The sequence below is a fragment of the Mytilus edulis genome, chromosome 4 (assembly GCF_963676685.1).
Source record: "Mytilus edulis chromosome 4, xbMytEdul2.2, whole genome shotgun sequence".
NCBI lineage: Eukaryota > Metazoa > Mollusca > Bivalvia > Mytilida > Mytilidae > Mytilus > Mytilus edulis.
The window spans coordinates 78,923,416-79,047,461 of record NC_092347.1 but is presented as its reverse complement, the minus strand read 5'-3'; the positions used below and the strand labels follow the sequence as shown (position 1 = coordinate 79,047,461).

The following is a 124,046-nucleotide window of genomic DNA, read 5'->3' as shown; positions in this document are numbered from 1 at the left end:
ATAAAATTGTGTTCTAAAACTTCTCGAATGTACAACAAAGGTAGAATCTTTTTGTAAAATATTGATGGCCCTAAAAAGGAGGAAATGGGGAATGTGTCAAAGTGACAACCCGACCATAGAGCACACAACAGCTGAAGGCCACCAATGGGTCTTCAATGTAGCTAGAAACTCCTGCACCCGTAGGCGTCCTTCAGCTGGCCCCTTAAAAAATATGTTTACTAATACAGTGATAATGGACGTCATACTAAACTCTGAATTATACACAAGAAACTAAAATTAAAAATCATACAAGACTAACAAAGGCCAAAGGCTCCTGACTTGGGACAGGCGCAAAATTGCAGCAAGGTTAAACATGTTTATGAGATCTCAACCCTCCCCCTATACCTCTAGCTAATGTAGAAAAGAAAACGCATAACAATACGCACATTAAAATTCAGTTCAAGAGAAGTCCGAGTCCGATGTCAGAAGATGTAACAAAAGAAAATAAATAAAATGACAACAATACAGAAATAACAACAGACTACTAGCAGTTAACTGACATGCCAGCTCCAGACCTCAATTAAACTGATTGAAAGATTATGTCTTCATCATATGAATATCAGGCACAATCCCTCCCGTTAGGGGTTTAGTATCATACTTTCATAAAATATATGAGAAGAACATAACCTGTGTCATGCCAACTACTGTTTTTTAAATAAATGTGTTTAGACCATTTATAAGAGATATCCTCGGCTGCTGGCACAAGATTCCTGTCCAAAAATTTATTTTCTTGTCTCTGGATGGGCTTCCAGTGTAATGTGAATGCTGCCATTTTGTTTATTTACATCTGTGACATTATTTCCATCTGAGATAACTCTTGGGTTATACACCACAGGTGGAAATTTTAAGGATTATTTGTCATTCCTTGCAAATAAATTAAAAATAACTGAATTATTCTATGTCACTTGATAACGTGTGACCCAATAGAACTGTATGTAATAAATGTAAGGTATAATAATAAGGATTAACCACCCGTGTTAAGCCTGTGGCAATAAGAATTTAGCAAAATTATAGAACCCCCCCCAGGAATGAATAACCTTCAGCTTAGAGAATAAAAATTTGAGAAAAGTTTTGCTTAGAAAACACTTTAAACTTCTTCTCAATTATGATAAGTTCACCTTCAACAATAAGAATTAACTACTGGCAATGAGAATTAACCACTGGCAACAAGAATTTATCAAAATTAATGACTATCAACCTTAGAATAGCCATCAGCAATGAGAATGAAAATGTGAGAAAAATCTTAAAAATGTAGGATGAGAGTAACATTGTTGTTTTTGTCAAGCCTGCAACTTTTGTTGCAGAAAGCTCGACATAGGGATAGTGATCTGGCGGCGGCGGTGGCGTTAGCTAACTTCTTTAAAGCTTTATATTTTAGAAGGTGGAAGACCTGGATGCTTTATACTTTGTATATAGATGCCTCATGTTTCGAAGTTTCCGTCAGTCACATGTCCAATGTCCTTGACCTCATTTTCATGGTTCAGTGACCACTTGAAAAAAAAGTTCAGATTTTTTGTAATGTTAAATTCTCTCTTATAAGTAATAGGATAATTATATTTGGTATGTGCGTACCTTGCAAGGTCCTCATGCCCGTAAGACAGTTTTCACTTGACATTGACCTCATTTCATGGATCAGTGAACAAGGTTAAGTTTTGGTGGTCAAGTCCATACCTCAGATACTATAAGCAATAGGGTTAGTAAATTCCGTGTATGGAAAGACTAAGGTATACATGTCCAACTGGCAGGTGTCATCTAACCTTGACCTCATTTTCATGGTTCAGTGGTTATAGTGAAGTTTTTGTGTTTTGGTCTGTTTTTTCATACTTTATGCAATAGATCTACTATATTTGTTGTATGGAATGATTGTAAGGTGTACATGTCTAGTGGGCGGATGTCACCTGACCATGACCTTATTTTCATGGTTGAGTGGTCAAAGTTAAGTTTTTGAGTTTCGGTCTTTTTATCTAATACTATATGCCATAGGTCAACTATATTTGGTGTATGGAAATATTTTTTATGATCTATATGTCAGTCGCGCAGGTTTTATTTGACCTTGACCTTATTTTCATGGTTCATTGCTCAGTGTTAAGTTTTTGTGTTTTGGTCTATTTTTCTTAAACTATAAGTAATAGGTCAACTATATTTGTTGTATGGAAGCATTGTTAGCTGTACATGTCTGCCTGGCATGGTTCATCTGACCTTGACCTCATTTTCATGGTTCATTGGTCTTTGTTTAGTTATCTTGGTTAATGTTAAGTTTATGTGACAGTTTTTAATAAAAGCTTTATACTTAGGACTATCAACATAATATCAATGATTAGTAAAGAAGGAGAGACATTTCAGCGTGTGCACTCTTGTTTTTTTTAGGTTAATCCAGTGCTTATTATTTAACTTTGAATGATCTGAATTAACAAAGCAAGAATTATCTAGAATTTATGTGTCCTTTGTGTCATAGCTTATAACATCTTTGGCCTAATGCAGGAGCAAGTCAAGTAACCCCATGACTTTTGTCTGCCCATCTGTTCATCCGTCCATAAAAAAAAGTTCCCCAAATTTTTCTTGGCTTCAAAGGAATGGGATGATGTAATATTTTGTCTGCAGCTTTATAATGTTCAGATGTAGTGAGTAAGTGAGTTTTACATCTGCAGTGAAGCCACTTCCTTTAGCTGATAGTTTGAAATTTGAAAAAAAATCATTACACAAGGGAAATTTTTGTGAAGGTTTTCCTAGCTTCTTTGAAAGGAAATAATTTCAAATTTCATCTGCAGCTTGATAAGGTTTATTTTTAGCATGTAAGAAATTATCACTCTGCTGAGTAGCTACTGCCTGTTGCTGATTGTTTGAAATTTAACAAGGAACTTTTCTTGGCTCCTATATATATGCTACTTCAATCAATTGCATGTAGCAATGGAGGTGCACACTTGGTATTGGTTTTGTTCGTTTTAAAAATTATTTACAAATTTCTTTATGGATCCATGGAAGTATTATAAACATGAATGTGTCCATAGAAGACAGATGCCCCTATCGCACTATCATTTTCTATGTTCAGTGACTGAGTAATTGAGCATTACATGCTTTTTTCAATGTAATTAATTAAATTACCATTAAATGTAATTAAAAAAATGCTCAATTACACATTACATTCAATTACATGGAAAATTGTAATGCATTACACTTAATTACCATTACTTTTTTAATTACCCCATCCCTGGTTCAGTGGATCGTGAAATTTAGCATTAGAATTAGAAAGATCATAAAATAAGGAACATAATGTACAAAGTTTCAAGTTGATAGGACTTCAACCTCATCAATAACTACCTTGACCAAAAACTTTAACCAGAAGTAGGACAGACAAACGAATGGACAGAAGAACAGACACCAAGACCAGAAAACAAAATGCCCATAAATGGGACATAAAAAAGCCCACTAAATCAGACAATTTTGAATAAATGTTCTCACACCAATGGGGGATGTGTTGTCAAAGTCGGTACCAAAAACAAAACCATCAAATTTACTTCAGACATCATTATATACCTTTGTTGATGTTAATCTGCATGTTCAATCAACTGAAAGGAAATTTATTGAAATGGCATTCATTGGCAATCATACCAAAATCTCATTACTTTTAAGTAGATGCATTAGGAGATGCTGACATAAAGCTGAAGCTTATTCAAATACCTTTCAACTTCATTTTGCTGTGTTAAGAGAACCTTTGTTTCTAATCACTTTGGATAACGGTCAGAATAAAATGCTTGTTTATAACAAAATAAATTTATTGTATATAATTAATAATAACATGTTCAATTGCATAACAATAACATATTGCACTTTCATGATAACAATTATAAAGTTTCAATTTAAAAAGATTCAACAAGTTAAAAAAGAACAGTGCAAATACAAGTATTTGTAAACTAATGATAAAAAAAATCAATAAGATCAATTCATTCATATATAAAATAATTAAATACAATTATTTCAACCACATAATTTGCCTCCAAAAATATGTTCAACAGATCAATTTAGAAAAATAAATATGTTCAACTGTTCAATTTGCAAAAATCAACTATATAACTAGGGAATGTTTAAAGACCTTTAACACCCACAAGGGTATTGCATGGTTGGTACTGTCATTTCATTTTATTTTGGTGACATTGATTTCAAGCACAGATGTTTTAGTCTAATTTGGAAAAATAAATTGACAGCTGACATACTAATCTAAATAAAATGAGGATTCCTTCATTTTCTCTGTTATAATTTTTGTGGTTGGATGATTTTTTTAATTCACAGAAAATTAGTTTCAATGGCTTATTTATTTGCTCCTTGATTTGCAAAAATAGGAAATTATTCAAGATTTTCAAAATCATGTTAATTTTCTATAATCTGGATTCTTCTTAATGCAGAAAGGTCATTTGTTTAAATAATAAAAATTGACAAAAAATTGACATTAAGCAGGCTTATGTCTGAATATCAATCATAAGATCTCAAAATAAGGCTATTTTGGTTATTTCTTGCTGTTTTTCCTTAAATGCTAAAAATTTGAAGTTCTAATGCAAATACATATACAATGTATCAGATAAAAATATAAAAAATATAATAAAATAGTTATATTTGACAGACTAAATTTCTTTTGAATCTTTGAAGTATGCTCTTTGGTATATATTCATAAAACTTTTTCTCCTTTTTTAGAGCCTTGGCAATATGTTGAATTTATTTTTATTATTTGCTGGAAACCTAGTGAGTGAATGTTAGTAGTTTTCATGAATAAAGGAAAATTACAAATTCAAATATAGATAGGTAGGAAGACTTTGTTTATCGAACCAAGATATTGAATACACAAAAATGCAAGTTTTCTAAAATCAAGAAAGTTGGTGCCCACAAAAATGAATAATATCATTATAATGCTAAAGTCATTGGTGATACTGATTCTCCAGAACTACTTCTTAATAATGCAGTCAGACGTGTCCTGTTCTCTGTTATGTATGATAAACTGACTAATCCTACATGCATCATCATAAGTTCAAAACAAGCAATAGATCCTGGTATCATATTAGGGAAACATCGTCTCAGTAGCATGCTGTAAAAGTTACTGGTTAATACACCAGGACTTGATAAGGGTATTGATACTTGTAAAGGATGCTGTGGTGTTATAATATTCCCCTGAAAATATATGTTTAGATTTTTAATAACAGACATATAACTTTCAATGATAATATATATAAAACAAGAAAACAGTTTACAAATTCTTACCAATCATATGATTAGATATGACAATGTCCCTCATGCTCTTTAGTTATGGGAAACCATAAACATAATTTTGATAAAAAATAAAAGGTGCACAATTGAATTACTTTGGATTTATTATTATGCCCCACCTAGGGGTACAATGTATTAAGTTTTTTGGTCTGTGCGTCTGTTTGTTGTACCCTCCATCTGTCTGTCCTACGTCAGGTTGAAGTTTTTGGTCAAGGAAGTTTTGTTGATGTTGAAGACCAATCAACTTGAAACTTAGTAACATGTTCCATATGATATCATTCTTATTTAAAAGTAAAATTAAAGTTTTTACCCCAATTTCACACAACCTGGGTCTAGAAAAAAAGTGTGAGTGGGGCATGCATGTTCAACAGACACGTTCTTGTTATTCCTGAGATACTATTATTTGTTATTTGGGTATAAGGTTAGACTTATTTACAAACTTCAAATGATTATGATGAAGACACAATCTTTCAAATAGTTTGATTGAGGTTTGGAGCTGGCTGGAATGTCAGTAACTACAATTTTTATTGCAGGCAAGACTATAACATAGGACTATATAGAGATCAATCCATCTATTGTTGGAGACTGTATGATGCCCTCTAGCTGACTTTTTGTTACTTTCTTTTTGTTGAGTTACTGTCGCATCTACACGTATCCCACATCTCTCTTTACTCATATTCAAAGAATCCTCGTATTGCATGAAAAAAGGTAAAATTATTCCTACCTCACAACTATTTAGCCAAACATATACTAAAGGCTCTCCGATAAATAATTAATGAAAGTATCCTACTCTCAAAGCTTTTGATACAAGAGAATAATCAAATCATAGGCACATGGAGAAGTTACATTCTTGTACAGAAAATATACACAATCATCTCCCTTCTTTTACTGCTACACTTACCCGAGAATCTTCAAATTATTACAGAACAGAGAAGTTATGTTGTCCTCTCACAGCTATATATAGATCATCAGGTTTTCTACACATTAAAATCGTAAAACATCAGCCGTAAGTCACAATGTGAACATTTTTGGTCATCTTCACAATGTGTCGAACGGCTGATATTGCCTGCTCTCATCTCAAAGCTGTGATACAGGTACTGTGGATTCATTATTATTTGTTGGACACTACTTTCGTGGATATCATGGGTATAGGTAAACTATGAAATTAAATGTTCAACTAATGATAAATTTCCCATAGACTTGTGTGCAGACTTTAGCAAAACCGTGAAATTAAATATCCATGAACAAGTAAGATTTCCTTAATCCTCGAAAATTGGAACCCACGAAAATAACTAAATCCACATTATTACAGAGCAACTCAGCAGGGTGATGATATAGACGGAGGGAAGGACGATAAATATTCCTATCAGAGAATCAACAAATTATTAAAGATCAAAGAAGTTAAGTTTCCTCTCACAGATATATACTTACCGAAGAGTCCCCAAACCACAGGAAATATGAGAAGTAATAATCTCCTTCTCTAGCTGCTACACAAGTGGTACCACTTTTCAATTTTAACTGCATGAACTCCATCATTTTCCAAACCTTCAAACAAATTAATTTATGATTATTCATATAATAACCAGTATTAGAAATTTTCTGCTACAATAACATACTGCATATCTACTATTTTTCTATTTCTCTAGCTTAAATGAAATCCTGTGTCATTATCTGTTTAAAATTTAAGATATTACTGATGTTCACTTTGGCAAAAAAAGTATTGTGGTACATAAAATCCTACATTTCATTGCATTAAAAAAAATATATGTCAATGACATATACCTGTCATTGACATATACCTTGGGTGTTTCAAAGCACTATTATTTTTTAATTTTGTGTTTCTATAGAATATTTTGAAAACTTGAGGTTACATGGTTACTAAAGCTTATAACCAGGAAGAAAAAGGGTGAACATTTGATTGGTTAACTCCCAGTGATGGTCATTTTTTATATGCAATGAAACATTACATGAATTGTTTTTTTCTATAGTACTGCACAGGATAAACCTTTACTCATGCCAAGTATTTCTTTATTTGAAACAAAGACAAATTCTGCACACATTTTTTAAAAGTGCAAATCAAACAAAGACTTACAGGGGAAAATTAATGGTGGTAATACTATTCTAACAAGAATGTGTCCACAGTACACGGATGCCCCACTCACACTATCATTTTCTATGTTTAAAGGACTGTGAAATTGGAATAAATTCTCTAATTTGGCATTAAAATTAGAATGATCTTATCAAAGGGAACATGTATACTAAGTTTCAAGTTGATTGGACTTCTACTTTATCAAAAACTACCTTGACCAAAAACTTTAACCTGAAATTTGCACTATCATTTTCTATGTTCAGTGAACCGTAAATTTGGGGTCAAAACTCTAATTTGGCATTTAAATTAGAAAGATCATATCATAGGGCACATGTATACTAAGTTTCAAGTTGATTGGACTTCAACTTCATCAAAAACTACCTTGACCAAAAACTTTAACCTGAAGCCAAAAACTTTAACCTGAAATTTGCACTATCATTTTCTATGTTCAGTGAACCGTAAAATTAAGGTCAAAACTCTAATTTGGCATTTAAATTAGAAAGATCATATCATAGGGCACATGTATACTAAGTTTCAAGTTGATTGGACTTCAACTTCATCAAAAACTACCTTGACCAAAAACTTTAACCTGAAGCCAAAAACTTTAACCTGAAATTTGCACTATCATTTTCTATGTTCAGTGGACCGTGAAAATGGGGTTAAATCTCTAATTTGGAATTAAAATTAGAAAGATCATATCATACAGAACATATATACTAAGTTTCAAGTTGATTAGACTCCAACTTCATCAAAAACTACCTCGACCAAAAACTTTAACCTGAAGCGGGACAGACGGACGAACGGACGAACGAACGGACGAACGAACAGACGGACGAACGGACGCACAGACCAGAAAACATAATGCCCATAAATGGGGCATAATTAAAAATATTTTATTGTTCAAATATTAAATGTACATTTAAACAAAGGGATTGAACAAAAGATTGAATACAATATATGTATACATATATAAACAAGAATGTGTCCAAAGTACACGGATGCCCCACTCCCACTATCATTTTCCATGTTCAATGGACCGTGAAATTGGATAAAAAATATAATTAGGCATTAAAATTAGAAAGATAATATCATAGGGAACATTTGTACTAAGTTTCAAGTTGATTGGACTTCAACTTCATCAAAAACTACCTTGACCAAAAACTTTAACCTGAAACATGCACTTTCATTTTCTATGTTCAGTGGACCGTGAAATTGGGGTCAAAAGTTTAATTTGGCTTTAAAATTAGAAAGATCATATCATAAGGAACATGTGTACTAAGTTTCAAGTTGATTGGACTTCAACTTCATCAAAAACTACCTTGACCAAAAACTTTAACCTGAAGCGGGACAGACGGACGAAAGAACGAACGAACAGATGAACGAACGAACAGACAGATGGACGAACGAACGAACGGACGCACAGACCAGAAAACATTATGCCCCTCTACTATCGTAGGTGGGGCATAAAAATAACTATGCAAACAGTCATTGCAAGATCTACTGAAAGTGCTGTAGAATTTTATACCACATTATTAAGTGTTGGTAAGGAATCAAAAAGATTGTTTAAGTGATATTTTTACTCAAATTCACAAACTCACTGGTAATACTTTATTTACCTTATCCTTTAATAGTCTTGTTGCATCCATTTCCTTCACAGTAGTCTCCCCTGTTTCCAGTGTTGTCTCTCCAGAAGTAATATTAAACGATGGAGCAGTTACTTGATTGGTCCTCCTATCTATGTATATAAAATGGACCAGGCCTGGAAACTGTTCTATATATGTTAATTTGTTAAGGAAAGCTTATGTAAATTTAGAATTCTTTAAAAGATATTTCAGATCTGTAATGTGATAATTTAAACTTCAACTTTAAAAAACAAGAATGTGTCCATAATGCATTGATACCCCACTCACATTATGTTCACTGGACTCTAAATTAGCATTCAAATTAGAAAGATCATATCATTGGGAACATGTGTACTAATTTTCAAGATGATTGGACTTCAACTTCGTCAAAAACTAGCTTGACCAAAAACTTTATCGTGAAGTGGGACAGACAGACAGATAGTCCAACGGGTGAACATAATACACACAGACCCGAAAACATAATCCCCCTAGGTGGAACATAAAAAAAACCTAACATTTTAGTATGAAAGAGGGAACAGTAACCTACTTTTTATCTGGATACTGATTTCTCATGTTTGTGGAAGTACATGCAAGTAAAGATATTTTAAAAGCTTACATTACTTGATATTTGAACTAAAGATATAAACAAAATTGTCACATCATCTTAAATATGCTTCTTTGGTTACTGTATACATTTCCATTACATAACACATGATAGATAATACAATCCTTAACAAATCCCAAACTGTTGAGGTTCATTTATAGATCATAACCAGATGTTTCCTCTACATAAAATGAATGAAAATTAATGTATATATATAATAAAATTGAGAATGGAAATGGGGACTGTGTCAAAGAGACAACAACCCGACCATAAAACAAGAGGCTCTCAAGAGCCGGAATCGCTCACCTTAATTCTTTTGGTTAAATCTCTCATCAATGATTATTTTGGCTTTTCAATTTATTTAAATGTTTTTTGGATCGTCCTATTTTCTTCAAAAGCCAAAAAAAATAATCATTTTCTCCTATGTTCTATTTTAGCCATAGGAGCTATGTTTCTTGACATACAAGGAAATAAAATATAAAATTTATACTAGATACTCTGAAACTCATTTAGCCTAAGTTTGGCTGAAATTGATACAGCAGTTTCAAAGGAGAAGATTTTTTAAAGTAAGTCAACATGATGAACAAATTGTGAAAAAAGTCTTTAAAGGGCAATAACTCCTTAAGGGGTCAATTGACAATTTTGGTCAAATTGACTTAATTGAAGATCTTACTTTGCTGAACATTATTGCTGTTTACAGTTTATTTCTATCTATAATTATATTCAAGATAATAAACAAAAACAGCAAAATTTCCTTAAAATTATCAATTCAGGGGCAGCAACCCAACAACAGGTTGTCTGATTCATCTGAAAATTTCAGGGCAGATAGATCTTGACCTGATAAACAATATTACCCACGTCAGATTTGCTCTAAATGCTTTGGTTTTTGAGTTATAAGCCAAAAACTGCATTTGACTCCTATGTTCTATTTTTAGCAATGGCGACCATGTTTGTTGATAGATTATAACTTCGGATACAATTTACAAACTAGATACCCTAAGGAACATTCAGTTAAAGTTTGGAAGTATTTGGCCCAGTAGTTTCAGAGGAGAAGATTTTTGTAAAAGATTACTAAGATTTACGAAAAATGGTTAAAAATTGACTATAAAGGGCAATAACTCCTAAAGGGGTCAACTGACCATTTCCGTCATGTTGACTTATTTGTAAATCTTACTTTGCTGAACATTATTGCTGTTTACAGTTTATCTCTATCTATAATAATATTCAAGATAATAACCAAAAACAGCAAAATTTCCTTAAAATTACCAATTCAGGGGCAGCAACCCAACAACAGGTTGTTTGATTCATCTGAAAGTTTCAGGGCAGATAGATCTTGACCTGATAAACAATATTACCCACGTCAGATTTGCTCTAAATGCTTTGGTTTTTGAGTTATAAGCCAAAAACTGCATTTGACCCCTATGTTCTATTTTTAGCAATGGCGACCATGTTTGTTGATAGATCATAACTTCGGATACAATTTACAAACTAGATACCCTAAGGAACATTCAGTTAAAGTTTGGAAGTATTTGGCCCAGTAGTTTCAGAGGAGAAGATTTTTGTAAAAGATTACTAAGATTTACGAAAAATGGTTAAAAAATGACTATAAAGGGCAATAACTCCTAAAGGGGTCAACTGACCATTTCCGTCATGTTGACTTATTTGTAAATCTTACTTTGCTGAACATTATTCCTGTTTACAGTTTATCTCTATCTATAATAATATTCAAGATAATAACCAAAAACAGCAAAATTTGCTTAAAATTACCAATTCAGGGGCAGCAACCCAACATCAGGTTGTCTGATTCATCTGAAAATTTCAGGGCAGATAGATCTTGACCTGATAAACAATAATACCCCATGTCAGATTTGCTCTAAATGCTTTGGTTTTTGAGTTATAAGCCAAAAACTGCATTTGACACCTATGTTCTATTTTTAGCAATGGCGACCATGTTTGTTGATAGATCAAAACTTCGGATACAATTTATAAATTAGATACCCTAAGGAACATTCAGTTAAAGTTTGAAAGTATTTGGCCCAGTAGTTTCAGGGGAGAAGATTCTTGAAATAGTTTACGACGACGACAGACGACGACAGACGACGACAGACGCCAAGTGATGGCATAAGCTCACTTAGGGACAGGTGAGCTAAAAAACAACAGCAGAAGGTCACTAACAGGTCTTCAATGTAACGAGACATTCCCGCACCCGGAGGCGTCCTTCAGCTGGCCCCCTAAACAAATATATACTAGTTCAGTGATAATGAACGCCATACTAATTTCCGAATTGTACACAAGAAACTAAAATTTAAAAAATACAAGACTAACAAAGGCCAGAGGCTCCTGACTTGGGACAGGTGCAAAAATGTGGCGGGGTTAAACATGTTTATGAGATCTTAACCCCCCCCCTATACCTCTAGCCAATGTAGAAAAGTAAATGCATAACAAAACGCACATTTAAAATTCAATTCAAGAGAAGTTCGAGTCTGATGTCAGAAGATGTAACCAAAGAAAATAAACAAAATGACAATAATACATAAATAACAACAGACTACTAGCAGTTAACTGACATGCCAGCTCCAGACTTCAATTAAACTGATTGAAAGATAATCATAATTTATTTTCAATTGAATTTTAATAAGTTTTAATCATAATATGTCCAATTCAGTAATAAGAAGAAAACACTCAGTGATAATTAATAATCATTGGCATAGAATTCATAATCACTTTCATCACACACAAGCCACACTTGATTAGAGTGATATGAATTCAGTCTGCTTTTGCAATCATTAGTGCAAAAAATATTATTAAACTTTTGTGTATCATTTTTAAAACTAAATGAAAAAAATAACTTAGAATAAAGTGTTTTACATTGGTCTAAATACAATTCACACAAAAATAAGAATTGACCAAAAATTACGAAAGACGAAAGAATAAAGTATAAACATTTTTATGTTGCTAAAACATCTCCATTACAATAGCACTTCTTTTCAAATAATCTGAATTTTTCATTTAATAGTTATGGCAATAATACAAACAACAAAGAATGTATAATGCATTATTTTTGGAAGTTCATAGTATATGTATTTAAAATTTCAAGTGTTTTTTTTTCTTCTAATAAATAAAAACAATCTAAATATTCCAATCATCATATATGGTAAAGTGATTATAGATGATTTTAATTTTAATTTAGCTTTAATAATGTAAATCACAAACCTGATTAATAAATAACAATTCTAATTATTAAGAATTTCAAAGTCATTATTAATGATTATTGATAATTTTCATTTGTATTAAGCTTTAATCACAAATGTGATTAATTAATGATAATTCTGATTATTGTCACTTCAAAGTGATTATCACTCATTATTAATCATTAATGATTTCTTTCACAGTAATGATCATCATAATCATTTACAAGCCCATCAATGGTTTAATGTCCAGCTCAGCCAATGGGAAGTAAGTGTTTACCACCCAAGCCAATTTTAAGAATTTTAAGATAGTATAAATAGAAATCCATTATGGTCCACAAATCAGTTCTCATTGAAAGACAAAAAAAGCAATTATTAGTTAAGAAAGAATAATCAGTACACAATGACAGAAGTATACCAGTCCTCACCAAGGTCACCAGCAGCCATGAACATCACATCTACCTCTACACTTCATGATGTTATCAATGCTACCATACTGGACAACCCACCTCTAGATGACATGGCCATGACATCACTTAGATCTAACCCAGATGCTTACTTAGATACTCTACTCAACAGCTTACTCAATGATCCACCTACTCAGCAAGCTGTGACCCCAGAACAGACACAAGAAGCAGCTCCAACTCAACCACCAACATGTAGCAGTCCATGTCCAGACAGCAGACTCAGTGAGTCACTTACAAATCTACTTGGATCACCAACACCAACTACTCACCATACTTCTGCCACAGAACTCCAGAAACTAATAAGATCTGATTTAAAGACACAATCTATGTCAACTACTCAACTTCAAACTCAACATCCTACAACAACCAACCTTCACAGTATCAACAACAGAGAATTCCAACTGCAAAAGAGATTTCATCTACTTCAGAACTCTTTCCCTGTACAGATTCAGCAGTTATCCAGCTTCTACAGGTACCAGTCAGCAATTATACAGACCAGTCATTTCCAGGCTCTTCAGCAGTACTCAAACTACCCATGTTACTTTGCCTCACTCAACAGTTACTATGACAACCAGCTCCATCACATCATTGATAAAGTCGAGGTACTATTCGTTTATTTTATTTTTTATCAATTATTTCAATAATTCAGCTGCTCATCAAATATTTCAAGTTTTTTTCATTCTTTTAAATTATCTCCTGCAAGATATAAATGTTTACCTGTTTTTCGAAATGATATGAATATACATGATATTACAATATTTTAATTTCACAAGCTTAAGCTTTTTTAACTCTCAAAAAATTTAACTGTTTTTAATCAATTTGAATTTGATGATATTTTAACAAATTTGATTTGGTTATATTTAAACTGATTTCTATTTACATGTTATTAATTGTGTTTTTATTATTGTAGTCTAGCTTAGCAACTTTAGAGTATTCCAATGGTGTTACTGTAAGTTATCAGGTTATCACTCCAGTACAACAACAACAACACGTTTGCCGTTCCAGACCAGTGCTGTCCAAGAAATCAGTCAACGTAATGGAGACCTGGTACTATGACAACCTTCACCACCCATACCCAAACAACACCATCATCCAGTATATGGCTCAACAGACAAACCTCAAAGAAGAACAGATTAAGAAGTGGTTTGGTAACAAACGTAATCGCTGCAAGAATGCTCGTCCTTACAAGAAGAAACAGAAGAAGCTAACACCTTCTCTGGTGCAGAACATGTTGTGATTATCTACATGAACAATAATTAACTTGATTTGTGCTTAAACTGTGATATAAACAAAATAGTGCTTATTTATTTTTTGTTATTTGTTATTTTGTGTTAAATTATTGCATATGAAATGATAGAACGTTATTATTAACTTAATATTATTTGAATAAAATCTTTAAAAAAATATTGTTTTAATACATTTTATAATTCTAAAGGGGTATATTATATTTTATAATTGCAACAGGTATGAAAAAGAGAGGAGAAAAAATTCAAGGGACCTTCAAGGTCATAAGTCAAAAAAACTGACAACTTTAGCTAAAAAATAAAAAGTCAAACACAGACAACCAACAGTACACAAAATAGAAAACTCAAGACTAAGCAACACAAACGCTACCAAAAAATGGTGGTTAGCTCAGGTGCTTAGGAAGGGTCATGAACATCACTCTACATGAATTAATTCAATTTCTTAGAATTATCTTCCATAAAACATTGAGGTCATTACACTGAAAATATGAAAGAGTTGTACACTATAATTGTCTTAAAAACTGGCTTTGAAAGTTAAGGAAGAGGATAAATCAAGATTATCAAGAACAACAAACAATTAAAAACAAAGGAAGACAATTTAATAGCTTCTTCTCCACTTAAAATACCTTTTCATATCATCACCATTCAATAACAAGAGGTTCTCAAGAGCCTGAATCACTCATCTGTAATTTTTAGCTTAAATCTTTTGTCAATGATTAATTTTGCTTTTCAATATACATGTATATATAATAATGAGAGGCTTAAAATTGCCATTCAAATCTTCTTTGTATCTGTCATATTTTCTCCAAAATAAAAAACAAGAGTGCACACACTGAAATGTCTCGCCTTCTTTACTTGTTGATAGTCCTAAAGCTTTATTACAACTGTCACATAAACTTAACATTAACCAAGAAAACTAAACACTGACCAATGAACCAAGAAAATGAGGTCAAGGTCAGTTGAACCATGCCAGTCATGTACAGCTCACAATTTTTCCATACAACAAATATAGTTGACCTATTGCTTATAGTTTAAGAAAAACAGACCAAAACACAAAAACTTAACACTGAGCAATGAACTGTGAAAATGAGGTCAAGGTCAAATAAAACCAGTGCAACTGACATATATATATCATAAAATATTTCCATACACCAAATATATTTGACCTATTGCATATAGTATTAGAGAATAAGAACAAAACTCAAAAACTTAACTTGGCCTATGAACCATGAAAATTAGGTCAAGGTCAGATGACACCTGCCCGCTAGACATGTACACCTTACAATCATTCCATACACCAAATATAGTAGACATATTGCATACAGTATAAGAAAAATAGACCAAAAAACAAAAACTATAACCACTGAACCATGAAAATGAGGTCAAGGTCAGAGGACACCTGCCAGTTGGACATGTACACCTTACAGTCCTTCCATACACTGAATGTACTAGACCTATTGCTTATAGTATCTGAGATATGGACTTGACCACCAAAACTTAACCTTGTTCACTGATCCATGAAATGAGTGCAAGGGCAAGTGAAAACTGTCTGATGGGCATGAGGACCTTGCAAGGTATGCACCTACCAAATATAGTTATCCTATTACAAATGTACTTATAATAAGAGAGAATTTAACATTACAAAAAATCTTAACTTTTTTTCTCAAGTAGTCACTGAACCATAAAAATGAGGTCACAGACATTGGACATGTGACTGACGGAAACTTTGTAACATGAGGCATCCATAAAGGAAGTATGAAGCATCAAGGTCTTCCACCTTCTAAAATATAAAGCTTTTAAGAAGTAAGCTAACGCCACCGCAGGATCACTATCCCTATGTTGAGCTTTCTGCGACTTTTGTCGCAAGCGCAACAAAAATGCATTTTACCCCTATGTTCCATTGTAATCATAGTGGCTATATTTCTTGACTTATAAGGAAATGTTTTTTTACTAGATACTGTGAAACTCATTTAGCCCAAGTTTGGCTGAGAATAATTCAGTAGTTGCTAACAAGAATATTTTTTAAAGTAAACAAACTACATGATCAAATTGTGGTGGTTTTTTTTAAGGCAATAACTCATTAAGGGGTTAATTAATAATTTTGATCATATGAACTTTTATTTCCTTTCCCTGAACATTTTTGCTGTTTACAGTTTATCTTTACCTTCAAAAATATTCAAGATAATAACCAAAAATGCAAAAGGAGTAGGTCCAGTAAGACCCCTTTTTGGCCCCAAAATATAGCAGTTTTACAAAATTGTTAAAATGTAAACTTTTAGTTATTTATTGGACAGTAGAATGCTTCTGCTACATAAATATGGGCTGTTTTTGACAATACAATGCACATATATCGGGTACTAGCACCATTAAGTCATGCTAAATTACTGAAATCTTCACAATTCTAGCATTTTAGTTAAATTTTAGACAGTTTTCGTGTGAAACGAAAGTGGCCGCATTCGTGTTCATCCTTTATATTGAAATGTAAGTTGTATTTTATGATAATACATAACATATATAAAGGTTGAGGATGAACACGGATGCGACCACTTTCATTTTTGATAAAAATCATCTGAAAAGTGACATTTTTCGGCATATTTGGTAGATTTTTCATATTTGAGCTTGAATCGGGTTGTTTTTAATGACTAAATCAGTTAAAATCTTTCACATAAATTAATTGATTCAAATGAAATAGACACTTAAGTGTTTAAAAAGTGGTCAAAATCTTTCGTAAGATGAACCTGAAATTTGAGGCTAAAATCGGTCCTTACCGGACCTACTCCTTTCCTTAAAATTACCAATTTAGTGGCAGCAATCCAACAATGGTTTGTTCTGTTCCTCTGACAATTTCAGGGCCCATAGACCCTGACCTTTTGAACATTTGTACACAGCATCAGATTTACTCTACCCCCTTCAGATGACACTATCGACAACGAGATACCAATATATGACCTAAAATTTGCGGTTATATAAAAACATTTACTAGTAATAAACTAGAATTAAAAATCGGACAAGACTAACAAAGGATAAACGCAAAAATGTGGCAGGGTTAAGCATATTTTGTAAGATCTCAACCATCTCCCTTTAATGACCTCTAGCCAATGAAGAAAAAAATAACATTAAAGGAAGTCTAAGTTCGATGTCAAAATAGGTAACAAAAGAAACTAAGCAAATGACAATGATACATAAATTATCAAGAATGTGTCCAAAGTACAAGGATGCCTCTTTCTCACTATCATTTTCTATGTTAAGTGGACCGTGAAAATGGGGTAAAATCTCTAATTTTGGCATTAAATTTAGAAAGATCATATCATAAGGAACATGTGTACTAAGTTTTCAGTTGATTGGACTTCAACTTCATCAAAAACTACCTCGACAAATTTTAACCAAAAACTTTAACCTGAAGTGGGACAAACAGACGAACGGACAGACGGACGAACGAATGGACAGACGCACAGACCAGAAAACATAATGCCCCTTTACTATTGTAGGTTGGCATAATTAATGAAAAATTTACTTTAAAAGGCCAATAACTTATGAAGTGGTCAACTGACAATTTTGATCATGTTGACTTATTTGTAGAGCTTACTTTGCTGAATTTTTTAATGTTTACAGTTTATCTTTATCTATTATAATATTCAAGATAAATAACTAAAAACTGCAAAATTTCCTTAAAATTAAAATTCAGAGGCAGCATCCCATTAAAGGGTACTCTGAAGCGTCTGAAAGTTTTCAGGGCAGAAAGATATTGACCTCATGAACATTTTACCACATGTCAGATCTGCTCTAAATGCTTGAGTTTCAGAAATATAAGCCAAACTTGTTTACTGTATAAAGTTTATCTTTATCTATTATAATATTCAAGATAATAGCCAAAAACTGCAAATTCTCCTTAAAATTTCCATTTCAGGGAACTCAACAGGTTGTCTAATGTGTCTGAAAATTCCTGGCAAAAAGATCTTGACCAGATGAACATTATACTCTATCAGATTTGCTCTAAATGTTCTATTTTAGCCATGGTGGCCACCTAGGTTGATGTGTAGGACATCAGATACATTTTTTTAAGCTAGATACCCTTAGGATGATTAAGGCCAAATTTGAAGTTTTCTTTTATTTGGTCCAGCAGTTTCAGAGAAGAAGATTTTTGTAGAGTTAACAGATGAGGACAGACACCAAGTGATGAGAAATGCTTGATTAGTCCTATTAAGCAGGGTAAGCTAAAAATGAAAGAAAATTAGTTTATAAATAAGTTCTTTTAGAGATGTTTCATCTATAACATTTACTATAACTACTTTAAGGGCCATTTTTTGTCTTTTTCAGTATCATTTAATGATATGCAATTAATTTAGAATTGTATAAATCTTAACAAGAGCCTGTATCGCTCACCTGACTTTTCTTGGGTTTTTGAAATTATATAAAAAAAGATAAAATTTGGCTGCAAAGTAACAACACTTGGCCAGCACCTGATTTCATTCAATTCAGTGGTTCTCTAAAAGAAGTCATTTGTATGCATTTCCAATAGGGTCCTATGTTAAACTAAGTCCCCTGCTGGCGGCCATCTGATGATGGATCGGCTACAAAGTAACAAAACTTGGTCAGCACCTCATAAGGTACATGCATGCCTTGTTTGGTTTCATTCCATTTAGTGGTTCTCTAGAAGAAGTTCAAAATGTAAAAAGTTAACGACGACGACAATGGATGACGACAACGGACGATGACAGAAGTCGGACGCCAAGTGATGAAAATAGCTCACTTGGCCCTTTGGGCCAGGTGAGCTAATAAAAATCTTCAATATATACTAGTAAAATATATAAACCCAAATTACAAAAAAATAATCGCTATGCTAGAAGACAATCAGTTTCTGCCGAAAAATACAATCCAGAAGAAGACGATGACGATGAAAAAGTAATACATCCAAAAACCGATGAACAACGATCACGTTTATCAGATGCTATATGTGGAATATTACTCTTCCGGTGCCTAGAGCCCCCCCCCATACCCCCCCCCCCTTTTTATGATTTGCTTTTCTACTCCTGTTATTAAAAGATGATTGCATCAAATTTAATTCTTCAAAGTTGAAGTTTTCATTTTTTTTAAATTTACAACATATGATAATATGGAATACTTAAAATTACTAATTAATTTGATATAAACTCACTTTAAACACAGTAATTATTAAGAAATAATTAACTTCTTCAAAGTGATCATTTATCATAATTGATTTCAATTGAATTTAATTATTTGTCTAATTCATAAATAAAAAGAAAACAATCAGTGATTATTAATCATCATTGGCACAGATATCATAATCATTTTAATCACACACAAGCCACACTTGATTAGAGTGATATGAATCAGATTGTTTTCACAATCAATAGTGTTACAAATTTGTTATTATTAAACTTAGTGTTTAACTTTCAAAACTAAATAAAATCTAAAATTAACATAAATTTTAAGAATAAATTTTTGCATTGATCTACATTTAATTCACAGAAATTAAGAGTTATTCTATAAGACAGCAAATTTATGTTGCTAAAATATCTACATAAAAATATCACTTCATTTAAAATAAAATGAAGATATTTTCATTTGATAGTTATGGTCATACCGTAATACAAACAACACTAAATGTAAAATGTGCTATTCTAATTTTATATTATTTCAAATTCTAGTTCAATAAGCATACTCATAACATACTTCAAAATGATAATTTATTATCATTAATATTTTTTTAAAGACTAAATAATCATGTTAATCACAAATCTGATTCAATATCAATGATTCTGATTATTGGTGATTATTGGGAATTTCAAAGTGATTATTAATGATCATTGATAATTTTCATCTGTATTGAGCTTTAATCACAAATGTGATTAATTAATGATAATTATAATTATTGCTAACTTCAAAGTGATTATCACTCATTATTAATCATTAATGATTTCTTTCACAGAAATGATCACCCCTAATCATGAACAAGCTCAATAATGGATTAATATCCAGATCAGCCAATGGGAAGACAGGATTTGACACCCAAGCCAATTTTCAAAAATAGTATAAAAAGAAATCCAATATGGTCGAAAATTCAGTTCTCATTGAAAGACAAAAAAGCAATTATTAGCTAAGACAGAATAATCAATATGACAGAAATCTACCAGTCCTCACCAAAGTTTCCTGCAGACATGAACATCACATCTACCTCTACACTTCATGATGTTATCAATGCTACCATACTGGATATTCAACCTCTAGATGACATGGCCATGACAGCACTCACAGCTAACCCGGATGCTTACTTGGATACTCTACTCAACAGCTTACTCAATGATCCACCTACTCAGCAAGCAGTGACCCGAGAACAGGCTCCAACTGAACCACCAACCTGTAGCAGTCCATGTCCAGACAGCAGACTCAGTGAGTCACTTACAAATCTACTGGGATCACCAACACCAACTACTCAACAGGTTTCTTCTACAGAACTCCAGAAACTAATCAGATCTGATGTAAAGACAAAATCTACGCCATATACTCAACTTCAAACTCAGTATTCTACCACGACCAACCTTCACAGTGTCAACAATCGAGAATCCCAACTGCAAAAGAGATTTCATTTACTTCAAAACTCTTTCCCTGTACAGATTCAGCAGTTATCCAGCTTCTACAGGTACCAGTCAGCAATTATACAGACCAGTCATTTCCAGGCTCTTCAGCAGTACTCAAACTACCCATGTTACTTTGCCTCACTCAACAGTTACTATGACAACCAGCTCCATCACATCATTGATAAAGTCGAGGTAACATTATTGTATACTCTTTAAACAATTATTAATTCATTGAGATCTACTACCAATATTCAATGTATTTTCTCTTATTTAAAATTATTTTCCATGACCTATACTCTAGTTATAAATGAATTTCTGTTTAATGAACATTTATATATTTATAATGAATAAGATTTAAATTCAAGGTATTTACTGGTTTAAATTCAATAATATTTGAATGTTTTTAATTCTGTGATTTATTACTACATGTAATTTTCATTTAACTTTATTTAATTAACTTTGTTTCCTTTACAGTGTAGTTTAGCAGCTCTAGAGTATTCCAACAGGGTTAGTACCAGTTATCAGGTTATCCCTCCAGTACAACAACAACAACCAGTTTGCCGTTCCAGACCAGTGCTGTCCAAGAAATCAGTCAACATAATGGAGACCTGGTACTATGACAACCTACACCACCCATACCCAAACAACACCATCATCCAGTATATGGCTCAACAGACCAACCTCAAAGAAGAACAGATTAAGAAGTGGTTTGGTAACAAACGTAATCGCTGCAAGAATGCTCGTCCTTACAAGAAGAAACAGAAGAAGCTAACACCTTCCCTGGTGCAGAACATGTTGTGATTATCTACATGAACAATGATCAACTTGATTTGTGCTTAAACTGTGATATAAACAAAATAGTGCTTTTTAATTTTTTGTTATTTGTTATTTTGTGTTAAATTATTGCATATGAAATGATAGAATGTTAATATTACTTGAATAAAATCTTGAAAAAAAAATATGGTCTAGTATAGTACATTTTTTATTCTATAGTAGATGTCTCATCTTTAAAATGAACTAAATAATCTCCACAAAATCAGGATGCTATCACAACTAAATATTGCTGGCTTTATATCATAAGTTGCAATTTTTTACATTGGTATATAAAATAAGGAGATGTTGTATGATTATCAATGAGACAACTATCCACCAGAGTTCAATTATGTGGAAACAAGCAATAATAGGTCACTATTCTACCTTCAACAACAAGAAAAACCCATACCACATATCTAGCTATAAAGACAAAAATATTTTTGTCATCTTTCAAGTCACACATTAGTATAAAAACTTGTGGACTCCATATCTAAAGTAACTCTGGCTTCCACTGCAAAACTTATGTATTATTACTGGTGTAAAATGCACTTTCTAGTCATTTCTAAAGTGTTGCTACTGATAGTCTCCCTTAATAAATCAGCTTTGAGTTAAATACCGGTAGCTTTCATAATATTTTGATATGTTAGAAACTTACATACAGATAATATTTAAAGGATATGACGTCATTGTTATATTACGCTGTGCTTTGACACACAAATAATCTTTGAAATCTCTTAGCTTTTGTCCCGCTCTTTCTCTGATCTGTGTGACCATTCTCTCCAGCTGTGGAGTCAGTGGACGTGGAAGTAAGTACAGGAATAGAAACAGATCCTTCATCTTCTTCAACAGATAGGTTAGAGATCTTTCTATACTAAAATCAAATACAATATTTCATATTTTGTTTTTGTTAAAGAGATAAAGAGTATTAAAAGATACATAAGGTAGTATGCATTTTTTAATCATTTGTTGGGTATTGTTTTGATTCTCTGGTTACAGATTAATATGAACATAAATTTAAACCAAAGAAATACAAATTTATCCTGTATGCTGAACTTGTCATAACCACAAAATCAATTACACATGAAATGATAATTTTTAGTTGATACTGCTGAGGGAGTGCTCTCATATTTCTGCAACATGATCAGTAATTAAAACTTCTAATCAAACAGGTTCACTGGTCTAGGAATTAAAATCTGTTTTTCAAATGTTATAACCAAGTATCTTGAAAATAAGAGTATAAGTTCTAATGTTAATACACATCTCAAAGGGAAGCTCTTCAATGTCTTTAGAAATTACATTTTCCTTCTCTTTTTTTTTGTAGTAATCTTCCAATTGGCATTGGTATAGCAATGCAATTTTAAGGTAAATAAGAACTACCTATGATCTCCAGTTTTTTATCTACATTATTTAGGACATATCACAAAAAATATCCACTTCTAGTATATTTTTTATTCAAACTAAATACCTTGGAGGGATTTCTTTATCCCTTGGTTGTTCTAAGTAATTCAAAAGAAGTGATTTGAAAACTGGATCATCCCACTTCTTTAAAATATCATTAAATATTGCTGGAACATTTCCCTGAAAACAATGCTAGAAATAATATCGTGCAGACAGATAAGGCATCTTGAAATCTCATGATTTATTTCTTTCAAAATGTATTACCCTATTTTTTTATTACCAAAAATAATAGGCTTTTATGACGAGAATAATGATGAAAGCAGTGCTTAATCTACAGGTGCTTAAGATATTGATCCCTATTTTCTTGGCTACAATTTTTTGGCAACAATGTCTGAATGCTAATTCAGTTTATTTTTCTTTATTTAACAACTTCATGCTTTGACCAACTTAGGAAGCAGTTAAAATGTGCCATTCCCACTGTTATTGTGTACATAGGCGGATCCAGGGGGGGGCCCGGGCCCCCCCTTTTGTGGGAAAAATTTGGTTGATTATATAGGGAATCATTGAAGCATGACTGGAGCGGGCCCCCCTTAGGAAAAGTTCTGGATCCGCCACTGATTGTATAGTAGTGGTTTGGCATATGTATCCATGTGCAATTCTAATGCAACTTAAGTTCTGAATTCTGAGTTAAGTTTTGTAGAACATATCAGCTGACAAAATAACATTTCCTACCTTTGCTCTTCTTAGAGGTGCAGACATTTTGCTTATCAAGGTGTTAACAGTGTCATACATATTCTGTCCCTGAGCCCAATAACCATGACTTGTTTTTCCTAACACAACTTGTTTCAGCAAAAATAAAACTTGGCAGAGGGTGTTTGCTAAACTGGCTCTTGGCATCTGAAAACAAAATACGTTATTAATGACTTTTCAATATTCCCATCTAAGTATGAGTAAAACTAATTACTGCCATAATTTTTTAAATAATTATTCATAGATCTATTACCATTTTTAAAGAGTGAATCAAAAAATGATTTAGCACTAATAAGGCACATAATAAATAGTAAGAACTATTGACTGTTCATTTTAATAACAAATCTCCTATATTTATTTTTTTTATACTTTCTAGTTAATTGATCAATTAGTGAAAACATTGAAGCTTACATTTTCTAGTTAAATACAGAAATCAACTGAATTTAGGTGATTGTTGATATATTCAGTCTGTCATAATTGTTTTTTGTTTATTTACATAATATAAGATGGTACCTAACACTACAGGGAGATAACTCTGTAAAATCAGCTAAACGTTTTCATTACATTGTTTTGTTAAGGGAATATTAATCTTCTCAATGTCAAAATTTGTGTTTGTCAAACTGCTATATAACCAGTGTAATTTTTCTGATAAATTGGTTCGTTCAATTTTTTTTTAATTTTTATATTTTTGTCAAAGGGTCAAAGTAAATACTTTGTCATAATTTTATGAAATTAAAAGATCCAAATTAATTTTAGTTAAGGTGTTGGGTACCACCATAAATCAATGAATGTCTAAGAACATCTGTATAAAATGAGCACTTTTATACATCATTGATATTAACTGATCTTAACTGTATGCCCACAAAATCTGTTTATTGAGGACATGATGGGAACTTTACCTGACTGAAAAAACAATTGTGTTACAAGGGAACACCTGTATACACAGGACATGATGGAAATTTACCTCATTGATAAGAACAAGTATGATACCAGGGAACACCTGTATACCCAGGACATGATGGGAACTTTACCTCACTGACAAAAACAAGTGTGATACCAGGGAACACCTGTATACCCAGGCCATGATGGGAACTTTACCTCACTGACAAGAACAAGTGTGATACCAGGGAACACCTGTATACCCAGGACATAATGGGAACTTTACCTTACTGACAAGAACAAGTGTGATACCAGGGAACACCTGTGTACCCAGGACATGATGGGAACTTTACCTCACTGACAAAAACAAATGTGATACCAGGGAACACCTGTATACACAGGACATAAACAGAATGTTTCCCCACAGAAAAGAACAAGTGTGATACCAGGGAACACCTTTATACCCAGGACATGAAGGGAACTTTACCTCACTGACAAGAACAAGTGTGATACCAGGAAACACTTGTATACACAGGACATAAACAGAATGTTTCCCCACTGAAAAGAACAAGTGTGATACCAGGGAACACCTTTATACCCAGGACATGATGGGAACTTTACCTCACTGACAAGAACAAGTGTGATACCAGGGAATACATACATACCCAAGACAAAAACTTTACCTGACTGAAAAGAACAATTGTGTTACAAGGGAACACCAGTATACCCATGACATGATGGAAATTTACATCACTGACAAAAACAAGTGTGATACCAGGGAACACCTGTATACACAGGACATAAACAGAATGTTTCCCCACTGAAAAGTACAAGTGTGATACCAGGGAACACTAGTATACCTAGGACATGATTGGAATTTTACCTCACTGACAAGAACAAGTGTGATACCAGGGAACACTAGTATACCTAGGACATGATTGGAATTTTACCTCACTGACAAGAACAAGTGTGATATCAGGGAACACAAATTTTACCTCACTGACAAGAACAAGTGTGATACCAGGGAACACATACATACCCAAGACAAGAACTTTACCTCACTGACAAGAACAAGTGTGATACCAGGGAACACATACATACCCAAGACAAGAACTTTACCTCACTGACAAGAACAAGTGTGATACCAGGGAACACATACATACCCAAGACAAGAACTTTACCTCACTGACAAGAACAAGTGTGATACCAGGGAACACATACATACCCAAGACAAGAACTTTACCTCACTGACAAGAACAAGTGTGATACCAGGGAACACATACATACCCAAGACAAGAATTTTACCTCACTGACAAGAACAAGTGTGATATCAGGGAACACAAATTTTACCTCACTGACAAGAACAAGTGTGATACCAGGGAACACCTGTATACAATGGAGCTGATGAGGACAGTGGTTACACAGCTCATTTTGTAGAAACACTATGTGAGACATATAGAATGGTATAGACTCTACTTCCTCTGGCACTGGTGGTGTTGCAGTTTTGGGTCCAACTTCAGGTGGTGTAGCTCTTGAGTCATCTAAAATACAGGATAGCATTATTATAAATAAAAAAATATTATTTTTTTTATAGATATTGAGTGCAATGTACATAAAAGGAACTTTATCTCATTGATAACAATAAATAGTTCCTATATTACATAACTTAAGTTGGAGTTAGTTCCCTTGTCTTTAATGATGGTGTGCAAACTTGTTCATCTTTTCATTGAGCTAACCAAATTAAAACATGTGGTAAAAGCGAGTCAAAAAAAGAGATCCTTACACTGTGATGAATAATACAAGGCTTACCAGTAAACGAATAAAGATTGTTCAGAAAACATTTATAAAGTCAAGCAGCCAGTATCTAACAAGTCAAATATGGTGCATAAATGGAGAAATTGGATTTGTGCATATTGACATCCAACATAGTGGTAAAGAAATAACTCACATAAACTAGAGGCTCTAAAGAGCCTGTGTCGCTCACCTTGGTCTATGTGAATATTAAACAAAGGACGCAGATGGATTCATGACAAAATTGTGTTTTGGTGATGGTGATGTGTTTGTAAATCTTACTTTACTGAACATTCTTGCTGCTTACAATTATCTCTATCTATAATGAACTTGGCCCAGTAGTTTCAGAGGAGAAGATTTTTGTAAAAGATAACTAAGATTTACGAAAAATGGTTCAAAATTGACTATAAAGGGCAATAACTCCTAAAGGGGTCAACTGACCATTTCAGTCATGCTGACTTATTTGTAAATCTTACTTTTCTGGACATTATTGCTGTTTACAGTTTATCTCTATCTATAATAATATTCAAGATAATAACCAAAAACAGCAAAATTTCCTTAAAAAAACCAATTCAGGGGCAGCAACCCAACAACAGGTCGTCCGATTCATCTGAAAATTTCAGGGCAGATAGATCTTGACCTGATAATCAATTTTACTACATGTCAGATTTGCTCTAAATGCTTTGGTTTTTGAGTTATAAGCCAAAAACTGAATTTTACCCTTATGTTCTATTTTTAGCCGTGGCGGCCATCTTGGTTGGTTGACCGGGTCATGCCACACATTTTTAAAACTAGATACCCCAATGATGATCGTGGCCAAGTTTGGTTTAAATTGTCCCAGTGGTTTCAGAGGAGAAGATTTTTGTAATAGATTACTAAGATTTACAAAAAATGGTTAAAAATTGACTATAAAGGGCAATAACTCCTAAAGGGGTCAACTGACCATTTCAGTCATGTTGACTTATTTGTAAATCCTACTTTGCTGAACATTATTGCTGTTTACAGTTTATCTCTATCTATAATAATATTCAAGATAAATAACCAAAAACAGCAAAATTTCCTTAAAATTACCAATTCAGGGGCAGCAACCCAAAAACAGGTTGTCCGATTCATCTGTAAATTTCAGGGCAGATAGATCTTGACCTGATAATCAATTTTACTAATGTCAGATTTGCTCTAAATGCTTTGGTTTTTGAGTTATAAGGCAAAAACTGAATTTTACCCCTATGTTCTATTTTTAGCTGTGGCGGCCATCTTGGTTGGTTGGCCGGGTCACGCCACACATTTTTTAAACTAGATACCCCAATTGTGATTGTGGCCAAGTTTGGTTTAATTTGGACCAGTAGTTTCAGAGAAGAAGATTTTTGTAAAAGATTACTAAGATTTACGAAAAATGGTTAAAAATTGACTATAAAGGGCAATAACTCCTAAAGGGGTCAACTGACCATTTTGGTCATGTTGACTTATTTGTAAATCTTACTTTGCTGAACATTATTGCTGTTTACAGTTTATCTCTATCTATAATAATATTCAAGATAATAACCAAAAACAGCAATATTTCCTTAAAATTACCAATTCAGGGGCAGCAACCCAACAACGGGTTGTCCGATTCATCTGAAAATTGCAGGGCAGATTGATCTTGACCTGATAAACAATTTTACCCCATGTCAGATTTGCTCTAAATGCTTTGATTTTTGAGTTATAAGCCAAAAACTGCATTTTACCCCTATGTTCTATTTTTAGCCATGGCGGCCATCTTGGTTGGTTGGCCGGGTCACGCCACACATTTTTTAAACTAGATACCCCAATGATGATTGTGGCTAAGTTTGGTTTAATTTGGCCCAGTAGTTTCAGAGGAGAAGATTTTTGTAAAAGTTAACGACGACGGACGACGACGACGGACGACGACGGACGACGGACGACGACGGACGACGGACGCCGGACGCAAAGTGATGGGAAAAGCTCACTTGGCCCTTCGGGCCAGGTGAGCTAAAAAAGCCAAAACAATTTATTAGTGCATATCCAAGAATAATTGGCTTTTTTACATCTTATTTTACTACTTCTGACTATATGGTGCATGCACAGGTTCAGACAGGGGCGAAAGTGTCAAACCCAGTAACTTTGAATTAAATTACAGCCATTGTTTGGCCAAATTATGAGCCTCTTAACTCATAGTTCCCAGGAGTACCCCTCCCATACATCATATCCTGAATAAGTGTCTTTGGTGATCTTTAACAAATTACATATATTTTATTTACAATTCAGGAAACTGCATGACAATTCTTGAATAAGTAGTGTGGATTCTAGGAAAACTTATAATCATTTTCTTTAAACTGATGGTTAGAAGTTTACAGTGCACGATTTTCTTGGTCCAAACTAGTGAAAGGATAAATTAAATTAGTTCAATTAATTTACAAAATTTAAAATGTACCATATCTTGGTTCTACCCAACTACGACTTCTAGCCCTACCACCTCCTACAATTTGTTTAGCAACATTCACACCAGGTACATTTTCACCTTCAAATGTCCTACTTCTTCTTCGACCGAACAAAGGCAGAGAGTTGGTTTTATGAAGAGCCTACAAAACAATCATTAATATATTTAAAATTCTCAATAGAATTAGTCCATTATCTGTCCGAAAGCTGGTACCACAAATATCCAATAACTATTTTTCCTTCTTGCTGCCAGACGCCAATTTTCTCAATACATCATATCATTTAAGGCTTTAATTAGGACAAAACAGGAATATTGCTTAGACTATTATTGTGATATTACTTGCTGCATGATACAATGATGAATCTTATAATTTGATAATGAATATTTCAGTTTTCATATTATGTCATGGATTAAAGAATCATTAGACTTTTATTTATCTCAGTAAAATCCAACAACTCTTGTCTCTTTACTAAAGTATTTTTTGGAATAAAATGATGTTTGATTTAATAAAATAAGCATAGAGATTTTTCTAAATTCATTGACATTTGTTACAAGTTATTCTTTCCCTCAATTTTCACGTGTTTGTGTATGTTTCTTTTATCTTGTTTTGTACATCAACATGACAGCACTCAGATGATATAATAAATGGATTTTATTCTATATGACTGTAAGTCCTTACATCAATAAGACTTACTCTTGACAATAGTTTATAATAATTACAAATTCATCATGAATTTACCTCTGGAGTAGGAGTTCTAGATGGTGTTTTTGATTCTATTGGTGTGGATCTTTTCTCATCTGTCAGTGATATTGACATTTCTGGAAAAGGATTATCTGAAATAGCAATAACATTGTAAATAGTTTAATGAGTGTGTATAAATAGACAACTAAATATAACTAGATTTCGATTGACATATTTACTTTTGAGTACCCGGTATTTGAATGTACATGTACTTGTCTGAATGACCCCAGATATAGCTCAGAATAACTTTCTTACCTCATGCCACAATAAATTTTTAAGTATAAACTTACCAGTAAATGTTATAATTTGAGGACAAAATTTTAAAGGAACTTCTGTGACTTTAAGTAACAGAAGACAAATGTGTGTACATGTATATAAAAATCATTCTTAACCAATGTAAGCATTCGGACAATCTTCAGTTCAGAGGTGTAAAAACAGTTGTGTCTAGTGTAAACAAATTTCGTGGAGTGAAAACAGAAAATAAACATTGGCATTCCAACATTTGTGTGAGAAACATTCCCAAAAACCTCAATTATTTGATTAAGAACTGGAAGATTGTTGTCCTATGCTTTGGGTGTAAAGACTTGTTGCACAATCTGCATGTGGCAATTGTTTATTTGCATTGTCTACATTTTCATGTGATCCTCTGAACTAAAATTCAGAATGAAAATCAGAAATAACAGATTTTTTGATTGGATGCAGCCAGGTACAACTGTGACCAATGGAAATCATTACATAGTGGATCTTAATTTGCCAAGGGTGTAGATGAGGGGACTGGATCCTGTTATAAAATTAAATTGAACTTACCTGAATCGGATCCTCTTTCTGGATTTGGTGATTCTAATGCACTAGCATACTGCAAATATTAGGGGCAACAAAATTGTTAAACTGTTTAAGTTATTTCATTATGTATAAAAATAAAGATGTCCAAACATAGCAATAAAAACTATACAAAAAATAATGAGGAACTCATTTTTCTTAATATATTTTTTCACTTCTTACATAAGTGATAGTAACTGTGCTTGTATAATCATATGCATGTACGAAAATATTAAAACTGAACTTTACTCAAAAGTCGATATGAGCTTAAAAATGGCAGGCTTTTTAAAATCTATTTGAACATTTTTGACAGCCAAAGGAATTGACAATTTGAACAACAGACATACAAAATACTTTTAAATATGAACTATAATACAACCAACTTACACTGGCACTAATCGGTGAAAAGTGAATCACTGTGCTTATTATAGATCAAAAAGACATTTATGTCAAATTAGCGGAACAAAACAATTGTAGATTCTAACCTTTTCATCATCATCCTCAATATCATCTTGTGCACTGTCATATCTGTCAGAACCTGGACTGCTGGGCTGGTATTCCATCTTTGTGGATCCCTGCTCAGACTTTCTATAGGAGAAGGAGAACAAATCCTCCAGCTTCTCATTGGTAGGAAATAAGTGTTTTATCAGCAATATTATAGCCAGAGTATCAGATGGTCTAAGTTCAGGTACATTTCTCCTACAATCAGAAAATTTTGTTATCAGTGATTGTCTCAAGAACTATTGAAATAGAAATGAATTCAATTTGGCTATTTCTGAATTAAATGCATTCTGGGCAATTATTTCAAAGCATACACCAAAACATTGTGATTGGTTAAAAAAGACTTATATATATAAGTCATCCTATTGTTAAAGTCAATCAATTGTTTTATTTATATACAAGTCACATTACCTGAAGATCTGCGGAAGCAGTGAAAGTACTAGTAAAAAAGTGATGCATTGAAACCGTTATTATCTTTTAATAATTTTCTTATATATATACAGGGTTTCCCCTGGGTCAATTATTTTTATCGCCACCTCTTTCGCCAAAACAATATATTTTTCGCCACTTTATTATTTTTTTCGCCAAGTAACCCAAATATATTTTTCTTTTAAAATTTTCCTTTTTTTCCAGCCCCCCCCCTAAAAAAGAAGTGGTGTATACAACAAAACGAAGCATCTTATCACTTGGAATTGATCCCTCGTGTAAGGTGTAGTCATTACATTGAAGGGTTACTCTCATGCCAACCTTTTGAATAGTTTTCTTTTCTAGACCATCGTAAATAAGTAAAACTATATGCTTGAAACACGTGTGTTATTGAAACGACTTTGAAGTACCCACTAAAATCAATGATCTATATGAAAGTTAAATGATAAAGTTTTAAATTAGAGACCTTTCTTGATTTTGAAAATTTTTCGTCATACCAACAATTTTCTTTTCTGGACTATCATTAATAGAAGGAGAGGAAGCGTAAAAATTTTATTTCAAACACGTGCGTTGCAAAGTGGTAAATAAATCCCTTTTGTGACATGTGACAGAAGCCATTTAACCATATCATTTTGTCATATTATACAATCAACACCTTTATAATTAGTCCTTTGATGTCGATAGCTATGAATGTAATCAGCTGATTATTGATTTTCTGTCAAAATCTTAACGAGTTCAAGGTGAATTCCGAGTGTTGTCTGATCGGTAAAGACAGAGAAGCCCGAATAAAGTAAATAAACAAGATGGCTGAAAATAAATCGTTATCCATATATATTTCTTTCACCAAATTCTTTCGCCAATGACGAATTTTAATCGCCACAATTATTATTTTTTCGCAACTCAAAGCATGACATAATTTTCATTTTAGGGTACAAACAATTAAATTCACCCACAGTCCTTTAGATTCTGAAACATCAATTACAACTACAAATATTTTTAGATGACATGTGATTTATTCAAAATTCAATTAATTGCACAATGATTGTAAACTATTTTTAACAAATTATTGAAAATCATTGCTTGAAAAAAAATAGATTTAGAACATGTTTACAATAAGTATTCAAGTGACTATTGACTTCATAAACCACTGTGTGAGAGCTGTATAGCCAGTCCAGGTTATTAAAACTCATCATCATAGATTTCATAAAAACAATAAATAAATAAGATCAAATAAATGTAGAGAGTAGAATCTTTGTGAACAATTGTTATTCCACATATGGTTAACAGCTTTTCAAAATGCAGTTTTTTAAACCCATTGTTTTATTGGGTGTTTTTTTTTCTTTTCTCATAAGTATCTAATCATATCTGGGTTTTTTTTTTTGTAAAAACAACTTATTTTGCAATCTTACCCTGAATACAAAGTAAGGAGTTTACTGTTAACAAAGAGTAAGCCATGGTACGTATTCTTCTCTCCTGCATTCTGTAATTTGTTGACAGCATGGTCTAATACATCCACACATCTTTCATTAACTATCATATTAATATGTACTCTTTCAATTGCCTGAAAAAATGCCTTCATATATTTAGATTTAAATGTATATGTTTGTATTAATTAGAATATACCAAACCATTTCACCATTCATAATATGGATTCATTATATTTGTTGGACACCAATTTTCTTGGATTTCGTGGGATCAGGTGAACCATGAAATAAAATGTTCAGAGTATAACAAAATTTCTATAGGCTTGTATGAAGACTTCGGCAACACCATGAAATTAAATATCTATGAATGTGTAAGTTTTTCTTAAACCAGGAAAATTGGTACCCACAAAAATAAACAAATCCACAGTATAGAGGACAGAAAATTTAGAAAATCCTTCAGGGGAATACTGTATCAAAGTTGTAATGCTTGTGTCTCATCCGTTTGTTTAGTTTCAAAGCAATCAAATATTTTTTGCTGTTTCTCTCTTAAGCATTAAGCAGTATTTACATCAATATGAAATTGGAAGGTCTGTGACATTGAAAGGACAGAAAAAATTAACTTTAAAAAAATTATATGAATAATCACTACAAAAACAAAATAAATATGTAATTCTTGCATTCATACATACCTCCACTAGAAAAGCATGTTCTTCCAAAGCAAGTTGATTCCATGTTTTCATAATTCCCTTTAGAAGATTCCACCTGTTTGCTTTCTTACTAAATTTACTGTATCCTATTCTGAAACAGAGAAGTACATGTATGCATACAAATTAATGTGGACATTTGTCTAGTTAATAAGTCAAATTTTGTGTAGACCGACTTTATTCAACTAACTTTGTTACTTTAGTCATTACTAATGAATAATTAGATAAAATGGAATTTAACCTGAATTAAATTATATTAAAATCATGCATGTACATATGGATGGAGATTTTCTAATTTGCACTCATATCATAATTTCTTATATCTATGTAAACCAATACAAGGTTTATTTTTGTTTGAATAGTTTTACAATTTGTAATTTTGTGTCTGTTTTTTTATTCCTTACAATACAGTATGGGTTTTGCTAATTGTTGAAGGCTGTACAGTTATCTCTAGCTGCTTTTATCTTTTTCCTTTGTTTTTTTTTTGTGTTAAGTTGTTTCATTGACAATGATACCACATCACCCTTTTATATATATATATATATATATATCAGATGCACAGTATATTTGAGAGTTCTGCAAGGTTATTGTATTCTATTTTAAAGAAAAAAAGTCTCTCAGATTTTGTTTAGATTGACGAGTACCTTTATCACTTAAGTCAATTCAATATAGTTATTTCCAAAGAAATAAAACAGCTGACCTATTAAGATTTTTTTTACAAAAGTAGACAATGATTTGTATGTATATATATACATAAAATAAATAGATAGAATATAGATATAAGAAAATATGGTATGAGTGCCAATGAGACAACTCTCCATCAACTGATCAAGTCACAATTTATAAAAGTAAACCATTATAGGTCAAAGCCTTGGCTCAACAGCAAGCTATAAAGGCCCCAAAATAGAAATCTGAAAATGACTAATATATATCTTTACACTTACACATCAGTAACAGGTCCAAATAGAAATTCTACCATTCGTACAAACATATTTGTTTATCTTTAGACTTACTCTTCAGTAACAGGTCCAAATAGAAATTCTACCATTCATACAAACATATTTGTTTATCTTTAGACTTACTCGTCAGTAACTGGTCCAAAGAGAAATTCTACCATTCGTACAAACATATTTGTTTATCTTTAGACTTACTCTTCAGTAACAGGTCCAAATAGAAATTCTACCATGCGTACAAACATATTTGTTTATCTTTAGACTTACTCTTCAGTAACTGGTCCAAAGAGAAATTCTACCATTCGTACAAACATATTTGTTTATCTTTAGACTTACTCTTCAGTAACAGGTCCAAAGAGGAATTCTACCATTCGTACAAACATATTTGTTTATCTTTAGACTTACTCGTCAGTAACAGGTCCAAAGAGAAATTCTACCATTCGTACAAACATATTTGTTTATCTTTAGACTTACTCTTCAGTAACAGGTCCAAATAGAAATTCTACCATGCGTACAAACATATTTGTTTATCTTTAGACTTACTCTTCAGTAACTGGTCCAAATAGAAATTCTACCATTCGTACAAACATATTTGTTTATCTTTAGACTTACTCTTCAGTAACAGGTCCAAATAGAAATTCTACCATGCGTACAAACATATTTGTTTATCTTTAGACTTACTCTTCAGTAACTGGTCCAAATAGAAATTCTACCATTCGTACAAACATATTTGTTTATCTTTAGACTTACTCTTCAGTAACAGGTCCAAAGAGAAATTCTACCATTCGTACAAACATATTTGTTTATCTTTAGACTTACTCTTCAGTAACTGGTCCAAAGAGAAATTCTACCATTCGTACAAACATATTTGTTTATCTTTAGACTTACTCTTCAGTAACAGGTCCAAATAGAAATTCTACCATTCGTACAAACATATTTGTTTATCTTTAGACTTACTCGTCAGTAACTGGTCCAAAGAGAAATTCTACCATTCGTACAAACATATTTGTTTATCTTTAGACTTACTCTTCAGTAACTGGTCCAAATAGAAATTCTACCATTCGTACAAACATATTTGTTTATCTTTAGACTTACTCTTCAGTAACAGGTCCAAAGAGAAATTCTACCATGCATACAAACATATTTGTTTATCTTTAGACTTACTCTTCAGTAACTGGTCCAAATAGAAATTCTACCATTCGTACAAACATATTTGTTTATCTTTAGACTTACTCGTCAGTAACTGGTCCAAAGAGAAATTCTACCATTCGTACAAACATATTTGTTTATCTTTAGACTTACTCTTCAGTAACAGGTCCAAAGAGGAATTCTACCATTCGTACAAACATATTTGTTTATCTTTAGACTTACTCTTCAGTAACAGGTCCAAATAGAAATTCTACCATGCGTACAAACATATTTGTTTATCTTTAGACTTACTCTTCAGTAACAGGTCCAAAGACAAAATCTACCATTCGTACAAACATATTTGTTTATCTTTAGACTTACTCTTCAGTAACAGGTCCAAAGAGAAAATCTACCATTCGTACAAACATATTTGTTTATCTTTAGACTTACTCTTCAGTAACTGGTCCTAATAGAAATTCTACCATTCGTACAAACATATTTGTTTATCTTTAGACTTACTCTTCAGTAACTGGTCCAAATAGAAATTCTACCATTCATACAAACATATTTGTTTATCTTTAGACTTACTCGTCAGTAACTGGTCCAAAGAGAAATTCTACCATTCGTACAAACATATTTGTTTATCTTTAGACTTACTCTTCAGTAACAGGTCCAAATAGAAATTCTACCATGCGTACAAACATATTTGTTTATCTTTAGACTTACTCTTCAGTAACTGGTCCAAAGAGAAATTCTACCATTCGTACAAACATATTTGTTTATCTTTAGACTTACTCTTCAGTAACAGGTCCAAAGAGGAATTCTACCATTCGTACAAACATATTTGTTTATCTTTAGACTTACTCGTCAGTAACTGGTCCAAAGAGAAATTCTACCATTCGTACAAACATATTTGTTTATCTTTAGACTTACTCTTCAGTAACTGGTCCAAAGAGAAATTCTACCATTCGTACAAACATATTTGTTTATCTTTAGACTTACTCATCAGTAACTGGTCCAAAGAGAAAATCTACCATTGGTACAAACATATTTGTTTATCTTTAGACTTACTCTTCAGTAACTGGTCCAAAGAGAAATTCTACCATTCGTACAAACATATTTGTTTATCTTTAGACTTACTCTTCAGTAACTGGTCCAAATAGAAATTCTACCATTCGTACAAACATATTTGTTTATCTTTAGACTTACTCTTCAGTAACAGGTCCAAAGAGAAATTCTACCATTCGTACAAACATATTTGTTTATCTTTAGACTTACTCGTCAGTAACAGGTCCAAATAGAAATTCTACCATTCGTACAAACATATTTGTTTATCTTTAGACTTACTCTTCAGTAACAGGTCCAAATAGAAATTCTACCATTCGTACAAACATATTTGTTTATCTTTAGACTTACTCTTCAGTAACAGGTCCAAAGAGAAATTCTACCATTCGTACAAACATATTTGTTTATCTTTAGACTTACTCGTCAGTAACTGGTCCAAAGAGAAAATCTACCATTCGTACAAACATATTTGTTTATCTTTAGACTTACTCGTCAGTAACTGGTCCAAAGAGAAATTCTACCATTCGTACAAACATATTTGTTTATCTTTAGACTTACTCTTCAGTAACTGGTCCAAATAGAAATTCTACCATTCGTACAAACATATTTGTTTATCTTTAGACTTACTCTTCAGTAACAGGTCCAAATAGAAATTCTACCATGCGTACAAACATATTTGTTTATCTTTAGACTTACTCTTCAGTAACTGGTCCAAATAGAAATTCTACCATTCGTACAAACATATTTGTTTATCTTTAGACTTACTCTTCAGTAACAGGTCCAAAGAGAAATTCTACCATTCGTACAAACATATTTGTTTATCTTTAGACTTACTCTTCAGTAACTGGTCCAAAGAGAAATTCTACCATTCGTACAAACATATTTGTTTATCTTTAGACTTACTCTTCAGTAACAGGTCCAAATAGAAATTCTACCATTCGTACAAACATATTTGTTTATCTTTAGACTTACTCGTCAGTAACTGGTCCAAAGAGAAATTCTACCATTCGTACAAACATATTTGTTTATCTTTAGACTTACTCTTCAGTAACTGGTCCAAATAGAAATTCTACCATTCGTACAAACATATTTGTTTATCTTTAGACTTACTCTTCAGTAACAGGTCCAAAGAGAAAATCGACCATTCGTACAAACATATTTGTTTATCTTTAGACTTACTCGTCAGTAACTGGTCCAAAGAGAAATTCTACCATGCATACAAACATATTTGTTTATCTTTAGACTTACTCTTCAGTAACTGGTCCAAATAGAAATTCTACCATTCGTACAAACATATTTGTTTATCTTTAGACTTACTCGTCAGTAACTGGTCCAAAGAGAAATTCTACCATTCGTACAAACATATTTGTTTATCTTTAGACTTACTCTTCAGTAACAGGTCCAAAGAGGAATTCTACCATTCGTACAAACATATTTGTTTATCTTTAGACTTACTCTTCAGTAACAGGTCCAAATAGAAATTCTACCATGCGTACAAACATATTTGTTTATCTTTAGACTTACTCTTCAGTAACAGGTCCAAAGACAAAATCTACCATTCGTACAAACATATTTGTTTATCTTTAGACTTACTCTTCAGTAACAGGTCCAAAGAGAAAATCTACCATTCGTACAAACATATTTGTTTATCTTTAGACTTACTCTTCAGTAACTGGTCCTAATAGAAATTCTACCATTCGTACAAACATATTTGTTTATCTTTAGACTTACTCTTCAGTAACTGGTCCAAATAGAAATTCTACCATTCATACAAACATATTTGTTTATCTTTAGACTTACTCGTCAGTAACTGGTCCAAAGAGAAATTCTACCATTCGTACAAACATATTTGTTTATCTTTAGACTTACTCTTCAGTAACAGGTCCAAATAGAAATTCTACCATGCGTACAAACATATTTGTTTATCTTTAGACTTACTCTTCAGTAACTGGTCCAAAGAGAAATTCTACCATTCGTACAAACATATTTGTTTATCTTTAGACTTACTCTTCAGTAACAGGTCCAAAGAGGAATTCTACCATTCGTACAAACATATTTGTTTATCTTTAGACTTACTCGTCAGTAACTGGTCCAAAGAGAAATTCTACCATTCGTACAAACATATTTGTTTATCTTTAGACTTACTCTTCAGTAACTGGTCCAAAGAGAAATTCTACCATTCGTACAAACATATTTGTTTATCTTTAGACTTACTCATCAGTAACTGGTCCAAAGAGAAAATCTACCATTGGTACAAACATATTTGTTTATCTTTAGACTTACTCTTCAGTAACTGGTCCAAAGAGAAATTCTACCATTCGTACAAACATATTTGTTTATCTTTAGACTTACTCTTCAGTAACTGGTCCAAATAGAAATTCTACCATTCGTACAAACATATTTGTTTATCTTTAGACTTACTCTTCAGTAACAGGTCCAAAGAGAAATTCTACCATTCGTACAAACATATTTGTTTATCTTTAGACTTACTCGTCAGTAACAGGTCCAAATAGAAATTCTACCATTCGTACAAACATATTTGTTTATCTTTAGACTTACTCTTCAGTAACAGGTCCAAATAGAAATTCTACCATGCATACAAACATATTTGTTTATCTTTACACTTATTCGTCAGTAACAGGTCCAAAGAGAAATTCTACCATTCGTACAAACATATTTGTTTATCTTTAGACTTACTCGTCAGTAACTGGTCCAAAGAGAAAATCTACCATTCGTACAAACATATTTATTTATCTTTAGACTTACTCGTCAGTAACAGGTCCAAAGAGAAAATCTACCATTCGTACAAACATATTTGTTTATCTTTAGACTTACTCGTCAGTAACTGGTCCAAAGAGAAAATCTACCATTCGTACAAACAAATTTGTTTATCTTTACACTTATTCGTCAGTAACAGGTCCAAAGAGAAATTCTACCATTCGTACAAACATATTTGTTTATCTTTAGACTTACTCGTCAGTAACTGGTCCAAAGAGAAAATCTACCATGCATACAAACATATTTGTTTATCTTTAGACTTACTCTTCAGTAACTGGTCCAAAGAGAAAATCTACCATGCATACAAACATATTTGTTTATCTTTGGACTTACTCGTCGTAACTGGTCCAAAGAGAAATTCTACCATTCGTACAAACATATTTGTTTATCTTTAGACTTACTCTTCAGTAACAGGTCCAAATAGAAATTCTACCATGCATACAAACATATTTGTTTATCTTTAGACTTACTCTTCAGTAACTGGTCCAAATAGAAATTCTACCATTCGTACAAACATATTTGTTTATCTTTAGACTTACTCGTCAGTAACTGGTCCAAAGAGAAATTCTACCATTCGTACAAACATATTTGTTTATCTTTAGACTTACTCTTCAGTAACAGGTCCAAAGAGGAATTCTACCATTCGTACAAACATATTTGTTTATCTTTAGACTTACTCTTCAGTAACAGGTCCAAATAGAAATTCTACCATGCGTACAAACATATTTGTTTATCTTTAGACTTACTCTTCAGTAACAGGTCCAAAGACAAAATCTACCATTCGTACAAACATATTTGTTTATCTTTAGACTTACTCTTCAGTAACAGGTCCAAAGAGAAAATCTACCATTCGTACAAACATATTTGTTTATCTTTAGACTTACTCTTCAGTAACTGGTCCAAATAGAAATTCTACCATTCGTACAAACATATTTGTTTATCTTTAGACTTACTCTTCAGTAACTGGTCCAAATAGAAATTCTACCATTCATACAAACATATTTGTTTATCTTTAGACTTACTCGTCAGTAACTGGTCCAAAGAGAAATTCTACCATTCGTACAAACATATTTGTTTATCTTTAGACTTACTCTTCAGTAACAGGTCCAAATAGAAATTCTACCATGCGTACAAACATATTTGTTTATCTTTAGACTTACTCTTCAGTAACTGGTCCAAAGAGAAATTCTACCATTCGTACAAACATATTTGTTTATCTTTAGACTTACTCTTCAGTAACAGGTCCAAAGAGGAATTCTACCATTCGTACAAACATATTTGTTTATCTTTAGACTTACTCGTCAGTAACTGGTCCAAAGAGAAATTCTACCATTCGTACAAACATATTTGTTTATCTTTAGACTTACTCTTCAGTAACAGGTCCAAATAGAAATTCTACCATGCGTACAAACATATTTGTTTATCTTTAGACTTACTCTTCAGTAACTGGTCCAAATAGAAATTCTACCATTCGTACAAACATATTTGTTTATCTTTAGACTTACTCTTCCGTAACTGGTCCAAAGAGAAATTCTACCATGCATACAAACATATTTGTTTATCTTTAGACTTACTCGTCAGTAACTGGTCCAAAGAGAAATTCTACCATTCGTACTATCATATTTGTTTATCTTTAGACTTACTCTTCAGTAACAGGTCCAAAGAGGAATTCTACCATTCGTACAAACATATTTGTTTATCTTTAGACTTACTCTTCAGTAACAGGTCCAAATAGAAATTCTACCATTCGTACAAACATATTTGTTTATCTTTAGACTTACTCTTCTGTAACAGGTCCAAAGAGAAATTCTACCATTCGTACAAACATATTTGTTTATCTTTAGACTTACTCTTCAGTAACAGGTCCAAATAGAAATTCTACCATTCGTACAAACATATTTGTTTATCTTTAGACTTACTCGTCAGTAACTGGTCCAAATAGAAAATCTACCATGCATACAAACATATTTGTTTATCTTTAGACTTACTCTTCAGTAACAGGTCCAAAGAGAAAATCTACCATTCGTACAAACATATTTGTTTATCTTTAGACTTACTCTTCAGTAACAGGTCCAAAGAGAAATTCTACCATTCGTACAAACATATTTGTTTATCTTTAGACTTACTCTTCAGTAACTGGTCCAAAGAGAAATTCTACCATTCGTACAAACATATTTGTTTATCTTTAGACTTACTCTTCAGTAACAGGTCCAAATAGAAATTCTACCATTCGTACAAACATATTTGTTTATCTTTAGACTTACTCGTCAGTAACTGGTCCAAAGAGAAATTCTACCATTCGTACAAACATATTTGTTTATCTTTAGACTTACTCTTCAGTAACTGGTCCAAATAGAAATTCTACCATTCGTACAAACATATTTGTTTATCTTTAGACTTACTCTTCAGTAACAGGTCCAAAGAGAAAATCGACCATTCGTACAAACATATTTGTTTATCTTTAGACTTACTCGTCAGTAACTGGTCCAAAGAGAAATTCTACCATGCATACAAACATATTTGTTTATCTTTAGACTTACTCTTCAGTAACTGGTCCAAATAGAAATTCTACCATTCGTACAAACATATTTGTTTATCTTTAGACTTACTCGTCAGTAACTGGTCCAAAGAGAAATTCTACCATTCGTACAAACATATTTGTTTATCTTTAGACTTACTCTTCAGTAACAGGTCCAAAGAGGAATTCTACCATTCGTACAAACATATTTGTTTATCTTTAGACTTACTCTTCAGTAACAGGTCCAAATAGAAATTCTACCATGCGTACAAACATATTTGTTTATCTTTAGACTTACTCTTCAGTAACAGGTCCAAAGAGAAAATCTACCATTCGTACAAACATATTTGTTTATCTTTAGACTTACTCTTCAGTAACAGGTCCAAAGAGAAAATCTACCATTCGTACAAACATATTTGTTTATCTTTAGACTTACTCTTCAGTAACTGGTCCAAATAGAAATTCTACCATTCGTACAAACATATTTGTTTATCTTTAGACTTACTCTTCAGTAACTGGTCCAAATAGAAATTCTACCATTCATACAAACATATTTGTTTATCTTTAGACTTACTCGTCAGTAACTGGTCCAAAGAGAAATTCTACCATTCGTACAAACATATTTGTTTATCTTTAGACTAACTCTTCAGTAACAGGTCCAAATAGAAATTCTACCATGCGTACAAACATATTTGTTTATCTTTAGACTTACTCTTCAGTAACTGGTCCAAAGAGAAATTCTACCATTCGTACAAACATATTTGTTTATCTTTAGACTTACTCTTCAGTAACAGGTCCAAAGAGGAATTCTACCATTCGTACAAACATATTTGTTTATCTTTAGACTTACTCGTCAGTAACTGGTCCAAAGAGAAATTCTACCATTCGTACAAACATATTTGTTTATCTTTAGACTTACTCTTCAGTAACAGGTCCAAATAGAAATTCTACCATGCGTACAAACATATTTGTTTATCTTTAGACTTACTCTTCAGTAACTGGTCCAAATAGAAATTCTACCATTCGTACAAACATATTTGTTTATCTTTAGACTTACTCTTCAGTAACTGGTCCAAAGAGAAATTCTACCATGCATACAAACATATTTGTTTATCTTTAGACTTACTCGTCAGTAACTGGTCCAAAGAGAAATTCTACCATTCTTACAAACATATTTGTTTATCTTTAGACTTACTCTTCAGTAACAGGTCCAAAGAGGAATTCTACCATTCGTACAAACATATTTGTTTATCTTTAGACTTACTCTTCAGTAACAGGTCCAAATAGAAATTCTACCATTCGTACAAACATATTTGTTTATCTTTAGACTTACTCTTCTGTAACAGGTCCAAAGAGAAATTCTACCATTCGTACAAACATATTTGTTTATCTTTAGACTTACTCTTCAGTAACAGGTCCAAATAGAAATTCTACCATTCGTACAAACATATTTGTTTATCTTTAGACTTACTCGTCAGTAACTGGTCCAAATAGAAAATCTACCATGCATACAAACATATTTGTTTATCTTTAGACTTACTCTTCAGTAACAGGTCCAAAGAGAAAATCTACCATTCGTACAAACATATTTGTTTATCTTTAGACTTACTCTTCAGTAACAGGTCCAAAGAGAAATTCTACCATTCGTACAAACATATTTGTTTATCTTTAGACTTACTCTTCAGTAACTGGTCCAAAGAGAAATTCTACCATTCGTACAAACATATTTGTTTATCTTTAGACTTACTCTTCAGTAACAGGTCCAAATAGAAATTCTACCATTCGTACAAACATATTTGTTTATCTTTAGACTTACTCGTCAGTAACTGGTCCAAAGAGAAATTCTACCATTCGTACAAACATATTTGTTTATCTTTAGACTTACTCTTCAGTAACTGGTCCAAATAGAAATTCTACCATTCGTACAAACATATTTGTTTATCTTTAGACTTACTCTTCAGTAACAGGTCCAAAGAGAAAATCGACCATTCGTACAAACATATTTGTTTATCTTTAGACTTACTCGTCAGTAACTGGTCCAAAGAGAAAATCTACCATTCGTACAAACATATTTGTTTATCTTTAGACTTACTCTTCAGTAACAGGTCCAAAGAGAAATTCTACCATTCGTACAAACATATTTGTTTATCTTTAGACTTACTCGTCAGTAACTGGTCCAAAGAGAAAATCTACCATTCGTACAAACATATTTGTTTATCTTTAGACTTACTCTTCAGTAACAGGTCCAAAGAGAAAATCTACCATTCGTACAAACATATTTGTTTATCTTTAGACTTACTCTTCAGTAACAGGTCCAAAGAGAAATTCTACCATTCGTACAAACATATTTGTTTATCTTTAGACTTACTCGTCAGTAACTGGTCCAAAGAGAAAATCTACCATTCGTACAAACATATTTGTTTATCTTTAGACTTACTCGTCAGTAACTGGTCCAAAGAGAAATTCTACCATTCGTACAAACATATTTGTTTATCTTTAGACTTACTCTTCAGTAACAGGTCCAAATAGAAATTCTACCATTCGTACACACATATTTGTTTATCTTTAGACTTACTCTTCAGTAACAGGTCCAAAGAGAAAATCTACCATTTGTACAAACATATTTGTTTATCTTTAGACTTACTCTTCAGTAACAGGTCCAAATAGAAATTCTACCATTCGTACAAACATATTTGTTTATCTTTACACTTATTCTTCAGAAACAGGTCCAAAGAGAAATTCTACCATTCGTACAAACATATTTGTTTATCTTTAGACTTACTCTTCAGTAACAGGTCCAAAGAGAAATTCTACCATTCGTACAAACATATTTGTTTATCTTTAGACTTACTCATCAGTAACTGGTCCAAAGAGAAAATCGACCATGCATACAAACATATTTGTTTATCTTTAGACTTACTCTTCAGTAACTGGTCCAAATAGAAAATCTACCATTCGTACAAACATATTTGTTTATCTTTAGACTTACTCTTCAGTAACAGGTCCAAATAGAAATTCTACCATTCGTACAAACATATTTGTTTATCTTTAGACTTACTCTTCAGTAACAGGTCCAAATAGAAATTCTACCATTCGTACAAACATATTTGTTTATCTTTAGACTTACTCTTCAGTAACAGGTCCAAAGAGGAATTCTACCATTCGTACAAACATATTTGTTTATCTTTAGACTTACTCTTCAGTAACTGGTCCAAATAGAAATTCTACCATTCATACAAACATATTTGTTTATCTTTAGACTTACTCGTCAGTAACTGGTCCAAAGAGAAATTCTACCATTCGTACAAACATATTTGTTTATCTTTAGACTAACTCTTCAGTAACAGGTCCAAATAGAAATTCTACCATGCGTACAAACATATTTGTTTATCTTTAGACTTACTCTTCAGTAACTGGTCCAAAGAGAAATTCTACCATTCGTACAAACATATTTGTTTATCTTTAGACTTACTCTTCAGTAACAGGTCCAAAGAGGAATTCTACCATTCGTACAAACATATTTGTTTATCTTTAGACTTACTCGTCAGTAACTGGTCCAAAGAGAAATTCTACCATTCGTACAAACATATTTGTTTATCTTTAGACTTACTCTTCAGTAACAGGTCCAAATAGAAATTCTACCATGCGTACAAACATATTTGTTTATCTTTAGACTTACTCTTCAGTAACTGGTCCAAATAGAAATTCTACCATTCGTACAAACATATTTGTTTATCTTTAGACTTACTCTTCAGTAACTGGTCCAAAGAGAAATTCTACCATGCATACAAACATATTTGTTTATCTTTAGACTTACTCGTCAGTAACTGGTCCAAAGAGAAATTCTACCATTCTTACAAACATATTTGTTTATCTTTAGACTTACTCTTCAGTAACAGGTCCAAAGAGGAATTCTACCATTCGTACAAACATATTTGTTTATCTTTAGACTTACTCTTCAGTAACAGGTCCAAATAGAAATTCTACCATTCGTACAAACATATTTGTTTATCTTTAGACTTACTCTTCTGTAACAGGTCCAAATAGAAATTCTACCATTCGTACAAACATATTTGTTTATCTTTACACTTATTCTTCAGAAACAGGTCCAAAGAGAAATTCTACCATTCGTACAAACATATTTGTTTATCTTTAGACTTACTCTTCAGTAACAGGTCCAAAGAGAAATTCTACCATTCGTACAAACATATTTGTTTATCTTTAGACTTACTCATCAGTAACTGGTCCAAAGAGAAAATCGACCATGCATACAAACATATTTGTTTATCTTTAGACTTACTCTTCAGTAACTGGTCCAAATAGAAAATCTACCATTCGTACAAACATATTTGTTTATCTTTAGACTTACTCTTCAGTAACAGGTCCAAATAGAAATTCTACCATTCGTACAAACATATTTGTTTATCTTTAGACTTACTCTTCAGTAACAGGTCCAAATAGAAATTCTACCATTCGTACAAACATATTTGTTTATCTTTAGACTTACTCTTCAGTAACAGGTCCAAAGAGGAATTCTACCATTCGTACAAACATATTTGTTTATCTTTAGACTTACTCTTCAGTAACTGGTCCAAATAGAAATTCTACCATTCATACAAACATATTTGTTTATCTTTAGACTTACTCGTCAGTAACTGGTCCAAAGAGAAATTCTACCATTCGTACAAACATATTTGTTTATCTTTAGACTAACTCTTCAGTAACAGGTCCAAATAGAAATTCTACCATGCGTACAAACATATTTGTTTATCTTTAGACTTACTCTTCAGTAACTGGTCCAAAGAGAAATTCTACCATTCGTACAAACATATTTGTTTATCTTTAGACTTACTCTTCAGTAACAGGTCCAAAGAGGAATTCTACCATTCGTACAAACATATTTGTTTATCTTTAGACTTACTCGTCAGTAACTGGTCCAAAGAGAAATTCTACCATTCGTACAAACATATTTGTTTATCTTTAGACTTACTCTTCAGTAACAGGTCCAAATAGAAATTCTACCATGCGTACAAACATATTTGTTTATCTTTAGACTTACTCTTCAGTAACTGGTCCAAATAGAAATTCTACCATTCGTACAAACATATTTGTTTATCTTTAGACTTACTCTTCAGTAACTGGTCCAAAGAGAAATTCTACCATGCATACAAACATATTTGTTTATCTTTAGACTTACTCGTCAGTAACTGGTCCAAAGAGAAATTCTACCATTCTTACAAACATATTTGTTTATCTTTAGACTTACTCTTCAGTAACAGGTCCAAAGAGGAATTCTACCATTCGTACAAACATATTTGTTTATCTTTAGACTTACTCTTCAGTAACAGGTCCAAATAGAAATTCTACCATTCGTACAAACATATTTGTTTATCTTTAGACTTACTCTTCTGTAACAGGTCCAAAGAGAAATTCTACCATTCGTACAAACATATTTGTTTATCTTTAGACTTACTCTTCAGTAACAGGTCCAAATAGAAATTCTACCATTCGTACAAACATATTTGTTTATCTTTAGACTTACTCGTCAGTAACTGGTCCAAATAGAAAATCTACCATGCATACAAACATATTTGTTTATCTTTAGACTTACTCTTCAGTAACAGGTCCAAAGAGAAAATCTACCATTCGTACAAACATATTTGTTTATCTTTAGACTTACTCTTCAGTAACAGGTCCAAAGAGAAATTCTACCATTCGTACAAACATATTTGTTTATCTTTAGACTTACTCTTCAGTAACTGGTCCAAAGAGAAATTCTACCATTCGTACAAACATATTTGTTTATCTTTAGACTTACTCTTCAGTAACAGGTCCAAATAGAAATTCTACCATTCGTACAAACATATTTGTTTATCTTTAGACTTACTCGTCAGTAACTGGTCCAAAGAGAAATTCTACCATTCGTACAAACATATTTGTTTATCTTTAGACTTACTCTTCAGTAACTGGTCCAAATAGAAATTCTACCATTCGTACAAACATATTTGTTTATCTTTAGACTTACTCTTCAGTAACAGGTCCAAAGAGAAAATCGACCATTCGTACAAACATATTTGTTTATCTTTAGACTTACTCGTCAGTAACTGGTCCAAAGAGAAAATCTACCATTCGTACAAACATATTTGTTTATCTTTAGACTTACTCTTCAGTAACAGGTCCAAAGAGAAATTCTACCATTCGTACAAACATATTTGTTTATCTTTAGACTTACTCGTCAGTAACTGGTCCAAAGAGAAAATCTACCATTCGTACAAACATATTTGTTTATCTTTAGACTTACTCTTCAGTAACAGGTCCAAAGAGAAAATCTACCATTCGTACAAACATATTTGTTTATCTTTAGACTTACTCTTCAGTAACAGGTCCAAAGAGAAATTCTACCATTCGTACAAACATATTTGTTTATCTTTAGACTTACTCGTCAGTAACTGGTCCAAAGAGAAAATCTACCATTCGTACAAACATATTTGTTTATCTTTAGACTTACTCGTCAGTAACTGGTCCAAAGAGAAATTCTACCATTCGTACAAACATATTTGTTTATCTTTAGACTTACTCTTCAGTAACAGGTCCAAATAGAAATTCTACCATTCGTACACACATATTTGTTTATCTTTAGACTTACTCTTCAGTAACAGGTCCAAAGAGAAAATCTACCATTTGTACAAACATATTTGTTTATCTTTAGACTTACTCTTCAGTAACAGGTCCAAATAGAAATTCTACCATTCGTACAAACATATTTGTTTATCTTTACACTTATTCTTCAGAAACAGGTCCAAAGAGAAATTCTACCATTCGTACAAACATATTTGTTTATCTTTAGACTTACTCTTCAGTAACAGGTCCAAAGAGAAATTCTACCATTCGTACAAACATATTTGTTTATCTTTAGACTTACTCATCAGTAACTGGTCCAAAGAGAAAATCGACCATGCATACAAACATATTTGTTTATCTTTAGACTTACTCTTCAGTAACTGGTCCAAATAGAAAATCTACCATTCGTACAAACATATTTGTTTATCTTTAGACTTACTCTTCAGTAACAGGTCCAAATAGAAATTCTACCATTCGTACAAACATATTTGTTTATCTTTAGACTTACTCTTCAGTAACAGGTCCAAATAGAAATTCTACCATTCGTACAAACATATTTGTTTATCTTTAGACTTACTCTTCAGTAACAGGTCCAAAGAGGAATTCTACCATTCGTACAAACATATTTGTTTATCTTTAGACTTACTCGTCAGTAACTGGTCCAAAGAGAAATTCTACCATTCGTACAAACATATTTGTTTATCTTTAGACTTACTCTTCAGTAACAGGTCCAAATAGAAATTCTACCATGCGTACAAACATATTTGTTTATCTTTAGACTTACTCTTCAGTAACTGGTCCAAATAGAAATTCTACCATTCGTACAAACATATTTGTTTATCTTTAGACTTACTCTTCAGTAACTGGTCCAAAGAGAAATTCTACCATGCATACAAACATATTTGTTTATCTTTAGACTTACTCGTCAGTAACTGGTCCAAAGAGAAATTCTACCATTCTTACAAACATATTTGTTTATCTTTAGACTTACTCTTCAGTAACAGGTCCAAAGAGGAATTCTACCATTCGTACAAACATATTTGTTTATCTTTAGACTTACTCTTCAGTAACAGGTCCAAATAGAAATTCTACCATTCGTACAAACATATTTGTTTATCTTTAGACTTACTCTTCTGTAACAGGTCCAAAGAGAAATTCTACCATTCGTACAAACATATTTGTTTATCTTTAGACTTACTCTTCAGTAACAGGTCCAAATAGAAATTCTACCATTCGTACAAACATATTTGTTTATCTTTAGACTTACTCGTCAGTAACTGGTCCAAATAGAAAATCTACCATGCATACAAACATATTTGTTTATCTTTAGACTTACTCTTCAGTAACAGGTCCAAAGAGAAAATCTACCATTCGTACAAACATATTTGTTTATCTTTAGACTTACTCTTCAGTAACAGGTCCAAAGAGAAATTCTACCATTCGTACAAACATATTTGTTTATCTTTAGACTTACTCTTCAGTAACTGGTCCAAAGAGAAATTCTACCATTCGTACAAACATATTTGTTTATCTTTAGACTTACTCTTCAGTAACAGGTCCAAATAGAAATTCTACCATTCGTACAAACATATTTGTTTATCTTTAGACTTACTCGTCAGTAACTGGTCCAAAGAGAAATTCTACCATTCGTACAAACATATTTGTTTATCTTTAGACTTACTCTTCAGTAACTGGTCCAAATAGAAATTCTACCATTCGTACAAACATATTTGTTTATCTTTAGACTTACTCTTCAGTAACAGGTCCAAAGAGAAAATCGACCATTCGTACAAACATATTTGTTTATCTTTAGACTTACTCGTCAGTAACTGGTCCAAAGAGAAAATCTACCATTCGTACAAACATATTTGTTTATCTTTAGACTTACTCTTCAGTAACAGGTCCAAAGAGAAATTCTACCATTCGTACAAACATATTTGTTTATCTTTAGACTTACTCGTCAGTAACTGGTCCAAAGAGAAAATCTACCATTCGTACAAACATATTTGTTTATCTTTAGACTTACTCTTCAGTAACAGGTCCAAAGAGAAAATCTACCATTCGTACAAACATATTTGTTTATCTTTAGACTTACTCTTCAGTAACAGGTCCAAAGAGAAATTCTACCATTCGTACAAACATATTTGTTTATCTTTAGACTTACTCGTCAGTAACTGGTCCAAAGAGAAAATCTACCATTCGTACAAACATATTTGTTTATCTTTAGACTTACTCGTCAGTAACTGGTCCAAAGAGAAATTCTACCATTCGTACAAACATATTTGTTTATCTTTAGACTTACTCTTCAGTAACAGGTCCAAATAGAAATTCTACCATTCGTACACACATATTTGTTTATCTTTAGACTTACTCTTCAGTAACAGGTCCAAAGAGAAAATCTACCATTTGTACAAACATATTTGTTTATCTTTAGACTTACTCTTCAGTAACAGGTCCAAATAGAAATTCTACCATTCGTACAAACATATTTGTTTATCTTTACACTTATTCTTCAGAAACAGGTCCAAAGAGAAATTCTACCATTCGTACAAACATATTTGTTTATCTTTAGACTTACTCTTCAGTAACAGGTCCAAAGAGAAATTCTACCATTCGTACAAACATATTTGTTTATCTTTAGACTTACTCATCAGTAACTGGTCCAAAGAGAAAATCGACCATGCATACAAACATATTTGTTTATCTTTAGACTTACTCTTCAGTAACTGGTCCAAATAGAAAATCTACCATTCGTACAAACATATTTGTTTATCTTTAGACTTACTCTTCAGTAACAGGTCCAAATAGAAATTCTACCATTCGTACAAACATATTTGTTTATCTTTAGACTTACTCTTCAGTAACAGGTCCAAATAGAAATTCTACCATTCGTACAAACATATTTGTTTATCTTTAGACTTACTCGTCAGTAACTGGTCCAAAGAGAAATTCTACCATTCGTACAAACATATTTGTTTATCTTTAGACTTACTCGTCAGTAACTGGTCCAAAGAGAAAATCTACCATGCATACAAACATATTTGTTTATCTTTAGACTTACTCTTCAGTAACTGGTCCAAAGAGAAAATCTACCATGCATACAAACATATTTGTTTATCTTAAAACTTACTCGTCAGTAACAGGTCCAAATAGAAATTCTACCATGCATACAAACATATTTGTTTATATTTAGACTTACTCTTCAGTAACTGGTCCAAAAAGAAATTCTACCATGCGTACAAACATATTTGTTTATCTTTAGACTTACTCTTCAGTAACTGGTCCAAAGAGAAATTCTACCATGCGTACAAACATATTTGTTTATCTTTAGACTTACTCTTCAGTAACTGGTCCAAAGAGAAATTCTACCATGCGTACAAACATATTTGTTTATCTTTAGACTTACTCTTCAGTAACAGGTCCAAAGAGAAATTCTACCATTCGTACAAACATATTTGTTTATCTTTAGACTTACTCTTCAGTAACTGGTCCAAATAGAAATTCTACCATTCGTACAAACATATTTGTTTATCTTTAGACTTACTCTTCAGTAACTGGTCCAAAGAGAAAATCTACCATTCGTACACACATATTTGTTTATCTTTAGACTTACTCGTCAGTAACTGGTCCAAATAGAAATTCTACCATTCGTACAACCATATTTGTTTATCTTTAGACTTACTCTTCAGTAACAGGTCCAAAGAGAAATTCTACCATGCGTACAAACATATTTGTTTATCTTTAGACTTACTAGTCAGTAACTGGTCCAAATAGAAATTCTACCATTCATACAAACATATTTGTTTATCTTTAGACTTACTCTTCAGTAACTGGTCCAAATAGAAATTCTACCATTCATACAAACATATTTGTTTATCTTTAGACTTACTCTTCAGTAACTGGTCAATAGAAATTCTACCATTCGTACAAACATATTTGTTTATCTTTAGACTTACTCGTCAGTAACAGGTCCAAAGAGAAATTCTACCATTCGTACAAACATATTTGTTTTTCTTATCAGGTACTCTTCAGTCTCACTTCCATCTCCATTTATAGCAACAATCAATAAATCTTCAACCTAAATAAAACTACATTCTTTTAAATCAAATCTCATTAGTACATGCAGTAATGAAAAATAGCTAAAAAGAAGTATAATTTAAAAAAAAAAATTAAAGTGACTTTGTCAATAGATTGGTCCATTTGCATTATCATGATTATCCATTGCTTTTAATGACAATTGAGGACATATTTAATTTCGTAGAAAAATGTGACAATAAAATGTTTTGTCATCATAACATGTTTGTTAAATAATCTCATTTGCAAATATGAAATTTCCATGGAAATTTAATGCATAATTTATGCAAAGATATTTGCATGATGATGCAGCATCAGAATTCTGATGAAATTATGGTTACAAAAAAAAACAATCAGACTTTATAAGTAGAAAAGTCACAAGGGCAACAAAGAGAACCACACTAAAAGGCCTGAGTGACCAGTTTGCCTAATCTATTTAATAAATAAACTTACATGTTGGAAGACAAAAACAAAGCCGTTTTCACAAGTTATAGATTTACATGGATTTTTTCTTTGATCTATCATAAACCACTGTGACATAAAAATTGGTGAAAACAACTGCATGACAATATTTGCTTCAAGGATGTGAGCTTCATCCTCACTTATCTGTAAATAAATTCTTTGAATACAGTTTTGTCAATATTTATATGATACAAGAAATGTATTTTGATGTACATGTCATATCATAACAATAAGAATTTGTAAAAGAAAATACAAACAATTCTATCTTGTAAAGTCAGTGTTGGTGAAGCTTTATGATGCATAAGGTTCAGATTCTGCTTACAGATCAACCTTAAGAAAATAATGTTCAGATGTGTGAACTGAAAATATATTCTTTTCTATCAATTTTGGTATACGAATATCCCAATATGCTCAGTCAATGTGCCAGTTTCTCAATATTATTTTTCCATAAATTATTTTCTTTGGTTTGTTTTTTCCAGCAGTTGTAGTTAGTACATGTGTAACAACTAACATGTGTAAGCAATGCAGAGATTTCCCTGTATATCAAGTATGTAAACATAAACTGACTTTTTGAACCTAAAAGCCATGTTCAGCATGCTTTGTAAAATTCAAATCATTATCTATGTTTTTAATAGTTTATCCTAACTTTTCACTTTTATCAGAGTTTGTCGTGAAAAGTTCAGAACTTTGGTCTTGGAAGTTACAAACAACAACCAGCAGTAAAAGGGGTAGTCTGCAAAATTATGACCACTAGATGCCCACCTACAAATGACCTGTTGTGTGCCCAAATTTTCTTCTTTAGAAAACATCCCATAATCTCTGAAAGTAAGCAGTTGATAAGCTCGACTGAGGGACTTTTTTCATTACTTCTAAAGAATCTATTTCAACGGGTTGTTCCCTACCAAATGTGGAAGTGTTATAAAACATGATATATGAACATCCGAACAAATATGAGCATTGACATAAAGATAAAATTGAGAATGGAAATGGGGAATGTGTCAAAGAGACAACAACCCGACCAAATAAAAAACAACAGCAGAAGGTCACCAACAGGTCTTCAATGTAGCGAGAAATTCCCGCATACATAAAAAGAGCATATTTCCTGATCTTCATTTCTTTTCTCCTTTTGTTTTTATATACTATAATGAATTTAGATAAATAGTCAGTAGAAAAAAAGCAAACATGATAGATGTACATATATATAGTTAAAACTTTAAAGCAAATTGTCACAGAATAGAAGTTTCTTCATAATATAAGTTCTAAAAGGAAAAAATATTCTGGAATATTATTTCCACGGGAATACATATTACAGTATATGTTCCTAAAGGTATAAATGGTATAGAATATTTGTTCCAACAGGAATAGATATTATGGGGACAAAGTCCCCAATAACAGTAGAAAAATCAATAAAAACAAAATCAATAAAAACAAAATCGTTCAATTTTTTGGATGTCATGTTTTGAATTCCCTCATCTGCGCAGAAATCTACAGTGTACTTCCTTTTTCCTGTCTCGTTTGTATGAAACTTTGAGTAAAATATATATCTAACAGTCTAGTATAAAATAGGAAGGAATGCAATACCAATTTCATTTTTAATAATTCCTTGATATGAAAAAACGTTACCTGATGATAGCGTTTCTTTGTTTACCTTGCATATGACGTCATAACTCAAAATAAGGTCACAACTAAAATCCCTAACAACTGAACCAACTTCGGAAACTTTACGGTATTTCTGTTTCTTTTTTTTAACAAATATTTGTTACAAAAAAATAATTCATACAGACTTTGTCCCCATTTACAGGTAATGCCTGCCTCATATTATGACAATGTTTATAACAAAGTTTCCATTGGAACTTCTGTCAGGTCAGTAAGGTGGAAGAAATATACGTTGACAAGTCCCTTCCCTAAATATAAGGTGACCTCTATTCATTTAATAATTTTTGTAATGAAAATTAAAAAAATGGATACAAGAATGGGGACGAGACTACATTTCCTATAAACGCTATAAAAGAGGGGGTCTGAGGGGTTCTGACCACGAAATCCTGGGGAAATTTTTTCAATACCGAAATCCCGAGCTTAAAAACACTTGATCCCGGAGTCCCGATAAAGATCTTATAAATAATTTTCCCTCTCATAACAAAAACTCACACTTTATTTGAACATGATGACATAATTTTTACCTCATTGATCAGTCCTTGTTCTTTTGCTTGTTTGTTTACGTGTTTCGCAAATTCATCATCAACATCCATAAAATAAATATCGTTTATTCTATTTGCAACAATAAACCCTTTCATTTTACCCTTCGTTTCAGAGGGTGTTTACTTTTCTTCGATGTTTTTTCGCAGCAAAATTTATTATATATTTTTTTCATTTGGATAAGCAGTCAGCTGATCTAGACAATATGTAGCCAGTTTCTTTATTTTCGTATATTTGTTAAAAAAAATATATATTACCCTTTTATCAGTGATCTTCATTTATGGTATGTCTCTGTAATTATAAATGAAATATAGCAAATATTAAAACAGTTAAATAAACATGCTAAATATATTAAACACCCTTTTCAAAATTTATGCGAAACTGCGTATAAAGGGAATTACCAGAAATGGATTTGGAAGAAGAGGTTCAGTTTCACTTTCATTTTACCCAAATTTTCTATGTCATGTCATTAATACAACATCATAAAATTACATAATGTATGCTAGCATGTGCAATTAGCAATAATGATTAATAATATACAATAAAATATTGAGAAATAAAAAAATTCTCAATGTTTACAAAATAGAGAAAATATTATTCAATAATTTGAAGTAACTCTGTGGCCAAGTTGACTTGAAACTCTCTAGTTAACTTTACTTACTCAGGTTTCAGCAAAACGATTTTACTTGAACCACTCGAATTAACCCCTCATACCCTGGTTCCAACCCTCACCGAGCCAGGGTTAAACTCTAGAAACTCTTGAATGACGTCAAACCAATGAGAATATTTTATTTTTAGGCAGTTAAGCTGCCTTATGCGAGCACCCTGGATTTGTGTTCTACCCAATAAATGCTGAATTACAAGCCATTGTTATCATCTAGCTGGCTACTATGTTATTTATAACTTATTGGACAGTTTTTTCATACTTTTCATTCTGGATTACAAAAAATATGACCAGAAAAACCTTAAATGATCGGCGATTTTCCCAAAAGTTTCGAAGTTGCACATAGGAAGTAGAGCACATTAGGAATCATTATGTAGTTTATTATCCCCTGAGCTTTTGGCTAAGATGTCAAAGAACAAATGTATGAAATATTTAATCGCCGTAAATCTCTAAAGACAAGTAGTTAAGATTTCCCAAATTGCAAAAGTCGTAGGAATATTGTTTGTCGTCAATACGTAGTCAACTACGTCAGTAGTCTATTAATATATAAGTTCAACTGATCACGCTGTTGGCGGCAATTTTGAGTTAGAAGACGAAATTTTCGTATCTTTTCAATTTGGACGCGGGGGTTCAAATTAGCGGTTGTCTGAGGTCTGCGACATTCCACTTTTGCAGTCGGACTTTCTACTTGGTTACTAGCTATGCCCGACGGACCTTGAAAGAAAATAAAAAATAACTTTGCAAACGTTTTTACCAAAGTTTCGATCTAATAAACGATCTCAAACTTATTTTCATCATTAATAGTATGAAATTCAAAACAGTGTAGCTGTGGCCATTGATTGACACATTAAAATCATTCATTGACTGGGACAAATTAGGTGAACGTTTGTATGTAACGACCAATGCTCACTATGTACTTTTTAAAGACACTTAAACTATGGGGTCACCAAAGGTTCTCAACACCTAAATAAAGTAATTCGAAAAATTAATCAGAAATAACACGATATTTTGATTTATATCAATTATATAAATCAAGACACAAAGGTTATTCCTGATTAATTTTTCGAATTATTTTATAATTAAAGGCGTTAAGAAACCTTTGGTGACCCCACAGTTTAAATGTCTATCGTAGGTACGTCATGAACAGTGGTTGTTACAGACAAACGTTCACGTAAATTGTCCCAGTCAATGGATGATTTTGATGGGTCAATCAATGGCCACAGCTACACTGTTTTGAATTTCATACTATTTATGACAGTGACAGCGATGTTCAATTTGTTCAACCGCTAGCTTTATACAGAAAATCGCCGACATATAATGTGTAAATACGAGTAAAATCGTATCTCACTATCTGTCAAAAACAACATTGAAAACAAAAATGGCTGCCGCGAGCGCGAGAAGACAATTACAATATCGGATCCGATTCCGGAAGCGGATAAGGGTAATCCCGGGTTTTGGCTATTAACTAAAAAAATCCAGACAGGTGACAAAATACATCTTTGCATGGTAAAGAAATATAAACACTAGAATTGAAAACCAAAACATATATGTAAAAGAAAGAAAAAGCAGAAAATATTTTGTACACCAATTTTAATGTCAAAATCCAATACAATGTGACAGCTGGGAACAGTTTATCTGACAATGTATATGTTCCTGGTAACAGTATAAATTTTCTTATCAGTGATAAATGTTGGTAATGCATGTTAGATGCTTTTAAAGTTAAACATATTACTGCAATTTCAAGGGGTATTTTTTCTTCTCAATTTTGATAGGTCATTGAAAATAGCTGGAAGTTTCTTATATAAAAAAAAAGATGTGGTATGATTGCCAATGAGACAACTATCCACAAGAGACCAAAACGACACAGACATTAACAACTATAGGTCATCGTACGGCCTTCAACAAGGAGCAAAGCCCATACACTATAGTCAGCTATAAAAGGCCCGGATAAGACAATGTAAAACAATTCAAACGAGAAAACTAACGGCCCTATTTATATAAAAAAAACAACAAAAAACAAATATGTAACACATAAACAAACGACAACCACTGAATTACAGGCTCCTGAATTGGGACAGGCACAAATAGTGCAACAATATTATATGATACCTGAATGTAAGCAAATCATATGATATATAGGTGGAGTCCATTGGGCCACTCTACCTCGTCCTGTATGATAACTTTGAAACGGATGAGATCCCCACCCCTCAACCATATACATTCATGTATGTTAGTGACTAAATAACTAATCAAATGAAATATAGGGGAAGTCCCTAGGATCACCCCACCCCTCCATGTTTTAGAACTTGGAAACAGTCGAGATCCCCACCCCTAAACCATATTTATTCATGTATGGGACAATATATATATAATCAAATGAAATATAGGTGGAGTCCCTGGGGGTCACCCCACCCCTCCTGTTTGAGAACTTGGTAACGGTCGAGATCCCCACCCCTAAACCATATATCTTCATGTAGGGGACAATTTAACTAATCAAATGAAATATAGGGGGATTCCCTGCGGGTCACCCCAACCCTCCTATTTGAGAACTTGGAAACGGTCGAGATCCCCACCCCTAAACCATATATATTCATGTATGGGACAATATAACAAATCATATGAAATATAGGTGGAGTTCATGGGGCCACTCTTCCCCGTCCAGCTTGAGAATTTGAAAACGGTTGAGATCCCCAATCTTAAACCATACATATACATGTATGGGACAATATAACAAATCAAAGGAATAATAAGGAGGTCCCTATGGTCACTGTAAACCCTTCTGTTTGAGAACTTGGAAACATTCGAGATCCTCAACCCTAAACCATATTTATTCATGTATGGGACAATATAACTAATCAATTGAAATATAGGGGGATTCCCTGGGGTTCATCCCACCCCTCCTATTTGAGAACTTGGTAACGGTCAAGATCCACACCCCTAAACCATATATATTCATGTATGGGATAATATAACAAATCATATGAAATATAGGTAAAGATCGTGGGGCCACTCTACCCCTTTCTGTTTGAGAATTTATAACGGTCGAGATCCACAATCTCAAACAATATATTTTTATGTATGGGACAATATTACAAATCAAATGAATTATAAGGGGGTCCCTATGGTCACTGTACATCCTCCTGTTTGAGAACTTGGAAAAATTCGAGATCCTCACCCCTTAACCATATATACTCATGTACATGTATGGGACTATATAACAAATCAAATGAAATATAGGGAAGTCCCTGTGGTCACCCTACCCCTCATGTTTAAGAACTTGGAAACATTTGGGATCCCCACCTCTAAATTAAATGAAATATAGGGGGAGTCCCTGCAGTCAGCCCACCCCTCCTGATTGAGAAATTGGAAACAGTCGAGATCCCCACCTTTAAATTAAACCATATATATTCATGTATGAGAACTAATCAAATGAAATATAGGGAGAGTCCTTAGGGTAACCCTACCCACTCCTGTTTGATAACTTAGAAACAGATGAGATCCCCACCCCTCAACCATATATATTCATGTATTGGACAATATAACAAATCAAATGAAATATAGGGGAAGTCACTAGGATCACCCCACCACCACCTGTTTGAAAACTTGATAACGGTTGAGATCCCCACCCCAAACCATATATATTCATGTATGGGACAAGATAACACATTAAATGAAATATAAGGGTAGTCCCTAGGGTCACCCCACTCCCTCTTGTGTGTGTTTTGAGAACTTGTATAAGATTGAAATACCAACTCCTAAACTAAACCATATTCATTCTTGTTTGTCATTTCAAAAAGATTGAATGACATACAATGTCAATCTCATGGGCGTCACATATGCATGTCACTTTGCTAGACCTAACCAATGTGTACTAGACCTTGTCCAATTTCAGGCGACCATGGGAATGAATAATTATGGGAGCTTTGTTTGGAAGACTTCGTATAAACAGCATTATGTTACAATCATTTTTTTGATAATTAAAAAATTTTATTGATGGAAAATAATTGGTAGGTTTAAAGAATTTACCTTAATTATAATTTGAATTATTTCTAGTCCTATAAAAATTTTCATTTTCATATGGCTGATTTTAAAGAAAACATATCTTTCAAACCCAAGAATGTTTGACCAACTGTTTTTATAATTACCTGTCATTTTATTCCAAACTCAGAAATCATAGACTTGGGGTGAAGGTGGCGGACATTTACATTTACTATGGACAGGTTAGACAGACCTCACCTTTGATCCCTGTAGTAGTAAACATTTGTCTGATTTGTGTCTCATAACTTTTGTACTGTAGAACACAAACTCAGTTTTCTTTCCAGGGAAGCAAGTCCATTCATACTTTTACAAGCTCGTACTAAAGTCAACTTGAACTACTAACAATCAACTAATACCAACGTTAACTATCAACTAGAAGAACTGCAATCATTGCAAACTTGTATCACTGCAGACTCATGACCATGAAAAAAATATACTTGATATATGCGTTGCTTTTAAAAACTTTGACAAAATATGAATTATTTGCCTTAATGATTAATTCATTAAATGAACATGAATGTACAATATATGAATGTTTAATGTTTGCTCTTTTTAAAAATCTTTAAAATATACTTTATAAATAAGCTTTTATAATTATGTTTGGCTTGGTTTTTGGTTAACTGCCTACAGCGCTTACAGTGCTTTGGTTTAAGCTTGGTCAGAACCTTACCCTAGAGTTGCTTTGAGTTTTTCCGAATATCAACTCTAGTGCGATCACGTGATAATCTATCAACTCTGAAGTCAATTGAAGAGTTTTAAGTGAACTTGGCCTGTAATATGAGCCAGGCATTACCTGTGAATTGGGGACGAAGTCTGTATGTTTTTTTTTTTTTAAATCAAACATGTTAAAAAGAGAAACAGGAACAACGGAACGTTTCTGATTTTGGTTCGGTTGTTAGGGATCTAGTCATGTTAATTGTGATGTTATGACGTCATATTCAATGCATTCAAAGAAACGCTGTCATTAGGTAACATGTTTTTTATAACAAACCATTTTTAAAAATTAATTTTTATTGAGTTCCTTTCTTAGAAAATATACATTTTATCATATTTATTCATAGTCTCATGCAAGCAAGACATTTTTTTGAACCATTTTGAGTTCATTAGTACAATAAAAAAATTCGGGAAATTTTCCAGATTTTTTTTTTTTTTTTTTTTTTTTTATTGAATTTCTACTGTCAATGACTGTATATAATAGTGAGTGTATATGTACTAATGTACACAGATGGATCAGATATTTTATTTACAAACATGCTTTTTTCCCAGAAGTTGGGTGTTGGCAGTTGCTGTATTATGTTGTTCTGTCTAATATCTTTTGAAATTTATGCTTTTCTTCTTTTGTGCTAAAACGGCAGGCTTTGAACATGTTAAATTTCATTTACTGTACAGTTTAAGTTAAAAAGTAAGATTTGGTATGTTTGCAAATTAGAAAACTCCAAAAGAGACTAAATGACACAGAGATAAACAACTATAGGTCACCGTAACTTTAAAGATTGTTTTTGTTTTGCTAGAGGAATCCTGGTTTGTTTGCCCATTACAATTCTAGTCAAATCGGCACTTGGTTAAATCAGCAACTGGGTATACATTTACAATTAATTCTCCATAGGCGGTAATGGTAACGTTTTCCTCCGTTGCTCAGTCCATATCGTTTACTTGAACATGTCTGGTTAAATTTTCGGGGTGGCAAGTGAGATTACTTTTTTCGCAAATTGATGGACCCTGGAAGATGGTGAAAAATGTCACTCTCCTCATGAAATAATCCCAAAATTCTGATCATAAAATTCAATAAAAAAATTGTCCTTTCTAATAATTTATTTCAGGTCAAATCTACATCTTTCTTTTCTCATCACATCAACTCTATTAAACAGTTCCTATTGTTCATTTATGTCCATTTTTAAAATCACAGCATCCACAATTGTATGGCGGACTAATATTTTTTTTAATTACGTCATCTGAGTTCCTCATCTCAAGGTCTATTAGGGATCCTGACCCATATTGAAATTCATACTTCTGATTTTTCCAAATATTTTTATGTGATCTTCATCGGTATAACATTCTGAATAAATCTGTGTATTTTTGTCCATTTCTGAAAAAAAATAAAGTTGTTTTAGCACTATAAGGCAATGACACTTTCGTCGCTATATTCATTTATTTTGAATACAATGTGTTTGTATAATTAATTTCTTCCAGAATACCTTCACTAGTCAAAACAAGGACAAAACTTCTGATTATAACCTTTAATTACAATACACAGACCCTGTTAAAGCATTCTATAAAATTTTCTTGTGCCTTAAAGTGCATTTTGACAGAGAAATTATGCAAAAATGAAGATTTTATAAAAAAACCAACACCAAAATAATTATTCTTACTAGTGGAAATCTGGTATTTAAAACTGTGGAAAGCACTCTTAACTACTGGGAAAGTCATCCTTATCATATAATTAGAGTGCAATATAGTGCAAATTTTCAAAACTTGTCCTTTCACATAATTCTATTTGAGAAAAAATGTTTTTAACATGTATTTCTGTGAAAACCTTTTATTAGTGAGAAATCCACATGAGGTTTTAAAGGAAACATTGTGACATCACATGTATTATGGCGTCATTAAATAACGACAGATCAAAATAGAGCTAAATATAGTTTGCAGTGTTACGTGAGAAACAGTTGCCGCAAGATTTAACTCGAAATATTGAGTCGAAACGATCTGTAACTAAGCCTTTTCATTTAATACCAAGACCATAGCAACAGTTTTCATATTTGCATATTTTTAACATACGGACTGTAATTTCAATTGCATAAATACCATAAATAAACAATTTAGAGCTTGCCTAATAAAGCAAAATGCTTACCAGTTATTCAGGTCTTTTTAAAACCTCTAGTTTGCCATCTCAGATTAAAAAGTAATGATATGTCTGGAACTGAAATAAGACAAAAAAATTACTCAGGCTGTGTTATCATTTGATTTAAATACATAAGTACTATTGAGAGAGAAAAATCTAATTCTTGAAAGTTTAATCACAAAGAAAGACAAATGCTTCTCCCTTGTGGCTTAGTCACCTTCATTTAAACCTTTTATTATACCCCATGCAACGAAGTTGCGGAGGGTATAATGTTTTTGACCCGTCCGTCCGTCCGTCAGTCCGTCCGTCCGTCCGTCCGTCAGTCCGTCAGTCCTGTTTCTTGTCATCGCAACTCCTCTCAAACCACACAACAGAATTTCACCAAACCTTTTCAGATAATAAGGACATACTATGTAGTTGTGCATATCGACGGGAAATTGCGATTCAATTTTTTTTCTAGGAGTTACGCCCCTTTGAACTTATTTACTTTAATGTACTACTGCAACAGTTTGTCATCGCAACTCCTCTCAAACCACACAACAGAATTTCACGAAACCTTTTCAGATAATAAGGACATACTATGTAGTTGTGCATATCGACGGGAAATTGCGATTCAATTTTTTTTCTAGGAGTTACGCCCCTTTGAACTTATTTACTTTAATGTACTACTGCAACAGTTTGTCATCGCAACTCCTCTCAAACCATACAACAGAATTTCACGAAACCTTTTCATATAATAAGGACATACTATGTAGTTGTGCATATCGACGGGAAATTGGGATTCAATTTTTTTTCTTATACAATTTTTTTTTCTTATACTTATTTAATTTCTCCTTTTTTGAACTTATTTACTTTACTGTACTACTGCAACAGTTTGTCATCGCAACTCCTCTCAAACCACACAACAGAATTTCACGAAACCTTTTCAGATAATAAGGACATACTATGTAGTTGTGCATATCGACGGGAAATTGCGATTCAATTTTTTATCTAGGAGTTACGCCCCTTTGAACTTATTTACTTTAATGTACTACTGCAACAGTTTGTCATCGCAACTCCTCTCAAACCACACAACAGAATTTCACGAAACCTTTTCAGATAATAAGGACATACTATGTAGTTGTGCATATCGACGGGAAATTGCGATTCAATTTTTTTCTAGGAGTTACGCCCCTTTGAACTTATTTACTTTAATGTACTACTGCAACAGTTTGTCATCGCAACTCCTCTCAAACCACACAACAGAATTTCATGAAACTTTGTAGATAATAAGGACATACTATGTAGATGTGCATATCAACAGGAAATTACGGTTCAATTTTTTTTCTAGGAGTTATGCCCCTTTGAACTTATTTGCTTCAATGTACTTCTGCAACAGTTTGTCATCTCAACTCCTCTGAAAACACACAACATAATTTCATGAAATTTTGTAGATAATAAGGACATACTATATATATTGACAGGAAATTATTATTCAATATTTTTTCTTATACAATTTTTTTTTCTTATACTTATTTAATTTCTCCAATGACAATGTGGGGACGTGGGGTATGTGAGCATGCTCACTAAGGTTCTTTAATTTTAGAAGCAATGGGTAGTAGCTAACTAGCTTAATAGTTGAATAGGTGCAGAAATATTGTTTTCAAAAAGGTTTGACCCTCCCCCTTTTTCACTGAGAAATGACAATATCTATTGTTTTGCTCAAGTGCATTAAAAATATTAGTTCATGATTTTCTTAAAACATGTACATGTTTTTTCTGTTTTTTTGCATATGATATCTACTGACCAGGGGTCAAATCATTGGATAAAAGCACATGCGATGATGTATCTCACTTTACTCGTATGAAGTGTGTTATCTCCCTTGATTATTCCTGTAGACCGAAGTGATAATTACATAACAAAGACTACATTGTGTCATGTTTACTTACAATTTAATAATATTTAAAAGTTGTTTCTTGCCTTTTTCAATATAGTAAACAAATTCCTTTCGGATCTCTCGGAAGTAAACAAAGTTATGATTGTGCCTAAAAAAAAGTGTTCAGCCCCGTGCCAGTAATGCATTTTAAAAGCAAAGTTTCATTGAGTATTTGCTGATCTTTATCAATAATATTTATCTTAAACCATTTATAATAACTAGGTATAAATAAAAAAAACTACTAACCATCATTTTCAGTGGTGTACAAGGTGAAATCATCCATAAATCAGCCTGAAAACTTCTGGAATTAAGCTTCTAATTTGAGTATACATTTACAATTAATTCTCCATAGGCGGTAATGGTAACGTTTTCCTCCGTTGCTCAGTCCATATCGTTTACTTGAACATGTATGATGGCTCATATTGAAGCTGATACATTTATACATGTCTGGTTAAATTTTCGGGGTGGCAAGTGAGATTACTTTTTTCGCAAATTGATGGACCCCGGAAGATGGTGAAAAATGTCACTCTCCTCATGAAATAATCCCAAAATTCTGATCATAAAATTCAATAAAAAAAATTGTCCTTTCTAATAATTTATTTCAGATCAAATCTACATCTTTCTTTTCTCATCACATCAGCTCTATTAAACAGTTCTTATTGTTCATTTATGTCCATTTTTAAAATCACAGCATCCACAATTGTATGGCGGACTAATATTTTTTTTAATTACGTCATCTGAGTTCCTCATCTCAAGGTCTATTAGGGATCCTGACTCAACTGGTCGAATTGACACCCTGTATAGTCAAATCGGCACCTAGTCAAATTGGCACCTGGTTAAATCGGCACTTGATATAGTCAATTCGGCACCCATGTTAAATTTGTTTAATATATATATGTTTATTTATACAATTACCATTATAATAGTTTACAACCATTTTAAAGTTAAAGACAATTCGAAAAATTATTGATTAACTCTAAATTTAGTAACTTCATTTGCATTGTACTATGTTTGATTCATTTTCTGTTCAACATTACATAATGATATAGAGTATCCCATAGCAACGTCAACAATGGACAATTATGACGTCACATACATGATACCTTTTGTTTGTACTTCAGGGGTTCTAATTTTGTATACTTTGTCCTGATGAAGCCGATCTAATCGGCGAAACATGTCGACAATAAAAGATGCAGTTTACTTAAGTGTTGTTGTCAATGTAGCGATATATATGTTGTGTACAAGATGTAAGTTTGTACAAATTATATATATAAGGGTTTTTGTACAAGTTATAAGTTTTTTGACACACATTTTCTTACACCAGGTGATACAAGTTTATCTTTAAACATGTTCTAGTTCAATGTTTTAAATTTAAATTTATATACTTCAACCTAACATTTCATGCTATTCTCTTTGTCCTCACAATGTAAATGAGGATACCTGAATGGTTTAAATTCTTACTTTAATTTTCTGCTGATACCATATGTATATCCATAAAAAGTCTTTTTGTGGTCTAATTATGTTTTTGTATTAATTCTCACTATTAGATTGTATCATATAGTTGTAAAAATATGACAGAAATATGCAAAAAAAGAAAAGCCAGTGTTACATTGTGTTCAGCAGTTCAAAAGACACTGATAACATGCACAATTTATAATTTGTACAACATTACAACTTAAACTCTGTATGGTGAACCAATGCCTGTGTGAATCATTTCGATAGAGTCCCCGAAGAATAAAACATCTATAACTCTACCTGTATACTGTTGAGTTAAAAAAAAATACTAACTATGTACTTGATAAAAGTTATTAATTATTAAAATTTATCAAAACATCAGTCACATAATGTTGAGAAATCTTTAAATGATTAACTTTTGTATTTTAACTGCTTGATGCTTTTTACATGTAATGCATGATAAAATCCAACCCCCAAAATAGATCATGATTGAATTTATACATTTTTAGAATTATTTATATATATCTGGAACTATTATGCTAGTATACTTAACTTACAAACTTAGCATAATCATGATAATAGTCCCAGTCCCATATATTATATCAACTATTATTGGATGCTGAATTGACTTTAAATAGGTGCCGATTTGACTTTTTCTATGGGTGCCAATTTGACTTGTACCCCCTTATTTTCTGTTCCTGATTATTAATATTTTGTTTTATTTGTTGTGTTCAATATACATGTAGTGTCAAACTGTAAACGTAGCATGGTATAACATATAGACATAATAAAAGTAAAATAATACATAGTTATAATATACATTTTGTAGATGTCATCTTGAAAGGCAAAGTAATTTTTTATTCAGTTTACAGTTAGATATTCATACCAGAATTCATATCTTAAAGATTCTGTCATTTGTTTAACAGCCTTAATCACATGAAATTTTATTAAAAAATATTTGTAAACTATCAAATTAAAAAAAAAGAGCCTAGCAGACCATGTCTTATGTTCTTTTTTACTTACTTTTAAAAATGAACTTTATTTTTAGTATTTTTTTTCCATGAATTCAAATTTAAAATGCCTTAAAACATGGTATTCATCTGTATTTCTATTAAAATTATTACAAAATTTACAAGGCTTTCCATTTCTTGGAAGTTTTCTGTATCTCCCTTTCACATTTTCAATAAAGGTTATGAACACTAAACCTCATGTAAGCAAAATAGATTATATGAAGTTTGATATTAATGGTTACAAATGCATTAAATTTTTTAGCCCACGTTTGATTTTCAACGAAATTTTTATAGATAATCATTTGAGTCTGAAGTTTTTTTTTATCTGGTAAAACAACATTTACATATATCATGTATATATTTAATGCTTTGAGATTTTATGTTAATTAATTTGTTATTTATTTTTCAGCTGCTAAAGATCAATATTTCACATTTGAATTCACATATCACCTGTTCCTTGTGTTATGGTTACTTCATTGATGCTACAACCACTACAGAATGTCTTCATACATGTAAGATGCTATCTTATAAATCTCAATAATGGAATAAAATACTCTCATCATATTGAAGGTTCTTGGTTTACCAAATGTGTTTACTAGAAATAAATAACCAGCATCCTTATAAATGCAAAATGAATAAGGAGATGTGTTATGATTGCCAATGAGACAACTATCCAACAGAGACCATAGGATAAGGATGAAACAATTGTACTGTGCAGTCTTAAAAAAATTTGAGAAAAACCCACACTATAAGTCAATGAGTATATTATAACACAAAGACCAAAGCAACCAGTGAGATAAGGGCGCCTAACATGAGACAGACAGGTTAAGAATGGGACACCATTTAACATGATTTTGAGTGTTCAGCTCTTCTAACCTTATCAAATGAATTGGATCTAACTAAAAAGGTCAGTCCATAGGCTATAACAAATCACACAAAAAAAAACAGCAACTAAAAGTACTCACAGTTTCTAAAAGCAAGTTTGAGATCAGCTTATAAATAATTTATGTATGAGTTAGCAAGCAATGATAAGTGGAATACGAAATTTCAAAGCAAAATTATATAGGGTATTCTTTTGGAAGCATTTTAAGTGAGATTTTTAGTGTCTTTTTGGCAAAAGTTTTTCTTTTATTCATATTTATTATATGTTAAAACAGTTTCACTATATCATTTGTTTTGTTTGGTTGTATATTTATAGATTATCATTGATCATCTCAACGAGATTACCAATGATAATCTGTTTATTGCTCTTTTACCTTTGATGACATTGTCAATTTCATTAACAACGCTATGTACCCCTTAGTTTCGAGCTATAATTTTTCATATCAGTCGACTCCACTGAGAAAGGAAATTATCGGTCAGCAAGATCAAAGCATGCAATGGAAAGTTTGATAAAATAGCGATAATATTGTATACATTACAATTTCTTCAATCTCATGACATTAATTTGACTTTCTGCTTGAAAATTATGATATTTTTTTATTAAATGTTCTTTATGAAATGATTTATTTTGCAGTTTGCAAAAGTTGTATAGTAAAATACTTACAAACCAGCAAGTCATGTCCCCAGTGTGGTGTGAAAATACACGAAACTCAGCCACAACTTCATCTAAGAGCCGATCGTACCATGCAAGATATTGTCTATAAAATTGTACCAGCATTGTTTGAAAGTAAGTAACTACCTTTCAACATGTTTATGGTCCTGGGTGTTCAAGTAGTCTAAGTAATTCTACTGTAATCCCTAGCTAGTCAACACTGAAGTCCGTCGGAAGGGACGATAAATGGCTGACCCGTGTTAAGAGAGAGAGCCATATCTCTTGCATGTTAAAGACACCCTTGTAGATTTCGAAAAAGAGTAGGCTAATGCCGCTACAAGGCAGCACTCGCACCCGCAAAGTGGAAAGGGATTAATATAAGTTGCAAAACTTGTTTCCCAATCCACTATAAATAAATATGTTTAAACTAAAACTGAAGTTGGGGAGTTTGAACCCCGCTTTTGCGGGTGCACTTGACTCCAATCTTAATTAACTAGGATTGTCAGTTTTATTTTTGAAGTTGGTTTTCTACAGGCACTCCAGCTTCATTTTTTTACTAATCAAAGCTTTGAATAAATAAAATTGAGAAAGGAAATGGTGAATATGTCAAAGCGACAACCACCCGACCATAGAGCAAACAACAGCCGAAGGCAACCAATGGGTCTTCAATGTAGCGAGAATTCCCGCACCTGTAGGTGTCCTTCAGCTGGTCAAAGCGACAACCACCCGACCATAGAGCAAACAACAGCCGAAGGCAACCAATGGGTCTTCAATGTAGCGAGAATTCCCGCACCCGTAGGTGTCCTTCATTTGAATAAATGTTCATTTATGAAATACTTTTTTTATACCATGAAACTGATAACATTGATGACTTAAAAAATTAGATTTAAAAAAAAAGAAAAATTTTTGCAGATGAAGAAAAAAGAAGAGAAGAGTTTTACAATTCCAGAGGATTTTCTAAATTAAAGAAAGGTAATTAGCATTTCTTATAACAGAGTGATATTATATATAATGTACAAAAACGAATATCAAGTTCCACAAACAAATGACACACAGTACAACAGCCCACAAAGTCACCATCACCAGACCCCTTAGGAAAACAGACAATGAATAACAAATGGAATAGATAGCAAGCACAATATGTAGTTGGGATAAACCAGTTTTACTCAAGGTTAAATAATTTATCATCATAACAATATCCATTACATTGAATTTTTTTAGCAGCATTTTTCAAATCTTATTAAAAAATGGGAGATAATCATCTGCACAATTTCTTTTAAACTAATTGTTTGGTAGAGTAAAACATTTTGAAATATACTAAATGTTATTTTCACATAAGGTTTTTCTTTCTGCAAAGTTAATTCTAGATTTTTTTTGTAAATTCCTTTAGAAATAGTAAAATAACAAAGGTACTGAACTCCAGTGAAAAGTAAAAATATATAGACATTTCTTTTAATATATGAATCAAGCTGCTAATAATATGAAATGAGAATAATAACAAATTATTTATTTTAATGTAAAGGTGTGGTGGAGAAAATACCTGAGCCAAAACTAACATGTATACAAGCCAGCGATGATAGACATATGTACAAGTATGATGAAAAGATCAGCATTTGTTTAGAAAGATATCAGTAAGATAGATTAAAATGATATAGATTGATAAAATTTTCCATTTAATGTAAATTCAGAAATTATTGCGAGGCTTTTATTGTTGCGAATTATGTGATTGGGTGAGTATTGCAAAAATAATAACTCAGTTTTTGATATCTGATATGGTATCTGTATGTAGATTTTCCTGAAAAAATTATAATTTATCTCGCGTATATGTCCATTTTCTAAAAATAGTTTCTGAATTTACAGTAAATCACTGTGTATATTAGTTAAATGATAGCTTTTTTTCTGACAGCAAACTAAGGCAATGCTCTGAATACATTTGAAAATATATCTTCCAGCATATTATTCACATGATTTATGCAAAGCAATTCAACACAACATTTAAACTTTGTTTTGAAAAAAAAAAAAATAATTGGACTTATCACAGAAGTTGATAAGTTTGATACACACTTACACTTAGAAAGTCATAGCTGCGGAACCGTAGCTCTTAGGTCCTTATGCTATTTTTTGACTATTTTCGGACCATAGACTATGGTCCGCAAATAGTAAAAAAACAGCATAAGGACCTAAGAGCTACAGTTACACAGCTAAGCAAGTCATGGCTTTTTTTCCTGTTAAACAAGGAAAAACTATTGTGGTTATCTTGAAATGCACACAAATACAGTGATAAATCCAATATCAGATATGATAGTGTAAAATATCAGCTGCTCTACACAATATGAAGCCTTTTGAACTAGTTTACTGCCCTCACTCTTCAAAAAGTGTGATTGAATGATAAATGATATGATAGTTGATGAAAAAATTATTTCAAGATATAAGATTAAGAAAGGGTTTGTCAGAAATGTATTTGATACCAGGAGTAATTAAGGTATATTAATACAATGTTGTAATTCTATAATTAGTACATACTTTGTACATTATGTAACAATGGATAATTATTATTTTCCAGTGTCCATTCAATGCCAGTCCGAGGAAGTCACAGCAAGGTACCATCTTTACAGGAAAAATTCATTAGGTGCTCAAACAGACTACAAGTTCATGATGTTATTGAACTACTGATGAAAAGATTAGATATACCTTCAGAAGCAGAGGTATTATTTCATGTATTTCCTGATATAAGATTTACATGGATGATTTATTATTTTATGACTCAGGACCAAGAGTTTTTGAGGGCTTCTTATACTTGTTATATTTTCCTCTGGTTAACATGGTTGATGTACTTGGCTTTTAAGTTTAAACATCTTTTATTGTTCAAAATGACAAATGTGTCAGACACTAGTTTTACAATCTCATCAAAAAAATAAATAAATATAAGATTTCAAAATTAAAGTCTTACTGTAAAACTATACTTCAAAAAAAAAGTCTTACAGTGAAACATTATTTCCAAAAGAAAGTGCAGGTAAGGAATTGCTGATTTGGTCATGGAATATACCTCCTTTTGTACAAGACAATACATATTTACTATAGAGACCCAATGGTCCACCTAAAGGTGAAATATTAAAGCAGACACTCATTATCTATCCCCTGAAATTGTTTATCTGTAATTTTAAATTAAAATGTCATTTGAAAAGAGGAAAAACATTGTGTATAACTTTGCTCATTGCATATCAAGTAAGATCTTTGGTGTTTTTTTTAGTGGATAAGAAGCCATAAGAAAGAACTTCTCATCAATAATATTAATTTAATGTATTTTGTAATTTTCAGTTAACACTAATATGCCATGGGCATGAATTGACAAAAGAATGGTCCCTTAAACAAGTATATCTGATGTACTGGAGCCCAAAGGTAAATATTTTTATTTGATTATAGAGTTTCTTCTCTTTTCCATTGTATATGGACATGATGGAGTTACACTTAGTAATAACATATTGAGGTAAACAGTCTTAAAATTTAAACATTAATCATTAGTGATTCTATATGGGGTTTGGTTTTTTTAGGTCTGCAATTAATGATTTACCTATGTTAAACATATCAATAATCACTCCTTTTATTTTGAGACATTTTCTTTTAGTAATTTTTTTTTTATCTTTACTAAAATGTGCAGTCCAAACAGTAAATTGTCATTAGCTTACAATGTACAGAATTTCTGTTGATTGTCTCTAATTATTTGATTTTTTAGTTCTGTTATCAGTACATTTCTATATTTTTTTTTATTTATTTCAGGGATCACCTATGTTTCTATTTTACTGCTTCAAACCTGGATAAATTCTGACACTGTACATTAAATGTATCCTAGAAGAGCTGCAGGACGGCTTGGTGCTAGATATGGTAGAATATTCTGTCACCTGTAGTGCTCAACGAGACTGGAAAAACTTACAAAACAAACTGTAAAATTTTATTTAAATGAAATTTTTACCTTTTGATCTTTCTAAGACCAATAATTTGTCAATATATTTAAAAATTGAACTGGTTCCTTCTTATGAATATGATTATGAGGTTTTCAAAGTTTCAAGAGAATGTTTACAGTGCATTTATTCAATTTCTTAACTGACAAACTTATGTAATATTTATACTTATTTCAACTATTTTGCATTTATAGTTTGAAAATTAAAGTATGCTATGTTTATAGGTAGCATATTAAATAGCTTATTGCATCATTACTGTGCTTAGGCAAGAGTTCATGCCCTTTAAGGATATCAATGATTCATGACAATTTTTCAAATTTTCAATTATAACTGGTCTCTTCAAACTGGCCAGCTGTTGAAAAGTTTAAGGTAAATTTTAGAGTCAAAATATTTTTGATATAATGTAAATAAAGTGCAATAAAAAAAAGTCTTTCTTTTAAATTTCTAATACATGAAAAAAGTTTTAAAAAAAAGATTTGACTGCTATAGTATATGAAAACTTCTATTGCAATGGCATTTTGTGTCAATAAATTTTAGTAATTAATCAGTTAGTCAAGTAGAAGGGTGATCCTGAAGATGCATGAAATATTTGCAACTGGATGTTTAGCAAACAACAGTCACCGTTATCATGTGGAAGGGAGATAATTTTCAGCATATTATGAGATATAATTTGTGGTAAAGCAAGTTATCTCCCCTTCTTGTCCTGTTTACAACATTTTAGCAATTTGAAGCAATGATAACAAACTGCAACTATAAATAGTCATTTGCCCTGTTTATAATTTTATAAAGATTAAAGACTCTTGAATAAGCACAGTGATAACTATTATTGTGACATGACTGGCCAGAGGCTGGTCCTCATTTTACTGTATTATGAATTTTAATGTAGTTTTATTTGTTGTTGTAGTTATTGCTTGGTTGTTGATTAAAAATTGTTATATTTTCCATTTTGTTATATGATGACCTATTCAGTCAGAAGCTGAAAAACTCTTAAAGAACATGCTTCTTCATGCAAAACAATTACCAGTATATATAATGAGATCAAAGACATCAGAGTTGATATTGAAAGAAATCAAATACTGTAAATTTAGATATTAATGTGAGGGTTTTGATGTGTGTGAAAGTATAACAACTCACATCATTTATTCCATACTTAGGGAGCTACCATTTGATTTTTATGGGGGGGGGGGGGGGGGGGGGGCTAGGATGAAATTTGAAAAAAATAGGCAGGACAGGAGTTTTGAGTAAAAAAAAAAAGGCAGGATGAGACACTTACAAAAAAAAAAAAGTCAGGACGACAATTTAGGTAAAAAAAAAAGTCAGGATAAACTAAAAAAAAAAAGGCAGGACCGAACAGAGTGAAAAATAAAAAGGCAGGACAGAGATTACAGCTAAAAATTACAGGACAAAATTTTTCATCCTAGACCCCCCATAAAAATCAAATGGTAGCTCCCTTACTGTGAAAGTACTTTCATTCGTAGAGAACCAATTTTCCTGGTTTACGTGGATGACTTTATCCACAAATTTAAGTGTCCAATGAAATAAACCAACCATTGTCCAAATCAAGACATGGAAAGATCCCAATGTAGGTTTGCCTACTGATATGATCTAGATAATATATTGAATATTGCAAAATCTGAGAATAATGTAATATTAGTCACAGGGCAAACACACTATGAACTACAACTGCAGGCAGATTTATACCCATTTAATCTTTAAAAACCTAAACTGTACAACTTTTGATCTTTTAATTCTCATAAAAAAATATTTTTGATCGATGCAAGTCATATTTCCAATATTGATTTGCTATAATAAAGGGTTCATTTTATATCCTAAAATTCTTGTATGTTTGGGAAATAATAATTTCATGCTGGACTTGCTTTTAAAAAAAAGAATTTACAAATCAAGATACATTTATAGCATTTGTTCATGCACCTGTTTTCTTAATGTGACTTGATTATTGCCTATTTAACACCTTTAATGGTCTTTAATATGTTGATCACTCTATCTCGGGTTAGTACGATTTATACAGGACAATGTTTACTTTGCATTTTATAACCTTCGTTTCTCATGTTTCTAATGTCTTCAGTTTTTCAATATTGTTTTTTAGAAAACTAATATCCACAAATTTAAAAACCCACAAACATGTAAATGTTGCTTAAACCACGAAAATTGATACCTACGATTTAAAATACTTTCACAGTATATTTGTTTGCAAATTTTTCCTGAAATCACAATAAATATCATAATTTGGCCTTTCTTCAAAAATCACAATAATAAATGCATTAATTTCTGAATTAACAATGTCAATGATCTATGAAATGAAGGTTAGTTTAATCTCATTTTGGTCACCTCAAAGAATATTACAGATACTTATATTATAGTTGAGGATCAAAGCTTTCTGTATCCAATAAATCTTGAAAGCTTTGTCATATAAACCCAATATGGTATTTGACTGCCAGGATTTACTCAAATACTTAATAGCACGATTGCAAGAAAAAAATATCTAAGAAAAATAATATCTTGTTCCAATTTTGTAATTCTCCTTTTACCCAGTAACGGTAGTTCACTGCATTCCATTTTGTTGGTAGGGTACTAAAAAGAATATAACATTTCCTTGCAGATGCTGATTTGTCTAGCCTTCTCTACTAACCATTGATTTTATGTTGATAGTCCTAAATGTAAAGCTTTACTACAAGTATCACATAACTTAACATGATCCATGAAAATGAGGCAAGGTCAGATAAACCAAACAAGAAATACATGTCATGGTGGATGCATGTACACCTTACAATCATTCAATACACTAATATAGTTGACCTATTGCTTATAGTTTCTTAGAAACAGAGTTAACCAAGAAACTAAACATCGACTTATGAACCATGAATTTGAGGTCAAGGTCAGATGAACCATACCAGGCAGACATTTACACCTTACAATCCTTCTACACAACAAATACAGTGGACCTATTGTATATAGTTTTAAAAAAACCCAGACCAAAACACATGAGTTCAAGGTCAAATAAAACCTGTCAGACTGACATGTACATCATAAAATATTTCCATATACCAAATATAGTTGACCTATTGCATATAGTATTAGAGAAAAGAGGACAAAAACTAAAAACTTTGACCACTGAACCCTGAAAATGAGGCCAAGGTCAGATGACATCTACCAGTTGGACATGTACACCTTACAATCATTCCATACACCAAATATCACTATCCCTATGTCAACCTTTCTGCGACTTTTGTCGTAGTCTGGACAAAAATCCACCAAAAAAAAAACATTTTTGTCTTCAATACATAATATTTGCATCTTCCCTAGCCAAGTATTACTATCCTACACCCTCCTCTTCAACATTGGCAGAGTAAGACAGAATTTGTGTATACAGAATGTGCCATCTAGAGACAGACAAAAGTCACACCTTATCCAACATAACACATCACTCTTAACAAATAACAGCACTTTAGGGCAGGTAACACTTATTACTGAAATTATCTGTATGGATAATTTTTCATGTATGGCAAATAAAACAAATAGCTTTAAGCTATTAAAAGGCGTGCTGAAGCCTGTATCCCAGTGTGGGATATCCTACCTGCATTGAAGACCCATTGGTGGTCTTTGGTTGGGTGTTGTCTCTTTGACACATTCTCCATTTCCATTCTGAATTTTATCCATGAAAGGATGTGATCAAAGTCCAAGTAGCACCTAAACATTTCTGATATACAAGTTATGAACCTATAATCTACACATCACAAAAGATTTAACAAAAACACTTTCTCTCAAATGGACAAAATTTACAATAAACAACAGCTGCTTCTACAAAATGTGAATGTGTTCCTCAAGGCATAGATGTAGCAAAGAGTTCTGTTCATATTGGTGCCAGTGGCTGTCTTAAACTTGCAGGTTTACAGTTTTTGTTTAATGTCAAAGGCTTAGCTATGAAGAACAGCAGTATAAGGGCTGCTCCTTCCTTCTGTTTTTTTTATGTGCAGATAGTGTTTTTATGTCATGAATCATTACAACATGTCCTTTCTTTTCAGAAACAATGCCAAATTTAAGCATTTCAGGATAAAGACTTCATTGCATTTGTTAATACATTTTTATTTTTTTTCATACACTGTTATTAACTGGTCTCTGGAATATTGTGAACAAACCTACTTTTGTGAGTGATTTACTGTCATTTCTTATGCAGGTAGAAAAGTAATGTGAATAAATTGTCGCAAATATGTCAAGCTTCTCTTGTATGAATAAGCCAACCAAGAAAATCTTGAAAACAAATGATGAAACAAGCCTAAAAATTATTAACAATTTTTAATAATATGAATATAAAATGTCAATGATTCTGTACATGAAACTTGCATGATCAGGTTTTACATAAAAAGCATACCACAGCCATGTATCATACAACTGCAGGTTCAACAAAGAAACAAAATGTAAGTTTCAATGAAACTGATGAAAAGGGTTTTTTGGCAATGAGATCTCAAATTAAATGAAACTTTAATATATAGAAATTAACTGGGACCAATATTTTTTAGCATAGTAATGTTAAAAATGGTTCTATTTCTTTTTCTAGCATAATTTTGCATAAATGAATACTTATTTTATCACCAGGATCATTTTGTAAACCATAGAACAGAAATTCATGAAACTTTTATAGATGGTCAAGTACATTTTGTATGTACTATGCAGATATGCATATCCACAAGAAAATAATATGATTACATTTTTTTTTCTCTAGGAGTTATGCCCTTTGGACTTAGTCCATTATGACCCAAATATATTACTGCAACAGTTTGTCATTGCAAGTTCATTGAATCCCAATAACATAATTTCATTATTTAAACTTTGTAGATAACAAGGACATACTATGTAGATATTCAAACCACAGGAAATTATGATTCAACTTTTTTATAAATCTATAAATATTTCACTTAACTTAAAGTCATATGAAACGAGTGAGTGGTGAAAAATAATGTTTTTCCAATTCTTGAACCAATGCATGTATATATCACAAACTAAGTCCTCTGTGCACGATTTTATCATTATTTACGCAAATATATCGTATAATCGTCAATTTTTTTTTCTCTCTGTCTGTTATGATTTAACAAGTATGGCTGCTCATTAAATGCCGTGTTTTGAAGCCGAAGTTTACCGATTGTCACCTTATAGTAAATAAATAACAAAAAGCATGGGTATTGAGCACGTGTTTAGCATGTACAATCAGATAATTGTTTATTTTAATGACAGATTCATGCATATTGCAATCACCGGATTTTTACGAGGAGGGTTACGCTCAGGTCACTATGCATACGGAAAATATGTCGGCGAATTGCTTCCTGGAAGCAAGCAATTAAAAATAAGTAAACTTCTTCTAAATGTGGACAAATTAAAGAATTTTCCTCAGAAAAAAGTATATGTACAAAAGTTTTATAATGAAAACTATCCATTTAGTTATAAAAAACAGATGCATATTTTTTTTTAATTTGAGGTTTCATATGACTTTAAGGGATGATTTACCTCATAGAAATAAGAAATGACTGAACAGTAAGCAAACCTCTCTGTATAAATAAGTTGTAGTAGATAAATGTATACTGACAACAGTCTACATCTGTTAAAACACAGATTAAAATCATCCCTGAACTAATCCAAATCAAAGAATAGAAAACTAATATATAAAGGATAATTATACACAAAATAACATGTTACCTCGTGGAACAAGCACCATTAATAAATATATGCTTTCTTTTAAAATGATTTACTCTAAACTACTTCATAAATAAAGGCCCAACAAATAAACATGCTTTTACACTCTTCTTTAGAAAAACAAAGTAAGGAGGAAGAAATTTCTTTTCTTTTCATTTAATTGTAAAATTGGGAAAATCTGTTATTTTGTCAATACTTTCTACAAAAGGCCTCAATTTTAAAAAACTTATGGGCAGGCTTTTTAGGCATCAAATAAATCAAGTAGGGAAACCCTGATCACAACTATTTTTATTTAGCATTAGAGTTAAATACTGAAATACTTTGATACGTTTTCCTTTAGCTGTCGTTAATTACAACATTGTTTAAGAATATATAATATGTAAAAGCATTTGTAATCAGGTGAAAGAAAAATCATAGTTAATTGAGGCATTTAGAACTGGACATGCAAAGTTTTTTCTCATAATTTTAACATTTGTTTGTATTTTGCATTGTTCAGAATGTGATTTCAGCCATGGTGGATCAGTTGAAATATATGCAGTAATAGCTGACTTTTAATGGTCATAAAATTATTTTTTAACTTTTTTTTTCTAGATAAAAATTCTGTAATTTGCTGAAGATTATTTTATATCAAATTAAATTTCAGTTGAAACTACACAATTTTTCTGTTAGTTTAAAAATAAATAAATTTTAATCCAAAGACTATTAACAACAGTTTTTTGCAAAAAAGAAAATATCATAAAAACATTAACTCAATAAATATAAATTGCATAAATACAAAACAATAAATTAAGAGGCAGTCTATTTAAACATGTGACAACTCCAGGAAAGCAAACTCATCATATCACTTATATTCTTGGCTGAACTTGTCAATCAATGTATTGTCTAAATGACTTTAGTTATCTGCAACCCTGTGGTAAAATATATTTGACTGGATTCCTCCTTATCCAAAATGATAGTGAAATGATAAATAACAAAAGTTTTATTTAACACAGCATTGAATGCTTTGGTATCTGCAGATGTCCTCCAAGTCCTTTATACATATGTATTTGTCTATGAAGAACAGGAAATTAAGCACTTAAAAGTCTTCTCATCAGTACTCGATAGTTTTTGGTCTGTAATGAAGAACAAGTGGTCCATCCTAGGAAAAAATAAATTAAAATTGAAACAATAATTTAGATAAATATAAGATTTGTATGTTTGCTTAAATTGCAGATGAATCTGAAGTGTATTTGTCAATAAATTTGAATTGCATTTTCCCAAATAGCTCTTTTAATGCAATACATGATGTTATAAACAAAAAATTAAAAGGAATTTTTCAGGATTAAAAAAATATATAAAAAATTTACACGACTTTTATTGCTCAACAAAATAGTTGAAATAAAAATAAGGTACTTTGGATGAAACTTTCCTATCAAATTGTAAAATGAGAATCAATATCTCTCTCTACCAGCATACTATTGCTATTATTACTATTGAGTAATTTGATAATCTCCCATTTATATTTTGGATATAACTAATAGTTCAAATTTCTATACACTATTCCATATTACACATTAAAGTTTGAACAAAAATTGTGTAAACCTTATATTTTGGCAATGAAATCAACTTGGTATACTGTTGCATTTTACATTTCTCTTGTGAACTAAGTAATGGTTTAACAAGAGGCTGTCACAACGACAGCAAACCGGATTTATTAATATTTATTTGTGTCCTGGCAATATCACAAGAACCATTACTGATGAATGGTGAAAGTGAAAATCGTCAATATCAAATTTGACCTCCATTTTGTCATCAGTATCAACATATTAAAATTTGAAAAGCTTAGATTAAATGGTTCATGAGTAAATGCAACAACGTGAATGGAAACGCCATTTTACAATCTTTCAGGAACCATAACGCCTGAACGGTAAAAGTCAAAATCGTCATTATTGAACTTGACCTCTATTTTGTCATCAGTAACAACATATCAAAATTTCAAAAGCTTTGGTTGAATGGTTCATGAGAAAATGCACGGACACGACTGGAAACACCATTTTTCAATCTTTCAAGACCCATAACTCCTGAACGGTAAAAGTCAAAATCGTCATTATTTAACTTGACCTCTATTTTGTCATCAGTAACAACATATCAAAATTTGGGAAGCTTTGGTAGAACAGTTCATGTGTAAATGCACGGACACAACTGGAAACTCCATTTTTCAATCTTTCAAGAACCATAACTCCTGAACGGTACAAGTCAAAATCGCCATTATTAAACTTGACCTTCATTTAGTTGTCAGTAACAACATATTAAAATTTTAAAAGCTTTGGTTGAAAGGTTCATGAGTTAATGCACGGACAACATTTGATTGCCGCCCGCCCGACTGCCGACCGCCCGGCCGCCCGCGTTACATCCCCAAATCAATAACCGACATTTTTGTCACAAAAATCCGGTTAATAAAATTAAGATCAAGAAAATCATAAATGAAAAAGAAGCATTTTTAACCCAGGAATTTCTTACCTTTTGTCTTTTTCTTGTAATTGCTACAAATTTAAGTGTATGATATTTCCCTAACAGTTCATCATTACACAAAATCTCGATCTGAAATTAAACAACATAATATTTAATGAAAAACAACTACTTTCACTTTCATACAAAATTAAAATTGAGAATGGAAATGGGGAATGTGTCAAAGAGACAACAGCCTGACCATAGAACAGACAACAGCAGAAGGTCACCAACAGGTCTTCAATGCAGTGAGAAATTCCTGCACCCGGAGGTGTCCTTCAGCTGGCCCCTAAACAAATATATATACTAGTTCAGTGATAATGAACGCCATACTAAACTCCAAATTGTACACAAGAAACTAAAAGTATATATAGTCGAACAAGATCACATTTTCTTGTTCATCAAAACCATGATCTGGGTCAAAATCTTAATTTGGCATGTATATTTTTAAGGTTCAAATAATAATGAACATATGTGCTTAATTTCAAATTTAAGTGTTTACAACTTCTTGGTATTTAAACTATATCAAATTCATATGAATAAAAAACTTTTCTAAAATCTGTAAATGAACTCTTTAAAACTTTAAATTCTTTATAGCAAAAATAACATGAGTAATTGCCATTTAATACTCATTCAACAGTATCAATTAATATGAATTGCTTCTACACTTCACTTTTATTAGGCACCTACAGTATACTCTAGCAACCCCAATTTCTTAATTCAAATCATATCCACAATATACAATTTCATCTTTGCTGGTTATTCTATACTTTTATATTTCATATGGAGGCTAAAAAAATCTTCTCCTCTGAAAGTTCTCATCCATCAATTTAAGAGTCAAAGATTGGTGACCAAACTGATAACAAATATTTGTGCAAGTAAATTAAACACACATAATTATCATCATGCTGTGATAACTAAAGTATCAGCTAAAATGTAAAGGCACTTGAATTTTTGTAACTATTTTGTAGACTACTTACATCTGTAAATCTCTTAATATCATCAAATAATTTGAGTGCAATGAATTTCTTCAGATGGCTAACTGTTGCCTGTGAAGATAATCGTAAGAATTTCCTGCGTAGACATTTCATGTCTAGATCCTGTCCTTCTAAACATACATTCACTTGTTCATCATTTCTATGATAGTCATTGTTTTCTTCTTTTTCTACTGGTTCTTTTTTTATTTCCGTTTCAGTAAGTAGAGGTTCTTCTACAATGATACAGGTATAAACATTTTATATATTGAATTTCTACAACTATACAAAACTTTTGACATCAAAGGCTGATAACTAACTCTACATCTTTAAGGAGATACATGTACAAACATAATTTGGGTTTTCTTACCTTTTAAATTGGCAACATATCTGACCAAATAATGTTAATTAAACATAAAGGATTTTAGAACTCATTGATGAGTCATATTATATTTCACTTTTTATACTGCACTCAATATGATAATTAAAGTAACATTACATGATACATGTATTTAAATGTCATATTTTAAAATTTTAAAATTTACACTTTATGAATAATTGACTCTGGTATTTTAAATTAAGTTTTTTACAATTAGCTCACCTGTTGGTTCTGGTTTTATTCCTCTTGCTTTGTAAAACTTTTCTTTACATTTTGCTTCTTCTGTGGAAGTAAAATAATACAAATGTATGAACACATGATTATATCTGTGAAATTCATATTTGTTCAACATTGAATACCCTTATAAAATTAGTTGTCTGATAAAAATATAATTTTTGTTTTTTTGTTCATTTCAACCATAACAATTTCATGTTTACAGTTTCATTGTTGTAGAAAACCACATTGTTGGTAATAACCAATAGAGTTTGGTACATTTTGTAAGTACATGTTTTGGGTAACAGACAACTTTTATCATATTCAATAACATGAAATCCATATATCTATTCATGCAAATACTTGGACATGCCACTTACAAAAAACAGTGTGGTGATAGGCTGAAGTGAAATGTACAAGTTGATATCAAACAGACCACAAACGACAACATCTTGAAGTGAAAATATAATGTATTGTTGGATCATTCTTATAAAATTTTGCACAGATTTACTGATTTTCTCTAAATGTAAAATTTTCTAAGATCAAATCACAAATTTTAGATGAAACATCTACATACTTTCTTGTAACTTGGGTACCAGCTTGTACACAATATCTTGCATGGTACGGTCATGACTAAAAATAAAAATGCAATATCTTTAAAATAAATCATTTCAGTTGAAATAAATCAAAGAAAAATTCTCGTTTGAATTGTTTTTCATTTGTCATTTGGGGGCCTTTTGTACACATATGCTAACTATGCAGTATGGGCTTTGCTCATTGTTGAAGGCCTATAATTGTTAATTTATGTGTCATTTGGTCTCTTGTGGAGAGTTGTCTCATTAGCAATCATACCACATCTTCTTTTTTATATTAACAAAATTGAATTCAAAAAGTTTTTCTATTGCATCATACTATGCAATAACTTATTTTGAAGATAGATCAGTCTGAAACACATGAAAATATATAAACTAGTCAATTTCTAGTCTGTATACAAAACACTGATTTCTGATAGATAAAATTGACAGTACATGTATGTACGTAACAATGTAAACATATGGTGAGGTAAATATTTTATGTCTATACTTTTACACACAGTCTAGAAAGAAAGCTGCCTCTAAGGTAGTCACAGACCATCTCTACATTTTCTTTTAAATATCTAAATAAATAATGTACTGATCACAGAAGTGCTAGCAGTACCAATACATTGTATACACAACTTATGAGATTCTGATTGAATTCACTATACAGACAGTACTATAATTAGAAATGGTAGCATGATATAGCTCCTACATAAATATTACTTAAAATGATCTTTAATTGCAATAGTCCATTTGTCAATTACTGATTTGATTCTGTTATTACCATGATTACACACTTTTTAAACAAACTACTTCCTTTTGTCAATCGTAGACTGGTTCCATACCGGACAAAATTAATAGCTTTTGGCAATGCAAAGCATGATGAATTCAAAGTGATGTATAGCCATTGTAAATATTAATTAATGTCCCTCATAAGGGAGACAACTAAAAAGGGATCTCTAATTACAGGGTCAATAACAGGAATTGGCAAATAGCCTATTGGCTGTTATACCAATATGATATACTTATATGTGTATATATGAGAATGTTATGTTACCTGATATAATTTAATGGATGACTTTGGTGTATCAAAATTCCACACTTTGGACATTTGTTGTGCTCATGTAAATACTTCACCAGACATGTCTTGCAGACTGAAATACACATATTATTACATTCATATACATTTCATAAATATTATTTTGCCATTCTTATTGGTCAATAGTTTTATGAATTTGATTTTTTTACCCAATAAAAATCTATCACTCAATGCACATGCCTGCAATTACCAAGAAAACATTCAAAAAATTCTATATACTGTATACCAAAACATGCATTTGTCCCTGCTTGTAAATATGCATGAGTCAACTTCCACATACAGATGCAGGATTACTGTAGATGAGACAGTTTTCTGATTATAAGCATTTATGTGGGGGGCATAAAAATGTCATGGCTGCCGCTTTTATAAGCTGCAACATTACTGTGAAAACTTTTAAAAAAAAACAGTATCCAGAATGTTAATTGCATTATTATAAGATCAATATATGAACAAAATTTCTCATACTTTTGGATTTTCTCAGTTGAGAATGTTATTATTTATGACAATGTGGTGTGTATAAGTTAAAACATAGAAAGTCTCATTTAAAGTTATAGCATACTTTTTAGAATTAAAAATTTTGTGCTTTCAGAATATTTTCTTCGTTTACATTCCCATATAATGTAACAATACTTCAAACTACTATACCATACTTACATGTATGTAAACATTCAGTTATAGTTGTTGCTTCAATAAGATATCCTCGACACAATGTACATGTTATATGAGTATTGACAGTTTTCAGTTTTACTCTTTTTTCCATCATTTTGGTATTTTGGTGAAGGTTCTCATTATAGCTGTAATTGTAAAATTGTAAACCTGAATGAAATCTGCATTACTTATATAAGTATTGCTGCTCACCTACATGTACAAATGCTATTGTTATAGTTAAAATATACAGCCCAGTATACATGTACATGTATATAAAATTTCAGCAAAAAATTAAACATTTGTTTTTTCATTACAAATTTTATTTGTTACACTATCAGTTATTACTTTATGATATAATACATAAATTAACCAAAATAATCGATTCGGTTTGACCCCAGATGACTTTTAAAATTTTGATATCATTGAAAAAGCTCCAAATTATCTCCCTTTGGTGCAAAAATGATATTTTTTGGCATTAAAATTGAAACATCTTTTTTAACTTATTGGTGACCTATATTTTTTATTATTGTTTTCAAATAAGCTTAACATTTACTAAATAATTGCAAAATTTAAGCGATTTCTGTAATTAAGATCTTTTTTTATTTCGATATTACCTCTTTTTCTCCTATTAGTTCAACAGAAAAAAAGTACTTTTACAAAAATGTATTCTTCTTTCGAAGGCAGATAGTGAGCGTAAATGATCGGTGACCCCTCTTTTTTATTTCATTTTTCTATTAGTTATAGGATAAAGTTTATTTATAGAAAAAGATAGCGAAATCTTACATTAAATAAAAAAATTGATTTAGATGTGAGCCCCTTAAACCAATATCTCTTCATTCTTGTAGTGGGAATCCTTTCAAAAAGATCTGGTTTGTTGTTAAATCAACAAATAAACAAACAAGAGTGCACACGTTGAAAAATCTTGCCTATTTTAAATTTACTTATCATTGGCCTTTAGTTGAAGGTTGTAACATAAAGGTTTTACTACAAGCATCACATAAACTTTACATTATCAATGTTCTATGAAAATGATACAGACTGAACTCAGTTGCCTATTGTTATTAGTACCAGTATTTGATAAACCAACCAAAACACAAAATCCTAACATTGACAAATGAACCATGAAAATAAAGTCAAGATCAGATGAAACCGACCAGACTGATATGTACCCCTTACATTCATTGCATACATCACATATAGTTGACCTACTGCTTATAGAATGTGACAAACTGATCTAATAATGTACCTTGTCCTAAGTCAGAAATCTGATGTACAGCATTGTACAGTAGTTGTCGTTTGTTTATGTAAGTTATATGTGTTTCTCGTTTCTTGGTTTTTTATATAGATCAGACTGTTGGTTTTCCCGTTTGAATGGTTTTACACTAGTAATTTTGGGGCCCTTTATAGCTTGTTGTTCGGTGTGAGCCAAAACTCCGTGTTGAAGGCTGTACATTGACCTATAATGGTTTACTTTTATAAATTGTTATTTGGATGGAGAGTTGTCTCATTGGCACTCATACCAATTTTCAATCTGGAATTTTCAGCTGTTTTAAGCAGCACATACATGTACAACCATTCCATTTGGGACATCTGTTTCAGGAAACTAGATTTATTTTTCACAGAATTAGAGTTGTAGCGCATACAATACTTCCATCATTTAAGAATCATATCAAATCCCATGATGAGCAGAATTGATCCATGCAATTTATTTAAAAGTGTTGTCTGCCTAAAGAGAGGAATAATAGTAGAATTGCATCATGTCCCTGAAAATAAGTGATATGGTATAAAGTGAGATACCTTCTCTCTATAAAAATATGTGCGACTGCTGTAAATAGTAAACTTTAATTTGATAGTAAAAACAACTTTATTTCTACAAAAACATAATAATTGTCATAATAACAGGAATATAAAACAGTAATTGAAACTAGAGGCTCCAAAGAGCCTGTGTAGCTCACCTTGGTATATGTGCATATTAAGCAAAGGACATGAATGGATTCATAACAAATTGTGTTTTGGTGACCATGTGTTTGTAGATTTTACTTTACTGGTAATTCTTGCTGCTTACAATTATCTCTATCTATAATAAACTTGGCCCCGTACTTACAGAGGAAAATATTTTGTAAAAATTTACAAAATTTATGAAAATTGTTAAAAATTGACTATAAAGGGCAATTACTCCATGGATCAATCATCAATTGACCATTTTGGTCATGTTCACTTATTTGTAGGTCTTACTTTGCTGTACATTATTGCTGTTTACAGTTTATCTCTTTCTATAATAATATTGAAGATAATAACCTAACCAAAAGCTGCAAAATTTTCTTAAAATTACCAATTCAGGGGTAGCAATCCAACAATGGGTTGTGTGATTGGACTGAAAATTTCAGGGCAGATAGATCTTCACCTAACAAACAATTGTATAATATTTCGCATTGGGTCGTGGTGAGAACGTGATGGTCGTAATAATGACTTAATAACGTCGCTGGGAGATTGTAGCGTAGTCTCTCCGAATAGAATCATGCACTCGCTACAATGGTACAGCGACCTTTGCGATCTTAATAGGATCTCACTACGCTTCTACTGCGACCTGATTAAGCCACAACTGCACCACGATTGTTTTGAACATGTTCTAAGTTGGCCACGCTCATCACAATCTTGAAGACCTCACCACGACCGTGATACGACCTTACTGCGATCTACACTATCGTACTACGATCATTAAAATTAGTAGTTTCAGAGGAGAAGATTTTTGTAAAAGTTTACGGATGCAGGACGCTGGACGACAGACACCAAGTGATGAGAAAAGCTCACTTGGCACTTTTGGCCACGTGAGCTAAAAATGATTGATTGGTTGTTAGTTGCTTAACGTCCAGTGGCAAATGTTTCATGCATGTTCAGGACGAAATTGAAAAAATATCACTGTCACTGATATTAGAAAAAAGGGAGAGGGCTATAACAAAATTGTCATACCACCATGTACATATGCTAGTTACTCTAGTAATCAATAAGATCTTGCAGGTCAGGGGGAAATAAATATGGGATAGGTTGTTCAGTTGTTACCGATAAATAAAATCGAGCAGATGGTTCAGTTTAAAGTAAGGTATATTAAAAATTACCATGATTCTTTTTTCGTTTGTTTAAGGATTTTTCTGTTGGTATGGAAATCAATGTGTTTGTAAGTGTGTTTCCCCAGAAATATAACAGAGTAGAAAAATCATCAGTGCTTTGTTGTGAACTGGTTCTGTTTCCGAAACCAGTTCCGATTACAGGTTTATAATACAGCTTTATTGATTGGCCAATTATATATCTTTAAACCAATCACAAATATTTTTACACTACCATAAGTACCACCCTTTACCGTCTTTCCCTTTACAAGTGCTCGCTATAAATCATATGTTGGATTACTTACTTATGAAATTTCCTATAAACAAAACTGGAAACTTTTTGGAATTTTTTACTATGGTACCAATGATAATCAATTGACGTACTGCCAGAGACATAATTTTATATAACACATCGTCACATGTATTATCATAATTTATTTAGCTTGATTCTGACGGTACGCACTGAAACCCGGACCGGACCGGACTCCGTGAAGTTTTATTTCTCTATCGATGTCTATAGTTTGCGAATACACCAAGTCCGGGGTTACTTTTGGTCACCATCCGGACTTGCCTATTACATTTAATTTTTTCGTTTAACGGATAAATATCTTATAACTTTCTGATGTATTACATGCTTGATCAAATGTCCCGTCAATATACTTTACGACAATAAACAGTTTACATACAGTTAGTCGTCGTAATGCAATACACGAAGGTATAGTAAACTTCAAGTTAGTCCGGGGTCATGTCAGGTCACAGTCCGGACTCACCTGTTCAAGATTGTGTATTACATTGTTGAACGCCGCTTAAGTGTCGTTTATTGATTTTTCCGATGACATTTGAATAACTTACGAAATAGAGAAATGAATAAAGGAAAAGTAAAAAGCAAAAAGGGGGAAAAAATCTTTCAATTAAACAAATAATTTAGTATATTTATATACCATCCGTATACTCCTGGTCCGGGGTTATATCAGGTCACAGTCCGGACTCGCCTAATATTAATTTGTTGATTATCGGGTAAACGTCTTTTATTAATGTTTCCGACGAAAAATCAAAGTGGTAAAAAATCCACAGTCCGGGTCCGGCATTAAGTCCGAGTCCGGCGGCCAGTCCGGGTCCGGGTCCGGGTTTCATACCAAAGTCCGGGTCCGGGTTTCATACCAAAGTCCGGGTCCGGAGTCCGGTCCGGTCCGGGTTTCAGTGCGTACCAATTCTGACCTGGGGAACAGTATATCTAACATATATGTTCCTGTTCTGACCAATGCTTATATTCCAAATATATATTTATATGCCTCTATTATTGTTGTTGTTCCCAATTATGTAAATCAATTGTATCTGATTTTATGCCCTTTATGGGCCCTGTAATTTGGGAAATAAACATATTCTATTCTATTCTATTCTATTCTTTCATATCTTGGATAAAAAGGGGTCACATGACATTCAATTTTCTTCAGTTATAAATTCCATCGGTCATTAACAGAACAAAACGGACCAGAAAACCGGTCGTTAACGAATTTTAACATGATAATGACCGATGGGGCGTGGTCTCCGTCTGATAATGACCGTTGGGGCGTGGTTTCTGTCTGACAATGACCGTTGGGGCGTGGTTTCTTTGTTTAGAAAGATGTTCCTTTTCACATGTTTCTGTTAATAATATATTTAAGCTGTTGAATTGTTTATTATATGTTTTCGTTAATAATAAAATTAAAGAGAACTTGATTAAGTATTTATATACTGAAAAATTGCACTAAAATGAATGGCAGTATTACTACAACTGGTCCACTCTTTGGCATATAAAATGAATGGCAGTATGACTACGACTGGTCTTCACTCTTTGGCATGAAATCGTACAACTACTCGAGTTCGCTTTAGGCATTTTGAATTTATGAGAATTTTCCAAAACATGGTTTCTCAATGAAATAAACATAATAGTTCTTGAAAAACTGGTCATTATCGTGATACATGGACTGCCCGTAGGTGGTATTGACTGCGACGGCTCAGTCATTATCACTATCTTAGTCAATACCACGTACTGTCCTGTGGGCAGTCCATATATCACGATAAAGACCAGTTTTTCAAGAACTATTATATAAGTAATTGTTATAGGTATATATATTTCTTGAGATAGAAAACGAATGATACGAATAGGAACGTTTTATTAAGATTCGGTTCACATATAACTAGACAAACATAAACTCCTAATAGCTTTTTAACGAATATAAGATAACACAAACACAACATTAAAATACACAACAGTCACAAGATATATAACAGAACAGACATTTGAAATACTTGCAAAGCACTATTAAAATACTTATCTAACAAGAATATAATTTTCTTATACTTTGCCAAAATGAAGATTTTACTATGCTTTTTTCAAAAATACAATAAAAATATTTGTTTAAATAGTTTGTATGATACAATATATCATTAAGTTTTCTTTATATAAATAAACAGTCTAACAAATAAATCGCAAATCTGTCTCCAAATTTGCAGATTTGGGCAAATAATTAGACCAATTTTGTACTGCGATTGTACAATCCAAGATGGCGGTAAACCATGAATCTCCCTTATATGTCTCTGGTACTGCTAACAAGGATAACCATATTCTATTTCTCTGAGTAATTTATGGTTATTAATAAAAATTTTCATTTTATAAAATTGAGAATGGAAATGGGGAATGTCCCAAGGAGACAACAACCCGACCATAGAACAGACAACAGCAGAAGGTCACCAACAGGTCTTCAATGTTTCAATAGTTTTTTTTTGTGAAGAATGATCAAGAAAGTGATATAAAAATCATTATCATTGTTAACAGTATCAGTGAAATAAAATGTAAAATGAGAGAATTTGAAACAACTATAATGTCAATATAATTATGAAGATCTATGAACATTGTATGACTTTTATTATAATAAGCCGATATATAATCGAGATATTTCATATGATAACTTGATGAAGGAGTCATGTTGTCAAAAATAGTATTATAATAGATACAATATATTTATAATTTAACACTTTGATTCTTTTCAATGCGACATGTTTGTATTGTTCTCTTTCTATCGTTTTTTATCTATATGTTTCAAGTTATTCTCATGCGCGTAGCTACGTTTACGTCAAAACGCCCGGGCGTACACTTGAATTTTGAAATTTCTTTTTTTTTATCTAAATATAATAAGAAAGACTGGTCAAAAGCACATCAGCCTTGTGCTTCTCTCTTCAATGGATTGTAATTTTCAATAAAAAGGGACTAAATTTACTTTAATCAAATAGTTCATTTCATGATATGTGTTCCAATTTTCTGTAAAAGTCTGAATCTACTGTGAATTCTGCGTACTTTTCTTATATTGAAAGCAATTCATTGTCTGCTGAGATTCGATATGCGGTTTGCATTGTTGTCGAGCATGTGACTTATGTCGCAAAAGCGAGACATAGCGTCGTCAGCGCCGTCAATATTTAGGTTCCGAATGTGGACAAAGTTTTTTGAATGACTCTCTGTTAAAAAAAATGTTTATGATCAAAAGAGTACCCAGTGCAATATAATGCAATTAGTTCTTTAATTTCCCCCACATTTTAAGGATAAAGGGTATTTTTTATTTCTTAATTACATTAACTACTTGTCGAACCTTCATCGAAGATTATGAAAATTTGGAAGAAGTTTTTTCTATGATTAACGTCTAAAACAAAGTTTTGAAAGCATCTGTTTTCGTTCATTTTTCTGTTCTTTACTGATATCTGGACTTTTCTTTGCGCAATTAATTGTTTTACATGCTCAATTTATAAACCTTCATAAAATGTGATATATTGGCACACGTTAAATTCCAGATCAAGAAAATATAATAAAGAAAATTTTTGATTTTTTTTTAAATTCCTTGAAAAGACTGGTAAATTGATTCACTTCTTGTGGAAAGAAATCGTGTTCCAGAATTTTTTTTATATTGCATCTCTAAGAAATATTTTTTTCGTGTTCATTAAAAGGTGATTTTGTCGATTGTATGCTCACTCACGACTTTAAACAATTTGAAAGTAATATTGGTTTGAACGTTTTCTCTAAAACCAATGTCCGTTAGCTTCCAATTAACACGATGAATAAGTTCTCAAAATTAAACATAAAGATATACCATTTAGATTCAAAAGTATGTTACTATCAATGACTTTTTACTGACAGAAATGGTATGTCGTTCTCGATAACTCGATCGCTTTCGGGGGCTCCGTCCCCTCGAACCAACTAACAGCAGGGGGTTGGCATTGAGCGGTTTGTCACCCCCTCAGACCCCTCGCCAAGGTTCGGGCGTACACGTAAATATGACCCAGCTACGCCACTGATTCTCTAGCCTAGTAAAAAAACTATTGTTTGGATTTCAAACTCATAACTTATTCTTATTCTTATTTCTTGAAAACTGGTACAAATAGCACAGACATATGTACTGTAAAAAATATGTGGTATAATTACAAATGAAACAACTCTCCACAAGAGATCAAATGACACAGAAATTAACAGTTTTACGGTCTTCTACAAATAGCAAAGCCTAAGCCGCAGTCACAAATGTAAAACAATTCGAACGAGAGATCTAACGGCCTAATAAATGTACACAAAATGAACGAAAAACAAATATGTAACAAGGCACGGCAAAAAAAAAGAAGACAACCAATGAATCAGTAAACATCCAACACCCAATGGATTTATTGTAACATAAAAGACGTTTCGACAAATTGTAGATCCATGGAAGAACATATGAATAAATTATAACAATAATATTTAGTTTGCTTTTTATTTATTGATTACAAAATCAATATTAGTACCAATAAAACAATCTTCAAAGATCTAAATTAAATGACAGTAGAGTTGGTATTTGGTAACTTTTTAGAATAAGTTTATTTAAAGGATCGATAAGTTTGCCAGGATCGTTTCTAAATTTCTGGCCAAGGTAAACAATATCTCTGTAAAAATGAGGATGAACTATCCCGTTTGAAATAAGTTTTCTACGGGGACAACCGAACATCAAAACCAAAAACTCCAATTCCGTATAAGTTTTGGCACGGAGGGTAGACATCACATGGGACAACTAACAGAGAAAGATGTAAGCCACTGTCCAATCGCCAGATAATGTCTCAATAAACATCCACAGTCCGATCAGACGCCCCATCCTCCCGCGAATATGTTTCACGAAAACGCAAATGTGTCAGAAGTAATGTCGGTGTTTTTCTAATACACATAACTTTTATTTTAGGGAGTGACGTCCTTAGTGAAAAGCAAAGTAAAAACATGTAAAGTTTGAAATTTTGAATCCAAATGCCTTAATCAGCAACATATAGAACAACATTTTATTTTTTTAAATTTTGTATCAAAATGCCTTTATCAGCTATGTGTTAAAAAGAATAACGTTTTTCAAGTGCTATTTTTATTAAAATGCCTCCTAAGCGACACCTAAAGCCATGCACATGGTATTTTTTGCAATTTCAGTTGTACCAAATTTCATTTCATTTGCAACAAACTCTGGTTTTTAGTTAAAATTGTCTGAAACTATCTTAAGTATATAATAAAAACTCTACTTTATAGTCTCATTCATATTGAGTATTTAGAAAGATTTGACAATATATTGAAAGTTTGACTCTTCGAGTGAAATTGTTTCCAGAGATTTGCCCCTTACACTTTTTCATTGATCCTTGATAAATCTTAAAGGGAATTTGAATTAGTCGTAAGATTGCACATAGATAAAAATAATATATGAATTGTTTTCCTATATACAATGAATAGATATTTTAGGCAGGAAACTAATCGGATTTTCATCCATATATCATTACCAGCATTTGACAAAATAAATTATTAATAAAAGGAAATGCAAGTTTTGTCAAATTTTACAATTTTTTTCCATTTTTGCCTAAAACTCTTGAAAACTATAATACATACAGAGAAACATTTTAAAATTTAAAAAATGACCAGAAAGACAAGTTCTTCAAATAAGTTCATTGTCGAAATCGTCAGCCTATTTCTTATGGGAGTTGTTGCGCTTTGATTACGATTTTTATAATATTTTGCGTTTGTCCCTTACTTTTGAAATTTATAATAGGTAGATAGAAACCTAAAGTGGCAAAAATGATGGTATCGTGTTAACTTAAATAAGGATTTCTTTTTAACCCTCTTTTGAGTTTTGAGCAAAAAATGAAGAAGATAGAGAGAAACTGAACAGACTAGATGAGCAGCAACACAAGATCAACAAAACAGAGATTTTTTCTGATGTATTTGCTTCGCATCACAGAGCGGAGCTATTAGTTTCAGTCGAAATACACGCCATCTTCAATTACTGATCACGTATAGATTCTGTTTAGTTGCATTATTATGAGGCTGAGATACGCGGCAGCAACAGCTATTGGCGTAAATGAGATAAAGAATTACAGACTTTTCTCGACTACGTAGCATAAGACATCAAATGCCAGAAAATTAACTATGTGTTTTTCAGTTCCGATCAACTGTCATTAATTCATGTTCGTTTTATTATGCATTTCACAGATAAATTCAATATTGAAATATCAATTATTAATACGTGTTTATTTGCTTTGTTTCTCTGCGATTTGCACGAATTGCTTTGCTAAACAATGTTTGTCAGGTCATTAAAGATTGCATATTTTGGCTTTAACATTGATTCACTGATAGGGTCTTTGCATCGGAACTAAACACATTTATTTCTAAAAAAAACAGTTGTTGGCATGACACGGGTTATGTTCTTCTCATATATTTTATGATAGTATGATACTAAACCCCTAACGGGAGGGATTGTACCTGATATTCATATGATGAAGACATAATCTTTCAATCAGTTTAATTGAGGTCTGGAGCTGGCATGTCAGTTAACTGCTAGTAGTCTGTTGTTATTTATGTATTATTGTCATTTTATTTATTTTCTTTTGTTACATCTTTTGACATCAGACTCGGACTTCTCTTGAACTGAATTTTAATGTGCGTATTGTTATTGTTTTACTTTTCTACATTGGCTAGAGGTATAGGGGGAGGGTTGAGATCTCATAAACATGTTTAACCCCGCCGCAATTTTGCGCCTGTCCCAAGTCAGGAGCCTCTGGCCTTTGTTAGTCTTGTATGATTTTAAATTTTAGTTTCTTGTGTATAATTCGGAGTTTAGTATGACGTCCATTATCACTGTACTATTATGCATATTTTAGGGGCCAGCTGAGGGACACCTACGGGTGCGGGAATTCTCGCTACATTGAAGACTCATTGGTTGCCTTCGGCTGTTGTTTGCTCTATGGTCGGGTGGTTGTCGCTTTGACATATTCACCATTTCCTTTCTCAATTTTATTCCTAAGAATGATCTACAATGTTCACAAAAATGCATTATCTGTACTGTATAACTTCTGACAATCTAGTCACACCTCCAGATAGGCACACCTCAAGAATCGTGTCTATCATAATTGTTTAACAAGATTTTTTTTTTTAAAGCATGAGCCGTATAACGCCAATTAAGGATTTGTATATTACTATACAAATCCTTGATAACGCACACTCCGTTAAAGTACATTCATTTTATATCAATCAATATCTATAAAAATTCAACATTAATTTTCCAAGACTAATTCAACAACCACATGCACACATATTACCTTAAATTAGGGTATTGCGAAGCAGTCCATAGCTTTTTAGAAAGCTTAAACTTGTATATTCTTGTTTTCAATGTTGAAGATTGTCCTTTGTTGAACTTATGCAAATAGACAAAGGTGAGCGACAAAAGCTCTTTATAGCTTCTATAGTTATCAAACATTTCTTCTTTGATAAAATACTGTGTACCATGACATTTCTATGTTAGAATATAATATTGGTAATGGTGTTCTATGTCATCGACCGGGATGTGTTTCAGTAGTGCCTACCAAATGCCAATGTGAAATGTCAGTATAATTTTTTATTAAAAACTTGTATCAAAAATAAAATTAACATTTCGGTGGCATTTTACATTAGAAAACGATACTTTTTGTCAAATTAAGTCTTTATTTTAAATAGCTCACAGAACATTTAACATTAAAAATAAAAATCACATAACATAACATAACATAACATAACATAACATAACATAACATAATATAACATACACACATAACATAGCATAAAACATAACATTACATAACATAACACATAACATAACGTATCATATAACAACATAACATATCACATAAATATCACATAACATAACATATCACATATCATAACATAACATAACATAACACAACATAACACAACACATAACATAACATAACATATCACATAACATAACATAACATAATATAATATAACACATCACATAACATTACATTACATAGCATAACATAACAAATCACATCACATCACCGCCATGTCGGACAGCGGATCAGATTGTGGCGATGGACCTTGGGTTGCATACAGAGAAAGAGAAGAATGGAAGGATGTTTCGCCTGTGCCACAGGACGACAGACCACACCCCACATAACATATCACATAACACATAACATAACATATCACATAACATAACATATCACATAACATAACATAACATAACATAACACAATCTCCGGTGCAGAGATCACTGACATATCCGTTCCGTTCAATACTTTGTAACACTACACTCGCATATTAAGTGCAGTATTGCAGAGCATGTATGGAACGGATATGAACTCTGCGCTGAAGATTACACATAACATAACATAACATATATAAGCATAACATAACATAACATAACATCATAACATAACATAACATAACATAACATAACATTTCTTCATTTGCTAACAATTGCTAACAATTCAACTACTCATTGATAAAGTATCGTTTTATTTGAAAGTCTGATTTAAAATCTTTGCCAAAAATATTTTGTAGTACAAAGACGGTAATCAATTTTACAGCGCCCTCTAGCAACCCCGGTGTTATTAATTTCACTTTCCTTTTACCGCCATGTCGGACAGCGGATCAGATTGTGGCGATGGACCTTGGGTTGCATACAGAGAAAGAGAAGAATGGAAGGATGTTTCGCCTGTGCCACAGGACGACGGACCACACCCAATTGTTCAGATAGCATATTCGGAAAAATGTAAGCATGACATTATGCATTTGGGAAATTATTTGCTAAGAAAAAAGGGGGTACGTAACATGTGCCCCTTGAAAATGTTTACATGTTAATTCCATGTCCTTTGTAGTAATAAAGGCAGCTACATCGCGTTAATTGTTTATTTAGAATGGACAAACATGTACTACTGGTGTGAACACCATCTAGCAGGTTGGGCTCGAGTCAGGAAAAGTTGGGCATCACCTGTTTTTAGGGTTTAAAACACCAGTATACAGGGAGTTCTTTATCCTTTTCAATTTATGGTATGAAATCTTCAAAAGCACACCTTCTACATGTAATGACAATGTTTTATATTTGCCACAAAGTTGGTCATCAGGTGCATAAAGCGTCAATATTGAGTATTTTTGCACTATTTCTTGACCAGAAGACTGGTTTTAACCCGAACAGTTCTTGGGTCCGAGTAATACCGTTGAGAGCCAAATAACTGATGGTAAGGGTTAAGGTTTTCAACATAAAATCAATGGTCAGTAAAGCAGGCAAGATATTTCAGTGTTTTCTCTTGTTTACATTTTATATTTCCTTAAATTGAACTTGCATTAGCAGTTTAGTTCAGTTTCATCAAAATATCAAAATAATGTGTAAAAAACATAGCTGACAACCTCCCGGAGGCAGGATTTTCTTTCCATGTTGAAAACCCATTAAGGCCTTGGGCTGTTTTCCACTCTTGGGTGGGTTGTCATCTTTTTCACACATTCTGTTTAAAGGTCATCTGGATGGTTAATTAATTGGCATATATATGCATGAACTGCTGCTACAAAATAACTGTCCATCAATTGTTCAATAATCCTTTTTTTTGTAATTTGGATAAAGTTGCAGTGTGTTATACATCAAATATGAGAATTTCGTTCAAATTGATGGACACTATATATCATTTTATAAATCAATTGCATATGATCTTTATAAGAGCCTTTGATTCAGTTAGTTTTTTATCCTTTTTTTTCACTTTATTAATTATATTTTGGGTTATCAATAGACATGCTGTCTGATGCATTCTGGTTAAATTTCTTTTTGTTTTCTTCTAGTCAGGGATGTTTATGATTATTTCCGAGCCATTGTTGCCAAGAAAGAAATAAGTGATAGGGCATTAGACCTGACCAAAGACGCAGCTGAGCTTAATGCAGCCAATTACACAGTATGGTGAGTTAAATAATTTGTATTCTTTCATTTGAGGGTGATCTTGGTGGCACACACTACGTTTTTAAAAGTTCTTTTAACTTCATTATTGATACTGGTGAGATTTATATGCAAATCTTGTATCAAATTGTAGAATTGATAAATCAATCTATATAAAATTGTCTCAGTCATTTGAATTATAGAGGTACTTTGATATGCTGAATCTAACCGTGTATATAGATTTTTAATCCCATTTTCAAATTGGTCTACCTTAGGGTCCAAAGGGTCCAAAATAAAACTTAATTTTGAAAAATCGATTTATTGTATTGGGGTTCTTCGATATGCCAAATCTAACTGTGTTTTTATATTCTAAGTATTTGGTCTACATTAAGGTCAAAGGGTTCAAAATTGTGGTTCTTTGGTATGCTGAATCTAAACATGCATTTAGATTTTTGATTATGGGCCCAGTTTTCAATTTGGGCCGAATTAGGGTCCAAAATTTAACTTTGTTTGATTTCAACAAAAACTGTATGTTTGGGGTTCTTTGATATGGTAAATCTAATCATGTATTAAGATTTTTGATTTTTGGGCCCTGTTATCAAATTGGTCCACATTGAGGTCAAAAGGGTCCAAAATTAAACTTTGTTTGATTTCACAAAAAAATGAATTCTTGGGATTCTTTGATATGCTGAATCAATCCATGGCCATGTATTTAGATTTTGGATATTGGACCATAAAAGGTAAGTTCATTAGACCACATTCATTCTGTGTTGGAAACCTATGCTGTGTCAACTATTGAATCACAATCCAAATTCAGATATGTATCAAGCTTGAATTTTGTGTCCATATTTGCCCCAACTGTTCAGGGTTCAACCTCTGCAGTTGTATAAAGCTGTGCCCTGTGGAGCATCTGGTTTTAAAGAACATAACAGTACAGCCATTTATAGGATAAGCTGAAAATAACAGAAATAAAGTTGACCTAAAATATAAATTAAATATTTTGATTGGGACTTACTGATAATGGCAGAAATCCAATACTTTTAGTGATACATGTACAGTTATATATTATAAGAGAGTTGATAGGCTCATAATATATAATTCTATTACAATTATTAAATATAATGATATTAACAATTCTTTTCATTTAATATTTCCTGAAAATTCCAAATTAAAGTGGCATTAGCTAGTCTATGATTTAAACAAAAATCTTTTTACAACCATCCTGTAAAAAATTATCAACTTCTTAATCATGCTAATGTTTCTACAAAGTTGCTGGAGCTATTAAACCAATGACTTTATACATATATATATATATATACATCTATGCAGATACTGATTTTTTGTGAACTACTTCTCTAGAAACTAATGTTGTTGAAAACATAAAACAGTTCTGCATGAAATTAATCAAAAAGTTATTAGTATCAAGACATACCACTTGATGTAAATTGGATCTTGAAATATGCTCACTATTGTTTTGTATGATGTCAGAATGTAGGGAATTTTTAATGCAATAATATAAAAAAACAAATTATGAGATATCTATTCATTCTTTTCTTTTATGCAGAATCATTGTGTTTGAAATTCTGTAAACTCCTAATTACACCAAGATTACTCATATATCAGGTTCTAAACTTGGGAATTTCAAGCTGGGAGCCAAGACCAGATATTTCAAAATTAGTTTCTATATGTTCAACTGAAATTTACCTGAAGATTAAGGGGCCCAGCTCAAAATCTAGGAGCCATGGGCGACTGGGCTCCCTTTCAGTTTTGTCCCTGAGATTACACTTTTGAAAGTTTTCAGTGCTCCAGTGAGATATATTACTGCCAAACATTGGAAAGACATGGAACTTTATATGATGTCAGATGTTGTTGAAAATTTGACTCCAATACAGATTGCTTCATCTCGTCTAATATTGAGGGGGGAAACTCAATGTTGAGAGTTATCCCTTTTTAGTATTGAAAATTACTTTGACCAAAAAAAAAAGATATGTCTTCATTTTGCATGTATGCAATAAACTGACCTCTCTGCTCTCAGGGATTGAAAGTAATTTTTCTATGTCATTGTTTTAACTTGGATTACAACAAAAACTGGTTTTAGTTTTTTGTTTCTGTTCTTCTAATGGCCATAAAACAATTTCTTCTCCAGAACTATTGAATGAATTTTATGATCATACCTGACATAGAAGTAGTTCACACTTACATGTTATCATTCAAGTAGTTACAAAAAAAATGATATAAATTTTATTAAAATATTATTCATTTAGAGGTCATTTATTATGCAAAAGGATACATTTTTGAATGTCAAATGGAGGACAGGCATATTTAAATGCATTGAAGAAAATTGTACTTGCTTTTCTATTAAAGTACACATGTAATTGCTTCCTGGTTCACACTCATAATTATAAAAAGCAAATTCTTTTTCCTAAAGTATATATAAGATTAATAATTTGTTAAGCATCATTTTCATTTGCCAACAGATATGAAAAGTTATGAATTTGGTGACAGATAAAGTTGCAGATGAATTCAGTTAAATTAAGGCCTTATTTAAAAATAGATATAGATGTATCCATCCTGTCAAATTTCAAATCTGGTAGTTTTTTGTGTGGCTTAAATGTATGCCAGAATATAAGGATTAACAGATTAAGGATTAACAGATTAAAAGTAAGAAATGAAAATATCACTTGATAACTTTGTGGGTGACAGGAGATTTTTCTGGATTTATCTCCAACAGGAATGCTTAAACCCAAATATTTGAAAGACAAGTACAATTATGTTTAAATACTCCCAACATTTTTAATCAGAAAGGGACCTTACAAGATTAGTCAAATGCATCTTACTTCTAAGGTCAAATTTGCCCCTCCCTTAGTTTCTTTATAATTTCTATATTTATCTAAGAATGTAAGAATAGAAATATTTAAATGTCAAGTGTAGTATAGAAAACAAGAAAACAAGTATTCACATCTTCAGAATAGAATGTCAGGGTGTGCTTCTTGTAAATATTACACCACCTGCTGTTTCTCTCTTCACAAGATTTCTGGCAGCAATCTGTTGCTTTACACATCCTAATTAGTTCTGGCTGTTGGTAATTTATATCATAATATTTATGATCATTTGACATGGAAGTAATACTACAAAACAATATTATTAGACCTGCATAATTAATAAGTATACAAATCCCGTGGGAGTAATAATAATTAGGTCATGTGTTATACTGGCAAGGTTGTTCTGATCAGGTGTACTTTTATTATGTGTTAGATATTCTCATCAGTGATGATTTATTTAAAACACAAAACACCACAGCTTTGGATTTTAATGGTTTAGCTCTCCCCTCCCCTCCAACACCACCTCCTGATTGAGGTAAGACTGTGCACCATGTGTTGTTAAAAATAAGATTCAAAATCAAAAATGTCTTATTACTAAGTAGCCATATTATGTCTGTTTGGGAGGATTGTTTTATACAAAAGTACTAAGTGGAGTAAGTTTAGATAAATATTATGTGAGAACCTTGACAGTAAACCAAACTTATATAGAAAAATGTCATCAAGGTCAGCTGTGTGGATGTATCTTAGCTGTAGACCTGGGACATATTTGTACTGTTTTATTCAGAATTCAGTTCCCTCAAGAAGTCCATATACCACATCATTTCATTCCAACTCCATCAATGAAAATGTTACGGTTGATGTTTGTGATATTTTCTACGAGTTTGGGAGGATTGATGTCTTTCAAGGTCAAATTAAAAGACCTTAGATTAGATATATGCTGCTTGTTCTTGTCATACCAAAGAAGTTCAAAGTTTGGATTTGCTGTTTCTGCAAGAACACAGGGTGTTGGAGTTGAAACTGTAGTTATCTCAGGGTGATTCAGCTTGTTACTTAACAAAGAGGGTATACTAGACATTCATGAGAAATAAATATTTATTGTCTTGAAAATGCATTTCAAGTTGCAATATATGATGAACTTATCAATCAATATTTTTTTCATAATCTTGAATGTTTTCTACGGTGATGACTTTTCCGGGTAATATTATACAATGCCAGAAGTAAACTGTCTCGCTCGTCCTCAAGGTTATTTTGTGTTTAGGTCGGTTATTTGTAACCATTGATATTTCATGACTCTCTGGTCCATTTTCCTACCTCCTACGCCAAAGTCAATATATTATGTTGAACCTTGGTTTCCAAAAGAAAATAATATGTTTACTTTCCAAGGTTGTAAAATCAATACATAAAATCTTGTTTTGATTCCCAAAGAATATGTAATGTATTCAGAATAAATCAATATTTCATTCACAGAACTTGGCATTGGGACAGAATGTTGAGGTGAAAGTAAAGTGAATTGCATAAATCTTGTTTAAAAATTCAAAAAAGTAAAGCAATAATGATGATGTCAACAAGATTTAAAAGAAATCTATGGTTGACAATGCAGAAATCAATAATCTTTGGAGATATTCCATGAGTAATCTGTGATGACATAATCTGATGAGAAAATATCTCCAATCAGTAGTGAGAGCATCAACAGGGGCATTCTTTGTAATGATTACAAAAATCCAGGTTTCTATTTGTATGCCTTCTTTCCCAATCCATATAGAGTTATACTAAATGATCCTTTACTCTCAACGTAACCCATACCTAATGTTAAAACTAGCCCGAAAACATCCCCTAACATAACCATAACTAATCTCTCACCATTAAGATTTAGGGATCCCTTAGCAAAAGTCAGGGGCATTTCTAGGATATCTGAAAGAGGAGGCTTGTAACTTGTTTACTTTTTTTTTTAACATGGGGGGGGGGGGGGGGATGGGGCTATGCCCACTACGCCCTCACCTGGACCCGCCCCTGAAAGTAAAAGAATGCTTACTTTGTATTTCTTTAAAGAATGTCAGTTTTTGAAAATCGTTGAATTTGATGTTTTAACAGATCTCTTATAGACTGCTATTGAGAAATTAGGGTTGAGTTGGAGCTTTGAATATTATATATTGTAAAGACTCATTTGAAAAAAAAAAGATAAGTGAGAAACCTGAAAGATAAAACACTTGTGCATTTGATGATCATAATATCATTTTGGATTCCTGTATCTTTGTGGCAAAAACTGAATCTGCTTTTGATTTACCCTGTTATTTTAAAATGAATCTGAGATAATTAGATTCCAGCCTGTTCTCATCACTATAGAGATGCCAAGTTGTTTGTTACTATTGCAAATTATTACATACAATAAGTAAGGATAGATTCTGCTTCTTAGTTTTGACAGAAGGAGTTAAGGTATCAGTACTTGCAAAGATTTCTAGTTCTTTTATTTTTAGGAAAACAGACCTGAATACTTTGTGTGAAGGTGTGGTCATATATTTTCAAATTTACTGGGATATTTGAACATGTTCTGATCATCTGTTTGTGTTTGGTAAACAAGTCCCCAGGTCACCAATCTCCAGACCAACTATATGTTAAAAAGGACTTTCTTTTTCATAAAATTTATTATACCTTGTAAGATTAACAAATTATGACTTTTCCAAGCGGGATTTTTTTCTGTGGAGGTTATAAAAAGAATGTATCTGCCTTATCATTCTTTCAGGCTAATAAAGCAAATTGGATGATTTAAACTGATTTGTTATCAAAATATTGCTAATTAGTGATGAGGACTTTTTCTTTAAAGTCTCTTGTGGAGAGATGTCTCATTGGCAACCATGCCACATCTTTTTTTTTATATCTATTCTTTCCTATTTGTTATTAGTCTCCTACTCTGACAGTTCTATCATAATTATAAAATGGTTACTAAAATACTTGCTATTTTAACAAACATATTATTGAATTTAAACTTTTGCTGAATGTTAAGAGAGCAGTATAGTACTTTTGTAGTGTTTATTTCTGAACCCACCGTTCCAGTTAATCATGTCAGTATTGAAATGTCAGTCTCATGTGGAGTTTCAAATTTGAATTTACTTAACTTTCTTCTGGTCTGAGAGTTTTTACACTGAGCAGTTAAATTGATGGGGATTTGTTTCTGTTCATTTTACTTTTATCGTGTGGTGATTTGTGATAAAGATTTTAAATGTTAAAAGATCCTATTATAATGTCTGGTCACAGTAATTTACAGTAAAAGTTAATTGACACTTTTTAGGCTATTACCTGCTGTCACCTCATCAATAGAATTTTATTTTTTTTGTCAATGCTCAAATTGTAGTATGTATAATAGATGGCCTTTTAGCATACATTTTTTGGCCAGCTGAAGCAAGTCTCTGGGTGCGGGTTTTTCTTGCTGTATTGAAGACCCATTGGTGGCCTTCGGCTGTTATTTGCTCTTTGATCAGGATGTTGTCTCTTTGACACATTCCCCATTTCCATTCTGAATTTATTTTGATTTCGAAACACATACCCAAGCACAAAATTGCTATCTCATGTTGGTGTACTGATCCCAACTCCATAAAACAATAAACAGGGTACTAGACAAATGATTCATTATTACTAATAGATTAAGATTAGTGGATAAACAGATTAATGTAGAATTAAAAAAAAAGATCACTGACCATAAGACCATATTATTCTGAAACTTTTAAAGTTAGGCATTGACCAAATTGAAGGCTAGGATAAGCCAAAATGTGTATTGAAGATTAAAACATTGACCCACATTAAAGTTGAAATTATTCATATTGTTTGTTTATCAGATTATAATGACGCACATTTAAAAAATGACGATTTTGAAATAACTAAATGGCATTTGAATTAGGACAAAACATTGTAAGGGTATTAATTTGTAAAGGGATATTTAATGGCTGTGCATATAAGTATTTGAATTTTGTACTAAAGATGGCTAATTTCCAATTCAATACTCGAGGTTTAAATGTGTATTTGTATTGAATTTCTTAATGCCTTGAATAATGAAAAATGGTGTATATGTTCGAAAATTGTATTCCTCTATTACTTATTTCAAAGAACTTTTGAACATTGATAAGTCTTGAAAAATATTGATTCTGTGGTTAATCAGTTCTGTACTGGACTATAAATTAGGCTATTGGAATAAGAATACCTTAAGGTACAAAATTTCATATAAACAAATACAAAAAACATGAAATACTTTGGTTGAGTAACAGGGTTGTCATTGCCAGACAAACTGTCCTTGAACTGTCACAATTGTCAGTCAGAATATAGATCTGGGTTATCACTTATCCTAAATAAAGTAGCAGATCAAAGCATCGTCTTTTCATAGTGATAATAATAATGATAATAAAAACAATAACAAAATCTTTATCTAAAGAGACCATTAAGAGGGTAAACATAGTTCGTTACAACAAATAAACTTGCAAACTTTAATGTTTAAATAGTCGGTCCGTTATTAATATATCAGAGTTCCATTTTTATTTAGTTTTCTGTTCTTAACATTTTCTCATGAATAAGAAATGAAGTGTTATGGTCCCTGAGACACAAATCCAGAGTTTGCTTTTTTCCCCAGTGGTCCTTGAAAAAAATGCTGGTCCTCACTATTATTTCTTGTTCAAATTGATACCAAAATCTTGTCTGTCCTTTGTAGAATTTTGGTGGTAAGGAATTTCAGACCACCACTTTTTGACAGTCATTACCATATTTAAGTGCTATTATGGCATGCTGCATTCATTGTTAAACTTGATTGACCTTCAAATGTCTTTCTTACTATGTTGTTGGGTTTCTGTCTCTTATGTATACCATAACCCAACTTTAAAAAATAAAATCCTCCTAGAAACAATTTGATCAAGTTGAGCCAAACTTTGCTCAATAATTCTATGTTCAGAATTGGATCTATTGATCCACAATTAAAAGCAGGATGGTTAAAATCTTTGTTTGCTATGGGTAAATAACTGAAGCAGTTAATTCTATTGTACCATTTACATGAAATCCATGGGAAAATGTTACATGGAATACAGATTTACAATTACTTATAATTCAGAGGTTTATCTTGGTATTTTTTCTGATTTCCAAATGTTTACACTAATATCTTGCCATTTGAAAATCATGTGTGGGATAAGTTGAAAACTGAGAATTAATATTTGGACACTTTTTTCCCCCTTAAGAATGTGTCTTTTAACAAGACCCCTAGAAATTCTAGGTAACTCCATGTGACATATAATGTTTTATTCTATTGTATTTTTTAGGCACTACAGAAGAACAATAATGAAAGAATTAAAGAAAGATCTGAAAGAAGAATTACGATATATAACACAAGTTATAACAGAGCACCCTAAAAATTATCAAGTTTGGTAAGTTGGCAAATATCTAGACAAGGGCAGACTACTTAGTAAAGTTGTTATGCCCCACCTACGATAGTAGAGGGGCATTATGTTTTCTGGTCTGTGCCTCCATTCGTCCGTCCGTCTGTTTGTCCGTTTGTCCGTCCGTCCATCTAGGTTAAAGTTTTTGGTCAAGGTAGTTTTTGAAGAAGTTGAAGTCCAATCAACTTGAAACTTAGTACACATGTTCCCAATGATATGATCTTTCTAATTTTAATGCCAAATTATAGCTTTGACCCCAATTTCATGGTCCACTGAACATAGAAAATGATAGTGCGAAGTTCAGGTTAAAGTTTTTGGTCAAGGTAGTTTTTGATGAAGTTACATCAACTTGAATCTTAGTACACATGTTCCCTATGATATGATCTTTAATTATAATTCCAAATTAAAGTTTTGACCCCAATTTCACGGTCCAATGAACTTAGAAAATGATAGTGAGGGTGGGGCATCTGTGTACTATGAACCCATTCTTGTTTGGTTTAAATCAATGAAATAATGTGCTCACAGATGGAGCTCAAGTGAAACTATGGCCACTAAATAAATAAGAACTATCGTCATATAGTTACTTCTGAAAGAACGGGGGAAATGTTGTACCGTTACTGTTGATTATCTGTACATGAGTATAAATATAAGTCAGCCAATGATGTCTTATAAACCTGTAAATGTTTAAAATTTGTCTGAAAGTAAGTTTTATCATATCTTTTATTTAATGAAGAAGGATATAATTCAGTGCTTTTGGTTTTTATAGCTCGAGGAAAAATTACTTTGAAATATTATCAGTATTAAAGAATGATGAAATTATCAATCTTGGTTTTATGTTTAACAAGAGGATATGTATCTAAGTTTCCCGTAATTAATTTCTTGTCATGTCAAATCAGAAACACAAGGGTTTTATTGTCAAATTTGGGAACATCATTGTATGTAGATTTGTCATTATTCTCCGTAGTTATAATTCATAGGAAAATTGATGAGTAAAAAGACGAGAGGTAGATGATATTAAAAAAAATTTAAACTCGGAAAATTATGGGATTTGACATAATTCATGTCCATGATGTCAGGCTGATCTAATTATGTGAAGCTTGTAGATATTTTTTCTCTATTTTTTTTATGATAAATGTTTTAAGACTCACAGATTGCTGAGTATTTTGATGCTATGAAAAAATACATTTTCTTTTTTCAACTTCTTTCATAATTTACAGTGACTTGCCTGTTAGTGTTTCACTCTGCCAATTGCAATTATTCATAAAAGTTCTAACACAATTGCAATATACATTTTGTATGTTTGATTTGAATCAGACTGCTTTTAGGAGAGCCACAGGTAGGTCGTTAGCAGTCCAATTGTAAAAACGTATACTTATCAGGGTCCACTTAGGGACGACATCAAAAGTTCGATGTAGGATAAAAAACTTAAATCAAATAGTTTGGGGGTGGGGGGTTAAAATTCTACAAGTTTTGTATATCTAAAATCGATTTTTACATATATCCCTATTGGTAAATCAATTTTTCCCAAATTAAGTTAAGAGGGGGTGGGGGTGTCAGTGAAAAAACTATGTGAATTAAGTTTTTAACCGGATTTTTGTGACAAAAATGTCGGTTATTGATTTGGGGATGTACGGCGGGCTGGCGGTCGGTCGGGCGGGTGGGCGGCAATCAAATGTTGTCCGTGCATTAACTCATGAACCGTTCAACCAAAGCTTTTAAAATTTTAATATGTTGTTACTGACAACTAAATGAAGGTCAAGTTCAATAATGGCGATTTTGACTTTTACCGTTCAGGAGTTATGGTTCTTGAAAGATTGAAAAATGGAGTTTCCAGTCGTTTTCGTGCATTTACGCATGAACTGTTCTACCTAAGCTTCCCAAATTTTAATATGTTGTTACTGATGACAAAATGGAGGTCAAGTTCAATAATGGCGATTTTGACTTTTACCGTTCAGGAGTTATGGTTCTTGAAAGATTGAAAAATGGAGTTTCCAGTCGTGTCCATGCATTTACGCATGAACTGTTTTACCAAAGCTTCCCAAATTTTAATATGTTGTTACTGATGACAAAATAGAAGTCAAGTTCAATAATGACGATTTTGACTTTTACCGTTCAGGAGTTATGGTTCTTGAAAGATTGAAAAATGGTGTTTCCAGTCGTGTCCGTGCATTTTCTCATGAACCATTCAACCAAAGCTTTTGAAATTTTTATATGTTGTTACTGATGGCAAATTAGAGGTCAAGTTCAATAATGATGATTTTGACTTTTACCGTTCAGGAGTTGTGGTTCTTGAAAGATTGTGAAATGGCGTTTCCATTCACGTTGTTGCATTTACTCATGAACCATTCAATCTAAGCTTTTCAAATTTTAAGATGTTGATACTGATGACAAAATGGAGGTCAAATTTGATATTGACGATTTTCACTTTCACCATTCATCAGTAATGGTTCTTGTGATATTGCCAGGACACAAATAAATATTAATAAATCCGGTTTGCTGTCGTTGTGACAGCCTCTTGTTTATCCTTCATTGAACTATTGATTTCCTCCCTTATTAGATATTGAATTCAACTTCATCCTTACAACTTTTGTGCAGGAAATGATTTCCCCATGGTTGACCAAATATGGTTAAAGGTTGAAAGGACTTTATTTTGGGCAAAAAAGAAAAGAAACCCAAGGTTTAAAATGTTTTTTTAATAGCCATGTCCATTTTCTCTAAGATATGAAAGGTATTGTACCTTTATATGTATAATGGAATTTTTATTGTTTATTTTGATGTTGAACATTGGTTGTATAGCTTGTTACTACCAGATTACAAGATATAAGTATATTACACCACAGGATGAATAAAACATATGTTGACCTTATTTCCTGGCAAAAAAATAATCCAGAGTTCTTCCAATCCTTGAATTAATTCAGTTTTAAATTGATTATTATAACTGATTTAAATTATTTATAATTTTACATGGAAAAGGAAGTAGCTATGATGTTGGAGTTTCCTGATAGAAACTTTTATGCGAATCAATCCAGAATGGTTTAACCAAAACAATCTTCTAATAGATTTTGATAGCATTGTTGTATGTAGTATTTCCTAAAATCATGATTGACATTAAATTTTAAATTGTGGTACATATCCATTTCATGCTGTTATAAACAAATAAAAATAACAGACATAAACTGGTCCAGCAGCAAGAGATATTTTATTAATTTCAACTTTCAAAAACCTTCACATGTATCCCAACTTGGGTTAATAATATGTTCAATTGTGCTTTGTATACTATTATTTTCTTCACTAAGATTTCTGTTTATTATTTTAGTATATGAAAATGTTCAAGCATCTGGCTCCGTGATATTTCAAATGTAAAATATATAGGGTTCCACTGAAGCAAAAAAATAATGGATTACTTTGTGAATGAAATTTATTTGTACCTCTTCAAGTTAGATACTTTGTTTTCAATATATCCCCCATAAACCTGGAAAGTTTGAAGGTGGTCTTTACTTTGACAGTTCAATATTTCATGTTTTACAGGCATCACAGAAGGGTCATAGTGGAATGGTTAGGAGATCCAAAAGAAGAATTAGAATTTACAGCAAAAATACTTAGAGGGGACGCAAAAAATTACCATGCTTGGCAACATCGGTATGCCATAATCTTAAGTGTCGTATGATTAATTGCCTTCTGTAAATTTTGACTTGAGTTTACAGAGGGCAGTCTTGATATACAACAGACATAACAAAAAGGTACATATTTTTTATAGAAAATTTTAAAGATAGGTGTATTATAAATAGTATATATGCATTCTCAAATTAGAATGACTTTTAAACACTCATTTATTTAAAAATATTTTAAATGTTTTGTCTGTTGCTAATATGTTTTTCAGATATACCACAAGGAACCAGTGTAAACTGATACCAGTTGGGACAATTTGTCAGTAATTATACAAACTTCTAAAATGTCCAAATTAATCACAATTTATCGGCAACTGTACAAATATAATGTATAATATGTTATAAGATATTCAAATGTAAGAAATTTTATAATGCCGTTTTTAGACTTGATTATTCTTTTGTATATTGTAATTATGTAAATAAAGACAGATGTGTACTTTTCTTCGTCAATGTTTTGAAAGTTTAAAGTACAGTTAGAAAGAGTGAAATGTACACATCTGTTAAACTAGAATGTAAAATATTATAATGTACACATCTGTTAAACTAGAATGTAAAATATTATAATGTACACATCTGTTAAACTAGAATGTAAAATATTATAACTATTTGCTTGTTTTTAAACAAAATAAAAACACAAAATAAACAGAATCAATAATATTTAGTTTTGACTTGTCACTAATGAAGTTCTTGTTTACATCAGATATTTATAAATACAAATCCAATGTCACATTGCTATAATAGATTCAAACCACTTTTCTTCAGGCAATGGGTTATTAGAGAATTTAATCTATGGGATAATGAATTAGATTATGTGAACAAACTACTCGTAGACGACCTTAGGAACAATTCAGCCTGGAATCAACGATATTTTGTCATCAACAACACAACAGGGTTCAACGATGATGTTGTAGATCGTGAAGTCAGGTAATTATACTTTGTATTGATATAGAAATCAAGATATTCACTGCTTTAAAAGTCAAATGAGGTCAAAAGCTAAGTACAGATTTAGAACAAAAAATTGCTGAAAAAAGTATATTTTGTGAAAATCTTAATTTTCTTTCTTTCACAATTTGTGCATTGTGCTGAACATTCATAGGTACTTGTACCCAGTGAACAATCCTGCAAGTTTTACAATAAATTCATTAGGTGAACAACATGGATTGCATTATTGAGAATTATTTATTTTGCTTTTAAATCTACTCATATATATCTACTATAAAACCTGATTTGCTTTTATTTTCTCTTTATTGTTTAACACTAAATTTCCTATATTTCTCTCTTATTATTTATTTATTTAATTTTGAACACACAAATCTTTTTTAATTTCAGTTACACACAAGATTTCATCAAAAAAGCACCCAACAATGAAAGTGCATGGAACTATTTGAAAGGGTAAGTTAATGTCTAGTACAAGGGGAGATAACACAGTTTCATTTGAAAAAAATAGTTCAAAAATTTGAGAATTTTCATTTGATATGTAAATATGAACAAGCAATTCTGTTTGGAAATACCTTTGTATATAAAAGTTGCAGTAGTAAATATACCTAGAGGGCCTTAGCCCAAATGGGTGTATTTAATTTACACCAAGATATTATTGTCAATGCTATATGATAAAGTTTTCAATAATTTAGGAGGGGGTCTTTCAGCGATTTTGATCATATGTTATTAAAAAGCATGATAAATGCAGGTTATCCAATTTTATTTAACAACATCTTGGTGTAAAGGTGTAAATGTGGATACTATTATCTTTATAGATAGGATATCTTACTGTCAAAAAGGGTCATATCTGTTAAATATAAATGACCAAATGACCTTTTTGTTTATTTTCATAGTGTTGGTAGACTTGAATTAAGTACTTTAGATGACCGTTATGACCTATTGTCTATTTACAGAGTATTGATAGACCCGAATTGAGTACTATAAATGACCTTTTGTCTATTTTCAGAGTATTGTTAGACCGTGAATTAAGTACATATCCTGGTTTAATGGAATTCTGTCAACAACTATACAATGACAGATATCGGTCACCCTATTTGATAGCTTGTATGATTGATGCATACGAAGAAATGTTAGAAAATAATAATGGTGATCAAGAGGAAACACTCAAAAAATCTGTACAGGTATATTATGTTTTTTTTTTAATTGTGAAAACAAATATTTTAAATTTTACCATTGTTACACCTATAAAAAGTCCTTTGGGGAATTTTTAATGGAAATTACAAAAAAAATACTTATTGTTGACAAACAAGTATGAAAAGTCTTATGTACCAAGTTTATGGCATTCTAACCATTTGAAAAACCCAGTATTAAAAGTGTGATGGCAAAAGATTTGTATATAAAAAGGGGTAATGTAATTAAGTTGAGCTTAAAAAGAAAACGAAAACATGCACAAGTATCATCTACTGAATTCAGGGTCAACCTCTGTATATATAATTGATTATATAAATTAACACTTGCAATATTTTCCAATACAACATTTTATGCAAGTTTCATTATAATTTGATTTTCACATTATGCTGTATAGCAACCAAACTTCACATTATGCTGTATACCAACCAAAGAGAATGTATATATATGTTTGCGTGTAAAGTAACTTGAAATACATTATTTGAGTATTAACTTCTTTTTTTCTTTTTTCAGATGTGCACATCATTAGCAGATGAATTTGACACTATAAGAAGTGAATATTGGAACTATGTATCTCGTGTATTATCAAATAAATATGGACAAAGTACAACACCAACAACAGAACAAACTGTTGTATCATAGCATCAGCTCAGTATAGAATGTTTGGTTAACCTCACTCGTCTTCGTATGCATTCCCATGTATACGTGTGATTATACACTTATCCTCCAGCCATTTTGTGTAATTGCATTATGCCATGAGCATATTTAAACCAACACTGCTATATGAAGCTGTGTGTAAATAGTTTTTAAAACATATTGTTTATAGATAACGGAATACTAGATGTTTTCACAGATGTAGAAAGATTTGTTGTTTGCTGAAACATTCACTTCTCATGTCAACACAGAAGAAAATTCAATAGGTTGTTTCAAATGTAACGCAAAAACTGCTACTAGAATATGCAATCATACCACTAATATATGAAATTTTTCATGTTTTATAGTGAATATTTAGATCAAAATGTTAAACTGTGGTTAAAACCTGTGCACAGTTCTATTAATTTCTCCCAACAAACAATGTCAAAAATTAAATGAATAAAATGTATTAATTGTAATGATCAAATTTTTGTTATGTTAGCAATAGTATAAATCAGTTTTGAGATGTGTTGCTCTGTGAGAAGGCTGCTTTAATGGTTTTGTGAAGCAAAGCCAGGATGTTCATATTTTGTTATATATATTTGTTTTCCCTTTATAATAAAAAGTGAATATATAACTATGTGTTCTAATGCCTTGTAAATGATATCTGCAGGACATCATCCCCTTTAAATCTCACTCGTAAAGTTGTGTTTTTTTCATGTGTATGTCTTTCAGTTTGTTGAAGAAAAAGGTTAATAAAACATTTGAAATGTCAAGTGGGCACAATATTATACTTGTTCACAAATAGAACATGATCCCATGTGAATGCTTGAGAGACCAGAAAGAATTAGGTTTCAGATTTTCAAATACTTGGGTAGCTAGGGTAATACCTCTGCTGATTTTGGTAGTCCTTTGGGGAAATCACAAGCCCAGTAACCAGTAATGGCATTAAAATACAGATGCATGTATTGTTTTACTGAAATTTGCTGTAATAGAGGTTTGTAAATTTTTTGCATTAAGGAATTATCTTCATCATGCATAATTCTGATTCCTTATCTGGGTTTGTCTATAATTTTTATTATCAGTTTGAACTTCAAATATAAAAAAAAAGATGTGGTGTGATTGCCAATGAGCTAATCTTCATAAGTGACCCAGAAATAAACAACTATAGGTCACTATGGCCTTCAACAATGAGCAAAGCCCATACCGCATAGTCCGTTATAAAAGGCCCTGTAATGACATGTAAAACAATTCAAACAAGACAACTAATGGCCTAATTTATGTACAAAAAATGAATGAAAAACAAATATGTAACACACAAACAAACCACAACCACTGAATTACAGGCTCCTGACTTGGGACAGGCACATACATAAATAATGTGGCAGAGTTAAACATGTTAGCGGGATCCCAACCCTCCCCTAACTTGGGACAGTGGTGTAACAGTACAACATAAGAATGTATTATTGAAATCAGTTGAAAAATGCTCAATTCATTGAAAGGATACAAATAGAAATGCATCTAACAAAAACAGAGTGGACGTGGCCGGGTACTTGTATATCTTAACAACAAAAAGTACTGATCTGAGAGTACTCTTAGTTACTGACAGCTAGTTCAAATTCTCTCCAGTTTTAGTATCAAACATATTCATTAATTGGTTCATATTGTTAGTTTAGTTTAAACATATTTATTTATAGTGGATTGGGAAACAAGTTTTGCAACTTATATTAATCCCTTTCCACTTTGCAGGTGCGAGTGCTGCCTTGTAGCGACATTAGCCTACTCTTTTTCGAAATCTACAAGGGTGTCTTTTACGTGCAAGAGATATGGTTCTCTCTTAACACGGGTCAGCCATTTATGGTCCCCTTCCGACGGACTATCATCGTTTCCTCATATTGTTACTTATGTAAACATCTGAACATAAGAGATCCACACATGATAGATGAACTAATAAAAAAAATCGTGCATCTAAGACTAAATAAAAGTATATATTGGGTTTTTGATTTTCAAATATTTTGGTTTTGGCATCAGTGTAGAGGTATTGAATATTTAATGCACAGTCAAATTCAAACTATTAATATTATTAATTAAGATATCTTGAAATGTCAAATAATCACCATACAAAATTAAGTATACATTGTTCCTTCTGAAAACAGTACTCTCTTGGATATATTCAAAATCGAGCACCACAAGGCTAACATTGGCATAAGACGTATCTCTTTTGGTCTTCCAACGCAATAAAACCTTGCCTAAGTGGATTAATTAAATATAAGTATAGTTGTAGTCATTGGTGTTCTATATGTGTCCGGTGCTTAAACACAATGAAAAAAGAAATTTTTTGCACCGAAACCTTGCCACTAATGGTGGAATGTATGAATTTGTAGCAGCACACGGTCAGAATGGGGACATTTAATCTAATGCATTGTGTTGAAAGAGTGTCGCATCCTTTATAGGAGAACCTTGCAACAATTTGAGTGTCTAGGTGGCCATATACAAAGTTAATTTCTGTCCCTATCAAATGTCCTGTACATTTATACTCGTATTTTACAGTGGCACTACAAATGTTCTACCCTTTCTTCTTTTGAACCACTTATGGGCAAATCTACCTATTGTTTGTTCTTTTCCTGAACATGCATGAAGTATTTGCAACTTGATGTTTAGCAAACCACATTCAGTCGATCATAATTGTGTCTTCATTTCTATCAAAACTATGTTTTGTCTGGCGTATCACAAGGACTATAAGAACCAGGTAGAGGGGCATCAATAGCCGAGTGGTCCAAGTAGTTGAGCTACTGAATCTATCAACACAATTTGTAAATTCGAACCTTCGAGTCAAGTGGCAGGTATGTTCACCTCAAATCTGTGACATAAGTCTGCCAGGTAACCTTTTAAATATTAACCAGGGGCGATTCCAGCCATTTTAAAAAGGGGGTTCCAACCACATGTTCCCATTTAAATGCATTGATCGTCCAAAAAGGGGGTTCCAACCCCCGGATCCGCCACTGTTAACCATGTTTTTTCTGGTCACGACAGCTTTCACCATCAATAAATAGTATCTGCCATGAGAAGGACAATAATACTGGAAGTGGCGGTATACACCAGAAATTATTAATCTAAAGGAACACTCCTGTCCCATTTATACAAATAAACAGAGCCATATAACATAACGGTAATAATGGTAATAATGACATTTATATATGAAATTCACATGGATGAGCTACATCGAGTTTTGAAAAATACTTATAGGAAATTTTTTTTAAATATTCAAAATTCAAAAACTTTTAGTATCGAGAAACCTATTCCAAAACTGAGAAAGAAAATATTCATATACGCATCTTCTTTTATCAAATTTTGATCAGGTGTAAAGATGAAACAATTCGTAAAATGAAGCACACATTTCCTAATCTTACCAACAGGAACGATCATAAACAGTCATCTGTGTCTATCGATTGATTGTTTAAGCTGTTCAGTGACAAATATTTCATGTATATTCAGGATGTGACTTCCACTGAAAATGAGGTTATGTTTGAAAGTAGAAATTTCGCCTTAATTAAACAGATCCAATGAGGTGCTAAAATTAACAGAGCGTTGACCCAAGACGACCAATGGATAACTTCTATGAGTCCCTGCTTGCACCCTCCCTACGAGAAGCATTTGATGTAACGTCCTCGGGAGACTACCACTTTAACGGTAATACATAATTCAATAGTACTGATACAGGTCTCATAAAATGCTAAGTTCGGGTAAAATCATAGAATATAGAAGACTACGATGATCCCGCTAACATGTTTAACCCCGCCACATTATATGTGCCTGTCCCAAGTTAGGAGCCTGTAATTCAGTGGTCGTCGTTTGTTTAATTATGTGTTACATATTTATTATTTCGTTCATTTTTTTTATATAAATAAGGCCGTTAGTTTTCTCGTTTGAATCAATTTACGTTGTCATTTCAGGGCCTTTTATAGCTTACTATGCGGTATGGGCTTTGCTCATTGTTGAAGGCCGTATAGTGACCTGTAGTTGTTAATTTCTGTGTCATTTTGACGGTCTCTTGTGGAGAGTTGTCTTATTGGCAATCATACCACATCTTCTTTTTTATACGATGGTTATGATGATTTTTGGTTGATTTGCAGTGAATTTGTCAAGAGGGTACGTGATGGTACTTATGCCACTGAGAAGCTTCAGTGTCATTCTTTTCGTGTAGATTCCAAACATTTTTTACCCATCTCGAATCATGTGCTCGGAATTGCTTCAAGTTCTGGACCTACACACTGAGGTTAACGAATAATGTACAACCCCAGCGATTTATGTACGAGATTAGAGATAGCTCGGACTTAATTTCGGCAACTAATGTATACGAACAATTCGAAGTCATATATTGCATTGTCACAGTGTGGATACTATTCTGTACGCTATCCGGAAGTCGCGATTTTCGAAGCGAGGATTTCAAACTGGCTAACAGAACGGTTTTGTTTTGGTGCTTTTTCTCATCATTTGTTTACTCCTATATCTATAAAGTGCTTTGCACATCTTAAATGTATGTATAACATCATAAATATGAGTAACTGTAACAAAAACATGCAGTAGAATATAAAATATACGCGTGCATCACACCAACTTCATAGAAAAAAGTGAAATCGATTGACAATTTTGCTCTCGTAGTACAAAGCAAATAATCTTTTATTGCAAATATTTGCATCAGTTTACAGTAAAATATATACTGTTTCAATATTCATACCGTATTTAAGTAGAATGTTCGTATTTCAAATAAAAAAATATGCTTTCCTTGAGGATCCCAAAATAAATTACTGTACGATCAGTCTAAAACTGACTGTATTCTAGTAGCGATTTCAGATTTTTTGTCTGTATGACCAGTCGTGATTTTGAAGAAAAAAACAACAACAAATGGAAGTTTTTAACGACCTTGACTGAAAAACAACGGCAATTTAAAGGTATAGACGTGTCTATGTGATATTATGATTGTGTCCATGGAACTATAACGTGTAATTTCTTTCTTTAGACAATACAAATATATTTCTGATGATTTTTGTAGACGGCAAAATAATCATATTTTTGTTCCGTCAGTCTTACTTAAAATCAAATGCCTAAAAAGCAATTATAATACATGATTCGCTTGTGGACTTTGTATTAGTGTGTCGTTGCAGTTATCTGTTTGACTATTACATTTTTAAAGACTATTTACACCGTCTACCGTTGACCAATTGGTGATTACATACATCAAGACTGTCTCTTTTAAAATGACAAAAAATAGATAGAGAAAGCTTTGTTTAAAAACTTTAGGTATTGAGGAAAGAATTAACGAAATTATACCCCGCCACTTCTATAGTCCATGTTTTGGAAAAAAATAAACCACCAGAAAAACTAAATTATAGGTGCACAGGGGCATCATTTAATAACGAATATGAGAAAGTTTTATTAATACTAGTATATGGTAAGTTTTTTGAAAGTTGCGTATAGTAAGCGGGTACCACCCAATAAGGTAGTGGAAAAGTCCATATCATGGAAATAAAAAACTGATGATTTTTCGAAAAACCAAAATAAGAGGTACACAATTGAATTAAATGATAAGGAATCTGAGAAAGATTCATTTTAGTTATGACAAGTGTCTGAAGGAAGTTGTGGATATAAAATAGGTACGCCCAATATAAGGTTATGACAAAGTCCGTATTTTAGATAGAGAAACATCAAAAATATTTTTACAAAAAATTCGAAATAGAAGGTCCATAGTACATAAATAGATTAAAAATGGAGCAATTTTAGAAAAGTTTAACAATTGGTTTTGGAGGTCACGGTTGGAAATACCTGATGAGTGCCCCATATAATGCAACGTTCAAGTCCGTATCTTATATAAAGAAACCCATAAGATATTTTTAATAAAATAAGAAATACATTCCTTTTTTTTTTATATAAATAAGGCCGTTAATTTTCTCGTTTGAATTGTTTTACATTGTCATTTCGGGGCTTTTTATAGCTTACTTTGTGGTATTGGCTTTGCGTATTGTTGAAGGTCATACGGTGACCTATATTTGTTAATATCTGTGTCATTTTGATCTCTTGTGGACGGTTGTCTCATTGGCAATCATACCGCATCTTCTTTTTTATATTATAATTTATGATACGGAATCCGAGAAAAAAATAATTAATAGTTTATACTTATACCAGTGACGGATTCAAAAAAATTGAGATCCGGCGGTTTGAAACTCTTTTTTTAACTTTCAATGCATTTGTATGGGAACATATATTTGGAATCCTCTTTTCTCCTGGATTGGACCCCCTCTCCAATTAAAAATGTCTGGAAACCCCAATGTATATTAAGTGGTTTATGAGGAGATGCGTTTGCAAAACCGGCGAAACATGTTGTACCGGTCCAACGGACGAACGAAAAGACGGACTTCATTATCACTATAAACCACCGCTTTACAAAGTGGTGTACAATTGAGTGTGAAAGAGACAGATCTACATCCAAAACAAAGTGAAAGAACTGTGATCAATTATAGGCTACAGTACGGCCTCGAATGTTTGTAAATTCATGCATTTTTATATAGTAACAATTAAATCTGTGTGTTTGTACAATTTTAAGTATAACAGAGGACATTTCTGAAACTTCTATAAACAAACAAACCTTCTTCGTATTTCAGCCACATTCAAACATCCTTATACTTAATGTAGTAAGTCGAGTACACCCTATCAAGCTAAAACATGTTTGAAAAGTTTACAGGATGTGAATTTATTAAAATATATTTGTGTTATTTAGAAAAATGCCATCTTCTAATGTATCGTAAATAACTTTGAAATCACTACTAGAATACAGTGAAATAAAGACTGATCATACAGTTTCAAAATATACAAGCGAGACTGATCGTACAGTGAGAAATTCAAACAAGTGTAATTTTCTTATTTCTGGCTTCAAAGATCTGGCTGAAACTTTTACCACCACTTAAAATATACTTTATTTAGTAAGTTAAGTCTAGATTTTACGTTAATTTGTACAGTAAGAGTGCAAAAAGATTGTTTTTAGGTTCACCGACTGATTTTCCTCAGTGATGCACTTAAAAATCTCTTAATTAAGGCAAAGATACGAATAATGAATGTGCTAAATTTAATTATAAACCATTTGTGAATATCGATGTCAGCTGAATTAATCATTAAGCAATGTACAGATGAACATCTTACCGTTTAATATAGTATATCTGACAAATTTAAAATGTGATCCAAAAAGTTCTCGCTTCGAAAATCGCGACTTCCGGAAAGCGTACAGAATAGTATCTACACTGTGATTGTAGCATTAAACCCCGGGCATTTAACAGATATAAATACATAAACAGAGGTGTATATATATAAAAACAAGGATTTATATTTACTATAGAAATCCTGAATATAAACAAGATACAGCTGTAATAAGATATGTGTAATGTGTGTATTATAACTTTTGCAACAATAAAAAACTGAATCTAAAAGAATAGTTTTGTTTTTGTTTTAGTGAGAGCACTTAGGCTGACCTCATTGAAATAATTACTTATACACACATATGTATGTCAGCTCTGAACATATACTAAGGGTTTTGATTAATGGTTCGGCATAGCATACACAAACGATGTCCAGTACTGTTTTAACTCCTGGAAATATTGTTCGACCAGAAATTGATCAACAGAAAGTTACACAACTTGTATGGAGTCTTTATGGTCTGCACGTGTTGCATATGACAGAGCTGAATAGTTATGATGACCGAAATTTTCACGTGCAAGTAACAAGAGAGAGCGTAAATCCTAACATTCAAAGTGTATCATCTGATGGATACGTTCTTAAAATACTCAATTCTTTGGATTCGGAATTTGGAGAAGCAATAGGTGAGTCAGTTTAAGTGGCTTAGGCGCAAATCCTTTAGCATATTTTCGGGGAACAATCTTCATGAATTATCTTTAAAAAGGGGTCTTGTGGGGTCCAGTCACAGACACTTGCAATCGTTTTGGGAAAATTACGTATTTTAACAAGATGAGAGCAGTGAAATTTTCACTTCCAATGGAAAACGAGGCTTTGTTGGAAAGAGGTAGACTCAAGTTAAATTTCAACAAGCCACATATATCGTTACAATCATTACATGCACCAAATTAGTGCTTATAGTTTATAGGAAAAACAGACCAAAACTAAAAAGAGCAATGAACCGTGAAAATGAGGTCAAATAAACCTGTCAGACTGACATGTAAAACATAAACATATACATGCACTATATATAGTTGACATATTGCATATAGTATGAGAGAAAAGACCAAAACTGACCAACTTCACTTTAACCACTGAACCATGAAAATGAGGTCAAGGTCAAGATGACACCTGCCAGTTTGACACATACAACTTACAAGTATTCCAAACACCAAATGTAGTAGAGCTATTGCTTACAGTTTCTGAAATATGGATTAGACAACGAAAACTTAACCTTGTTCACTGATCCATGAAATGAAGTCGAAGTTAGATGAAAACTGTGTGACAGACTTCGGACCTTACAAGCCGGGTATACGCACATACTTAATACAATTATCCTATTACTTATTATAAGTTAACATTACAAAATATCTTAACTTTTGTTTCAAGTAGCCACTGAACCATGAAAATGAGGTCAACGGGACAATGGACATATGACGGATAGAAACTTCATAACATAAGGGATATATATTCAAAATATGAAGCACCCAGGTCTTCCACCTTCTAAAATATAAACGCCGACGCCGCCATCGGAACCGTGTCCCTAAATCGAACTTTCTATCACGCTCAACAAAAACTAATGCAGGACAATTTAGAGCTGGGTGTATAGAATCAACATAAGTCTATTGTTGACGACTGCATATGTTACCCTCTCTATGTCTTTTGGTTATTTTATCTTTGGTTGCTGTCTTCTTGACGTATACATCTATCTCTGTTTATTTGTATCAATAGAATATATATATTTCAGAAGCTCAAAATGTCCTTATTCATCGCCTTGCCAACAAAGAAATCAACACGCCCAAACCACTGAAAGGCTTAAATGGCAAATTGATGTCAACAGAAACATTGGCAGGTATATCACAATGATGAGAGTTTTTGTGGATTCTTCTTCTTTAAAAAAGCGAACTAATACTTTATAAAATGGACATGTAAGTATTAATAAAGAAAACAAACAAATGATATCCTTACCAGAAAGGTTGATAATTTCAACTTTCAGACTTTGAAACCAGGTTAAAATTACTGTATAGTATTACATCTTTCTAGTATATATAGATGGATATTCAATTTAGAGATAAGACAAAAAATAAAATTCTTTATTATAATGTGTCTTTATATTTTCTGATTGCTAAGAAGTATCTGATTTTTTTTAAAAGAACCTTTTAACTATGCATACATTTTTATGACAGAAGTATCATTAATTCAATATACTGTGTTGCCTTCCATAATCCAAGTTATTCCAAGGACCATTCTTTTTGTTACACATCCCGACTATTTTAGGTGGAAGACATCATATTGTTAGACTGTTTGAGTACCTGCCTGGTCGTATTTTAGCAGGTTTATCATATACTCAAGATATTGCATTCGAAGTTGGGCAGTTAACCGGAGAGCTGGATCAATGCTGTTGTGTAAGTTTTCTAACATGTCAGTCGAACACTTATAGTTCTTTAGTTTTTTGCAAATTTTGATTGTAGCTGAAAGCTGCGTGACGTATTGCTTAGTGTCCTGAAACAGGATTTTCTTTTTAGTTTAGTTTTAAGTTTTTACTTGAAAAATCCCATAACTTAACATTTTTAAAGAATGCTTGTCTAGAAAAAAAAGAGGATTTGGACCTGCATTTTCATTTATTCAATTCTCAATAAAGAAAATACTTTTTCAAGTTTATGTATTGTGATACACCCTTTTCACTATATGTTATATGTTCACAAGAATTATAAACAAAACGTCGAGAACGAGTCCTACGTCTTTACAGTTTGATATCACTCATAATACATTACTAGAATTCATTTGCCCTTTGTAGGATTTTCAACATGCAGGATTTGACAACCATAAAAGAATATGGAGCCTGACAGAAGTTCCTAAACTTCTCGAATTTCTTTCCTATATAAAAAATACTGAACTAAAGAATCTTGCCGGCGAGGTGATCGACGTGTTTGTTAAAAATGTTGTTCAGAATTATAGTAGTCTTAAAAAAGGTAATCTTTTATGTCATTGAAACAAAACCTTTAACAAGAATTTCCGTGTCGGGAAAAGTCTAAACTTGTTTAAGTTAAAGGTTTGCATTCATTGTAAAATGTTACAATTAGAAATAAATAGTTTATTATTGACCATTATAAAAGTAAGGAGATGTGGTATATTTGCCAATGAGACAATTATCCACTAAAGGTTCTAATGAAGGGGATGTAAGCAATTATAGGCAACGGTATGTCCTTCAACAATGTGAAAAACCAATACTGCATGGTCGGCTATAAAAGGCACCGACATGAATACTATGAAATAAAACAAAAGAGAAAACCAACGATATAATTTATAACAAAACAATTAACGAAAAACAAATATGACGGACACGAACCAACGACACTGACCACTTAGTACAGGCTCCTGACCTGGGGACAGGCACATTGTTATTCTAAACTGTTTCCCAAAATTGATCGCCCTGAAGATCATAAAAACATTTTATTAAAATAAAGTATGTCAATAATTTTGTAAATATTGCAGGTATTTTTAACGACCATTCTGTTAAAGACCAAATTCCTGGATATTTGGACAATACTGAACTCCCTCTTATTTGTTATATTTACAAGAAATCTACCCGGAAATATGTGTTTAATTATAGCCAATTGTGCAAAGATAAATATCATTGAAAATACACCTATGTCATGTAATTGCAGTAATTCCGAATACTCTTATGGCCCCATTTCCCATGTCATAACAGGAGACCTTAACATCGTTCGCAACCGAGAGTTAAAATCATTCCTCGGTAT

At 32.1% G+C, this 124,046-nt stretch overlaps 5 protein-coding genes and 1 long non-coding RNA gene across 12 annotated transcripts in view; 3 read left to right on the top strand and 3 right to left on the bottom strand.

Annotated features, from left to right (window-relative positions):
• Window positions 1-3,794: 3,794 nt before the first annotated feature.
• LOC139520646 (BLOC-3 complex member HPS1-like) lies at window positions 3,795-55,806 on the bottom strand. 6 transcript variants are annotated; one of them, XM_071313474.1, is made up of 16 exons: window positions 55,569-55,806; window positions 53,380-53,532; window positions 52,809-52,930; window positions 33,775-33,883; window positions 33,071-33,222; window positions 31,220-31,433; window positions 30,723-30,771; window positions 29,913-30,007; window positions 29,168-29,315; window positions 26,296-26,486; window positions 24,049-24,213; window positions 23,384-23,496; window positions 22,598-22,789; window positions 8,998-9,160; window positions 6,724-6,837; window positions 3,795-5,196 (listed from the first exon to the last, which is right to left on the bottom strand). In XM_071313474.1, exons 1-16 carry the CDS (start codon window positions 55,680-55,682, stop codon window positions 4,933-4,935), a joined length of 2,358 nt encoding a protein of 785 aa, XP_071169575.1. In that variant the 5' UTR covers window positions 55,683-55,806; the 3' UTR covers window positions 3,795-4,932. The 6 variants fall into 6 exon arrangements, with proteins under 6 accessions (XP_071169575.1, XP_071169576.1, XP_071169579.1 ...); XM_071313475.1 differs by having other exon boundaries at window positions 8,998-9,161; window positions 22,599-22,789; window positions 29,255-29,315; window positions 55,569-55,789; XM_071313478.1 differs by lacking the exons at window positions 52,809-52,930; window positions 53,380-53,532; window positions 55,569-55,806 and adding an exon at window positions 35,493-35,569 and having other exon boundaries at window positions 8,998-9,161; window positions 22,599-22,789.
• A 153-nt stretch (window positions 55,807-55,959) lies between these two features.
• Window positions 55,960-73,940, top strand: LOC139520632 (polycomb group RING finger protein 1-like). Its single transcript, XM_071313456.1, has 8 exons — window positions 55,960-56,008; window positions 67,915-68,017; window positions 69,022-69,174; window positions 69,952-70,011; window positions 70,562-70,670; window positions 71,603-71,744; window positions 72,358-72,438; window positions 72,817-73,940. Exons 1-8 carry the CDS (start codon window positions 55,991-55,993, stop codon window positions 72,856-72,858), a joined length of 708 nt encoding a protein of 235 aa, XP_071169557.1. The 5' UTR covers window positions 55,960-55,990; the 3' UTR covers window positions 72,859-73,940.
• LOC139520627 (uncharacterized) lies at window positions 61,952-65,811 on the bottom strand. Of its 2 annotated transcripts, none has more exons than XR_011663932.1 (3): window positions 65,287-65,811; window positions 63,135-63,203; window positions 61,952-62,372 (listed from the first exon to the last, which is right to left on the bottom strand). It is a non-coding gene; the product is annotated as an uncharacterized lncRNA (long non-coding RNA). The 2 variants fall into 2 exon arrangements; XR_011663931.1 differs by lacking the exon at window positions 65,287-65,811 and adding an exon at window positions 65,054-65,263 and having other exon boundaries at window positions 61,953-62,372.
• A 4,900-nt stretch (window positions 73,941-78,840) lies between the features above and the next one.
• Window positions 78,841-88,356, bottom strand: LOC139520631 (polycomb group RING finger protein 3-like). The gene is made up of 8 exons (XM_071313455.1): window positions 88,199-88,356; window positions 85,089-85,228; window positions 84,393-84,489; window positions 83,335-83,390; window positions 82,767-82,826; window positions 82,172-82,401; window positions 81,204-81,284; window positions 78,841-79,842 (listed from the first exon to the last, which is right to left on the bottom strand). The coding sequence occupies exons 2-8, from the start codon at window positions 85,195-85,197 to the stop codon at window positions 79,795-79,797; spliced, it is 681 nt and encodes a 226-aa protein (XP_071169556.1). The 5' UTR covers window positions 85,198-85,228; window positions 88,199-88,356; the 3' UTR covers window positions 78,841-79,794.
• Window positions 88,357-97,067: 8,711 nt separating this feature from the next.
• Window positions 97,068-113,701, top strand: LOC139520630 (protein farnesyltransferase/geranylgeranyltransferase type-1 subunit alpha-like). Its single transcript, XM_071313454.1, has 8 exons — window positions 97,068-97,257; window positions 98,316-98,430; window positions 106,520-106,624; window positions 110,165-110,275; window positions 111,067-111,228; window positions 111,634-111,696; window positions 112,250-112,424; window positions 112,945-113,701. The coding sequence occupies exons 1-8, from the start codon at window positions 97,122-97,124 to the stop codon at window positions 113,071-113,073; spliced, it is 996 nt and encodes a 331-aa protein (XP_071169555.1). The 5' UTR covers window positions 97,068-97,121; the 3' UTR covers window positions 113,074-113,701.
• Window positions 113,702-120,578: 6,877 nt separating this feature from the next.
• LOC139520628 (hydroxylysine kinase-like) overlaps window positions 120,579-124,046 on the top strand; it is a 6,441-nt gene continuing 2,973 nt past the window's right edge. The window contains exons 1-4 of the mRNA XM_071313453.1: window positions 120,579-120,932; window positions 122,033-122,137; window positions 122,563-122,690; window positions 123,083-123,257. Coding sequence (XP_071169554.1) covers window positions 120,680-120,932; window positions 122,033-122,137; window positions 122,563-122,690; window positions 123,083-123,257 — 661 coding nt within the window. The 5' untranslated portion in view covers window positions 120,579-120,679. The remainder of the gene's footprint in view (window positions 120,933-122,032; window positions 122,138-122,562; window positions 122,691-123,082; window positions 123,258-124,046) is intronic.

Coding starts and splice junctions, on each gene's coding strand:
- LOC139520646 (XM_071313474.1), bottom strand. CDS start 55,682: ATGAAAGGGTTTATTGTTGCAAATAGAATAAACGATATTTATTTTATG. Junction 23,497..24,048: donor CACCTCTAAGAAGAGCAAAG/GTAGGAAATGTT, acceptor CATTGTTTTCAG/GGAAATGTTCCAGCAATATT. Junction 9,161..22,597: donor CGTAATATAACAATGACGTC/ATATCCTTTAAA, acceptor TAACAAATTAAC/ATATATAGAACAGTTTCCAG.
- LOC139520632 (XM_071313456.1), top strand. Junction 71,745..72,357: donor ATATACCTTCAGAAGCAGAG/GTATTATTTCAT, acceptor TGTAATTTTCAG/TTAACACTAATATGCCATGG. Junction 72,439..72,816: donor TGATGTACTGGAGCCCAAAG/GTAAATATTTTT, acceptor TATTTATTTCAG/GGATCACCTATGTTTCTATT.
- LOC139520631 (XM_071313455.1), bottom strand. CDS start 85,197: ATGATGGAAAAAAGAGTAAAACTGAAAACTGTCAATACTCATATAACA. Junction 82,402..82,766: donor AATAAAACCAGAACCAACAG/GTGAGCTAATTG, acceptor GTATCATTGTAG/AAGAACCTCTACTTACTGAA. Junction 79,843..81,203: donor TTACAAGAAAAAGACAAAAG/GTAAGAAATTCC, acceptor ATTTTTTCCTAG/GATGGACCACTTGTTCTTCA.
- LOC139520630 (XM_071313454.1), top strand. CDS start 97,122: ATGTCGGACAGCGGATCAGATTGTGGCGATGGACCTTGGGTTGCATAC. Junction 97,258..98,315: donor GATAGCATATTCGGAAAAAT/GTAAGCATGACA, acceptor GTTTTCTTCTAG/TCAGGGATGTTTATGATTAT. Junction 111,697..112,249: donor GCATGGAACTATTTGAAAGG/GTAAGTTAATGT, acceptor GTCTATTTTCAG/AGTATTGTTAGACCGTGAAT.